Raw genomic sequence first — 144,179 nt, forward strand, 5'->3', positions numbered from 1 at the left:
ACGGACAGATACCCTAGGGGCGAGGAGAGAGTTCAGAGAATCAGTAAAATGATGAAAACAATGCAGAGAAAGGAGGTCGGGATTAGATGAGGAGACAATGGAGGGGACACAGAGGGGTGAGAGTACTGAGAGGGCAAGCTGGACGGAGGTCCCATGTCCTGGGATGTCTGCCTGCCTGCTCCCAGGGAGGAGGGATCTCTATTATTTGTGTTGCAATCTGGATACACAGTAACAGGAGTGGCTGGAGGAGGGAGGACTGTGTGCTGACTGGAGAGGGATACAGAAAACTCATTTATCCCTCTGAGCTCAGATAAACACACAGACTGACTGCAGAGAACCTATCGACACGGGAGCCGGGGCCACACACAGGTGATCATCCACCTATTACACTGCCTCCTTTCTATGCTGTCCCTGTGTCTGTCCATGCTGTCCCTGTGTCTGTCTATGCTGTCCTAATGTCTGTCCAATGCTTTCTCTCCGTCTGTCCAATGCTTTCTCTCCGTCTGTCCAATGCTGTCTCCAATGCTGTCCCTGCGTCTGTCCATGCTGTCCCTGCATATTTCCATGCTGTCTCTGCGTCTGTCCATGCTGTCCCTGCATATTTCCATGCTGTCCCTGCGTCAGTCCATGCTATACCTGCATATTTCCATGCCGTCCCTGCATATTTCCATGCCGTCCCTGCATATTTCCATGCCGTCCCTGCATATTTCCATGCCGTCCCTGCATATTTCCATGCCGTACCTGCATATTTCCATGCCGTCCCTGCATATTTTCATGCCGTCCCTGAATATTTCCATGCCGTCCCTGCATGTTTCAATGCCGTCCCTGCATATTTCCATGCTGTCCCTGCATATTTTCATGCCGTACCTGCATATTTTCATGCCGTCCCTGCATATTTCCATGCCGTCCCTGCATATTTCCATGCCGTCCCTGCATATTTCCATGCCGTACCTGCATGTTTCCATGCTGTCCCTGCATATTTCCATGCTGTCCCTGAATATTTCCATGCCGTCCCTGCATATTTCCATGCTGTCCCTGCATCTGTCCATGCACATTTCCCTTTCTTTCCTGATTAGAGGACCAGTTGCACAATGTGATCCTTCTACTTCTAAGGTCACTTTCTGCATCATATCATACTTCTCCTATCTCTGAGCTGTATGCAATGTACAACAGCAAGGACTCAAATGTACCTAAGCCACTGACAGCATTTTCGGAAGGGAAATGTTTCCTATAATGTGTATGCAGTAAATTCATCACATACCATAAAGCCTGTAGCGAGGAAAAAATGATTGTTAAAAAGAGAAAATAACACATTGATGAAAAGATTGAGTGCATTTTTTTGTGAATTGTCTCAACTTTAAATTGACTTGGACATAGCCAGTCAGCTTTAAAATTTCATTTTCTAAGATTCTAAGTGTGGAAAAATGGAAGATAGAAGCTGAATCTCTTCCATGTCTCCATCATACACCCCCTCTATGTCTCTATAATACACCCCTCTATGTCTCTATAATACACTCCCTCTATGTCTCTATAATACACCCCTCTATGTCTCTATAATACACCCCCTCTATATCTCTATAATACATCCCCTCTATATCTCTATAATACACCCCCTCTATATCTCTATAATACATCCCCTCTATATCTCTATAATACATCCTCTCTATATCTCTATAATACACCCTCTCTATGTCTCTATAATACACCCCCTCTATGTCTCTATATAACAGCCCCTCTATGTCTCTATATAACACCCCCTCTATGTCTCTATATAACACCCCCTCTATGTCTCTATATAACACCCCCTCTATGTCTCTATATAACAACCCCTCTATGTCTCTATATAACAACCCCTCTATATCTCTATATAACAGCCCCTCTATGTCTCTATATAACACCCCCTCTATGTCTATAAAACACCCCCTCAGTGTCTCTATAATACACCCCGTCTATATCTCTATAATAAACCCCCTCCATGTCTCTATAATACACCCCCTCCGTGTCTTTATAATGCACCCCCTCCGTGTCTTTATAATACACCCCCTCCGTGTCTTTATAATACACCCCCTCAATGTCTCTATCATACACCCCCTCCGTGTCTCTATCATAGACCCTCTCTGTGTCCCTATCATAGACCCTCTTCATGTCTCTATCATATACCTCCTCCATGTCTCTATCATACACCCCGTCTATATCTCTATATTACACCCCCTCCATATCTATAATACACCCCCTCCATGTCTCTATAATACACCCCCTCCATGTCTTTATAATACACCCCCTTAATGTCTCTATAATACACACCTCCATGTCTCTATCATAGACCCTCTCTGTGTCTCTATCATAGACCCTCTTCATGTCTCTATCATATACCTCCTCCATGTCTCTATCATATACCCCCTCCATGTCTCTATCACATACCCCCTCCATGTCTCTATCATATACCCCCTCCATGTCTCTGTCATATACCCCCTCCATGTCCCTATCAGACATCCTTCATGTCTCTATCATACATCCCCTCCATATTTCCATCATGCACCCCCTCCAGGTCTCCATCATGCACCCCCTCCACGTCTCTATCATACACCCCTCCATGTCTCTATCAGACATCCATCATGTCTCTATCATACACCCCCTCCATATTTCCATCATACACCCCCTCCATATTTCCATCATACACCCCATCCTTGTCTCTATCATACACCCCCTCCATGCCCCTATTATACACCCTCTTGTGTAAAATACTGTGAGAAGGAAGTAAACAGGCACTTGGATCCACTGGAATGGAATAAAATGTAGGACACCATAACCCACTGCTCTATAAACTTGATGGCTACCGAGGCCAACTATAATATTTTATAATGAGTACACTGGTACATGGTGCCCCAGAGGGTAGCAAATTTGTCCCTGTGGTATTTTAGGGGTTGCGCAGAAACTAGCACACTCATCCATGTCTGATGGGACTATCCAAAAGTCAGACCTTATTGGGTGGTGTTGTGTTTATCAACTGATTTATATAATTCTGGGCAAATGCATCTGGAAGGATCCATTGTAGGTTCTGCTAAACTTAAAGTTACATTTATAACATTACATTCAGCCGAGTTGTCCTAATGACAATCTGCTGTTTTTTTGTTTTGTTTTTCCCGTACATACCGTATTTTCACCGCCGCTTCCCGGTATGTCTTCTGCGGGACTGGGCGTTCCTAATTGATTGACAGGCTTCCGACCGTCGCATACTACGTGTCACGAGTTGCCGAAAGAAGCCGAATGTCGGTGCGCAGGCGCCGTATAGAGCCGCACCGACGTTCGGCTTCTTTTCGGCAACTCGTAACGTGCTGTATGCGACAGTCGGAAGCCTGTCAATCAGATAGGAACGCCCAGTCCCGCAGAAGACATACCCGGAAGCGGCGGTGAAAATACGGTATGTACGGGGGAAAAAAAACCCAGCCGATTGTCATTAGGACAACTTGGCTGAATGTAATGTTAAAAATTTATTTTTGGGTGAACCCCCGCTTTAAGGTCTGGACCTCATGGCCGAAGCATTACAGGTTCTTACATTTTTGACCACATGTTGCTGACTAAGTAATTTGCTTTGGAGCCTGTTATTGGCAAATTTGTGCCATCCTGGGTCTCCCTCCCCATTTATCCTATCCCTCCCTTGCTTTTCTCCCGTTCCCTTCCCCTTCTTCTCAACTCCACTCTTCTGCTTGCTCTTTAAAGGGGTTGTAAAGAAATGTATTTTTTCCCTAAATAGCTTCCTTTACCTTAGTGCAGTCATCCCCCCTTACCTCATCCTTCCATTTTGCTTTTAAATGTCCTTTTTTCTTCTGAGAAATCCTCACTTCCTGTTCTTCTGTCTGTAACTACACACAGTAATGCGAGGCTTTCTCCCTGGTGTGGAGAAAGCCTCTTGAGGGGGCGAGCAGGAGTGTCAGGACGCTCTCTACTTTGCAGATAGAGAAAGGTGCTGTGTGTTAGTGGGCGTCCCGACACTCCTGCTCGCCCCCTCAAGAGGCCAGGGAGAAAGCCTTGCATTACTGTGTGTAGTTACAGACAGAAGAACAGGAAGTGAGGATATCTCAGAAGAAAAAAGGACATTTAAAAGCAAACTGGAAGGATGAGGTAAGGGAAGGAGGACTGCACTAAGGTAAAGGAAGCTATTTAGGGAAAAAACATTTTTTCCTTTACAACCCCTTTAACTTTTTTCACCTCTTCCATCTTCTTCGTTACTCATTGTTCTTTGGTGCTACCTTGGTTCTCGGCACGCAGGTTCATTAGCCCTTGTTCACAGGCCCTTACCAAGTCAATATTTGTAATTTTTCTAGGTTTGCCATTTTATTTCTGCAAACAATACATCTGTACTCTTTACATTCTATTGTTAAAGCCTGTTATGCTCATTTGGGAAGGAAATGTAACTTGTATATTGAAGTGCCTTGCTCAATTTTGTAAAACTCAATAAATACCTATTGTAACAGAAGAACTACCAAACGGGTCCGTCTGTCCGTCCCCCCCCCCAACCACATTATTTCCATTGCAATGTATTTATTATGATCAAAATATACAAAAGTCAAAGAGCACAATACATATATTCTGATCACAGCATGACCCTATGTATCGATGGTGTGTCCAGCACATAACAGTATACAGTATCTCCATGAAACAAGTACAAACATTCTGCACAAAGGGCAAACATATCATAAATACATACACCATATTGTCAAAAGTATTGGGACACCTGTATGTAAAGCGCACATGAGCTTTAATGGCATCCCAGTCTTAGTCTGTAGGGTTCAATATTGAGTTGGCCCACCCTATAACAGCTTCAACTCTTCTAGGAAGGCTGTCCACAAGGTTTAGGAGTGTGTCTATGGGAATGTTTGACCATTCTTCCAGAAGAGCATTTGTGAGGTCAGGTACTGATGTTGGAGAGAAGACACTAATCCATCCCAAATGAAAGGGTGGGCCAACTCAATACTGATTTATTTTTATTTTTTTAATATGCTATGTCTTTTCTCTTTTAGAATATATTTTGTATCAAATTGCTAATAAAATTATTGTTTATTTTCTTATAATTGGTGCCTAAAAAGTAAATTTTTTTCACTCCCAACATTTGACAAATTGACGTTAGGACGTGGCACTGTGCGACCACAAGCTTCCACAGTTTCATCCTGTGCTGATGCTTTGATAACTTTTACATTCAATACTGAACCCTAGGGAATAAAACAGCAATGCCATTAAATTTTGTGGGGCAGATCCTCGTACAATTGCATAGGCATGTGAGATACGCTACGCCGCTGTAACTTACTTTTCAAAGCTTTGAATCCAGAAAGAATTTGCGCCGTAAGTTACGGCGTCGTAGTGTATCTCTCGCGGCGTAACGGTGCGGAATTCAAATGCGGCGAGTAGGGGGCGTGTTTCATTTAAATGAAGCGCGTCCCCGCGCCGAACGAACTGCGCATGCGCCGTCCCTAAATTTTCCGACGTGCATTGCGCTAAATGAAGTCGCAAGGACGTCATTGGTTTTGACGTGAACGTAAATTACGTCCAGCCCCATTCACGGACGACTTACGCAAACAAAAAAAAATTTTTAAAATTTGACGCGGGAACGACGGCCATACTTAACATTGCGTACGCCACCAAATAGCAGCTTTAACTATACGCCGAAAAAAGCTGACTAGAAACGACGTAAAAGAATGCGACGGCCGCTCGTACGTTCGTGGATCGTCGGAAATAGCTAATTTTCATACTCGACGCGGAATATGACGGGAATGCCACCCAGCGGACGCCGAAGAATTGCATCTAAAATCCGAAGGCGTACGAAGACGTACGCCTGTCGGATCTAACCCAGATGCCGTTGTATCTTGTTTTGAGGATTCAAAACAAAGATACGACGCGGGAAATTTGAAAGTACGCCGGCGTATCACTAGATACGCCGGCGTACTTGCTTTGTGGATCTGCCCCTGTGTGTGTAAATGCAGATGTCCCAATACTTTTGACAATATAGAGTATGTACAACTAGAGAATTCCAGATCTAAACTGCAATGGCAGCAAGCCAGGCTCAGAAAAGGTCCTATCCCAACATTGATGGATTCCTTTTGACACCTTTTCCAAGGAGGACCACTTGCAAAGATATAATGCATGGATGATAGAAGCATTGGGAGTCTTTGGACAAGCTACAGTAAAACCTTGGTTTGTGAGCATAATTCGTTCCAGAAACATGCTTGTAATCCAAAGCACTTGTATATCAAAGCAAATTTCCCCATAAGAAATAAAGGAAACTCAAATGATTCGTTCCACAGCCATTTGTTCATAAGTCTTTCAGTTTATAGTCCATATAAAAAGATTATAGCAATGTGATGTGTAACCATAAAATGTCCATCCACAAATGGAAGCCTCCACACAGGGATTAGAAGAAAAATCCAGCAGGAGCTACAGAGTATAAAAGAGAAGAGAGGCGCCTCTAAGTGTAGCAATAAGTTGCTAAATGTTGTACCTTCAATAAATGTAACCATACACTTACAGTAGAGGCGCCTCTCTTCTCTTATACTCAGTTGTGACATGATGCTACTCTTATATCAAGGCAAAATTTATTTAAAAATGTTGCTTGTCTTGCAAAACGTTCTCAAACCAAGTTACTCTCAAACCAAGGTTTTACTGTATTTATAGGAAAAAGCTTATTGATTTCTGGGAGTTTTGTGTTTTTTATGTTGCATTGAACTACGTGAAATACACAGATCCAACTATCTTATTTTCAATTATCATGTTGACAACTTTTGACCAGACTCTATTTCATCTTGCAGTGTCCTCATGGTGACAGAGGAGCCAGCAGTCAGTGCCTCTGCCATGGAGAGGATATTACCACGGCTTCTCTCCCCATCCCCCCAGGAGGTGCAGCAGTGCGTAGAGCAGCTGATGAGCGAGGTGCAGAGCCGCTGTGAGGAACTCCTGGAGGCTTTGGTAAAAGACACACGGTGCAGCCAATATTTAGCTGCTCTATGCAGCCAGTTGGAGACACCCAATGTCAGGTAAGTAAATCCCTACATTTTATTCCTATTTTTAAAGAGGTTGTAAAAGTTTGTTTTTTATTTTCTAAATAGGTTCCTTTAAGCTAGTGCATTGTTGATTTACTTATCTTTCCCTTCTAAATGTTGTTTTTCTTTGTCTGAATTTCTCCCTTCCTGTTTCTCCTCAGTAAGCTTGCCCCCATCATCCGAGCCATTCTGGCTGGGGGTTGGTCCCTTGGGACTACATCCCTGCAGGGAGACACTGTGACACAGCGTCTCCCCGCAGGGATGTAGTCCCAAGAGAGGGGGCGAGCACACTGACTAACCCCCAGCCAGAACGGCTTGCATGATGGGGGCAAGCTTACTGAGGAGAAACAGGAAGTGAGAAATTCAGACAAAGAAAAAAAACATTTAGAAGGGAAACCAAAGGAAAAGGTAAGTGAACCAACAATACACTAGCTTAAAGGAACCTATTTAGAAAATAAAAAACTAACCTTTAAAAACCCCTTCAAGAAATCATTGATAAACCAGGGCTGGACTAACTCCAGGAGCTAAATTAATGATGTAACTACTGTTTTGTTAAAGTAAATCTAAAGTCATTTTTTGTTTTGTTTTGCATAGTGGGAGATGGTTAAAACTCTGTCAAGTTTCTTTTTCTCTTGTCTTTGTAACATTGGGGAGACTTTTCATCACTAAAGTCCTCCTTCACTTACCTCATCCTTCAATTTTTCTTCGCTGGCTCTCCTGTAGTCCAAGGGAGGGGGCGAGCACGACACTCCACACCACGGAGAAAGCCTTGCATTATTGTGTGAAGTTACAGACAGAAGAACAAGAAGTGAGGATTTCTCAGAAGAAATAAGGACATTTAAAAGCAAAATCGAAGGATGAGGTAAAGGAAGCTATTTAGGGAAAAAAAATTGTACCTTTACAACCAGGAATGGACTGGCCATTGGGACTACAGGGAGTTTCCCGGTGGGCCGATGGCTCAGAGGGCCGGCTTCAGTGACAGTGGACCGCCGCCCCCCCCTCCGCTCCTCTGTCTCTCCCTCCCTGCAGCGCTCACCTGGGGGGAGCAGAGAAGCAGGGGGAGGATCAGAAGAGCAGGGGGGACGACAGAGGAGCATGGGGGAGGGGACAGACAGCTGACTCAACAGCATGGCCTGGAAGTTTCTCACTTCTGCCTAATCCTGTCCCATAAGGGGGGCACCGAACTGATTCTTTTCCCCCGTGAAATAATGTCTAGCTTCCCCACTGGTACTGCCTATAAGAGTACCAGTACCAGCCGGTCTACTCTAATAAAGTAGAACGTCTAGTGGCTAGTGAAGGGGGAGAGGGGGCTTGGGTGGCCGGGGGGTGCGGGAGTTGTCCGGCCGCCGTGGGAGAGACCTGTCAAAGTGGGCCAGTCTAGATGAAGTCCAGGGCCAAATTTTTGTCCCAGTCCAGCCCTGTTTACAACCCCTTTAATGTGCCTCATCTGAATGGACCCATACCTAAGATTTTAAAGGGAACCTGTCATGAAAGAATCGTGAAGGCTGCCCTCGCTGTCATCTCCTTCTGAAAATGTTAGTTGCCTGGCTGTCATGTTATTGGTTGAACTGGATGAACTTAGGTCTTTTTTCAACCAGACTAACTATGATGACCCTTGGACTTCAGTATCCACTGATTTGGGACAAGAGTGCAGATAGGACTTCTTATTTTTGTAGCGACATTCTTGAATTTCATACGTGTGTAAGGTCAGTGGCTTAGAACATATTAAAGCTAGACACATACAGGTTTCTAACATTTTCAGAAGGAGGTCAGCAGTGGAAGCCCTTATGTTTCTCTTCTGACAGGTAGAGTTGAGCTCCCCTTTATGTCTTGCATATGTTCCTGAATACATTTGACTCCTGTTCCAAATTCCAGTCAACTTGACATTATATAAAAGGGATTATGGAGAATTATAGCTTAAACCTGTTAGACATGGAAAGTACATTGAGAGTGTTATGAACAGAGGCTATCCTCTAGTTACACACATCGGGGAGACTCCGGGTGGAGTGTACACAAGGTGGAGTCACGTTTGGTTGTGGCAGGAAGGTATCTGTTAGGATCATGGCATAATAGAATGTCTGAACATGATCTATCTGAAGAGCAAACACATACCTTAAGTTGCATGACAGATCCTCGGCAACCAAGCCTAAAATAAATTGTATGGTAAACAGCGGTAGTAGAAGGACAAACACTGTCAGCCAATAAGGAGCAGGCTAGCAAAGCTGTGTTCTCTTACCACTGAATAGTAGGGCGTCATGGTGGCTTAAAAGTTCAACTTGTAAAGAGAAAAGTTTAATATATTAGGATCAGGTACCACCAGCAGACAAACATTGCCAGCAATTGCTGTTTGTGTGACCTTGGCATGGACACTTTGGGTTACCATGATCAGAACCCCAGCTTCTTCCACTTTGCCCATTCCCAACAAGCAGCTAGAGCCATTTTGGGGCAGATGTCGGAAAACTGACCAATTAATGGCTGTGTTTGTTTCCTGATTACCATCTGCATCAACAGAGATGATGTTACCATTAGACCATGTTACCAATGCCTTGACAATGGTCACATGACCCTAGGGAGGGCTAATCCCAGAACCACCTTATTAATTAAAAAGGTAGAAAGCTGTCCCTGATAAAAAAATACATTTAGGGTATATGCTGGTAAGGCCTGCATTAACACAACACGCAAAAACAGTTGGTGTACTTCAGTGCCATTCATTCTTTTTGGCACCCAACACTCCTTGTTAACGCACTTGCCAAAATTCACTTAGTGGGTGACCCTGTTGGCCCCCTCCCACCCGACATATTTTGATTCAAATGAGAGGGACGGAAAATAGATGAACAACAGTTGCATTTAATCAGATGCAGCCACTGCTTGGGTATTCTGGAAGCCACCACTTGCCAGAACACAATAGCCCAGCAGGGGAATTTATCCATTCAAGTGGATGAAAGTGGATGAAAGAACTTAAAAGCGGATGTCCGCTGAAAAAAAAAATATTAAAAGTCATCAGCTACAAATACTGCAGCTGCTGACTTTTAATATCGGCACACTTATCTGTCCTCGAGTCCAGCGCCGTCCGCAGCAGAGGACCAGCGATCGCTCGTCACTCTGCTGCCCCCCCGCCATCCTCGGTGAGGGAAAAAGGAAGTGAAGTGCTCCGGCTTCACTGCCCGGTTCCCTACGGTGCATGCGCAAGTCGCGCTGCGCCTGCTGACTGGCTCCCGCTGTGCTCTGGGAGCCGAGTGTTCCCAGAACACAACGGGGGGGGGGGGGGGCGGGAGGTTACGTCCTGCCCGCAGACTGTGGCCGGAAGTGGGTGCAAATACCTGTCTTTAGACAGGTATCTGCAACCCCCTCCCCCTGAAAGGTGTCAAATGTGACACCGGAGGGGGGGGAGGGTTCCGATCAGTAGGAGTTCCACTTTAGGGTGGAGCTCCGCTTTAATAGTGTATTACCAGTTTTATATCATAAGTTAGGCTGGAAGACATGACTGCTAAGAAGCTTAGGCTTGTCTTAACACCCTTTATTTAAACCACCACAAAACCTTGCCCCCCAAGAAGACACATAGACCACTTTAAGTTGGAAGTAGGGCAAGGCCACAGCTTTATTGAACATAAGTATAATAACCTTCAAAATATCAGTAACCATGCCAGTCACGGTTATACCGTGAGCATATACAACAAACCATAAAGTCTAAGAGGCCTGTCTCCACCATCAGTGCGAGGCAGGCATTAAACTGACCTGTAATTAAACTTGAAGTTATAGCCCATAAAGTAATGCCAACTGCTGGCAAGTTAAAACTGCAAAGAAGCTGTGACACACAACCGGCGGGTGGGTGGTCAACTCACGTGATGTCAAATTCTCCCAAGAGTAGTGGGGAGTGCCTCTGCGTAGCTTTTTGTAGAGTTCCGGCTCCACCCAGTCACCTTGTGCCATTGTAGCCAATCCCAAAGGAGCCACTCCGACTCACTGATTATTTTGACGCCCCGCTTAGTTGCCAAGCATCCAGCAGTCAAGGCTCCCTTTCCTTAGAGCAGGAAAGGGGCCTTCATAACAAGGTGGTGGAATACAACTGTTCTCCAACATCCATGGTTAGCTTATAGAATGTTTTACAAATTTTTACTGTAACCACTTTATCTGATCTTCAAGTGTATGCAAATTTTTTAAGTTGCCACAGGAAAAGGAGGTGAGGGTACATCTTTCAATGCAAAAACCTGTTCTGGTGGTAACTGTCTAAGAGGGGTATCCCCTTGCTTTAAATAATTCTCCTCTTATTTAGTGCTGTGTCTGTGGGGCTAAAATCTTGATGGGACAGAGATAGAAAAACAAAAAAATAAATAAATAAAAAGAAACAAAAAATTTATAAAAACTTTTAAACATACGTACTAAACTAATAAAAATGTTTTGGCTTTACATACACTTGTCTACTCCCCTCACTTATGTTTGCTTTGCAGTGAAAGGGATTATCACGTCTCTCTGTATCCCAATGGTCATTATGAAAACACGGCTGCTTTAAGCTACTTATCGGCTTGTTTACAGTCCCTGCCCCAGGTTGGTTTTACCATCCACGCGTGCTCCTGGCACTATTCCATTGCTGGCTCCACAAGCATCCGTTTAGTGTTGGATGTGTTTCCCCAGCAACTGCTGGGCTGGGGCTGTTTACTGTTTGCCTCTCCTTTCCGTACCAGCACAGGAAGATAAGCAGGGGGTGAAGACAAGGTCTGCCTAACACCTGATCATCCTGGCCATATAGATGGGAAGTTCTACATAAAGGTTAAGTCCATCCAAAACATTAAGTCGATACAGTATAAAGAGCAATTACAGGCACCAAAAGCAATCAGTGAGCTAATGCTATCCAGCAAACACTGCCAGTGTGCTAAAGTCAGATGATACCCTTTAAAGTGGTAAAGTCTGTATTTTCATGTTAACCTACAGGTATGCTCAGTAGTGTATTTAGGTTTTGTGCTGCCTAAGTCCCCTTTCACACTTATACGACTTGTACCATGATTTTGGACGGCAAAATCATATGACAAGTCATTCATCATAATTTTCAATGACTACCATTTATACTGGCACGACTTTAATTCGTGACGACATCAAAGTAGTTCCTGCACTACTTTTTTCCTGAAGCCGGATCAAAGTCGGATTCCGTATTAACAGATCCGACTTTGGCATGCGACTTGTACACGACTTGTCCATAAAGGGGAACTCCATGCCAATTTTTTGGAAAAAAAAACTGGCATGGGTTCCCCCTTCATGAACATACCGGGCCCTTCGGTCTGGTATGGATTTTAAGGCGAACCCCCTACGCCGAAAAAACGGCGTGGGGTCCCCCCAAAATCCATACCAGACCCTTTTTCGACTACCAGCCCGGCCGGTCAGGAAAGGGGGTGGGAACGAGCAAGCGCCCCCCCCCCTCCTGAGCCGTACCAGGCTGCATGCCCTCAACATGGGGGCATGCAGCACCTTCCCCCCATGTTGATGAGTACAAGGGCCCCTTCCCGACAACCCTGGCCATTGGTTGTCGGGGTCTGCGGGTGGGGGGGTTATCGGAATCTGGGAGCCCCCTTTAATAAGCGGGCCCCCAGATCCCGGAACCCACCCTAGGTGAATGAGTATGAGGTACATCGTACCCCTACCCTTTCACCTGGAGGAAAAGTGTAAAAAAAAATAAACACACTACACAGGTTTTTAAAATCATTTATTAGCCAGCCACCCAGCATGCTCCGGGTGGTGACGACATAATTACCCCGCCCCCTTATGTCGTCACCACCCAGAGCATGCTGGGACTGTGACGTTATTAAAGGCCTATATAAATCGTTGCACACCGCACACCTGGCATTACAGCGGGAGGGAGCATCGTGGCATCAGAAGAAAAGAAGAGGGAAGAAGAAGACGGAGGAAGACCAGGCTGGCCGCCGCTAGTAAAAGAGCTGCAAAAAGATAGCGGCGGCCATCCCAGAAGGAGGCACCGGAGAGCGGGAGAAGAACCGGGGAGCGCGGAGAGCAGAAGAAGGGAGCAGAGAAAATGAAAGAAGACCCCCCCCCCGAAGTCAGCAGAAGACCCCCGGAGAGCGGAGAAGTCGGAAGAAGACCCCTGGAGCTGACTAATAAATGATTTTAAAAACCTGTGTAGTGTGTTTTTTTTTTTTTTACACTTTTCCTCCAGGTGAATGGGTAGGGGTACGATGTACCACATACTCATTCACCTAGGGTGGGGGGCCGGGATCTGGGGGCCCCCTTATTAAAGGGGGCTCCGAGATTCCGATAAACCCCCCCGCCTGCAGACCCCGACAAGCAACGGCCAGGGTTGTCGGGGAGGGGCCCTTGTCCTTATCAACATGGGGGCAAGGTGCTTTGGGGTGGGGGCGTGGAATTCCCCCTAATTATTGGGGGAATCAAAGTCGAGTGTGTTGCCTATAGTTCTACTTTAAGCACAAATTTCTGATAATTTTATGGAGAGGACTAAAAAGATATAACCATGCCAATGGCGCAGCAGAAAACATAGTCAGGTCCATAAATATTGGGACATCGACACAATTCTAATCTATTTGGCTCTATACATCATCACAATGGATTTGAATGAAACAAACAAGATGTGCTTTAACTGCAGACTTTCAGCTTTAATTTGAGGGTATTTATATCCAAATCAGGTGAACAGTGTAGGAATTACAACAGTTTGGATATGTGCCTCCCACTTTTTAAGGGACCAAAAGTAATGGGACAGATTAACAATCATAAATCAAACTTTCACTTGTTAATACTTGGTTGCAAATCCTTTGCAGTCAATTACAGCTCACTTGATCACTTGATTCCCCTATCATTCTAAAAAGCATGAATGCAGAAATCTGAGCTGTCTGAATACCCAAATAGCGATTGCATCTGATTGGATGCAGATGCTGTTCTGCCAAAATTTTTCCACCTGGCTCCTGTGATTTTTTTAAATGCTTAAGGACATTATAATGTCATTATGCTGCAGCAGGTTGGCTCTCCTGGGCGAATCAGCATATGTGTACGACGGCCGCTTTAAAAGCCATAGGGGGCGCGCCTGCGGCTCGATGCCAGAGATGATGCGTGGGGGGGCCAGCGGGCCACGATGTCCGACGGCCACCCGCGATCGATCCACAGAGATCTGTCAATGTAAACAGACAGATCCCCATTCTGACAGGGGAGGAGAGACAGACCTGCTGTTCCTAGTGATTGGGAACAGCGATCTCTCTCCTCCTCCAGTCATCCCATCCCCCCACAGTTAGAAACACCTCACAGGGAACTCATTTAACCCCTTGATCGTCCCCCTAGTGTTAACGCCTTCCCTACCAGTGACATTTACACAGTAATCAGTGCATTTTTATAGCCCAAAAAAAATGGTCCCAAAAATGTGTCATAAGTGTCCGATCTGTCTGCCGCTTAGCTATGACTAAGCACTGACATTACAGTGCGAAACGTGTCAGATATATACCCCACTGTCTGCTGTGATTTGTAGTGCTGTCTTCTTTTTTACCAATAAAAGCGACCTTTTTTTTTTTTTTTTTTTTAAGGATTTTTTGGAAGTGCGGCTGTCCAATCTTTTTTCTTCAAGTTCTGTGTGCCGCAATGTCAAAGTCACGCTAAATATTGCAGATCGCTGTCATTATTAGTAAAAAATAAATAAATACAAATTTCATAGATCTATCTCCATATTATATTATAGCAAAAAGTAAAAAATATTTTTTTTCCAAAATTGTTTCTTTTTTTGTTTATAGCGCAAAAATAAAAACCGCAGAGGTGATCAAAAGAAAGCTCTATTTGTGGGGAAAAAAATATATCAGTTTTGTTTGGGTACAGCGCAATTGTTGGTTAAAGTGACGCAGAGCCATATCGCAAAAAATGGCCTGGTCATTAAGGGGGCAAAACCTTCCGGTCCTTAAGTTTTTAATCAAAATTTGACAAGCGAGATGGTTTCAACAGGGACTACCTAGGCCATAATTTTGTCCATTTAAGGAGGAGTTAGTCCAACTTTGAGACATTTAGGGCTAGCCTTCAAGATGTCATCAGGCAGTGTATTTAGTAATAGCTCTCCTGTACTCACACACGCACACATACAATTCAAAAAGTGATTTGAATACTAACAAAATTTAAACAGCTTATACTAATATATTGTACATATCGGAATAATTATTTGGGGACTTATCTGATTGCCAATATGGTTCGGGTAAGATTGTTAGCATAAACTGGACTAAAGTTTTGGTCCGCCATGGCAAGAGGAAGCTGTGTCCTGTACAGCCTGAGAAAATGCATATTTTTTCCCCTCCCCCTGGCAATCTCCCTCTGGTAAACACAGTTCAGAAGCCCTTGATAAAACAGTAGAGCCTCTCTTCTCTGGACTATAGGTCCCACAGTGCAATGTTGCCTCACCTAGTCTATTGAATTCTTTCTGAGTACACCCCTAAGTGAAAATGTCAAAATTGGGCCCAATTAGCCTGTTTCCCTCCCCAGTGTCATGTGACTCATTAGTGTTACAAGGTCTTAGGTGTGAATGCGGAGCAGGTGTGTTAAATTTGGTGTTATCGCTCTCATACTGGTCACTGGAAGTTCAACATGGCACCTCATGGCAAAGAACTCTCTGAGGATCTGATAAAAAGAATTGTTGATCTACATAATGATGGCCTAGGCTAAAAGAAGATTTCCAAGACCTTGAAAGTGAGCTGTGGCACGGTGACCAAGACCATACAGCGGTTTAACAGGACAGGTTCCACTCAGAACAGGCCTCGCCATGGTAAACCAAAGACGTTGAGTGCACGCGTCATATCGGGAGATTTTTTTGGGAAATAGACGTAGGAGTCTACATTGCTGTCGTCCCAGAAGGAAGCCTCTTCTAAAGATGATGCACAAGAAAGCCTGCAAACAGTTTGCTGAAGACAAGCAGACTAAGGGCATGGATTACTGGAACCATGTCCTGTGGTCTGATGAGACCAAGATAAACTTATTTGGTTTAGATGGTGTCAAGAGTGTGTGGTGGCAACTAGGTGAGGAGTACAAAGACAAGTGTGTCTTGCCTACAGTCTAGGATGGCGGTGGGAGTGTCATGGTCTGGGGCTGCATGAGTGCTGCCGGCACTGGGGAGCTACAGTTCATTGAGGGAACCATGAATGCCAACATGTACTGTGACATACTGAAGCAGAGCATGATCTCCTCCCTTCGGAGACTGGGCCGCAGGGCAATATTCCAACGTAACAACCTCAAACACATCTCCAAGACAACCACTGCCTTGCTAAAAAGCTGACGTAAAGGTGATGGACTAGTCAAGCATGTCTCCAGGCCTAAACCCTATTGAGCATCTGTGGGGCATCCTCAAATGGAAGGTGGAGGAGCGCAAGGTCTCTAACATCTACCAACTCTGTGATGTCATCATGGAGGAGCGGAAGAGGACTCCAGTGGCAACCTGTGAAGCTCTGGTGAACTCCATGCAGAAGAGGGTTAAGGCAGTGCTGGAAAATAATGGTGGCAACACAAAATATTGACACTTTGGGCCCAATTTGGACATTTTCACTTAGGGGTGTACTCATTTTTATTGTCAGCGGTTTAGACATTATTGGCTGTGTGTTGAGTTATTTTGAGGGGACAGCAAATTTACACTGTTATACAAGCTGTACACTCGCTGATTTACATTGTAGCAAAGTGTCATGTCTTCAGTGTTGTCACATGAAAAGATATAATAAAATATTTACAAACATGTGAGGGGTGTACTCACTTTTGTGAGATACTGTATGTCTGTGACAGTATGTTAAGTATTGCCATACTTCTTCATTGGTTGCAGACTATGCAGTAACATTGCCTACATTCTGGGAACAGTGGCAGAAGATGCTGCAGTGGCTGAAATGCTGGTGGATCTAGCAGAAGGTGCGTCAGAATGGGATCTGCTGGGGAGACTGGGGGCCATGCTGCAGTGGGAGGATGCAGAAGCTGTTATGAATGCTGCTGGAGCCCTTGGAACACTGGTAAGTGATCATTCTTAACAACTGGTCTCTAGTTATCATTTTTATCAATCAGAACAGAAAGGATGAACTTACTGTGCCTACAGCTGTCTTGTGCAGGTATAAGTTAAATGTTTAGGTTTATTGAGATGTTCTACTATGAAGTCAGTTGAAGTCTATGGGTAGTCTTTTGTGTTAGAATATTGCACTGTTTAGGTGTGTTTGCCCTGCTGAGTTGGTACTCCCTGGGAGGGTTAACTCTGCTGGCCAGGGTTTCCTGTTCTTTTGGGGGGGAAGTACTGCATTTGACCCCCCCCCCTTTTCTCTTTGGGAGCCCAGTCAGGGTTCCAGAAATATGGACTTATGCTTTGGACTTAAGGAAATCGGGGGCACCAGGAGACTGACTAGGGGGCACTTAGAGCACATGTACAGGAATGTGTATTCAAAAAAAACTTGTTGAACTGTTCAGTAGACTCAACAGTAGATCTAAATCTTCCACGATAAGTGCAAAATTAAAAAAACATTCTTGGATGGAATGCCTCTTTAGTTTGAATGCAGACTCCTAAACCTGTACAAGCTTCAAGCTGGCCAAAGATGGATCGGATTTGGCCAGCTCCACAGGGTCCGGACTAATTGTGATCCATCTATGGCCACTCCCATTTGAGAAGTATCGATCTAATGATTGACTCCTCTCAAACAGGTCTGTTGGTGAATTTTTATTCGATCAGTGCCTGCAGCATTTATCGGAGCTTGCACAAGACTTAAAACTCCCCCCCCCCCCCACATGACAATAAAGGCCCATACACACGATGGGACTTTTTGACAACAATTGTCCGACGGACTAGTTTGATTGGACAATTTCGACCATGTGTATGCTCCATCGAACAAATGTTTTAGTTTTTTCAACGGACAAATGTTCGCTGTGAATGCTCTCAAACTTTCCAGCAACAAATGTCCGATGGAGCATAATCCGATCGTGTGTACACAATCCAAAGTACAAACACGCTTGCTCAAAACCAATGCTAAAGATCAGACATCAATGGCAGAAGTTGCCCAAAGAGTGGCAGTAAAGAGTTGAAAAACCACATGATTTGGTGAAAGTTGGCTGAAAAAGTCCTGCCGTGTGTATGCAGAACAAGTTCACGGCCAGCGCCCATTCGGACCAAAATCCACGGAAAAGTCCAATGGAAGTCCGATCGTGTGTATGAGGCTTAAGAAGAATAAGTCACATGCTCATTCATACCTGGAAGTATGCTACCAACACCTGATTGGAGCGGCGTCGGAGGGAAGGAAAGTTGATTATGTGTTGCTAAGGATAGAGTCAATAAAGCCATCCTGCTGCTTTGCCCTCTATGGATAAAGCAAAGGTTTGCTTTAAAGCACATCTGTCAAAAAAAACCTAACCTAACTTTTTTTTTTAACAATGAAAGGAGGCACAGTTTCATTCCTATAATGCAGAGCATGGTGCCTGAGAAACCAATATCCATGTCCCAAGGCTGACTCATGGGGATAGAGGGGTTTGCCATTGAGTGTCCAACTGCGACACAATGGCTTTCAGGAAAGTGGGGGGGAGGGTCAGACAAAAGCTTACTGAATTAATCACAGTAACATCGTTATACATTGTGAGCAATTTTTTGACCTGCAATGTTGCCTATAATGTTCACTCACCGGCCACTTTATTAGGTACACCTGTTCAATTGCTTGGTAACACAAATTGTTAATTAGCCAATCACATGGCAGCAACTCAATGTAAACCGAGTCTGAGCATTTCAAAAACAGTTGATCTACTGGGATTTTCACGCACATCATCATTTCTAGGGTTTACAGAGAATGGTCTGAAAAATAGAAAATATCCAGTGAGCAGCAGTCATGTGGATGAAAATGCCTCGTTTATGTCAGAGGTCAGAGCAGAATGGGCAGACTGGTTCCAGATGATAGAAAGGCAATAATAACTGTAGCACTACCCCCGAAGGAGCTGCTGGTTTGTTTTGGGTCTACGCTCTGGTTGTCAACCCCTGAAGTTGGCTCAAAACCCTCCCTTGGAACAACTGGTATAATGGGAATTGTGGACCCCAGTGAATCGTTGGAGGGCACAATATCCCGTTACACTACAGCAAATTATGTAAATTAATGGTTACCTTGAGTTGAATGGATCCTGCAGTATGACAGATAGACTGTACACAGATTTCAGCTTAACCAAAGTGACACTTTACTTGTTAGAATAAAGCAAAGAAACAAGGGTAAAACAGTGATGAACTGCTCGCAGAGCCCTGCAGAGTCAGAAACAGTAACAACAAATAGGTGTGAGTTAAACAATAATGTCTATGCAGACCTGTGCAAGCACACAGCAAGGGGATTCCCTCAATAAGACATCCACATTGAAGCACCCCCTTTCCAAGCCTCACCCAGCTCTCTCTATCAACAATATAATGCACAGTATAATAAACCCAGTTACTCAATTAGAGAATATGAAATGGATATCCGTAATCTGCAATAACTAAATAGACAGTCTTTAAGTGGTATACCTAACTAACGTGGTTTGGTTGATCAGACCAAACCTCGATTCAAATTATCCCAAGAGTCCGTGCACTGATACGTAGGCATGCGTTGGCGCGCAAGGGGAAATTTGTAATCCAATGTGGTAATAAATAAACTGGCAAAAAAAGAGCCCCAAATAGTGAAATCACGCTGGCCAATGTGGATGATCCACCCTTCAACAACACAGTCAGTAGGTCTTGGGCAGGTGCCCGTCTCACCCAACCAGTTCAGGCCTTGTCCTTCCGTGACACTCCGTCCGCAATTTCCGATCACAGTCTTGCTAGACGGCAGCCTCCGGTTCTCAGACAGGTCGCAGGGATACTGGAAGCCCATCAGATTCTCTGTTAGAGGTTCTGTCTCTCCTCTTCAATGGCACTCTACCCGGGCGTAGGTAGGCCTAAATTCCGGCCTACTTCCGTGGGGACACTTCCACAGGTGTCTTCCTGGGTTGAAGAGGCGGTCCAGAGAGAGAGTGCGCCAAGTACGTCCTCTCCCTTAAATTACCTCCCCCAGCAGGCTGCACGGAAAGCAAAACATTCTTGGATTGTACAGTTGCTCTCCTGGGTAATGTAGTCTATAACAGGCCAGTGCAAATGTAGTCTCTTTTTTGCCTGTACTTAATCTCCCAACACTCTCTGCGGTACCAGGACAAAAAGTAAACAGGTGACATTAACTCATCTCGGCCACAGGAGGGAGCTGAGATCCTTCTCCATCAGCAAATGGTAGTCTTTTATATCACATTAAAAAGGTGATACCCCGCTACATAACAATAACCACTCATTACAACCAAGGTATGCTGAATACCATCTCTGAACGCATAACACATCGAACCTTGAAACAGATGGGCTATAGCAGCAAAAGACCACACCGGTTGCCACTCCTGTCAGCTAAGAAAAGGAAACTGAGGCTACAATTTACAGAGGCTCACCAAAATTGGACAATAGAAGATTGGAAAAACGTTTGATGAGTCTCGATTTTAGCTGCGGCATTCAGATGGTAGGGGTATGGATCCATTCTGCCTTGTATCAGCGTTTCAGGCTGTTGGTGGTGTAATGGTGTGGGGGATATTTTCTTGGCACACTTTGGGCCCCTTAGTACCAATTGAGCATCGTTTAAATGCCACGGCCTACCTGAGTATTGTTGCTGACCATCCCTTTATGACTAGTGTACACATCTTCTGATGGCTCCATCTAGCAGGATAATGCACCATGTCACAAAGCTCAAATCTTAAGTTCTCACCACTGGTTTCTTGAACATGACAATAAGATCACTGAATTCCAATCACGTCATCAGTCACCAGATCTCAATCCAATAGAGCACCTTTGGGATGTGGTGGAAAAGGAGATTTGCATCATGGATGTGCAGCCGACAAATCTGCAGCAACTGCGTCAGTATGGACCAAAATCTCTGAGGAATGTTTCCAACATCTTGTTGAATCGATACCACAAAGAATCAAGGAAGTTCTGAAGGCAAAAGTGGGTCCACCCCGGTACTAGCAAGGAGTACCTAAAAAAATGGCCGGTGGGTGTATGTCCCTGGCAATAAAATATGGTTTACTTGTAATCTGCTAAATACTCTATTGTGTAGGCAACAGGTGCTCTTTTCTGTCAAAGCCTGGCGGTCATTTTGAGAAAGTGCCATTTAATGTTCGCTTTGGCAGGTGGTATAATTACCGGTTAGTGGCTCTGAGAAAAGATCATGTTACCACAGAGCTGGGCCTGCCAAAAAAAACTCAACTGGGCTTTGCAGAGTAAACGAGCAACAACATAAAAACAAAAAACAAAAATATTTTAGTTTTGTTACTTAAATTGGCACAGCATGTTTATAATAGTGCCGTTCAAAGGCGACTGGACTTGTGTTGGTAACCGTGTGGTAACTAGGATGCTGGTTCACATTTCTTTTTACTCCATTATTCTCAATCCTACACTTTTCATGTTGTAGACTTGCAGATCTCTTGCTGTAGACCCACCACTGCAGCTTTGCTCTTGCTAGAGATTAGCAATGGGCTCAGCCGTGTTCTGATCGAGCCCGCCAGGAAGCCAGCACTGCACTCCACCAATTATAGGCAGCGTGTGTATATGCATCATGGAATGCCTCACTGCCTATGATTGGTGGTGTGCAATGCCGGCTTCCTGGTGGGCTCGATCCGAACACGTCTGAGCCCATCACTACTAGAGACTTGCCACACACATTTGCTACAAATTGAAAAAGTTTCTTCAAATGCTCTGCAAGTGTACACACGATCGGATTTTCCATCGGAAAAACCTTGGATGTTTTTTTCGACGGAATTTCGCTCAAGCTTGGCTTGCATACACACAGTTACACAAAAGTTCTCTGAACTTTCGACCGTCAAGAACGCTATGACGTACAACACTACGACGAGCCGAGAAAATTAAGTTCAATGCTTTCGAGGATGCGTCAAATTGTTTCCGAGCATGCATCAGAATTTTGCGCGTCGGAATTGCTACAAACGATCGGATTTTCGAATAGGAATTTTTTCCGTCGGAAAATTTGAGAACCAGCTCTCAATCTTTTGTTAGCGGAAATTCCGACAGCAAAAGTCTGATGGAGCATACACATGGTCGGAATTTCCGTTCAAAATCTCACAACGGACTTCGTGTGTACACATGCATTACAATTCAGCACTACCACAAATTTGTGGCAAGTTATCCTTGCTATCTGGGAGTGGGGCAATTGGGCAAATTTCCCCAACGTATAAAGATATACTTTAGAGAAGAATTTTTCTTTAAGATACCTATTAAGTTGTTGTTTGTTCCCTGTCCTCATAGGCAGAGAATGGTAGCGGGAGGCGATGGCTGCTGTCCTCTCCAGATTCTGACTTCATTATTGAGAACATCATGAACCTCCTAAACTCCCCAAGTGATTGGACAGCCAGTAACTGTGCCTTGGTGCTCGCTCGCATCTCTATGTGCCATGAAGGCTGCTCCCGGCTACTAGATCACCCAAAATCGGACATGATATTGAGGAAAATCATTATGTCACTACATGCAGATGAAGCAGGTGAGCTGGAGAGTCGTCAAAAAATGGATGAACTATATGTCTAAACAAGAGATTTCACTTGGTTCACCCATCTAGGCTAAACCACGTACAGTAAAACCTTGGTTTGAGAGTAACTTGGTTTGAGAGCGTTTTGCAAGATAAGCAACATTTTTTAATACATTTGAGCGGGGTGGAAACATTCTGCACTTGTAGCCTATGTGTTTCTCTAATTAAAGGTAACCTTTCATCTTTTATCTCCAATGTATGTGGTTTCCATTCTTTCACAGGCTGTGGACTGAATGCAGCATTTACTCTTGGACGTCTCTGTGACTCTGACACTGGGAGGAGGCGCGTGCTGAGCCTACCAGAAGCTGACATGGTGGTGAGCAGACTGACTGGAGGAAGGCTTCCTATTTGTCAATTAGAAGGAACTTCAAACTTTGCGGAGAGATCTCCATAGTAAAGTTGTGGAAAGAGACTACATAGACTGTCAATGCTAACCTTCTTCTGAAAATGCTAGTCTAGTTTAGTGGCTGTCATGCTGATCCTCCTTCTTCAGTACTTTCTGAACCAATGACCCAAATAGGGCAGCAGTCAGTAAAGTCTGTTTGAAGGCCCTGAATTGGCATGGCAGCCAGACAGCTAAGCATTAATCGGTGGCTTGCCTTGTGATTGAGTTTTCACAGCTGGTATTCAACTTGGATGCTGATTTCACTGTCAGGTACCCTAGCCACTAGAGGGAGCACCTTTTACTAATGTATCTGTATATTACATATGGTAATAGAAATATGGCACTGCAAGTAATAATGTTTTACTTAAAATACAATCTATTGAGGAACACCTGATGTCTTTAACCTTCAGGTTATACTGCCACCTACAGGAGGATTGGACACTGGCAAAAAAATCTGTGTGCCAGCCCAGGGTAACCCCCTCCTACTACCAGCATGCCTAATATTTTACTAGTATCCTAGGAGGATGGATGTATTTTCTTCAGCTCTGCTGTGTAAAAGGACTAAGCTATTTTTTGCTAGTACCTTTTTATTCTACATTTTTTTTTTTTTTTAATAAAGGTTCTTCTCTGGATCACTGCTAGACACTGTCTCTACATTTGCAGTTATACCGTGCAATCGTCCTCAGCCTGGCTTTTAGAGTACTCCGTCTGGACACCATGAGACCAAAATTTCACAGTTCCGCATGGGATGCTTTACAGAATCAGTTCTGGTAAAGAGTTGGCTGTGGAGCACTTTCCCTTGTCCAAAGCCACTGGCATTGCCTCAGAGCTTGCCCTGTCTTTGAAGATCCCAAGGCCTTGTCTCATACTAGGAGCCTATACACTGCCTTACTGTCATGCAGTTGCAACATGACAACTGACTTGTCATGTTGACTGCAACGGACTTGCCCGTGTCCTTAGCAGCTTTCGAGCCATTGGCTGCAGAGACTTTGACCCTGAGTCACTTCAGTTCTTTACTGATGAGCTTACCTCTGAGGAGTCACTGTCTAATACTCGCAAATCAAACCAGACCTTTTTAGGTCTTATTGATTCAGCGTTCACAACTCTGAAACTAGAGAATCAGCCTGTTGCTTCTACCAATTCTGTTTTCAATTTTGGGTCTTTAAAATTCCTAAGGCTGTAAAGTCACCTTTGTGGAGTGGCAGTTGTACATGGTACTTGTTTCAGTACTGTTATTGAGATTATGTATTGCTCCTTGTTTTTGTACAACTGACAATGTATCCTGTGTGGCCCTTTTTCTTTTGGGTCACTTAATTGCTGTGTACATGTCTTTTCTTTTGAATTTCAGTGATCGATCCTCATTGCTCCAGACTGTCCCTTGTGGATGTGATCCATCAGCCAGGTAGGCTTCAGCAGAGACTATGTGACTCCTTCGTGCCAAGCGCATCATCTTCTCACATTGAAGGTATACTTGGTTTGAGTCTCAAGGCTTCCACTCTAGGAGTTTCTCTGTGGGATGAAACTCCTCCTTCCTGCAGCTGGGTATAGACCAGAATTTGTCTCTCAGAATTACCTAGGGCCAGGTTTCTGCCTTTTCAATCCTGTTACAGAGCCTATTGGCCTCCCACTCCTTGATGAAGACCTTTGTACAGGGGGTTTCTTATGTATAAGAGTAAGGAGCATTCTTCCCACTGACCATTACACTATTGTGTCATGAGTTGTAGATATAGTAATTTTTAGCAGGGGTTCCCTGATACCAGAAAGTTATTTCAAGGGCTCCTCTGTGTTCAAAAGGTTGAGAAAATCTGGGCTAGGAAGAAAATACACTGCTCAAAAAATTAAAGGAACACTTTGAAAACATATCAGATCTCAACGGGCAAACATCTCATGCTGGATATCTATATGGATATGGACTGGGTAATGTGTTAGGAATGAAAGGATGGCACATCATTTGATGGAAATGAAAATTATCCACCTACAGAGGGCTGAATTCAAAGACACCCTGAAAATCAAAGTGAAAAAATTATGCAGCAAGCTAGTCCATTTTGCTGAAATTTCATTGCAACAACTCAAAATGGTCCTCAGTAGTTTGTATGGCCCCCAAGTGCTTGTATGCATGCCTGACAACATCAGGGCGTGCTTCTAATGAGATGACGGATGGTGTCCTGGGGTATTTCCTCCCAGATCTGGACCAGAGCATCACTGAGCTCCTGAACAGACTGAGGTGCAATCTGGCAGCACCGGATGGATCAAAACATAATGTCCCAGAGGTGTTCTTTTGGATTTAGGTCAGGTGAGCGTGGGGGCCATTCAATGGTATACATTTCTTCATCCTCCAGGAACTGGCTGCATGCCCTCGCCACATGAGGCCGGGCATTGTCGTGCACCAGGAGGAACCCAGGACCCACTGCACCAGTGTAGGGTCTGACAATGGGTCCAAGGATTTCATCCCGATACCTAATGGCAGTCAGGGTGCCATTGTGTAGCCTGTAGAGGTCTATGCGTCCCTCCATGGATATGCCTCCCCAGACCATCACTGACCCACCACCAAACCGGTCATGCTGAACGATGTTACAGGCAGCATAAAGTTCTCTGCGGCTTCTCCAGACCCTTTTTTACGTCTGTCAAATATGCTCAGGGTGAACCTGCTCTCATCTGTAAAAAGCATGGGGTACCAGTGGCGGACCTGCCAATTCTGGTGTTCAATGGAAAATGACAATCGTGCTCCACAGTATCCGGCAGTGAGAACAGAGCACACTACAGTACGTCGGGCCCTCAGGCCACCCCCATGAAGTCTGTTTCTGATTGTTTAATCAGAGACATTTACACCAGTGGCCTGCTTGAGGTCATTTTTTAGGGGTCTGGCAGTGCTCATCCTGTTCCTCCTTGCACAAAGGAGCAGATACCGGTCCTGCTGATGGGTTAAGGACCTTCTACGGCTCTGTCCAGCTCTCTTAGAGTAACTGCCTGTCTCCCGTAATCTCCTCCATGCTCTTGAGACTGTGCTGGGAGACACGGCAAACCTTCTGGCAATGACACGTATTGATGTGCCATCCTGGAGGAGTTGGACTGCCTGCGCAACCATTATAGGGTTCAAGTATCGCTTTGTGCTACCAGTAGTGACACTGACCCTAGCCAAATGCAAAAGTAGTGAAAAACAGTCAGAAAATATGAGTAGGCAAAAAAAAATGTCAGACACCTCCACCTGAAAAAACATTCCTGTTTTGAAGGTCGTCTCATTGTTGCCCATCTAGTGCACCTGTTGTTAATTTCAATCAGTTTCAACAGCAAAGCATCTGAAACTGATTAACAACCCCCTCTGTATACACCCCTCCCCCTCTGCTACTTAACTGACCAGATCAATATCCCAGGAGTTCCGATTCAAAAGTGTTCCTTTAGTTTTTATGAGCAGTGTATAATTTCTGTACCCAAAATCCATTGATGGATGCATGTCCCACTCCTCTGGATTTATGACCATGCTCTTAATACTGAAAAACAGGGGCATGCTTGCAGTAGAAGAGATTATCCTCCAGTATTTTTTTTTGTAGGCAGCAGTATAACCCAAAGGTTAAAGGCTTCCTGTGTCCGTACAATAAAATGAGTACAACAAAAGCATCCTTATGCTGGCAGAAGCCTTATGATGATTGATAAGCATGTGTTCATCCCTTGATAAGTCTAGGTCTCTGCACTGGATGCCATGATGTCTGAAGGAGATGCCGGAGGGAGTAGGAATGCCTGTTTTGCTATTACTTGCCTATCTACCAGCCAGGCTGGCCACCAGCACGTCTTGAAGAGCGAAGGCTTCCCCCGCGCTTTGGATACGCTCTGTCACCTCTTGCAGTCTGCAGAACAGGAGTCCTGCTGGTTTGCAGCTATGTAAGTGGTAGAATTCCAGTTTTGGTTCTTCAAATTCTGTGTTTGTGTTTAGTACTTCCAGGAACAGGGTAAAAACACTGCCTACCAGGAGAAGTTCAATGAATATAAATGTCAGCACTGTTTTCAACACTGACCATACCTTAGGCACCTGGCTCTTCGAATAACAGGGTATTTGCATTGGAAATAATTTGTGTGAGGCATCAAAACTGGGTTTGTTAAAGAGTATTGCCTCACTAGGGATACATTTGTATCTACTAGTGAGGACAGATACTGAAGGGGGGTTGATTCTCACTTTAGGCCAAGGAATAAAATCCTGACAGAAGTTCTAACCTTTTACGCTATCCAGTGTTTGGAAAAAAAAAAAAACTTTTTATAGCTGTAATTTGGCTTTAAATAAATATGTGCTTAGGGGGTCACAGAGCAAAGATGTATGTATGGGCCTTAAACCATAATGTGGGTCATTTCTAATCAAACACAGGACAGAAAGTCCACCAATTAAAAGTGTCAGTATGGATGACAATCAGCAATATTCATTTTACTTAACAACTCTTGTCAGATCCCAGAAAACGATCCTTTAACTTTTTTAATTTTTTTGTAGAACCATAAAGATGCTATCCAAGTATCCTCCTGGTGTGGTGCGACTCCGCCAGCATCCGTCTTTGGAGGCTGTTCTTAAGGTAAGATATTGCTACACTTTACAGATACTAAGATATTCTGAACTTTCTCCATCTGCCACAGTTGGATGTGTCCTGTTTCTCCTATGTATAGCCTTGTGAGAAGAGCAGAGTTACAAACTAAAGGAAATCTCATTACCAGGCACATGAGAAGTAATTACTTCTCTGGCCAAACCTGTCATTTTGAAGTACATTTGAAACTTGCAAGGTATTTAAAGTAGAACTAAAGTCCCATTGTAAAAAACTGTGAGCGGGCAGGTTTTTATTGCGGAAGAGACATGCACATAAAATACCCCTATCTGCCTGCCTGCCGTCCTCTCCGACACTGTAAACTGAGCTGCGCATGCAGATTACAGTGTCGGGTCAGTCTCCGAGTGCTGGGATGACTGTGCATGCGCTGGATTGACGTCGACCCCTGTTGGCCAATGAAGAGGCCCAAACACCGGCCCTCAGAAGAAGATGCTGGTGTTGCCGCCGGACTGTTTGACAGGTAAGTATGGAGACTTTTTTTCCGCTTTAAACCTAGGACTTCAGTTCTCCAATGCAAGAGTTTTAACAGAACCCTGTGCTGAGAGTCAGTGATACTTAACTCCACTTTTGTTGATAAAAAAAACAGTCACTGATCTTAACAAAAAGCTGTATGCTCTACTAGGTCCTTGTAAGTCTGGTTCCTGAATGGGAATGTATGCATTAATTCTAATAAGCTGATGCACTTGCAGTCTTCTCTTTAGAATTAATTAACCCTTAAAGAGAAGTAACTAACACTGAGAACCGAGCGATCAAACACCGCCGATCGCTTGGTTCTCAGAGCTCCATAAGCAGAACCGCTCACTGGAGAGCTGTGCTTGGAGGGGGGTGGGAGAGGCCGGCTCAGGCTCTCAGCAGCTCGCTGAGAGCCTGAGCTGGGTGCTAGTGCGAGCTGGGTGCTAGTCCAGACATGTGGGTGGATCCCGACTAAGCAATCTTTCCCGAGCCTGGTCCTGTTCTGTGACATCAGTCGACAGCAGACTTCAGTCCACTGTCTGCTGAAAACGGGTCACAGGAGTGAAGAACAAACTGCACTCCTGTGATCCCCAGGAGAATCACAGCCAAACAAGCTTTGGCTGTACTTCTCCTTTAGGACGTATCTCACAAAAAATATAATTCCTTTTGCAGAGGGTGCCTCACATTTCACTTGTATCTTAGTGTAGAGTTCTGAGAAAATCAGTGAACCAATCGATTACACAAGCATGCAACAACATTTCTGGGGAAGTTATGTATACCAGTACAGAATGCCTCAAGCCATATCGCTTTAAATTTTACATAAAATTACAGCAGCTGCAGATTGAAAAGGAAAGGTAACTTTTAACCCATCAATGCCCCTTTTTCCAAAATTGGAACAGTAGTCATTTGGGAGTTATTTATATTCTATTTCTCTAGGTAACATATGAATTGTATGCACAAATAAAAATTTCAGCTTTAGGCATAAATGGATTAATCACATTAAGTTACAATTTAGCTTGTGTAGCAATTGCATATGCTATATTATTTTTTTGTTTTATTTGCGCTATTTTTTTTCCATGAAAGTGGAGTTACCCTTTAGAGTTGAACTCTAGGCAGATATAAAAGACAAAAATGAATCATTAATACATCAATAAATGTATTTTTTTTTAAATGTAAGCAGTGTGGGTGCCTGAATTTCACCTGGTATCAGATACCTACAGTCCCTGTACAGCAGGGCTAAAGTGATAGAGGAAGAAGCAGTAGAAGGAGATGATGAGAAGCATGCTAATCAAGGGGAAAAGCAGAGTGACAGAGAGATGAGCCAACCTCTGTGGCAGCTGTGCATACTAGCCAATAAGCTTCTATCAGCCTGTTCAATTAAGCTTTGACATAAAAAAGACAAAACAAATGAAAGCTGGTTGGTTTCTATGCAGAGCTGCACCTAATTTTCCACTCTTTAGTTTTAATAAATCAACCCCATTATGTATATATTTCTCTCTGTTTTGCTGCAAGAAATTTTCCCTAAATTCCTGTATAGTGAAAACATTGCACAGTGACAGTGAGGGGAAATCTAGTCAGAACCACAGGAAGACATTAATATTTGACAGGGGTTATTATGCTTCCCTACTCTATCCAAAGCTTAAATAAAACATTTTGGTTGGACATTCCCTTTAAATTTAAATTAACTGGGTGGATACTGTGTCAAAACTGAAAATGTTTGTTTTGTAGAATATACAGCTTTTGGGGGGAAAAACAGTCTATACCCTGCCATCCACACGTCTCATGGAAATATCATTAAATATTTGCTGTTATATAGATGGCAAAACTTTCTTCAAGTAGAAGCAGCTATTACTGCCATTAATCAGAACATGAAGGGTTGCAGTTGGTTGAACTAGAAATATTCTCCATTTATGTCTTGGGTAGTCAACCAATAATTACTGGAAATACATCATCCCAGACCAATACACTTTGTATATTCCTTTGTCTAGTAGAGTCACTATAGTTAAAGAATAGTTAAATGGCCCACTGCCCACCCCTTACCCCCCTAGTGTCTTCGGTCACCATGGAAAGGTGGCCCATAAATATTTTACTGGCAATTCTGCTGTCACAGGGGATTCTGAGTAGGACTACATTGTGAGTAATGGAGAACCTGTCACTATGGAGATGGTCGCTATGGTTGCTTGCTTGAAAAGGCAGCGACTGCGAACTGGACATCGAAGATAAGTTCAAGTAATTGGCTGTCTGACAGATATCAAAAAGTGTTTTATGGAGGAGTAAAGGCGAAACAAAAAAATTGTGCAAAACCCACAAAACTGCTGCCTAGGCTCTGGATCACATGAGCAACAATCAATCAGTCATTTAATTCACGGCAAGTAAAATTTTATTTTTAGTGTTTTTGACAATGTGATTTGTTAATGTTGACATAAACTATGGGCTCACATCAAGTTGCTGAACAAAATTCAAATGAGGAGGCGTTTTGACCAATGGCTGTCATATAAGCCCCTTTCCAGTCAAAAACTTTGATTGGGGGGCTCATAATGAGTTCATATTCAAACACAAGCAAGTCAGCCGAAGAGGACTGAAGACACAGCATAGTTAGCTATTAACAAGCCAGTCAGCAGTCAGGGAGTAGAATACATCATCTAGTGCTGCTTCTGGAGGCTGTTGATGACAGCTGAGTTCTCAATCTATCATACAAGAGAGAGATAACCAATGAAAATGACCTATGCTCAGTAGAAGAAGACTGTCAAAGGCACGGAGTCCCAATATACAGTATAGTAACTGGGTTAGACCTAAATACTTGCTATATGGGTAAATTAGCTGAAAATGGACACCTTTAAATTAAAGTAATTTATGTTTGTAGCAGCAGCTATTTTTTGTCTAGTTGTTTTGTCTTTCCCTATTGTTATATGCATTGTTCAGCATTCATATTTGTGCATCAGAATGTTGCAGCATCACATACAGCTGGAACAGAGTTGTTGGAAGAAGTGGAGATGACATTACAGAACCTCCAGCGCCTCCCCCGGCCTTCCCCGCCTATAGCAAAGATCCTGGAGTCTGGCTCAGTAATGGTGGGTTGGCAGGACTATATTCCCCGCAGTGGCCTCCCCCTCACTTATAGGTGAGTAATTGTTTCCGAATTTGCTTCATCATCGCTGTGATTCCTAGTAAAGCTGTACTATAGATAGACAAGATAGCAGATATTAACTCCAATAAACATCTCAGTGCCCTCATAAAACTGTCAAACTTGCAGGCTTGAGTAATTAGAAATTTTAATAGGTATCCATCCTCATCTTAGACATATCAGTTGTTTAACTGTCATAAATAGCTCAGCTGGTGGAATGGCTAATATGCATTCCTGACTAACTGGGTATTAGCAAAGAATGAAAAACTACAGGGTATTTCATTACTTCTGAAATAATAACAGAATAAGGATATATTATGTTAGCAGCGTTTTAAGCCCAAACACCCCCATATTAAAAAAGTATGGGACATATTACCCCTCCCAGGTAAAGTAGACATCCGGTACCCCTCTGCTATATGACTTCATTAAAATAGTTAAAGTGATTGTAAAGTCTTGTTTTATTTTTTTTTTATAAAAATTACAAACATGTTATATACGTATCTGCTCTGTTTAGTGGTTTTGCACAGAGAAGCCCAGATCATCCTCTTGTTGGGTTCCTTTTTTTGGTGCTCCTGGCCCCTCCCTCCTGTTGAGTTCTCCCACTGCAAGCAGCTTGCTATGGGGGCACCCGAGGCAAGCCACAGCTCCCTGTGTTCATACTCTCCTCATTGGCTGACTGACTTTAATTGACAGCAGCGGGAGCCAATAGCCCTGGGCTGCTGTCTCAGCCAATGAGAAGGGGAGTCCCGGACGGCTGAGACACTCCTGCAACATCACCGGATCTAGAGGGACCTCAGGTATGTACAGCGGCTGAGGGGGGCTGCTGCACACAGACGGTTTTTATCTTAATGCATAGAAACTTCTGCCTTTACAATCACTTTAAGGCAGTATGGACCACTATGAAGCAATGTGCACTTTCCTCACTTTACCTTTTTATTTCCTTCCTGTTCCCTTTCATTCCCTCTTCCTCCTTTTTCTCTCCTGCTCTTTTTCTTTTATCCCCTCTTATTTTCCTTCTTTTTTCCATCTCTTTTTTCCCTTTCCTGTTCATTTCCTCTTATGCCCTGTACACACGATCGGTTCGTCTGATGAAAACGGTCCGATGGATGGTTTTCATTGGAACAAACCGATCGTGTGTGGGCCCCATCGTTTTTTTTTTTTCCCCATCGGTGAAAAAAAATAGAACCTGTTTTAAAAATCTCTGATGGTTAAAAAACCGATAGAAAAAAACGATCGTCTGTGGGGAAATCCATCAGTCAAAAATCCAAGCATGCTCAGAATCAAGTCAACGCATGCTCGGAAGCATTGAATTTCATTTTTCTCTGCACGTCGTTGTGTTTTACGTCACTGCGTTGGACACGATCGGATTTTTAACTGATGGTGTGTAGGCAAGACTGATGAAAGTCAGCTTCATCGGATATCTGATGAAAAAATCCATCAGTCCATTTTCATGGGATGAACCGATCGCGTGTACGTGGCATTACTCTTTTTGTTTTATTTTCTCTTACTTCCCTTTTTTTTCCCTTCTCTTTTTTTTCCTTTCCCTTTCATTCCCTTTTCCTCCCTTTTCTTTCCTACTCTTTTTCTTTTATTCCCTCTTACTTTCCTTCCTTTTTCCTTCTTATATTTACCTTTACCTTTTCGTTCCCTCTTTCTCCTTTTTCGTTCCTACTTTTTTTTTATTCCCTCTTTCTTCCCTTCTTTTTCCTTCTCTTTTTTTCTTTTACATTACTTGTCATCTATCTTTTACATTTCTTTCCTTCCTGTTTCCATTCTCTTTTCCTATCCTTTCTCTTTATTTTCTGTTTCCTTTTTTTACCTTTCCTTCTCATTTAATTTTGTTTTTCCTTTCCTGTTCCTGTTCCTTTCCTTTTTGACCTGTTCTCCTGTTACGTATATTCCTTTGTTTTTTTTTTGTTTTGTTTTTTCCCTTGATTTTAAACAAGTCCCAAGTAATTAAAATGTAGATTTAATTTAATTTTAAATATAGTAATATAGTAATGGCTATTTGCTCTCTCTACAGTCTCTTTGATGGCGATAAACTTCTCTACCGGGGACCTTCCTTCTCCTATGTTATCCCACACTGCAAACCTGGACAGCACCATCTTAAACTAGTCATGGAAACAGAAGGAGATTGTAGCCCAGACAGTCCAATCACCACTGTGACAGTGGTGGAGCCAACACCTGGATGCCCAACAGGATTTCAAGCTGTGGGTCACACAACCACCAAGGTGAAGCTAAGCTGGAACCCACCACTGGACTCCAGCACATACGTTAAATATTATGCAGTATATCGAGACGACATCCTGGTGGAAACCACAACTCACCACACCTGTATTGTGGCAGGTCTGTCGCCTTCCACTAGTTACACATTCAGTGTTTGCTCCTGCAATGCCAGAAACAACAGCCTGAAAGTTTCATTGGTAACAAGGACGTTGGACAGAGGAAATCATGCTCCAGATAGGCTGACAGTCTATGTCATAGGTCGGAGTGAACTTTTTATTACATGGGAGGTCCCCAAAGATCCTATTGGTAGATTTTTCAACTATGAACTCAGCATGAATGGGAAGTCAGTTTACCTTGGTACAGAACGCTCCTATGCAGCACGGCGCCTTACCCCCAACACCGAATACACTTGCATCGTCTGTGCCATCACCAGTGAAGGTCGCTATGACAGTCGCCCTGTCACCAAGCGCACTGCCAAGGATGAGTACAGCAATCTGAACAAGTATGGATCCATTTGTTTGTGCAGTCTCTGTCCATTTGATGGCTATATACCATGACACCTACTGTATGTCTTAGTTGATGTGTGTGCTGAGACCATCACTTTTTCTACAAAACAAAGGGCACAGTCCCTTCACTGTACATGTGCAACATTCATACAACATTCTAGTGCAGTAGAAAAGTCATGGGGGGGTTTCTAATGCCGGGTACACACTGTCGGACTTTTGACCATGCAAAAGTCTGTAGTGAGTCCGACGGAAAGAATGAGAACAGGTTCTCTATCTAAGGTCTGTCGGTCTTACGAAAAAAAAAGTCAGATGGAGGCTACACACGGCCAGACTTTACTAGAAAAAAAGCCTGTCTGACTCTTTTTCTCGGAAAGTCCGGCCGTGTGTATGAGGCATAAGAGTTACCAGGGTGTTTTCCATGCTATTTCAACAGGCATTCCCCACATAGGATCATTGTAAATCTCCCCTGACTAAGCACTTGCAGAAGTATTCATGTTGAAAATATTCTGCGTGTGATGTCAACTACTTCTATGGCCCAGTTACCTCACGCTATATTCAGATTGATCCAATCACTTGCAAATGTCAGAGTGTGTATAAAATGGGTTTGCTCTCTTCTAGACAGACTTTTAATTGTACTGCACTTCAAAAGTCTTGGTGATTTTATTGCCACAAAATTCTAATTTAAAGCTGCCCAATTTTATAGCTATTATAAAGGTGCAAAATGCATTAACCCGCAGCAACCACTCAGGGCTAAGCTTTTAGTGAACTATTTCAGTAAACTCAAATCCAATTGATTGCTCTGGGTTGCTGAAAATCATCACAGCCTCTTCCATTGCTTTATTGTATAAGGCAGGGGTCTCCAAACATTCTAAACAAAGGGCCGGTTTATTGTCCTTTAGACTCTAGAAGGGCCAGACTTTGGCCAGCGAGAATGGAAATTTTCCTGGCATCAGTGGTAGTAAGCATCTGGTATTAGGGGAGGAATAGTGCCCCATCGTTGGTATCATAGGGAGGAATAGTGCCCCATTAGTGGTGTCAGTGGGAGAAATGGTGCTCCATTGTCGGTGTCAGATGGCAGAATAGTGTCTTGTATCAGTGGTAGGGATAGTGCCCCAAGGGCCGGATAAAGGCAAGCAAAGGGCCACATCTGGCCCTCGAGCCACAGTTTGGAGACCACTGGTATAAGGCCTGGTTCACAGTAGTGCGATTTCAGATGCAACTTGAGCTACACAGAATTGCATGACAAGAGAAATCACATTATTTTCAATGGTGCCATTTACCTCCATGTGACTGTGCAGTGTGATATTGAAAAAGGTTCCTGTACTACTTTGGCGTGATTTGAAGTGTGATTAGACTCCATAGAATATGTAAATCACATCCAAAATACATCCAAAGCCGTACTACATAATCACACTGCAAATTGTGTCAAAATTGCCCAATTGTACCTGAGTGTAAATGTGTGTGTTGTTCTTTTGTTAGTGTAGTTTACATCAATGTCTTCCCTTGGTAACCTCCAAGGAGATAATCCCCGGGCATCCAATAAGAGTGTAAATCTCTAGAAAGCATGTGCAGATTAGCTAATATTGATTACAATCGCTGATCTCTGTAGCGAAGCAGAGTCTTTTGAAGATCGATAACAATCTAGAAGAGAGGTTTCTGCAGAGTTTCAGTTTAAACATCAAGGAAAGTTCAGAAGACTTGCATGTACAATATCTTTTGGCTGAGTTTATGCCCTGAACATGACAGGGGGGAGCATAGAGATCAGATACATTTTTAAATCTGATCACTTTGTCTCCTGAGTAGGGATGAGCCGAACATACCCGGGTTCGGTTCGCATCAGAACGTTCGAACAGACCGCGGGTTCGCGCGAACATTTAGAACCCCATTGAAGTCTATGGGACTCGAACGTTCGAATTCAAAAACGATCATTTTAAAGACCAATATTCAATTTAATGTTGGTAAACGTCTTTCAGAACCCGGGTCTTGCCCCAGGGAACATGTATCAATCGAAAAAAATATTTTAAAAACGGACGTTTTTGCGGAGCAGCGATTTTAATGATGTTTAAAGTGAAAAAAAAAAAAATGAAAAATTCCTTCAAATATCACACCTGCTGTGTGTCTCTAGTAGTGGCACATGTTTAGAAATGTCCCTGCACAACATTAAATTATTATAAGAACAAAGTAATTTAATACTGGTTGCGCACGTGCTGTGTGGGAACAATATCTCGATTATTTTAGGGGTGGTGGGGGGGTGGCATTATCTTTTTGGGAAAGCAAAATTGTAGAAAAAAGGGCACCCCTCAAACATACTGTAATTGTAGCGCAACAAAGAGCCACGTGCAAAGTATTGCATCAAAAATTGTTATTAGGCGCCCTTGTTACACAGGGGCATAAAAATGTGTCCGTAGGCGCAACATAACACTGCAACCCCTCCCAATATCTGTAATTGGAGCGCAACAAGGAGCCACGTGCAAAGTATTGCATCAAAAATTGTTATTAGGCGCCCTTGTTACACAGGGGCATAAAAATGTGTCCGTAGGCGCAACATAACACTGCAACCCCTCCCAATATCTGTAATTGGAGCGCAACAAGGAGCCACGTGCAAAGTATTGCATCAAAAATTGTTATTAGGTGCCCCTGTTACACAGGGGCATAAAAATGTGTCCATAGGCGCAACATAACACTGCAACCCCTCCCAATATCTGTAATTGGAGCGCAACAAGGAGCCACGTGCAAAGTATTGCATCAAAAATTGTTATTAGGTGCCCCTGTTACACAGGGGCATAAAAATGTGTCCATAGGCGCAACATAACACTGCAACCCCTCCCAATATCTGTAATTGGAGCGCAACAAGGAGCCACGTGCAAAGTATTGCATCAAAAATTGTTATTAGGTGCCCCTGTTACACAGGGGCATAAAAATGTGTCCGTAGGCGCAACATAACACTGCAACCCCTCCCAATATCTGTAATTGGAGCGCAACAAGGAGCCACGTGCAAAGTATTGCATCAAAAATTGTTATTAGGTGCCCCTGTTACACAGGGGCATAAAAATGTGTCCATAGGCGCAACATAACACTGCAACCCCTCCCAATATCTGTAATTGGAGCGCAACAAGGAGCCACGTGCAAAGTATTGCATCAAAAATTGTTATTAGACACCCCTGTTACACAGGGGCAGAAAAATTAGGCCTTAGGCCACGTGCAAAGTATTGCATCCAAAATTGTTATTAGGCGCAACATAACACTGCAACCCCTCCCAATATCTGTAATTGGAGCGCAACAAGGAGCCACGTGCAAAGTATTGCATCAAAAATTGTTATTAGGCGCCCCTGTTACACAGGGGCACAAAAATTAGGCCTTAGGCCACGTGCAAAGTATTGCATCAAAAATTGTTATTAGACGCCCCTGTTACACAGGGGCACAAAAATTAGGCCTTAGGCCACGTGCAAAGTATTGCATCAAAAATTGTTATTAGGCGCCCCTGTTAAACAGGGGCAGAAAAATTAGGCCTTAGGCACTGGTGGCGGAGCACAGAAAAACAAAATTTCTTACTAGCTAACAGCATGAAAAGTGAGGAGGAGAAGGATATTCCATCAGCAGCACAACAGGACAGTCACTCAGCATCAGCAGTCTCAAAGGGATCTGATATTTCAACACAAAATTCTTATTCAGTAACATCAGCATCAGGTGCTTGGTAGCCGGTGTTGATCCAAGCCTGATTCATTTTGATGAAGGTCAGTCGATCAACAGAGTCGGTGGAGAGGCGTACCCTGTGATCGGTCACAAAGCCTCCAGCAGCACTGAATGTACGTTCTGAAAGAACACTGGATGCAGGGCAAGCCAGTAGCTCAATTGCGTACTGTGCAAGCTCTGGCCAGTGATCCAGCCTCAAGACCCAGTAAGCCAGAGGATTTTCCGTGGGGAAGGTGTCCAAGTCGGATCTTGCCGCTAGGTATTCCCGGACCATGTAAACCAGACGCTGGCGATGGTTGCTGGAACCGGTCAGACCTTGGGGCTGCGGATTAAAAAATTGTCTGAACGCATCGGTCAGACGGCCACCTTCTCCACCGCTCCTTCTCTGACTCACCGAAGCCTCAGCAAGACGTTGTCCAGGGCCAGGTTTTGGTAATCCCCCCGGTTCTGGGAACGCATTGCACAGACCCTTCTGCAAGGCCTCCCGCAGTAGTTTCATCTTCTGCTCCCTCTGCGATGGCAACATAAGATCCGTTACCTTACTCTTGTAACGTGGATCAAGGAGAGTTGCCAGCCAGTAATGATCCCTCTCCTTGATAGCACGTACACGAGGATCCTTACGCAGGCTTTGCAGAATCAGGGAGGCCATGCAGCGTAGGTTTGCAGAGGCATTCGGGGCACAGTCCTCTGGGTCACTGAGGACGACAGGATCCTCAGCCACCTCATCCCAGCCACGTAAAAGTCCACGTGTTCCTTGGGACTGTAAATGATCCCTTGAAGACTGCTGCTGTTGATGCTGAGTGCTAGGCTCCACCTCCATGCTGCTGATACAATCCTCCTCCTCCTCCTCTTCCTCATCCTCCTCCTCCTCTTCCTGTGTTCCAGGTGGGCAAGCAGGAACAGTGTCTGGATAAAGGGGGCCTTGAGAGGTAAGGAAGTCCTCCTCTTCCTCCCTCTGTTCTGCCTCAAGGGCCCTGTCCATTATTCCACGTAGGGTGTGCTCCAACATGTGAATAAGCGGGACAGTCTCACTGATGCATGCACTGTCACTGCTCACCATCCTCGTGGCCTCCTCAAATGGTGACAGGACAGTGCATGCATCCCTGATCAAGGCCCACTGGCGTGGTGAAAAAAACCCAAGCTCCCCTGAGCCAGTTCTGCTGCCATATTGGCACAGGTACTCATTGATGGCCCTCTGCTGCGTGTGCAGCCGCTGCAGCATGGCCAACGTAGAGTTCCATCTGGTGGGCATGTCACAGATTAGGCGGTTCTTGGGCAGGTTGTATTCCCTCTGGAGGTCTGTCAGCCGAGCAGTGGCATTATATGACCTCCGGAAATGCACACAGACTTTCCTGGCCTGCCTCAGGACATCCTGTAAGCCAGGGTACCTGCCCAAGAACCGCTGCACCACCAAATTGAGAACATGCGCAAAACAGGGCACATGGGTGAGTTTTCCACGTCGCAGGGCAGAGAGGAGGTTGGTGCCATTATCGCTGACCACCATTCCAGGCTTCAGCTGGCGTGGCGTCAACCACCTCTGAGCCTGCCCCTGCAGAGCTGAAAGAACCTCTTCCCCAGTGTGGCTCCTGTCTCCCAAGCACACCAGCTCTAGGACCGCATGGCATCTCTTGGCCTGCATTCCTGCGTAGCCCGTCGTACGCCTACGGAGCACGGCTGGTTCTGAGCCAACATCACCACAGGAAGAGGCCACAGAGGAAGAAGAAGAGGAGGGGGTGGAGGAGAGAGGTGTGTCACAAGCAGTTGTAGTGTTTTGGAGGCGTGGTGGTGGAACAACCTCCAAAACTACTGTGCCTTGACCTGCGCCCTTCCCAGCTGCCAGCAGAGTCACCCAATGGGCCGTAAAAGACAGGTAACGTCCCTGTCCATGCCTGCTGGACCATGAGTCAGCGGTAAGATGCACCTTACCACTGACCGCCCTGTCCAGCGAGGTATGGACATTGCCTTCCACATGCCGGTAGAGAGCCGGAATCGCCTTCCGTGAAAAAAAGTGGCGTTTGGGTACTTGCCACTGAGGTACTGCACATTCCACAAACTCACGGAAGGGGGCAGAATCTACCAACTGAAAAGGTAGCAGTTGAAGTGCTAGCAATTTTGCTAAGCTAGCATTCAACCGCTGGGCATGTGGATGGCTGGGAGCGTACTTCTTTCGGCGCTGCAGCAGCTGGGGCAGGGAAATTTGTCTGGTAATATCAGTAGATTGGCCGGATGTACTACCACTACTACGTTGTGACACACCTATTTCTACACCTTCGGTGCAGGCTGCAGAGAGGACTAGGGGTCTAGTGGGGTTTGAGGTCACAGAAGGGCAAGGGGAGGACCGCTTTGGTCTTTGGTGTGGGTCTTTCTGGTATGCCTGCCAACGAGCTGCATGGCAGGTCGACATATGTCTGGACAAGCATGTGGTGCCCAAGCGGGTGATGTTTTGGCCACGCGAGATACGCTTGAGACATATGTTGCAAACAGCAAAGGTAGCATCTGATGGACAGGTTTCAAAAAAGGCCCACACCAAAGAACTTTTGCTGTACCGTTGAGACACAGCAGCGCCACGTAATGCAGTTGGTGTACTGCCCTTAAGCTGACCCCTGGAGGGCTTCCTGCCTCTTTGAAGATGTGCCTGTGCCTCGTCCTCTTCCTCCTCCTCCTCTCTCCTACCAGGCACCCAGGTAGAGTCAATGACCTCATCATCCCCTCCCTCCTCATCATCACTGGCGACAACCTGGCAGTATGCTCCAGCTGGGGGAACATCACTCCCAGATTGTTGTCCCTCTCGGCCACCCCCTCTCCCTGGGCTCACATCAATGCCTTCCTCTATCAGTGTTCCGTCATCGGAGTCTTCAAAACGCTGTGCATCTTCAGCTAGCATGTACCCAACACTGTGTTAAAACAGTTCGGGGGACTCCTCAGGAGGACACGGTGGGACTAGGGAAGGATTGTGTGATCCCATTGTGCAGAGGGTAGAGGACGCCTTGGCAGCTGCTTTGCCAGACAAACTATAATCAGTCTGTGTGAGAGAGGATGAGGAGGATGAGGACGGCTTGGTCATCCACTCAACTAATTTCTCAGCATGTTGAGGCTCAACACGGCCAGCTCCCGAAAAGAAGGACGAGCGGCCACGGCCACGTGCTGAAGAGGATGCACCACATCCATCACCAGCGTTACCTCTAGATGCAGAGCCTGCTTGCCCTCGTGACTCTCTGCCTCTCTTTGTCCTTCCAGCCATAGTTATGCGTTCAGGTGTTATGTAACAAAATAGTCGCTGTCACACCGACTGCGTTCAGATGGTATTAAACAGCAACCACACAGTAAGAGCGACTTGGCTCAAGTGTAAAGTAACAAAGTAGTCGCTGTCACACCGACTGCGTTCAGATGGTATTAAACAGCAATCACACAGTAAGAGCGACTTGGTTCAAGTGTAAAGTAACAAAATAGTCGCTGTCACACCAACTGCGTTCAGATGGTATTAAACAGCAACCACACAGTAAGAGCGACTTGGCTCAAGTGTAAAGTAACAAAATAGTCGCTGTCACACCAACTGCGTTCAGATGGTATTAAACAGCAACCACACAGTAAGAGCGACTTGGCTCAAGTGTAAAGTAACAAAATAGTCGCTGTCACACCGACTGCGTTCAGATGGTATTAAACAGCAATCACACAGTAAGAGCGACTTGGTTCAAGTGTAAAGTAACAAAATAGTCGCTGTCACACCAACTGCTTTCAGATGGTATTAAACAGCAACCACACAGTAAGAGCGACTTGGCTCAAGTGTAAAGTAACAAAATAGCCGCAGTGACACCAACTGCCTTTAGTTGCTATTAAACAGCACGCACGCAGTAATAGCGACTGCGTTCAAATGCGATTTAACAGCACGCACGCAGTGACACCAACTGCCTTTAGTTGCTATTAAACAGCACGCACGCAGTAATAGCGACTGCGGTCAAATGCGATTTAACAGCACGCACGCAGTGACACCAACTGCCTTTAGTTGCTATTAAACAGCACGCACGCAGTAATAGCGACTGCGGTCAAATGCGATTTAACAGCACGCACGCAGTGACACCAACTGCCTTTAGTTGCTATTAAACAGCACGCACGCAGTAATAGCGACTGCGGTCAAATGCGATTTAACAGCACGCACGCAGTGACACCAACTGCCTTTAGTTGCTATTAAACAGCACGCACGCAGTAATAGCGACTGCGGTCAAATGCGATTTAACAGCACGCACGCAGTGACACCAACTGCCTTTAGTTGCTATTAAACAGCACGCACGCAGTAATAGCGACTGCGGTCAAATGCGATTTAACAGCACGCACGCAGTGACACCAACTGCCTTTAGTTGCTATTAAACAGCACGCACGCAGTAATAGCGACTGCGGTCAAATGCGATTTAACAGCACGCACGCAGTGACACCAACTGCCTTTAGTTGCTATTAAACAGCACGCACGCAGTAATAGCGACTGCGGTCAAATGCGATTTAACAGCACGCACGCAGTGACACCAACTGCCTTTAGTTGCTATTAAACAGCACGCACGCAGTAATAGCGACTGCGGTCAAATGCGATTTAACAGCACGCACGCAGTGACACCAACTGCCTTTAGTTGCTATTAAACAGCACGCACGCAGTAATAGCGACTGCGGTCAAATGCGATTTAACAGCACGCACGCAGTGACACCAACTGCCTTTAGTTGCTATTAAACAGCACGCACGCAGTAATAGCGACTGCGGTCAAATGCGATTTAACAGCACGCACGCAGTGACACCAACTGCCTTTAGTTGCTATTAAACAGCACGCACGCAGTAATAGCGACTGCGTTTCTGTGCAATTCAATAGCCCAGTTGCATTAACAGCGACTGCGCTTCTGTGCAAATAAATTGCACACGTGCAGTAACAGGTAATGCGTCTGTGTGTGCAATTAACTAGCACACGTTAAATAACACAGAATAATTATATTTAAAGTAAATCCCTAATGCAGGCAATACAACACGTTAGAGCGCTGCATGTAGAACAATCTCCTGCCTGATAGATAAACTAGCTGAGCTGTACAGTTTATAAATATATTGACAACGCCTAAGGATGTGAATATATTCTCTACAAACTGTACTTTTAACTATACTGACTACACTTCCTACTCTATCTATCTATCTATCTATCTATCTATCTATCTATCTATCTATCTATCTATCTGGTTAAGACACTGTGTCTCTATCTCTCTATCTCTCTCTGTCTGACTGACTGATCTTCTCTAGAACCGCCAACACACTACACTAGGCAGCCGTGCAGGCTGCCTTTTATAGTGGGGGGCGTGTACTAATCCCCCTGAGCCATAATTGGCCAAAGCCACCCTGGCTTTGGCCAATTATGGCTCTTCGTTTTTTGAGCGCTGTGATTGGCCAAGCATGCGGGACATACAGCATGCTTGGCCAATCATCAGCGCTCAACGCCCCAGTGAATTATGGGACGTTTTGCGTCACTCGAATTTGGCGCGAACGACCCGTTTTGTTCGAGTTTCGACGAACGATCGAACGACCGATGTTCGAGTCGAACATACGTTCGAATCGAACGCGGAGCTCATCCCTACTCCTGAGAATATTTGCTTAGGGCTTTTGGAGAATGGATGAGGAAAATGTTCATGGGTACACATAAGGAGACCATTTCTGGCAGATATCTTCCTGAGAATGGCAAATAAGGCCAGTCCTCTAACAGAAACAGCCTAAAAATTGATAGCACGGAATAGACACATGATGAGCATTGCTTGCTAGTTTGTGGGCAACCTAAAAGTTGTATTGTAACATACATCTGTTAATAAGGAAAGGCAGTCAACAAAATCAGCCCCACTTCCCTAGATTAGGTTGGTGGTGTGTAACATTAAATGTGATGTGTTTGTGGCTCCACTGGGAACCTTCTGGCATCAATGCCTGCTCAGAGCACTGAAACCTTCTGCCACCTAATTATATATTGATGGCAAGAGGTGGACCAACCATTAGGAAAGCAGCAAATGGTAGACAGTGAGGGCAGACAGTTACTCTCTACTACTTCCTGAAGTGGTTGCCAACATCTTACAAGTCTTTTCGGACAGCACAGGTTATCAGAACTGAATTTACATTTATACAGGTAACTCTATATGGTGCCATGACCATAATCTTATTATTTACAGAAACCAGACTGGGAGCAACCGACACACTAGCAATTCACCTACCCCAGAGGGAACTGAACGAAGTGAGAGACAGCCCCGCAGTGAGGGTATAAGGAGGAATTCTCTCACTAAGAACCAAAGTGTCCGGCTAGTCATACAGACCAGCAAGTCAAAAGGAGACGGTAAAGTCCCCACGACTAGATCCCGGTATGTAAAGCTACAACGTAGTATTAATATTTACCAAAAGATTTATTTAAAGGGTCAGTAATTTTTTTTTATGTTTTGGGGACTCTCTTGGTGAGGCTCTGGCTCTGCACACTTGCTGTGACCATTATGAGTGTCTCCCACTGTCCCTGTTCTGTTCTATAAAATCTATCCAGTTCCTTCATACACAATATATAGTGCTGATTCTTGAATCTCCTACTGCGACTATTCAAAATACCAGTGCCTGTATCTGATTGGATGCAGCCTTTGTTCAGCCAACGATTTTCTGCCTGGCTCGTTTGATTCATCATTCAAGAGATGTCGGATAGGAGACGGCCAACAAGGCCACCCACTGAGCAGATTTAAATAGTGTATGGCCAGCTTAAGTCTGTATAGCTCTGTCCCTTGGTACTAAAAAAATGAAATCCAGCATTTGAGGTTGGGGAGACAACTGTCAGATCTCTATGCAGTCCTGCTCTTTGTGGAATGTAGAATTTATAAAGAGGGTTGGGGCAAGTGATGTTACCACCAGGGGCGGACTGACAACTCATGGAACCCCTGGGTTATAGGTGATTATGGGGCCCCCAGCAATAGGAGATTATGGGGCCCCCAGGCAATAGATTATGGGGCTACACAGTATACACACACACACACATACAGTATACACACACAGACACACAATATACACACACAGACACACACAGTATACACAGAATACACATGCACACACTGAAAAGGTACTAGAGAGGCGGGGCAGCTATAATCTTGGGATTTTTAAAGAAAAACACATATTTTTACATACTGCCCTGGTTTTACCGAGGCTGGCAACCCTGATGGGGCCCCCAAGTGGCATGGGGCCCTCAGGCAGTGCCCGAATGGTCAGTCCGCCCCTGGTTACCACAACTCAGAAGATTGTTTGTTCCAAAAAAGATAATATTCGGAGAACAAAAGATGCAGAAGCAGCTTTAGCTAATTCTGATGGAGTGGAAAGGCAACACTTGGGTGTTGGGTTAATGCACTACAGTACAAACTGATGGCTTATCTGAGAATGTAACTAATATACTGTAGTTTATTGAACGATAATAGTATAAATAAAGCAACCTTTAATGTTTTTCCCTTCCTGTGTCTAGGAGAGAGTCTGTGATATCCTGTTCTACAGAATCAAGTGAGGATCCTACAGGATCTCCAACTCAGGTGAGAACATAAAAGAGAAGCACCTTCTGGCTAATTATTTAATTTCAATAAATTTTTATTGAGTTTTTAAATAGGATTACAGTCAACACATATGCTTCAAAAATGCAGAAAGCCCCTAGGGGCGGTTATCATCATATTGCGATTAAAGCGAGTAAATACAAAGAAAACAATAAAAATTCAATCCGGGGAGGTAAGTAAGATAATAGTAGGACTGCCCGAAAGTCAGTTTAAGGCGGGTACAAGAAAGATCATCAAGACATGTAGAGATAGTACCTTGTCGGAAAGGGTCCGGGCCCAAGGGTAATCCGAAGCCTATGCCCTCAAGACCCCAAATGGGAACCTGCTGTGCTAAGAGTAAGAATATGAATAAAAATATGGGCTAAAGGGCGGGTAGATGAAGTTAGACAGGTGTTGTGTCTGAGGCGATCCCATAGGGCAAAGGATTGAGAAAGCACTGGGGATAAGATAGATGGACGAGATCTGATAGGGGACCATAGGAGGTAGTCTAGAGGAGTAGTGGGAATAGCTTGCTTCTCTATACTGACCCACTCTGGTATATTGTGTTTGGCATATAAGGAGGAGAATTGTGCTAATCTAGCCGAAAGAAAATATTTGTGAAGGTCAGGGAGTCCAAGTCCTCCCTTGCCTCTATGACGGAAGAGTGTGTCCTGTGGTATACAATATCCCGATGTGCCCCATACATACTTAAGCAATTTACTTTGAAAAGATTTTAGGTGATTCCTCCTTATTGGGATAGGAAGGGAGCGAAAGAAGTATAAAAGTCTAGGGAACAGGGTCATTTTGATTGAGTTGATCCTGCCTATCCAGGAGAGATTTAATTTAGACCGTGTATGAAGATCAGCCTCTAGTTTTTTATAGATGGGGGGGTAATTAAGATTGTAGAGAGCTTCTGTCTTGGTGGCCAGGGCAATGCCCAGATATTGGATAGAGGAGTCACTCCAGCTGAAGTTAAAGGACTGTTTAAGGTCCAAAACCAATTGGGGGGGGGGGTAGGGATATATTAAGTGCTTGAGATTTGGAATAATTGACCGAGAGGCCCGAAATTTAAGGAAAAGTCGTCTAGGGTACGGCATAAGTTGGGGAGGGTGGAGATGGGGGAGGTCAAGAATAATAGGATGTCGTCCGCAAAAAGGGCACATTTGTGGGTTTGTTCCCCACATTGGACTCCTGATATATTGGGGTTCTGTCGTATGGCAATTTCCAGAGTCTCAATTGCTATGGCAAATATTAGAGGAGACAAAGGGCATCCTTGTCGAGTGCCTCTCCTAATTTCTATGGGTTTGGAGTAATGGCCATTGATCCTTATGATTGCCCTGGGGTTCGCATAAAGGGCCCGAACAATACCTAGGAACCTGGTCCCAAAACCCCAAAGCTCAAGAGTATCAAAAATGTAGGCCCAAGACACAGAGTCAAAAGCCTTCTGGAGGTCCAGTGACAGTAAGAATCCTTTCTGTGGGGTCCCTCCCGTCCAATTGGTTTGTAGGATCGACACTAAATCTATTGCTCGTCTAATTTGGTCTGGACCTTGCCTGCCGGGTATAAATCCCACTTGGTTCCCGTGGACATATTGCCCAATAAACCCTGCTAATCTGTTGGCTAGAATTTTAGTGAGGACCTTGAGATCATTGTTAATGAGGGAAATCAGACGATAATTATGAACATCTTCTGGGTTTTTGTCAGGTTTGGGGATTACTGTGATAAATGCCGTGTTAATCAGGGAATCAAAAGGGTTGCCCTCTGTTTTAGAATAAAAAAATCTGGCCATATGAGGTGTTAATATATCCATAAAAGATTTGTAGTAAGGGATGGGAAGGCCATCCGGCCCCGGAGCTGACCCCGTGCGGAGACCTCTGATTACTTCCTTTACCTCCTCTTCTGTGATTGGGGAATCCATTATGTCTTTGTGGGCTGGGGATAGGGAGTGGATAGGGAGTCCCTCCAAAAATTGCGATGTTAGATCAGTAGTAGGCAGGGTGTGGGAGTCGTAAAGGCAGGCATAGAAGCTCTGAAAAGCCTCTAACGTCTTGGAAGGATTGGTCGTGGGAGGATCCCCCCCTATTTTAATTTTAGGCATGGAAAGGAGCTTGGATTTGGGGGTAAGTTTGGACGCAAGAAGAGGGCCAATTCTGTCAGCTTGGGTATAGAATTTGTGTTTACTCCATCTGATTGATTTCTGTGCTCGGGTTGTAAGAACCAGGTTCAGAGCTAACCTGGCATTGTCGAGCAGGGTAGTGGGGACTCCGGACGGGTTTTTTTTATGCATTTCCTTAAGAGAAATGTATTCTTTTTCTAATTTATCTATTTCAGCTGTCCTTTCCCTTTTAACCCGCGAGGAAATCTGAATGAGCTTTCCCCTGATGAAGGCTTTGTGGGCAGCCCAGAGCGTTTCTTTAGAAACTTCCCCAGTGTCATTAAGTTTAAAGTATTCCATCAGGGCCGTACCTATCTCCTTGACTCTGGCTGGTTCAGAGAGTAACGACTCATTCAGTCTCCAGAACGTGCGCGATCCCTCTCGGACACCTAACTTAAGAGAGATGATAACTATGGAGTGGTCAGATATTGCGGAGTCCCTTATAGAAGCAGACAATACTGCCGGGAGAGTAGTAGCAGGAGTGAGTATATGGTCTATGCGAGCATATGTAAGATGTGGATGAGAAAAATGGGTGTAGTCTCTTTTAGAGGGGTTGAGTTCTCTCCACGTGTCAGCAAGGCCAAAGCCGTGTAAGAGCTTGGCAATTTTGAGACTTTCTCTCGTAGGACGAATCAGTCTAGACCCAGGTGGTTTAGTTTTGTCTAGGCCCTGATCCAGGGCCGTATTGGAGTCTCCTCCGAATACTATAGTGCCCTCTAAGTCAGGAGATAGGGTGTCAAGCATTGCTTTGAAGAATTTGGCTTGCCCCCTGTTAGGGGTGTAATAAGATACAAGAGAGAATAATTGCTCCCCTATCTTGCCTTTCACTAATAAAAACCTACCATCTGGGTCAGCGATATCAGATATTTTAACAAATGCACATTTTTTGGAGAACAGAAATGCCACCCCTTTTGTTTTGTTTTCGGCACTGGCTAAATAGAATTGAGGAAAGTACTGGTGGAGAAAAGTAGGGCTGTATCGGATAGGAAAATGAGTCTCCTGTAACATAATGACATCAAGATGGAGAGATTTATAGTGATCCATTACTTTTCTCCGTTTAATCGGAGAGTTTATGCCTTGAACATTATGGGAGGCAATGCAGAGATTAAGGTCTAAGGTGTTAGCCATGGAGCACAGAGTTGGCACCCCAGCACGAGTAACCCCCACTCACCCGTTGTAGTCTCGGGTCCCGGGAGGATCTGGGTCCAAACGCAGATATAGCCATGAGGATTGTACCCCTAAAGGTGAGTCGGTGGAATGAGGAACCTATAAGCATAACAGATGTTAGGCATGCATACCAATACATAGGGATCAAAGGGTGAGGTAAGGGGAGACAGAAAAGGAAAGAGCCAAGCAGATCTCCTAGAATTGGAAAATGGAGTGCCGGGGAGGAGAAGCCCCAGTCACTCACGTAAATGAAACCGTAGTCAGCTTCCCCTAAATGGGGGCAAGCTGTCCATCCCTCGGAGACCATTAGGCGTCCGAAGGCTGGATGGAGGCGCATTAGAACCAGGCCGAGACCGGGCGCCCAAAGACATAAATATTGAACTAAAAAAATAATTTAACGGTACACAGCAGTCAAATAAATTTCTTATAGGTAAATGAATAGCCCCCAATAGCCGACCCGGGCACCCGCCGCCCCCATAAGAGATGCGGGGGGAGCCCGCCTCGACCACCGGAGGGCCTCAGTGACGAAACAGCGTCACTCCTTTAAATAAATACAGTGAATTCATAAATACAGAGGATAAAGAGAAAAGTAACCACCGGTTACCCAAATGAGTAACCAAGGATGTTGCCCCCCCTGAGCCCAGTGTGGTTAGCACTGACACAGGGAAACAACTAGGAACCAGGAGGAATTTGAAACATAAAGATGGCAAATCCTGCAGATCTAAAGACATATGGACTAGCTAAATAATTAGAGGCAACCAGTCCAGATGGTTCCGGAAGAAAAAATTGAAAAATCACCAGTAAGTTGGAGGTAAGTCATTGAAAAAATCAAGTCAGTTTGTTCAGCCCAACCAGGACCAAGCATTAAGGCAAACATGAACCTACTATTGAAGCAGGAGAGTCACTTCTTCAGGTAGCTCCATTGTCTCTAGCCTTCTTGTTCTTATTCTTCAACCATAATGGGGATGGAGGGCTAGTGGGGATAGCACGTTTGTTAGATCCTTGGCCAGTGTTGGAAGTGTCCATGTCTGCTTCCTGCGTAATGATTTTCAGGTGTAGGAGTAAGATTTCCCCTTCTGGCAGGGTGGAGAAAGCATGTGGCTTACCATTGAATGCAAACTTGACTGCAAATGGAAAAGACCATTTATATTTAATCGCTTTCTGGGTTAAAGCCAGAAGCAGAGGCTTTAGGGATCGTCGTCTCTGGATAGTGGAAAGAGACAGGTCTGCAAAGAGTTGTACCTGATGTCCCTGGCACATTATATTCTGAGTAGATCTTGCTTGCCTCATGACCTCCTCCTTTATTGAGTAATGATGGGGTTTGGCGATGATGTCCCTAGGGGAACCATCTTTCCTGGGAGGTCCCAAGGCCCTATGAGCCCTGTCCAGCTCCAAATGCTGAGGGGAAACGGTAGGGAGGAGATTTTTGATTAGATCTTGCACTGCCTCGGGGACATTCAAAATGGTTTCAGGAGGTCCTCGGATTCTAATATTCGACCTCCTTGATCTGTTCTCAAGGTCGTCTATGCGGTACATTGCCACATCCAATTGATCTTGTAGTGTTTGTATTTGGCTGAAGTTCTGTACCGTCTCCTCCATTTTATTTTCAATGGCCTCTATCCTAGAGCCCAGGGATTGAAAGTCTGCCTTTAAGTCACCTGTAATTTTTGCAGCCGTTTGTGACAGTCCTCTCTCCAATAACGTTGAAAATTTGAGGAAGAGATCCTCCATTAGGACAGCAGGGCCCAGTGATTGCGCGTCATGGCTGAGGGGGCTCTGTATCTGCGATGTGATAGATCCCAGAGATGAGGGAGATAAGTCAGTCACCGCAGGCTTATGTAAAAAGCTTTTGACCTCCGGGGGCAGGGAGCATATTTGTGGGGAACTCCCCATTGCTTCTGAGGTGATTTGCAGGGGGGAGAAGGACTGCACTGACCTGTGTGTCCCTTGGTCAATCAGGCTGTGTATCAGGGCCTGAGGCTGCTGCGTGGCGGCCATCTTGGATTCTCCTCACGGCTCTCCTGCTCCCAAAAGCGGCTTTAAAACTCAGTTTTTCTACCCACCGGGGGTTGCCAAAATGTGCCCACCGTTTTGAGGAGTCCACCTGTGGTCTTACTCAGACCTAGGGTAGCCGTGTACCGAGCTAGGGGCGCCGCGGTGTAAGCCTGGAGCGGAGCTCACGGTTCAGGCGTCCATCACCATTGCCCGCGCATGCGCGTCCCCCTGGCTAATTATTTAAAGCAGTGCAAAACCTTGAATGTCATACAAACGTCATACAGTGTTCTATAGTTTACAGCGGTAACCCCATTTCTCTTCCATTGCTCTGAGTTTAGTAAGTTTAGGGCTAAAACCGGGGAAAAGGGATGATAGCAAAAACTAATGGGACTTCAGTTTTATCCCATGTAATAGCTGTGTGATTGGACAATTAAAAAAAAATGTAGTTATGAATACAGGGGGCCAGGGTCTGAAGATCTAAATTACAAATTACATCCTACTGATCTATAAATGAGATCTCTGTGGCGAGTATGAAGAGTGTTGGTTTTATGTGTCTTGGGGTGCATGATGTTGTGGGCTGAGTATATGGGGATGATGGTCCATATCCATAATACTGAGTGTATTAGGCAGCATAATCCAAAATATAGAGTGTATTGGGGTGCATAATGCTGAGTGTATTGGGGTACATGGAGCAAAATGCTAAGTGTATTGGTGTACAGAATGCTGAGTGACTTAAGCTGGATACACACTATACAATTTTCTGGAGATTGTTTTTCTTCAGATTTACCAAAAACATATAATATGAGGTCAAACCTTAAGGCCGCATGCACACGACCGGTCCAAACCGATGAAAACGGACTTAAGTTCAGTTTCATCGGTCCAAACCGACCGTGTGTACGGCCCAGAACTTGCTTTAAAATCGAACCGATGGACAGCTGACCATCGGTCAAAACCGATGGTTAGTACACAAAAGCATCAGTTCAAAACCCGCGCATGCTCAGAATCAAGTCGACGCATGCTTGGAAGCAGTGAACTTAGTTTTTTTCAGTACGTCGTGTGTTTTAAGTCACCGTGTTCTGACCCGTTAGGTTTTTGAACTGATGGTGTGTACGCACATCAGACCATCAGTCTGCTTGATCGGTGAACCGATGAAAACGGTCCGTCGGACCATTCTCATCAGATGGACCGGTCGTGTGTACGCGGCCTAAGAGTTTCAATTTGTATGCAATCAGGCGGGCCCTTGCACTACATGGTTTTGGTAAATCTAAAGGAAATCAGACAACAAAAGTTGTATAATGTTTTTTGGGCCTTAGGGTGGATAGTGCATAATGCTGTGCATTGTGTTGTAAATGGTGCAGAATGCTGAGTGCATTAGGGTGCATGGTTCTGAATGTATTGGGGTGCATAATGTGTGCTGAGTTTATTTGGGTGTATGGTAGGGAGTACTGAGTGTATAGGGTAGAATATAAAGTGTACGGTGTGGTTTCAACCCTGGCTGTCATCATGTCCCCATGATGGGGGCAAGCTTACTGAGGAGGAACAGGAAGTGAGAAATTCAGACAAAGGAAAAAAAACATTTAGAAGGGAAATCAAAGGAAAAGGTAAGTGAACCAACAATGCAATAGCTTAAAGGAACCTATTTAGAAAATAAAAAACAAACCTTTACAACCCCTTTAAGGCGAAAAACCCTATAAAAACATACCCTTGCCTCATTCAACTGACCATGAGGGCTCATTCTCACCAGAACCTGATGCTGGAAACCCAAGTTCCAAGTGCATTCAAAATGCACTGGGTATGCGATCTCCTGTGGGTGTCAATGTATTCCTAACCACACCCCAATTGTAGACCGCAAACAGGATGTTTGCCTGCACCAGATCGCATAGTACCGCAGTACCAGTTGCAGTGAGTTTTTAAAAATATTGCATGCACCACTTTTGTTGTGTTCAAATGAATCGGCTGTAAATCACACCACACTGAATTACACAGGAATCACAAAGGAACATGATTAAATGAAGTACAATTCTCAATTGGATAATATATTTTTCCCATCCAGCCTTCCTCACCTTGTGATATACTATTACCGAGCAGAACAATAGACAAGAATGTCCAAAATAGGAAAATCAGGAATAGCGTGGATCAAGCTGAAAATCATCATGAGAAAAAGACAGCAACACCACTGAGAAGAAATTCTATGGTAACCCCAAAGTTAAACACATTATTTAAAGAGTAACTCCACTTTTGAGGGAAATAATATAGAAAATAAAAAAAATATTTAGCATACATTATACAATTGCTACACAAGCCATATTGTAATTTAATGTAAAAACAGTACACAGGTTTTTAAAAAAAAAAAAAGGAAAATCTCAGCTGTCGTAGTTCAAACAAGTCTTCTCCCTCCAGTTTTCCTCTCTCCGATGAGGTCTTCTCCCTCTGGTTTTTCTCTTTCTGCTCATGTCTTCCTCCTCCCGTTCTTCTCCCTCCAGATGTCTTCTCCTGATGCTAGCTCCCACTTTTGTGTTCGCTCCAGTGTATTTCATCACTTATATAACCATGGGGCGTGGTCGCCTGGTGACATGATTCAGAGACCACACCCCCGTGCAACATCACCACCCAGGGCATTAAGGGGCACGGGTGACATCCCAACCGGGGGGTTTCTCCAGATGACATCACCGGATGTCCACACCCCGTGGCTTTATAAGTAATGTCACATGCCTGAGCTAACACAACAGCTGGTGCTAGCGTCGGAAGAAGACATCAGGAGGGAGAAGAACTGTCAGAAGGACCAGAGGAAAAAGACAGCCTAGGAAGAAGAACTGGAGGAAGAAGACATCACTGGAGAGAGAGAAGAACCGCAGGGAGAAGACAAGTTGGAGCTACTTTCATAAAGGACTTTGTCAAAAACCAGTGTACTGGTTTTATTTATTTTTGACACTTTTTTGGGTGAATGAGTATTGGTGCAATGTACCCCTACTCATTCACATAGGGTGGTGGACTGGGATCTTGGGGTCCCCTTGTTAAAGGGGGCTTCCAGATTCCGATGAGCCCCCTGCCCACAGACCCCCACAACCATGGTTGTTGGGAAGAGGCCCTTGTCCCAATCAACATGCACAAAGCACCCACCCATATTGAGGGCATGTGGCCTGGTATAGTAGGGGGGGCTCTCTCATCCCCCCCTTTCCTGACCTGCGGGCTGCATGCCCGGATAAGGTATGGTATGGATTTGGGGAGGGGCCATGCTGTTTTTTTTTGTGGGGGTTCTCTTTAAAATCCATACCAGACCGAATGGTTTGGTGTGGTCTTGGGAGGGGCCCTACGCCATTTTTTTTTTATTTTGGCCTGGTGTTTCCCCCTCAAGATTCATACCAGACTCAAAGGGCCTGGTATTGTCGGATAAAAGTCGGATACTGTTCATTGAAGTCGCATCGAAGTTGGACATGAATTCGTAGGGCAAAGTCTTATCGGAAGTCGTCCGACTTCCATTTCGGAGTAGTGTGAACCCGGCCCAAACCTAGAAGCTTATTGGCTACTATGTACAGCTGCACCAGTTTTAGTAAGGCCCCTTTCACATGGGTTCCTCCGTTTTGCAGGATCTGCTTTCTCCGTGGGGGATCACTCCACTGATCCCCAGCTGAGCAGGTGGATGACAGATCTGTGACAGGCAGAGCAGAGACAGACACAGTCTCAATCTCCCCTATGGGGAAATCGGGTAAAAACGAACCGCCTGTCCGTTTTCATCTGATCATATCCGCCAGATGGATGGAAAATAGGATCACCATCCATCTGGATTTTAAGGACAGGATGGGATGGGATGGCGGCGGATGTCAGCGGACATGTAACGGCTGACATCCGCCGCTCCATAGGGGACACTGAAAGGGGCAAATCAAGCCCGCCTAAAAAACTGACAGACGGACCTGATTGGACAGCCCGTGTGAAAGGGCCCTAAATCTCTGTCAATGTGTTCATTGTTGACTATGCCTTTCTTTCCTAATAACAACTGTGCTTTATATGGGCTTCACAGAGGCAGAAAATTAAGGGGAAAACCCCTAAAGGGGTCACAAACAGAAAGAAACACCTGATAGAAAATGTAACTCTTTGCTAAACTATACAAAACTAGAAAAAATTATTTGGGCTGGAGTTGGACTTTAAAATGACTTTGTGCTTCTCTGTTCTAACTGTTCTGTACATTCTTTACACAGCCTGCAAAGCAATACCCACTGAAATCCTTAGACGGCATACCTCCCATTCAGCCTTATCTGTCATCTGATGCCAGGAAAGCACAGAGTGCGCTGGGATTCAGACTGACACCCATTGCATCTCTCTGCAACTTGGACCAAGAATTTATTCTACACCAAAGATCTAAGACTGAGAGTGAACTGGTACTGCCTGCACCCAAGGATAAGCAAAATTATCCAGCGTAAGTTTTAACTAATTAATAGAAAGGCCTTATGAACAATGATGAAACTGATATTTGAAGTGGTTGTTTTTTTTGGTTCAATTAAGGCCATGTGATGCTTTAAGCCTAATTAAGGTCGCACACCCTTCTATCTCTTCATAGTCCTGTACTGCTGTATGCCATGTTTTGTGGCTCATCACAAGTGTCCTAACAAGCATAGAAGAGCAAGCAAGTCACCCTGAAGTTGTCCCAAAGTAGTACAGGAACCTTTTTCTAAGTCGGAGCGACTTGAGTCGCTCCTAATAGAACGGTTCCATGGTACAGAACGGAGCACGACTTGTCAAGTCGCTCCTGTGTGAACCGGCTCTTACCTGTATTTTGTGTATCAATAAAGTAGCTTCTGTAATGCTTTATGTTGACCAGAATCACCAGTCCCATGGTGATAAGGGTTATTTAGGTGAAACATTCTTACCCACGGGTTTGGTGTTCTGATTCAGCAAAGGATGTGTAATGGTTAAGGCCCCTTTCACACATGCTGTCTGATCAGGTCCGCCTGTCCATTCTTCAGGCGGACCTGATCGGACGCTCCATGCACCTCTATGGAGCGACGGATGTCAGCTGTGACATGTACACTGAAATCCGGGGCTATCCAAACCGCCAAATCCAGATGGATGGAAACCCTATTTTCCATCCGTCTAGGGGGATCGGATCGTATGAAGACAGATAAGCGGATCCGTTTTCATTCAATCTCCAATAGAGGAGATTGGGGCTCTGACAGGTCCGTCTCAGCACAGTGAGCAGAAATGGACCTGTCATCCGTCTGCTCAGCGGAGATCAACGGATAGATCTCTGCTGAGCAAGTGGAGTCCGTCAAAATGGACAGCCTTGTATGAAAGGGACCTTACAGAGAACTAGTAATGACTGAGCTTGTATTTCTCTAAATATTTAGTCAAATATTAAGCACTGGCTGTGATTGATCAGGTAAGTATAAGGGGACTGGGGTGCTGCACTCAGAAGGTGTTTTTTAAAAAAAATTGTATTGTACGGTTATGTGCTTTAAAACATATACTATGCAACAATAGCAGGATCTACATCAGCTTGTCTCTGATTTAATTACACTTTAACACTTAATGACTTTGCATATCTAACACACAGTCTCAGCCCAGATTCCTCAAGGACCACAGACAGAGAAAGAAGTTCTCAAGGCTCCAAAAATGCATTGCAACCAGTAAGAGGTGAGATGTTTACAGAACCTGGATGTATACTGATCACAGAAATTGGCTTATTTAGTAAGACATCTCCCTTAACCTTGGCAGATCCTATAGTCAGGTACAGACACAGGATCCAGAAGGTCAACTTTTGGGACCTCAGTGGAGAAAGTGGAAAGTTTTGTAGCTTTTCTAGCAAGTGTTCTCTGATCTCTGACGAGGAATCACACTTATCTCCCACTTCCAAGAACATGCAACAAAAAGATAAATTACTGGCACATGCTGAAGGTGAGATAATATACAGCTGCTGAAGGTGAGATAATATACGGCTAATCCATGCTCTGTGGTGGCAGATATTGTACTGGCAATGCTAGATATCATGCCCAGCCAAATGGATGGCAACTATATTGTCATAATCTTGTGATGTCACTAGTCTCTAGCGAAGGAAAAAGATGCATTCTCCAGAATGTCATTGGTCTTTAGTACGTTTATATGCTGCATTCTCTAGAACAGGCTTTCTTAACCAGGGTTCTAGAGCAGTGGTCTCCAAACTGCGGGCGGGGGCCGGGTGTGGGCCTTTGCTCACCTTCCCCCCCCCCCACTGACACTCAAAAATGGGGAATAATTCCTATTATTGACATCAACAATGTGCCACTATTTCTCCCATTAACACCAAGAATGGGACAATATTCCTCCCACTGACTCCAGTGATGGGGGGCTATTCTTCCCACTGACACCAACAATGGTGCACTATTCCTCCCCCTAATGCCAAAGATGTAATGTTTACTCCCACTGATGTCAGGACAATTTCAACTTCCAATGTCCACAGTCTGGCCCCTCTAAAGTCTGTTTGTTTAGAACATTTGGAAACCACTGTTCTAGACTTTGCTAGGAGTTCCTGGAGCAATGAGTAAGTATTGCCTCTCAAATAAGTTCCCGCTGACACTACTGATCAATTTAGCTATCAGTGAGGGGGCAATTTTTTCCAATGACCACAAATGTAATGAGCATTCTTCTCCCAGACCATCACACTAATGTATCATGAGTTGTAGATATAGAAATTTTAGCTGGTAGTTTTCTGGGACCGGAAAGTTATTTCAAGGGTTCCTCTGTGTTGAAAAGGTTGAGAAAGGCTGCTCTAAAAATGGTCAAAATATAGACATAAAGAAAACCTGTAAATACTGGGCTGGATTCAAGAAGCAATTGCGCCTGTGTAACCATAGGTTACACAGCGCAATTGCTTACTTGCCCCGGCGTAACGAATGCTCCTGATTCAGGAACCTTGTTACGCCGACTGCAGCCTAAGATATGCGCAGCATAAGGCTCTTATGCCCGCATAACTTAGGCTGCATTCTTGCAATGGCCGCTAGGTGGCGTTCCCGTTGTGCTCAGCGTATAGTATGCAAATTGCATACTAACGCTGATTCACAACGTTGCGCGAGCCCTGCGTACGCAATTTACGTTGTTTCCGTACGGCGTTTTTTGCGTAAGGCTGCCCCTGCTATTAGCAGGGGCAGCCAATGTTACGTATACCCGTCGTTCCCGCGTCGCGAAATTTGAAATTTACGTAGTTTGCGTAAGTGAATTGTGAATGGCGCTGGACGCCATTTACGTTCACTTTGAAGCAAATGACGTCCTTGCGACGTCATTTTCCGCAATGCACGTCGGGAAAGTTTCCCGACGGAGCATGCGCTCTACGATCGGCGCGGGAACACGCCTAATTTAAATGATTCCCGCCCCCTACGGGATCATTTAAATTGCGCGCGCTTGCGCCGGGCATTTTGCCGGCGCGCCCACGCAATTTACGGAGCTACTGCTCCGTGAATCAAGGGCAGCGCAGCAAATTTGCGGGGGCGCAGGGCAAAAACGTTGCCCTGCGCCTCCGTAAAAAATGCGCAATTCTACCTGAATCCAGCCCACTATTATCTTCTGAAACTGCCACTTGCATTTATTAGCAGGGACCTGCATCAGTTTTCCTTTTTTGTAGTTCACCCCTGGATCTTCAAACATCCGAGTGCACTGATATGTAAAATGCCACCTGTTCCAGTGGTCTTCCACTTCCTGTGCCTCACTGTTGGCCCATCATTGTGATAGGAGGCCATTAGTGAGGCATGAGGGGGTGGGCTGTGACCACAACTAGCTGTTTAGGACTTCCTGGGTACCCAGCATGAAAAAGAAACAGATGTACAGGCACCTGCACTTCAATGCAAATGGCAGTCCCTAGTCTCCTCTACATACCCTCTCTTCACAGAGTAAGAACATTGAGTCAAAAATAAAACAGTCATTTAACTAGAAGTTCTTCTTGTCCACAGGGATTCGGGAGAGCAGACACCACCCAGTGCTGTCACTGCAGTGTTTAAAGAACACGGGAGGGAAATCTGAACAACACAGGTATAAACACATTCAGCCAACAATGTTTTGTTTGTAATAGAATTGCATAATCATTCTGCGATTTGCAATGACTAATAGCAAGCTTATAAATAGAGTTGCAAAAATGTACCGAAACTTCTGGTCTCTTGCCAGCCATGGCAGTAAGTTACATGGGTGCCGTCAAAGGGCGGTGTTCAGTCAGTAGCTCTGCCTGCACATAGATTCAGTACCCCAGCAGTATTCGCATCCCCCACTATCATAGTTTTCCTCCATTGGTGACAGCTAAAGAGGCTGGATCAACAGCAGGAAAGCATCTAGTAGCTTTGCATTGAAGCATAAGACCACCGCACACCATAGCCGATCCTGGTATGGATGTGTACATGTGAAAGCTTCTGTCAAAGCCACCCCTACAGCCATGCCCGCTGACATGTTTCACTCCGCCTACCGGCGGCTTAATCATAGCTACCCCTATGGACTGGCCAGAGAAGTGGCTTTAACTGATGCTTTCACATATACACATCCATACCAGGATTGACTATGGTGAGCGGGGGTCTTATGCTTCAATGTTCATTGTTCACTGGATGAGTTTTTCTTACGATGGCATCCCTACTGTCCTTAGTGTCAACGAGGCCCTAAACCTCAGCCTGGAGCGGCACCATCAAGCACCCATGGCCTTATTGGTTTGCAGGGGGGCAGCTTGGAAAGAGTCCCCGCCGGCTTGCTCTAGTCTTATGAGGTGGACTGGGCTGAGAGGCAAATTAGTCTAGCGGCCCCATGAAGCAGCAGAACTGCTTCCAGTATGTGGGCGGGCGGGCGATCGGCATTCCGCAACTGTGGGGGGGGGGGGGGGGGCGCTTCTTCTAATTTTGACTGTCTTCTCATCCTGGACCACAAACCTTCCTCACTGTGCTTTATGTTTTCTGCTGCACCATTGGCATGGTTATATCTTCTCAGTCCTCTCCATAAAATTATCAGAAATTTGTGCTTAAAGCAGAACTATAGGCAATACTTTTTTTTTTCAATTTGGATAGAGTAAGGTTAAAGCCCCTGTCAGTTTATTTTTTACCATCCCTGTCCCATTGCAGAGATTTCCCTGCCTCATGGCCAAAGAGGAAGTGATAGGAAATCTATGCAAATTAAAGAAAATTCATTGCTCCCCCAGGCCCTCAGAACTAGTGTCCCCACTCGAAAATATCAGGGCGGGTCTTCAAAGGCAAGGGGTGTGGCCTTGACAGGAAGGGGTGGGTCATATTTAAATTAGAGGGTGCGCAAGCTTAGTCAGGCCTAGGGCAGCACAAAACCTAAATACACTACTGGGTAGCTTTGTATAGAGTACATTAGATAAAAAAAAAACAGGCAAAGAGCATTTTCAGAAAGAAACCAGCAATGGCAGCCTATATATTCCTCAGGTAATTTCCTTTTAGTGAATGAGAAATAGAGGGGGCATATCACACATCATTGTTTTTGTTCTGCCTCTTCCAGGAGGAAAGGATCACTATCAGAAAGACTTCACAAGGACATACAAGCAATTATTGGAGAATCTGGGGTGACATTCCGGCTCCCTCCTCCCCCCAGTATTGTTCCGCAGAGAGTACGTCCCCACCACTAATTACAGGGGGACTTTCCTTTCTTTGGATGGATATCAGACTGACTCGTAGCCAAAGCCACAGGACCTCCTCTGAGTTGGGACCTTGCACCTATAATTTTATCATTACTTAAAACCCACACTACCGGGAATGAGCCACCTTCCCGGTCACCAGTGGAAAAAAGATCAATGTGTCATTCTGTACATGCTGAAAGGGAAAAATTGGTGACTGGCGCCACTAACTGTCCCACCCTATCATTACAGAAACAAAGGCCGGGTAGTTTTACAGGAATTAATAACTTTTTATTCATACAATCCTTATAAATTACCAGCAGGCTATAAAATGTAAATCCGTAAGGCATCCCGGATTACAACTTTTTTTTTTCTTTTAAAGGCAAAGAACTGTATTTTCAGTGAGTTTGTATTTTAAGGTTTTTTAATTATTAATCTGAAGGCAACTTTTTAAAAAGAGATTAATTGCATTTTTACTGATTTTCATAAGAGTTTTATTTAAAGTGGTTGTAAACGCTTACATATACCCGATGAAGTGACTGGCCTCAGGTGATACACAGAGATGAAGCACATCTTCCTACATAAGTTGTACCTGTTTATCTGTATTCTCCTCTTCTCAACATCTGTTCAAAGTCCAGAATTTGTAAAACTTGTCTGAGCTGGCGTAGGGGGGGGAAGTTACACTCAGTGAGGAGAGCTCTGTCAGCTTATTGGAGGAAAGAGACACCCCCCTCCACAAAGGAACAGAGCTGAGGCTGTCAATCAGCTGGAGATCACTCCCCTGTCATCTGTTTTTTCTGTTTTTTCTTGCTGTCAGGAAAACTTGTCAGAAGTCATTCATGCCACTGAAAATGAACAGTCGTCCGAAAATCTTATCGTGTGCACAAGGCTTTAGGGGTAGATTTACTAAAACTGGTTCACTCAGAATCTGGTACAGCTTCTAACAGCTTGTTCAATTAAAGGAGTTGTAAAGGCAGAAGGTTTTTTATCTTAAAGGGGTTGTAAAAGTTTGTTTTTTATTTCTAAATAGGTTCCTTTAAGCTAGTGCATTGCTGGTTCACTAACCTATTCTTTCGTTTTCCTTTCTAAATGTTGTTTTCTTTGTTTTCTTTGTCTGATTTTCTCACTTCCTGTTCCTCCTAAGTAAGCTGTTCAGGCTGACTAACCCCCAGCCAGAATGGCTCGGATGATGGGGGCAAGCTTACTGAGGAAAACAGGAATTCAGAAATTCAGACAAAGGAAAAAAAAACACTTAGAAGGGAAATTGAAGGAAAAAGTAAGTGAAACCAACAATGCACTAGCTTAAGACCCGGACCTTTAGGCAGCTAAAGGACCCGGCCAGGTTTTGCGATTCGGCACTGCGTCGCTTTAACAGACAATTGCGCAGTCGTGAGACGTGGCTCCCAAACAAAATTGGCGTCCTTTTTTTTCCCCCACAAATATAGCTTTCTTTTGGTGGTATTTGATCACCTCTGCGGTTTTTATTTTTTGCGCTATAAACAAAAATAGAGCGACAATTTTGAAAAAAAATCAATATTTTTTACTTTTTTCTATAATAAATATCCCCCAAAAATATATAAAAAAAATGTTTTTCCTTAGTTTAGGCCGATACGTATTCTTCTACCTATTTTTGGTAAAAAAAAAAAAATCGCAATAATCGTTTATCGGTTGGTTTGCGCAAAATTTATAGCGTTTACAAAATTGGGGATAGTTTTATTGCATTTTTATAATTTTTTTTTTTTTATTACTAATGGCGGTGATCAGCGATTTTTTTTTTTGTGACTGCGACATTATGGCAGACACTTCGGAAAATGTTGACACATTTTTGGGACCAATGTCATTTTCACAGCAAAAAATGCATTTAAAATGCATTGTTTACTGTGAAAATGACAATTGCAGTTTGGGAGTTAACCACAAGGGGGCGCTGATGGGGTTATGTGTGACCTCATGTGTGTTAACAACTGTGGGGGGGTGTGGCTGTAGGTGTGACGTCATCGATTGTGTATCCCTATAAAAGGGATCACATGATCGATGACGCCGCCACAGTGAAGAACGGGGAAGCTGTGTTTACACACAGCTCTCCCCATTCTTCAGCTCCGGGGACCGATCGTGGGACTCCAACGGCGATCAGGTCCCGCGGTCACGGAGCTTTGGACCGGGTCGCGGGTACTAGCACAGGACATACCTATACGTGCATGTGCCCAGCCGTGCCATTCTGCCGACGTAAATGTGCAGGAGGCGGCCCTTAAGTGGTTAAAGGAACCTATTTAGAAAATAAAAAACAAACCTTTACAACCCCTTTAATGCATTCTATGCAATAAGATAAAAAACCTTCTATGTGTAGCAGCCGCCCCAGCACACCCTAACATTTACCTGAGCCCCCTCTCTGTCCAGCGATCTCCACGAATCCCTCGGCTGCCAGGGACTCTACCTCCTAATTGGCTGAGACACAGCAACGATGCCATTGGCTCCCGCAACTGTCAATCAAAATAATTTAGCCAATCAGAAGGGAGAGAGGCTTAGGCCTAGCCGGGGCTCCGTGTCTGAATGGACACACAAAGCTGCAGCTCAGCTTGGGTGCCTCCATATATGGACATACATATGGATTTAGGGTGTGGAGAAGCTAGGTGCAGAATGCAAGTGCCTGGATGAATCTCTTAATCGATCAGTAGGTGGCTGCATCCACTGATTCTTTTGAAAAGATTTTTGGTTGATTACTGGTCCCAAATGCAAAGAGACATACAGAGGAGAGGTGTAAAAAATACCTGTGAAGATTTGCACAGCCCTGCCAGACAGCAAAGTCAGGTACTTGACCTGGCATTTCTCCGGTGCAGTTATGTAACACAGCCTGGGTGCCTCTCTGCTACTAGCAAATAGACATTAAAAGAGCACCAGAAGACTGATGAACTCATCCCTTCGCTCACTCCTACTATCAGTATGTTACTTAACCGTACATATGCTTGTGACACATCTGATTAACACCTAGTTCTGCCCTTCCCTCTTGTAGTTTGAGTAGTCCTGCACAGGGTATTGCATGAGGCTTATACAAAGTTACATTTAAGTACTTAAACTAGCAGCATTTAAATATAAAATTAAATATGTTTTATTAAATGCATTCATTTTGTTTTTTATATATATTCAGCCTTATGATGCTTAAAACTCATCCAATTTCTTTTTTTTATTTTCCTGATGTAAATATTAGCAGATAACTGTGGAAGTAGAAGTAAAGTGACTTATGAAGCTCACTGCTATGTATAATTTCCCCGTCTCCTTTCATCTTCCCATAATCACACCTAAGCGACAGCCGCGTACGCGTGTAGCGGCAGATTTGCCGCGATTACAAATGTTTCTTTTTTTTTTTTTTCTAAAGTATTCCCATTGCTGTCTATGGGAAAACGCGCCTGTCGCGTGAAAAAAAGGGTCCGGGACTTTTTTTCAGGCGACAGGCGTTGCGCGTCTATGAGATGTGAACCATCTCCATAGACGGCAATGGGAATTCTCCCCTCAAGCGACAGAAGCGTCCCGCGTCGGGCGTTTTGTCGCTTAGGTGTGAATGGGGCCTAAGCTTCCAGCTTTGAGGTGGACGTCCTTTTTCCAGTACTAGCTTTACATACATTGGTTAGGATATAATTTTACTGTGATTATAGCAGATGGTACAGACAGCAATACTGGCTGTATAAAGGATCTGAGCTTCCAAGAGTTAGCAAAGGCTTTTGGAACAGATGACAAAGCATTATATTCCAGCATCTTACACTCAGCTGTGTTCCACCATTACAACCTTTGCACAGTCTGGAGCTTACTACATGCAGCATCCCACAAAAGGGAGTACACCCCTCACATTTTTGTAAATATTTTATTAATTTTTTTCATGTGATATCACTGCTACAATGTAAAGTAGTGAGTGCACAGCTTGTATAACAGTGTCAATGTGCTGTCCCCTCAAAAAAACTCAACACAGCCATTAATGTCTAAATCGCTGGAAACAAAAGTGAGTACACCCCTAGGTGAAAATGTCCAACTTGGGTGGCCACTGCCTTGCTAAAGAAGTTGAGGGTAAAGGTTATGGACTGGCCAAGCATGTCTCCAGACCTAAACCCTATTGAGCATCTGTGGGGCATCCTCAAAGGGAAGGCGGAGGAGCGCAAGGTCTCTAACATCCACCAGCTCTGTGATGTCATCATGGAGGAGCGGAAGAGGACTCCAGTGGCAACCTGTGAAGCTCTGGTGAACTCTATGCAGAAGAGGGTTAAGGCAGTGCTGGAAAATAATGGTGGCAACACAAAATATTGACACTTTGGGCCCAATTTGGACATTTTCACTTAGGGGTGTACTCATTTTTATTGTCAGCGGTTTAGACATTATTGGCTGTGTGTTGAGTTATTTTGAGGGGACAGCAAATTTACACTGTTATACAAGCTGTACACTCACTACTTTTACATTGTAGCAAAGTGTCATTTCTTCAGTGTTGTTCAGTGGCAACCTGTAAAGCTTGTTTAGGGTCGTTATGTTGGAATAATGCCCTGCGGCCCAGTCTCTGAAGGGAGGGGATCATGCTCTGCTTCATTATGTCACAGTACATGTTGGCATTCATAATTCCCTCCATGAACTGTAGCTCCCCAGTGCCGGCAGCACTCATGCAGCACCAGACCATGACACTCCCACCACCATGCTTGACTGTAGGCAAGACACACTTGTCTTTGTACTCCTCACCTGGTTGCCACCTCACACGCTTGACACCATCTGAACCAAATAAGTTTATCTTGGTCTCATCAGACCACAGGACATGGTTCCAGTAATGCATGTTCTTAGTCTGCTTGTCTTCAGCAAACTGTTTGCGGGCTGTGGAGATGCAACCCTGTGTCACAGGTGCATGGGAGCAATGTATACCTGATTTTGGCAGGAATACTGATTGCACACCTGTGGGCTGGGTTTATATTCCCCTCAGGAAGAGAGTTCAAGGCTCACTTTTGGGAACAGCTCCACCCTACAGGCAGGTGGCCTGGTGTAGGAGTCTGGAGGGCTTTCAGGTAGAGACGGCTCCCCAAATGAGAGACAGGCGGTCTCTGGGAGTCTAAGGCTGCAGATGGCAGTCTGAGAGTGTGTGTCTGCAGGAGGCAGATATGACCTACGACCAAGCAGCACGAAGCTGAGCAAGTAAGCCAGTGCCATCTTAAGAGCATTATATGCTGGGGCCCTGTCTACACAATCACGCACAATGGCTTCATTTGAATGGCATAGTGGTTGCATTTGAAGGGCATAGTAGCTGTGTTTAAATGGCATAGTGGCTGTGTTTGAATGACACAGCTGCTGTGTTTTGAATGGCACAGCAGCTGTGTTTGAATGGCACAGTGGCTGTGTTTGAATGGAACAGCAAATTACTTACAGGGTGAGGCCGAGGGTCAGGTGCAGTGCAGTCACTCACACTCACAGCAAGGCAGGCTCAGCTCAGTCAGGCAGCTCTTTTCAGAAGTGCTCCACTGTCCACTCCCTCCCCTCCCTCTGAGCCACGCTGAGTCTGAAGATGGCAGAGGTGGGTGGAGCTAGTTTTCCAGCCGCGGCGCGCTCTGAATCCTGGGGTTGTGCTCTGAATGCTGGGACAGCCGCAGCGCGCTCTGAATGCTGGGGTGGCCGCAGCCTCTGACATCACTGGTTGCTAGGTACCAGGCAGCTGACGATTCTAGTAACCAGTGCAGTTGAGCGTGCGGGGTGCCACAGCTTTGGCGCCCCTTCTCTTAGCCCCCCAGGCAAGTGGGGCCCCTGGGCAAGTGGTAAGAGGTGTACTCAATTTTGTGAGATACTGTACATTGCAGTATGATTGTACAGGCTCCAACCTAAACAATCCTTTCAGTTAATATCAAGCCGGTTCTTGAACCATAAAGCACATGAATCTAGAGGCTGTGGACTGTACAATTAGATTGCAACGTGTGTGTGCACAGCTTGAGGTTCAACCGCAACTGTTAAAAAAAATAAAAAAAAAGACATCTGACTTTCGCTGCCAGGATCCAATTACAATGTTTTCTTATCTAAAAACTCCACAGAAACATATGTACATGTATGTATATAATGTGCTTGTTAGGATATCTGCCATTGGTAGCAGGTGAGGTGACACTAAAGCAAGCACATTCTCCCACAAGGTCGTTCTGCAGAAAATTCCAAGCTTGCTAGTTTTCCACCTGCAGTGAGGACACTGAAAGCTACTACTATAGAGGAAAGGAAAAAGGTGCGATATGTCTAAAGACCACTAGATGGCACTGTTTCCTACCATTACAGTAAACCTCTCATGATATGGGGGCTTCTATTGCTGATCTCATCTTGCTAATTCCCTAGTTGTCACGTTGACTGTCTGGTTTCAAAACTTTCAGGCCGGGTTCACACCTATGCGAATTGGTTGCGGCTTAAACCGCATCCAATTCGCATAACATTATAAAATACATTGATTTCAATGAGGCTGGTTCACATATGTGCGATGCATTCGCACTGCGCATTGCCGAAAAACGCGTGCGTTTTCTAAGCATTGCGGTGCGGCTCAGGTGCGAATTCAGGCCCATTATCTTCTATGGGCATGCATCTGATTCGCACATGTGTTAATTTCTCTTCAGGATTTCTCTCATTCAGTTCAATACACTTCCCCCCTCCCCCTTCCCTCTCCCAGGTCTCCAAATTCGCATCCAAAACGGAGCTGATCTGCTGAACAGTTCTCTTATCTCTCTGCAGAGATAAGAGAGCTGAAATTCGCACCGCACTAGTGTGACTCCAGCCTTAAAGTCTCTGAAGTGAATCAAAAACGCCAATCAGATAAAATGGATGAGTCGGAACTCCCATGGAGCCCTCTTATGTGGCCCGCAGAGCCCTCTTATGTGGCCCACGGAGCCCTCTTATGTGGCCCGCAAACTCCTGCTCTGGGATAGAATAGAATACTTTTATTAAAGGTCAGTTTATTACTAAAATCACATTGTATATATGGGCATATCTTTTCTGAAGTGGTTACTGGGCTGCTTTCATAATGATTCGCAGGTGCAGAGCAGTTTACCTGCACTGAGCCACAGACTTCTGTTATTACCAGCGAGTTTGGTGAGCTTTCTGAAAGTGCACCAAACCTGCAGAATATAATAGAAGTCTATTGCAAAGTGCAGGAAAGCCAAAAGGTACTGTGTTGCACCCGTGGTGTGGGTAAACCACAGCGCATCAGTGTGAAAGCAGTCTTGGGTCACTGTGCCCCATCAATTGCTGCCGCTGTGCCCCATCAATTGCTGCCGCTGTGCCCCATCAATTGCTGCCGCTGTGCCCCATCAATTGCTGCCAGTGTGCCCCATCAATTGCTGCCAGTGTGCCCCATCAATAGCCGCTACTGTGCCCCATCAAATGCTGCCAGTGTGCATCCCCCCCGCCCGGCACTTTACTGTTTCGGGTCATGTCGCTGTCCTCTACGCTCCGAGTCCTCGATGTCTTCTCCCGTCCTCTTCCTGTCCTCTGCTATGATTGGACGCCTAGGCAGCTTTGCGGGCAGTTTTAACCCTTTTTCGGCTGCTAGTGGGGGTTAAAAGCATCCTGCTAGCGTCCGAAAACCTCTGCAAAAACATTGGTAAAGTGCCGCTAAAAATAGCAGCGCTGCCGCCTCCCTCACCCTAGTGTGAAAGGGGCCTTAGAAGGTTGAGACAAACCAATGTATCAATGTAGGAGTTATTTGCTGTCTCTTTCCTCAGTCATAAACATGTACTTTCAAGCGATTTGAGCATGAATGTTTGTGACATTCTGAAAGAGATGAAAAAAGGTCAGATCATGCCTCCCCATCTGACCATCCTTCAGTTGTCTTTGGGCAGCTTTTTTGTAGACCTGCCAGAGGAGAAAAGTTAAATAGAAAATGCTGATTAACCTAGTACAGGGATGGCGAACCTTGGCACCCCAGATGTTTTGGCACTTCATTTCCCATGATGCTCACCTAGACTGCAGAGTGCATGCGCATCATAGGAAATGTAGTTCCAAAACATCTGGGGTGCCAAGGTTTGCCATCACTGCCCTAGTATGTATGAGACTGAGTTAGGGACTTTAGATTCACACCTTATTCATGTCATCGGTTTTCAGCAACACCTACTGTATATTTGTGAGCAACTATTTTCAAGGATGAAGCACATGAAGGGTAAAATTAGAACTAAAAATATCTGATGAGCACCTTGAGAATTGCTACTACATCCATCAAAGGAGATATTGATTTGTTCGTTTATCAAAAACAGTGTCAAATATTGCACTGGTTTTATGTTGCTCTCTTGTACTTTTATAATAAATTTTCTTTAACCACTTAAGGACCCCTTCACGCCGATATACGTCGGCAGAATGGCACGGCTGGGCACATCCAAGTACCTGTATGTGGCCCTTTAAGCCCAGCCGTGGGGTCGCGAACGTGACCCGGTCCGAAGCTCCGTGACCACGCTCACGGGACTTGATCACCGCCGGTGTCCCGCGATCGGTCCCCTGGAGCTGAAGAACGGGGAGAGGTGTGTGTAAAAATACCTTCCCCATTCTTCACTGTGGCACTGTCATTGATCGTATGTTCCCTGATATAGGGAAACACGATCAATGACGTCACAAGTCCAGCCCCCCTACAGTTAGAAACACATATGAGGTCACACTTAACCCCTTCAGCGTCCCCTAGTGGTTAACTCCCAAACTGCAATTGTAATTTTCACAGTAAACAATGCATTTTTATAGCACTTTTTGCTGTGAAAATGACAATGGTCCCAAAAATGTGTCAAAATTGTCCAATGTGTCCGCCATGATGTCGAGGTCACGAAAAAAAAAAAACGCTGATTGCCACCATTAGTAGTAAAAAAAAAAAAAATTAATAAAACTGCAATAAAACTATCCCCTATTTTGTAAATGCTATACATTTTGCACAAACCAATCGATAAACACTTATTGCGATTTTTTTAACAAAAATAGGTAGAAGAATACGTATCAGCCTAAACTGAGAAAAAAAATATGTTTTTTTAGATTTTTTGGGGGGATATTTATTACAGCAAAAAATAAAAAACATAGATTTTTTTTTCAAAATTGTCGCTCTATTTTTGTTTATAGCGCAAAAAATAAAAACCGCAGAGGTGATCAAATACCACCAAAAGAAAGCTCTATTTGTGGGAAAAAAAGGATGCCAATTTTGTTTGGAAGCCACGTCGCACGACCGTGCAATTGTCAGTTAAAGTGACGCAGTGCCGAATCGCAAAAAGGGGCCTGATCCTTTACCTGCATATTGGTCCGGGTCTTAAGTGGTTAAAAAGGCATTTTATTAGATTAGTAGATTAGCTACAGTTGTGTGAAAAAGTATTTGCCCCCTTCCTGATTTCTCACACTTAAATGATTCAGATCATTAAACAATTTTAAATATTACACAAAGATAACCCGAGTAAATCCAAGATGCAGATTTTAAAATTATTTTTTCATTTATTAAGGGAAAAAAGCTGCTTGCAGGAGTTGTTTTAGCCCCTTTCACACTGGAGTGTTTTTCAGGTGCTTAACGCAAAAAAAAAGTGCCTGTAAAGTTCCTGAAAGAAGCCTCATCTGCAATCCCAATGTGAAAGCCCGAGTGCTTTCACACTGAGGCTCTGCGCTGGCAGGGCTTCAAAAAAAGTCCTGCAAGCAGCTTATTTTCAGCGCTTTAGGAGTGGTGAATACACTGCTCCTAAAGTCCCCCTTTTCCCCCATTGAAATCAATGGTTAGCACCTTGGCAGCGGCGCTTTGTGGGCACTTTTAACCCGTTAAAAGCTCCCCCGCTCGTGTTTGAAAAAATGCCAGTAGTTTTACCAGCGTTTTTCGGGTGCTGGCAGTGTGAAAGGGCTCTTAATGTCCTGCCAGCGCATCGCCTCAGTGTGAAAGCCCTCAGGCTTTCACACGGAGACTGCAGGGGAGGCGTTTTTCAGGGGCTTTACAGGTGCTATTTTTAGCCCAAAAGCGCCTGAAAAACGCGAAAGGGGTCTAACTGCTAAATTTTGATTGATAGCTTGGTCTAATAAAATAAGTTGAACGATAACAAAACGTACTGGCCAATTCAACAGGTCAAAAATAAAAGACAGAAAACGAATGCAGCCACCACATCAAAGAATTGGTAAGCTGCAAAATGTTTTTTTTATTTTTGCATTTAACTTTCTTGTGCTTTAACCATTTTTTTTTCTGCCAGTAAATACCTTATACAGCCCATGTCCTGTTTCTTGTCTGCTATAAAGCCTAGACTTATGACATCATGCACAGCTCTCTCTCTCTCTTACTCTTGTGAGAGTTTGCCAGGAAGGGAGGGGGGATGAGTCATAAGAGGGCCAATGAGAGCTGCAGAGTTGGAGGTGTGTCAGGCAGGAAGTTAACAGGCAGAAGCTTCAGCTGCCCACAGTTAAAATGGCTGCAGCCAGACTCAGTGGAGGGAGATTTCTGCAGCTTATTTGCCAAGTACAGAATCACAGTATATATGAAAAGTGGTTGGAAGGAAACTTCAGAATGGCAAAGATGTTTTTATTACAAATTATGTGAGCAGACTGCAGTTCCGTACTAAACCCACAATAGTAAAATCAGTCTATATATGCAGTAAAGCATGCTTGCTATACTCCCTGTGGAACCTAAGGAGCTAATCCTCCACACTGTGTAAAGAGGCTGCTCAATCCTGTCTCCTCTGATCTTCCCCTTCTTCCACAGTAACCAATCCATCTTCTGATAATACAGAGCCTTGGGGGGGCACTCTGCACATGCTCAGTTTGGCGTGTATCGATAGAGAGCTTTTTTTGGGAGGGTGTATGTGATCAGCGCAGGGCCAATCAGCACTGTCCAGACAGAGGGTCAGGGGTCATGCAGCTTCATAGGACAGTCAAAGGAGAATGAAAACTCCTCCTACTAGTTTTTACCAGTGCTTGGCCAGACACTGATAGAAGTCACAAGACTGCTGTATATTGCTGATGAGCAAAGGTATTTAGCAGTTTATATTTACAAAAATAATTGCATTTCCATGTTCTGTGTACTGTGGGAGATCAGAAATATAGAATGCAGGGTCCTGGGTTTAGTAACACTTTAAGGAACGTCATATATCTGCCCTGAACTAGCACTACCTTCAGGGGTCAGATGGTGGCAGCCTTCTATAGGAGCCTCAGCTCTGCCACATATATATGTTTCTGCCAAGTTCTCCTAATAATTTATGAAACTGTGGCCTAAATTAGGGATAAGCAGGAGAGGCTGAATGGTAGAAAAAAAAAAAAAAAAAACAGAGCAGAGCTAAGAAAATACACACGAGTTGATAAAAATGTTTTCATTATTTAATCAAAATATACATTTCAGTAATTACAGTTATTTAAAATGATATGTCCAGACAGTGAAGAAATTATTTTTTTCTACAAACTGAAAACGGACAGCATGACGCTATGTCAATTTCTGTCAATTACTGAAGTTAATCACTTAAGCCCCGAACCATTTGGATGGCCAAAGACCAGAGCACATTTGCGATTCGGCACTGCGTCGCTTTAACTTACAATTGTGCGACGTGGCTCCCAAACAAAATTGACAGCCTTTTTTCCCCACAAATAGAGCTTTCTTTTGGTGGTATTTGATCATCTCTGCGGTTTTTATTTTTATAAAAAAAAAAAAATCCTCCGCTGCTTACCGGAGCTGTCAGCAGAGACGATCAGATCCTTTTCCCTCAGTGGCCTGGAGAGTGAGGGGAAGATGTCCCCCACCCGTCTCCATACTATAGCAGGGCAGAAGCGGCATCAAAATGTCACTTTTTAGCTCTTAAAGGGCCATTTTTTTTATTGCATTTTTGTGTAAATATGAGATCTGAGGTCTTTTTGACCCCAGATCTCATATTTAAGAGGACCTGTCATGCTTTTTTCCTATTATTATAATGTTTACATTCCTTGTAATAGTAATAAAAGTGACCAATTTTTTTTTTTAAAAGAACAGTGTAAAAAAAAAAAAAAGTTAAATAAATAAAATACATTTTTTAAACGAAGCGAACGCATACGTGAGCAGCGCCCACATATGAAAACGGTGTTCAGACCACACATGTGAGGTATCGCCAGGATCGCTAGAGCGAGAGCAATAATTCTAGCTCTGGACCTCCTCTGTAACTCAAAACATGCAACCTGTAGAATTTTTTTAAACATCGCCTATGAAGATTTTTAAGGGTAAAAGTTTGTCTCAATTCCACGAGTGGGCACAATTTTGAAGCGTGACATGTTGGGTATCAATTTACTCAGCGTTACATTATCTTTCACAGTACATAAAAAAATAAAAATGGGCTAACTTTACTGTTGTCTTATTTTCTAATTAAAAAAAGTGTATTTTTTCCCAAAAAAGTGCGTTTGTAAGACCGCTGCGCAAATACGGTGTGACAGAAAGTATTGCAACAACCACCATTTTGTTCTCTAGGGTGTTAGGAATTTTTTTTTTTTAGAATGTTTGGGGGTTTGAAGTAATTTTCTAGCAAAAAAAAATGTTTTTAACTTGTAACCTGTAAAACCCCTTTAAGTGGTTAATACACCACAATGGGCCTACAGTTTATCTCCTGTAGACAGGCAGTCGATCAGTACAGTAGAATGTAATCACATAGCTGAGACATGACAGTAAGTACTACCAGACAGAAAATAAATAATTGTGCGGGGAAAGTCCGATGATGACACAAATGGAGTAACAATCAGTGCAGCATTGAAAGGTTTCAAGCATTATCCAGTTGCATATTCTTCCTGCATTGCTAGATGCCCCTTGGAAACTTCAATGGGTAAACAAGAGGCTTCCACATACAGTGTCCAGGTACCAAAAAAAGCTTTACAAGTTCAGAATTTAATGCTGGGCAGTGGCAGGACCCCAATTTCTTTCCTCAGAGATTCCACACTCTGCTCCCAGCGGTTCTCATAGTAGAAACTAAGGACACATCGAGCGTTACGCCCACTCTGAACTGCCCAAGGAACTAGTTCAATCAGTTTCTTTTTTCTTCTGCAAAAGAGAAGAGTGGTAAAGGTAACCAGTTATTAAATTCTACATAAAAACTACTAATCACTAACGATAACAATAAAAGCGGGGGGGGGGGGGGGGGGGCGAGGGGGCGCTTACTATAAAAATTATTTGAAAGGAGTTTTAAATAAAAATAAAAAATGTTATGCTGAAATTACTGTTTACAGGGTATAGAGACATACTAGTTAACTGATTCATTTTAAAAACGATTAAAAATAGATACAAATGAATCATATAATGTACCTGTAGTTTCTAGTTTCGTTTTTGCATCTTCTCTGCTGTACAGAGCCACAGAGCCAATACAGGGCAGTGATGGTTTGGAAAACGAAACTGATTGGTGCTGAAGGGTTTTAGACACACAGTAATCACACCTCCTTGATTAGTGACCACAGAGAGAAAGCTCCCAGTACTGTGGTTATCAGGAAACAGACAACCAGGAAGTGTGGCGATCAGAGAAGAATTACAGCAACTTGAGAGCAAAAACGAACAATGAGCACATGAAAACAGCACTGCATTAAGGTAAAGGAAGCTATGAAGATAAAAAAAAATTCTTTACAAACCCTTTAAACTATATGAAATAGCGTGCATAAAACACCAGATAATTCAAGAGTGATAATTGCAAAACATATCCATAAATGACTCTTCATAAACGTTTGGCACATAGCACTGGATGAAAGCACCTGCACTTTATTGGATTTATTTGCACATTGCTGTGGAGTGTGGCTTAGAGATTTTCCAGAACAAGGACTTGCATTATTTTGCATGTTTTTTGGAATAGTTCCTTCTGCACTAAAGACGGTTTATTGCACAATTTTATACAGTTTTTTTTCTAGTGTGTGTATTTTGCATACACGGATTTTATATATATATTTTTTACACAGGTACCGTAATTTCTGCACTGGATTGTTGCACTTTTAAGGCCCCGTGCACCTCCGCTTGCTCAGCGGGGATCGCTCCATTGATCCCCGCTGAGCCGGCGGATGACAGGGCGGTCCCCGCACACTGTGCAGGGACCGCCCTGTCTTTTCTCTGCTCTCCCCTATGGGGGGGATCGGGTGAACACGGACTGTCTGTCTGTGTTCACCCGATCCGATAGACGGATGGAAAAAGTATGTTTTTCCTCCGTCACACTTTGGTGGATCGGAGAGGGTCGGATGTCAACAGGCATGTCACCGCTGACATCCGCGGCTCCATAGAGGAGCACGGAGCGCCCGTTCAGGTCCGCCTAAAAAACTGGCAGGCGGACCTGAACGGGCCTCCCGTGTGAAAGAGCCCTAAATAATTTTTTTCACAGTGTTATTCTATCATTTTCACCTTTATGAATTGTCATTTATGGATATGTTTTGCAATTATCACTCTTGAATTATCTGGTGTTTTATGCACGCTATAGTAAGCGCCCCCTCAGCCCCCATTTATTGTTATACCTTTCAGTGTGTGAACACTTTTTAGGTGGCTGCTACTTTTTTAGTATATTTTATCCCTTGTTGGTTTGCGCATTAGTTCCCCCTTTTTTATAATGACTAACAATACCTACATGCCAATCTTACTCAGAATGTGTAAATGTAATGTTGGAACCACAAGCTATGTTTCATTGATTACTATGCATCCTCACGGCTTGTTATTTTAGCGTGTCGTGGTCACAGAGCAAATGTACGCCTAGTGGAGAGAAACCCACTCTGGCAGTATGGGGAACTTGGGTTTCTGGCAGTCATGTGTAGATGGATTCTACTTAAGCAAGAGGTACAAGGAGAAAGTCAATGCAAGGAGATAGTAATGGCTTATATAGTCGCTTCACTTACTTGGCACTGAGTCGTAGAGGCCCAAAAACAGCTCCCAGGAGGCACATGGGCAGTCCAGTCTGCACAGCTTCAAACCATTTCACCACCACTTCCCCTGCCACAGAGATCAACAGGTTAGATTTCTGTAATCAAAGTGAAGCTCTAGCTTCATGGATTTCAGCAGACATCACTACAGGTGCTTACTTGCTTCTATGCTGTTGATATTGATAATCCATGGGAGAAAAACAAGGTGCGCCAAAAAGTAAGTGCAGCCGAAGATGCAACGAATTGTATATTTAATTAAAATCAGCCAAATTGCTAATCACACTAATATAAAGATCAATAGGCATATAACAGTATAACACTGTGGTCACTCAGTGGGTCCCCGGTTGATGGTGGTGTGTAGATGTGTCTAAATGGCTATCGAGGTCAATAGCCATTTAGATCTGATGAAGAAGCGGATGCTTTGAAACGTTATCTCCATGTTCTGACGTCACTTCCGATGCGATGAGTGTGTTCCATGCTGGTTCTGAGACGACAAGACGGTTGTTCCTCCCCTCTCGTGTGAACATCTACACACCACCATCAACCGGGGACCCGCTGAGTGACCACAGTATTATACTGTTATATGCCTATTGATCTTTATATTAGTGTGATTTTAATTAAATATACAATTCGTTGCATCTTCTGCTGCACTTCGTTTTTGGCGCACCTTGTTTCTCTCCCATTGTTCTTCCAGAGACTGCTTCACTCTCAAGGGAGCTGCCACTAATGCTGCATACATATACTTCCTGGACTTTATAGGTTATTAGTGTTATCGGGGTGTTTCGTTACCCTCCCATGTGCCATTCCGTTTTAGTCTTATTGAGATAATCAATGTCAGTGCAAGGGAGTGGGAAGGTCTGCTGTCTATACTTCCATGATCACCCCCAATGTTGGAGCAAAACTAGCCATACACTTTTGATTACGCAATCAAATTTTATCAAAGAAGGGGGGGATGAAAACTGTTTGCACTAGTGGCTATCAGAATCCAATAGCCCAGAGCGGGGAATTGTTTATCCATGCCATTGGTGTGGATGGGGAAATCTATTATTTTATGGCCAGATTTTGAAAAAAACTAAAAACTTCCTGCAAAGTTTGCAATGCTGCTTTAAAGACGACTGATATCAATAGAAGACTTGTATAGATTCAGGTAGTTACACAAGTTCTATGTACAAATCATAAATACATTTTAATGAATCTATAACCGGGTGAATTTTTATGTTATTTTTTTAATGTGTCCAAAGATTTAGCCACATATAGGGGTCTAGTAGTCACATCTTACCCAGCATGTTGGTTGGCATCCCCAGCAGAGTGTGCATGAGATCATGGACTTCTCGATACCGCTGGGCAACATACGCCAATTCCTCGTCATCTACAAACCTCACTGGCATTCGGGTATCTGGAGTAACATTCTGGGGGCAAGAAAACATTTCTGTATTTTTCTATAAAATAGGTAAACAGTCTTGTAGCTAAACATACACTGATAGCAGGGACTAAGCTCAGGCAGGAAACCTGTACAAATAGATACGTGGAGGCTGTCTTCACACCACATACATTCCAGTGTGTTTTTTTTCTGCATCAAACACGCATGGAAAGTAGCAAGTATTCAATGACATAGTTCACACCAGTGCTTGCTGTTCCATAAAAAATAAAAAAAAGTAGAACATGCTGCATTTTTCCTGCACTGAACGCTGTAAAAATGCATAAAAACATGCACTGGAATGCACCTAAACGCTCCAAAAACACACTGGCATTACTGACCTGTAAGATGCAGGTAGAAAAAGTCAGAGGCAGCAAAAGGTAAATGCACATCTTAAAGTATATCTAAAGCCAAAATTCAATTTTTTTTTGACAGGTAGGGGAGGTCTAAAACCTCTATCAGATTTTTTTGTTATCTTTGTCTCATTAGGGAGATTTCCTTTAACTTCCTGACTTATAGACTTATGCATGCAATACACGGGTCGAATTCTGAACGATTTGTCGATTGAAAATGTAAAATAGAAGAAGATTTGTGGCTCAGATTCTGGAGCTCTGTTCCCACTGTGCCCCACCATGGATACATGCAGGGATCAGTTAGATCTTGGAGCCGCTGAGAGCAAAGCTGTCCCTGGTAAACAGAATGATTCTATGTTTACAAGTGGGTGGGAGTGAAGGATAAGATCCGGAGATAGCGGAAAGGAGTTCAGCCATGTTCTACATAACTGGGTGGGAGGGCCACAGGACAAGGCCTGGTTGGCCTTGTGTATGACATACCATGTTTCCCCGAAAATAAGACTGGGTCTTATATTAACTTTGGCTACAAAAAACACACTGGGGCTTAATTTCAGGGGATGTCTTATTTATTGATTTATTGATTTACGGTATGTACAAAAAAGTACCTCCCCTGTCAGCTCAGGAGTCAGCACTGTAAAATTCTGTAATCCCAAAAATAAACCTAAGTTAAAGACCTTGTAAAATCATGTAATCCGTTCTGTAAAAAAAAAACAATGATATAATGTGCAGTGTGTCTCCTTACATGCCTTAAAAGTCCACCCCTAGGGGTTTTTGTTCTTTAGTGTGTCTCCTTGTGTAACTTTATTGTGGAAATAATCTTATTTACAGCACCGCTGGGCGCTAACGTGACCCACCACAGATCTTCTTTCCCACTCCGAGCGCTGCAGAGGGAGGGGCTGCTAATGTCAGCCGGGAGGAGAGGAGATCTCCAGCGGGTCACGTGAGCGCCCAGCGGCGCTGTAAATAAGGTACTTTCCACAATAAAGTTACCCAAGGAGAGACACTGCACAGAACGAATTACATGATGTTACAAGGACTTTAACTAGGGCTTATTTTCAGGATAGGGCTTATATTGCAGCCATCCCAGAAACTCACGCTAGGTCTTATTTTTGGGGAAACCGGTTATGCGAGATAAGAGATCAGCTATAGAAAATGCATTGTTTTCACGAAGTGCAGTAAAACACAACCATTGTGTAGCACTACAAAGCAGTAAGCAAAACTGAGTATGTAATGAGCAAAGATGATTTTCTCTATGTACATATATAATTACAAACTATACAAAGAAATAGGGTATTTAAAACATTAACATCCCCTGATAAGATTTTTTTACATAATGCTGTATATGTAAGATTATACATTCCCTTCAAATAAACATTGCAAAGGAATCAGTTATTAAACAACTTACATTGACATCCAAGAATCGGGCGTACTCTCTGCCAAACGCCCCATCTGGCATCTCCCGGAACCTCTCAATATCCAGATTGGACATTCGAATCCGAGGTCTTTCTCTGCAAGGACAGATCAGATTTATATAGGATGGTCAGTGACCCTACCAATGCTTACATTTGCTTGATTTTATTGAGAAAAAAAAACTAAAAACAAAAAAGCCCCACAAAGGTGGGTTTCAATTAATCTACCAGCATTAAATCCTCCGCCTAAGTTTCTGTCCTAACAACCCCCTAGCTTACAGGGGTCTCAAACTGGTGGCCCTCCAGCTGTTGCGGAACTACAAGTCCCATCATGCCTCTGCCTGAGGGAGTTATGCTTGTAACTGTCAGCCTTGCAATGCCTCATGGGACTTGTAGTTTCGTAACAGCTGCAGTGCAGCCCCACTCACTTGAATGGGTCATGTTCAGCAGGTGATACTGCCCGCCGAACACAACAGGGGATTTCATTCTTACTGTAGCTGTGATAAAAGCATTATCACAGTGACATAAGCATATCCCCGTCCGCTGCCTTTCCAGATTAAGGGGCAGCAAAAAGCAGCTCCACTGCGTGTTTTAACTGCCCCCCCAAACTGCAAGTGTAAATGAGCTCTAAAAGATATTACTATATTAGTGCAAAAAGAGAGTTGTTCCAGTTGGATAAACACCAGTAATGTTTAGTATGGGGAACATCACAGTGTCTCTGATTGGTCCTTTTGCTGGTAAAAATGTTTAGCTATACCTAGTGGTGGAAACTGCAAAAAAAAACTAACTAAATGAAACTTCCTATAGCAATGGTCTATGGAGCAGAAACTCACTGTAGAATCTGGATCCCTTCCGGATCATTGCTCAATTTCTCTCTGAGGCTTCGCAAGGCCTGGACACCAGTGGTTTCCCCGAGAACAGCAATCATATCTGTGGGTTAAAGACATAAATATTGGTCCAAGCCTGGCTGTAAAGTTGTGATTAAATTGTTTATGTGGCTCACTGGGCTACCTTCCACGGCAGGGGTAGGCAACCTGGGGCCCTCCAGCTGTTGCAGAACTCCAAGTCCCATCATGCCTCTGGGAGTAATTGTAACTGCCAGCCTTGCAATGCCTCATGGGAAATGTAGTTAAACAACAGCTGGAGGGCCCCAGGTTGCCTACCCATGTGACCTACGGTTATGGCGTGACTTCTAAAAATAACCAATCTTCTTCTCAGCAGAAAATATTCCTCCTATTACTTTTATTCTGTGTGCCTCTTATAAACCAGCTTCATCTTGTTACTGGAGACTAGAAGGTGGCCATACACACTACGATAAATGATAGATTTCTCTTCCAATCCATCCCTCCCATTAGAAAAATTTGATCTATACTACCCATTAGATCAGTGGTTCTCAACCTTCTAGTGCCGTGACCCCTTGATAAAATTTCCCAAGTTGTGGGGATCCCTAACAGTAAAATTATTTTCATAGCATGGGTTGTCATCACCCAAAGTGCGCCCCTAACCCACGGACATTTAGTGCTCCCTGAGTCTCTTCCACTCATAAAGTATTAAAACCCCTTATAGTACATTTTAGGATGTACCATGCTTTCTCTTTGTTCTCCTTTCTTTCCTTTTTATCTCTCTATCGTAATTTCTTGTTTTTTCCCCCCATTCCTCTCTCTAGCAGTTTTTCTTGTTCTTTCTTTTATTCTTTCTCTCCCTTTTTCTTTGTGCCTCCCCTTCTTTTCCTCTCCCTTCCATGTGTTCTCTATTTTTATTCCTTCTCTTAGGCCCCTTTCACATTGAGGAGTTTTTCAGGCGGTAAAGCGCTAAAAATAGCGCTGCTATCCCGCCTGAAAAACTCCTGCACTGCAGACTCAATGTGAAAGCCCGAGGGTTTTCACACTGAGGCGATGCGCTGGCGGGAGACAAAAAAATCTCCTGTCAGCAGCATCTTTGGAGCGGTGAGAGGAGCGGCATGTATACCGCTCCTTCACCGCTCCTTCCCATTGAAAACAATGGGAACCGCGGCAATACCGCCCGCAATGCGCCTCTATAGAGGCGCATTGCGGGCGGTATTAACTCTTTATCGGCCGCTAGCGGGGGTTAATACCGCACCGCTAGCGGCTGATACCCGCGGCAATTCCGGCGGTATAGCGCCGCTATTTTTAGCGGCGTTATACCGCCACCGCAGCTCCCGCCCCAGTCTGAAAGGGGCCTTACTACTTGGTGGGGGGGATGGGATGAGTGGCAGTGCTGGGGGAGAGTTGGGATGGGTGGCAGTGCTGGCGGAGAGTTGGGATGGGTGGCAGTGCTGGGGGAGAGTTGGGATGAGTGGCAGTGCTGGCGGAGAGTTGGGATGGGTGGCAGTGCTGGCGGAGAGTTGGGATGAGCGGCAGTGCTGGCGGAGAGTTGGGATGAGAGGCAGTGCTGGCGGAGAGTTGGGACGGGTGGCAGTGCTGGCGGAGAGTTGGGACGGGTGGCAGTGCTGGCGGAGAGTTGGGATGGGTGGCAGTGCTGGCGGAGAGTTGGGATGAGCGGCAGTGCTGGCGGAGAGTTGGGATGAGCGGCAGTGCTGGCGGAGAGTTGGGACGGGTGGCAGTGCTGGCGGAGAGTTGGGACGGGTGGCAGTGCTGGCGGAGAGTTGGGATGGGTGGCAGTGTTGGCGGAGAGTTGGGATGGGTGGCAGTGCTGGCGGAGAGTCGGGATGGGTGGCAGTGCTGGCGGAGAGTTGGGATGGGTGGCAGAGTTGGGATGGGTGGCAGTGCTGGGGGAGAGTTGGGATGGGTGGCAGTGCTGGGGGAGAGTTGGGATGAGCGGCAGTGCTGGCGGAGAGTTGGGATGGGTGGCAGTGCTGGCGACGAGTTGGGATGGGTGGCAGAGTTGGGATGGGTGGCAGTGCTGGGGGAGTTCTGATCAGCCAACTTAGGTGCTCTTGATCAAGGTCATCTGCTGATCTGAGAACTGTAATGGGGACTTTTAAAGGCAACTCTTATCACAGGTAGTGTTACTCACTGTGTCTCCGACTTTGTGGAGTCTCATAGCAGTGACACCTATGCTAAAATCAGGAGATAGGGTCTCCTCCAGCCCCTCCCACTTCACATTCCTCACCAGTCAGCTGACCTCTAGTCTCTCCCACCCAGCCATGCCGTGAACTGAATGGCTGGCTGAGAAGAGGCTGAGTGGGCGGCCCCAGGCTCCAGGGACAGCTCTGCTGGGCAGCTGTGAAAAATGGGCTGGGAGAGTGGTGCGGTCTTCAGGAACATCCCAGGATTCGGTGACCCCTGGCAAATCGTCATTCGACCCCTGAGGGGGTCCCGACCCCCAGGTTGAGAACCACTGCATTAGATCAATATGACACGCAGTGGATTTTTTCATCAATATTTGAAGGATGTGATCAGAGGTTATCCATCGTATCTCCGTTTTCACAATGCAATCTCAGAATCGGATTGATTACATTTATGAACAATGCATCTCAGTGTTGCCGATCAATGCTAAATTATTGATCGTTTTCTGCCCTGGCTAATCCACGAATTTCTATTATAAACTGACAGGTTTGCTTTACAAGGTGATCGTTTACAATCACTTTAGGATGCGATGTCTACCAGTTACCCACACACATTACTGGCTGAGGCTCATCACTATTGTATTACCCTTGCTAAAAGGTAAGTGCCCAGCTCCTCCCCTACATTTCTGCATAGGCTGAATATCTCACCCTGGGGCAGGCCACCACAGAATCAGACAGACACACCCATTATGGACATCGTGCCACGAGTGGTGCAGCTGGGGTGGAAGACTTTTCTCACTCTACCACCCAGCCATGTCATGCACTGTATAGATCTGATAGATCAGTCCTGCAGATTACACTGGGAGATGGTGGCACTCCATGTGTAGCCTGGGGCATTTTGCGCTGCTGTCAGCTGCTCACTCTGTACCAGGAGCCCTGTCCCAATGATTACACAGGGAGAGTTGTTTTCTCCCAGTATAATCAGCAGGATTGACCTATCAATTTGACACCTCATGCTCTGCCCTGAGTTTTAGTCCCTTATAAATCCTAATAAACCCCCAATTTGTTTTTTTTTTTTTTTGCTGGTACCTTTTTTATAATTGTTAGTATGTACACTTTTTAAATTTGTGTTTGTTCATGTTTGTAGCGCCACGATAAAAGAAAATTGTTTTAGGCCCCTTTCACACTGACAGAATTCACCAGATCTGCTAATGCAGCGAAGACATTGACACAGCCTCTATGGCACAGGTGTCAAACACAAGGCCCGCGGGCCGAATCCGGCCCTCCAGGCCATTTAATGTGGCCCTCACACCTCTCCTGCAGCTCCAGCCCTCCTCTGGTCCTACTCCAGACCCTTACTTCTTGCTTTTAAGCAATGCATCCGGCTTCTTCCCAGCAGCAGCATAAGGAAAGGGGGTGCACTGTGATGTAAGGGAGAGTGGAGGACTCAACGTCTGATGATGGTGTGGCTCTGGACATCTAATGTAAAGGGAGGTGATGCGCTGGACATCTAATCTAACAGATACAACCGGCCCTTTTGAGGGCAATTAAAATGCTGATGTGGCCCACGATGAAATTGAGTTTGACACCCCTGTTCTATGGGCTGTCCAATAGAAACAAACCACCTGTCCATTTACATTCGATCCAATCCGCCAGATGGATGGGGACCGCCCCATCTGTCTGTTTTTAGTAGACAATATAGGATCGGCTAGCGGCGGGTGTCAACACATGTCTGTTAACATTCACCGCTATATAGAGAAAGCAATGGATGGTCCAATTGGGTCCACCTGAAATGTGGACCCAATCGGTCTGTCCGTGTGAAAGGGACATTATACCAGAAACTGGATTCTGGTGCCTTCATAAAAACACACAAATCCCAGAATAATACTTGTTTTTTTAATCCTAAAAATGTGTAGTTAAAATGTAAGTACTCTTATTATTTGTATTTACTTTTTCATTCCTGTCCCTTAGCATTATTTTTTGCACGTGCATGACCATTTATTTCTAGGTAATGTGTGTTTTCATGCAAAACACACTTAGAACACTGCTAGCAACATTTTAACAAATTGCAAATAAAATGTGACAATGACAACAGTTCATTTCAGAGGAATTGCACCTAATGCAGCATGATAATGTAGAGCTAAAAAGGACCCCTTCCAGGGGGGTCTAAAAAACTATGGCCCTCCAGTTGTTCAGGAACTACAATTCCTGTCATGTCTGTGAATGTCAGAGTTTTACAATTTCTCATGAGACGTGTAGTTCCACAGCAGCTAGAGGGCCGTAGTTTAATGATCCCTACCATGGATGCTCTCTGTGGCCCTCCAGTTGTTGCAGAACTACAAGTCCCATCATGTCTCTGCTTTTAGGAGTCAAGCTTGTAACTGTCAGCCTTGCAATGCCTCATGGGACTTTTAGTTTCACAACAGCTGGAGGCCACAGGTTAAGGGTCCATGCCATAAGGCCCATACACATGATTGGACTTTCCGACAACAACGGTCCGAAAGATGTGTTTTATCGGACAATCTGACCGTCTGTATGCTCCATCGGACAATTGTTGGAATTTCCACGGACTAAAATCCAAAGTACAAACACGCATTCACAGAACCAATGCTAAACATCAGACAATAATGGCAGAAGTTGGCCAAAGGGTGGCAGCAAAGAGCTGAAAAACCATGTGATTTGGTGAATGTTGGCTGAAAATGTTCTGTCGTGTTTATGCATACCAAGTTCACAGCCAACACCCCTTCAGGCTAAAATCCACGGAAAAGTCAGATGGAAGTCCAATCATGTGTATGAGGCTTTAAACTCTCTGCAATGGCTCACTCCTTATCTGCTAAAGCACTTACCATGTCTATATGGATCATACAGCGACATCGCTGCAGAGCCCGCTGACAACAACAGCTTTTGCAGGATGTTGGTGGGAATGTGATTAGGATATAATATACCATGCTCAGGTACATCAGTACTGAATTTATCATCGCCATCCTGCTCCTCTGCGACTATATTAATTGACTGGCTAAAATGCCTCGGGAGTCCTGTAGAGAAAAAAGTTCATATTATACACAAACAAAATGGAATTTCTAAAGCCCAACTTTTTCCACCACTCTCTGTCCTCCTCCCTCTCTACCTGAAGCCCCCCTCCACCACACCCATCCATCACTGCCTAAAAAAATAATACAACTATACATATTTTCTTTCCTAGTCTTCTTGCCAGTCCAATGACACCATGGGCCCTTCCTAGGCAGTGGTGGGGAGTAGGAAGGTGTAGGAGAGATGTACTGTGCCAGTGACAGCAATGTAAGAGTCAGATGCGGCCAATGTAAATGGCAATGTGCTGGACATGACTGTTCCAACACTGAGGACATATCCAGGAGACTCTCATGGGGACACATATATAGTGGGCACATATATGGGGGAGACTCTGATGGGGGCAAAGACGTTATTATTATTATACAGTTCTTAAAGTGATTGTAAAGTCTCCCTTTTAATAAAAATAACAAATGTGTTATACTTACCTCCTCTGTGCAGTTGGTTTTGCACAGAGCAGCCCGGATCCTCCTCTTCTTGGATCCCTTCTCACTGCTCCTGGCCCCTCCCTCCTGACGAGTGCCCCCCATAGACCAGCAGTTTGCTATGGGCACACCCCTGCCGAGCTCTGCATATCTGTGTGTCCATTCAGACATGCGACTGCCATTTGGCCCCGCCTCCTCTCTAACTGACTGACAGTTGCGGGAGCTCAGTAACTCAGTAACATAAAAAGATCCTGGATCAAGCACTCACAACCATAGAGGTTTTCGTAGACCAGATCAGCTCCCATCACCTCTATGGTGTTAGGAACTGGAAGTGACCTGTATTTTGTCACTGCCGCTTCTAGTCTTTTGTTTGCAAGCTATTACTAGCTTGTACAAGCATGGGATCAGACAGATCTCGGCCTGATCTGATGCAGTTAGAAGCAGAGGAGACATCTGGGGTCTGATAGATCCCATATGTCCCCATAAAGAGGACCTGTCACTGCTGATTGTTGTCACAAGAGACCGTGTTTAAAAAAAAAAAAAAAAAAAAAAAAAGCACCCCTATCCTCCCACACAAAGGTAAACAAATGCATCTGCCATACACGGTAGCCCCAGAACTTTAAACTGGTAACCTGTAAAAACATGTAAAGCATCGCCTATAGCGATTTTTATGTACCGCAGTTTCACAGGCTTACGCAATTTTAAAGCATGACATGTTAGGTCAGGGTTTCTCAACTCCAGTCCTCGAGGCGCCCCAACAGGTCATGTTTTCAGGCTTTCCATTATTTTGCACAGGTGATTTGATCAGTTTCACTGCCTTAGTAATTACCACAGCCAATTGATCTGAGGAAAATCCTGAAAACATGACCTGTTGGGGCGCCTTGAGGACTGGAGTTGAGAAACACTTTGTTAGGTATCTATTTACTCTGCATAACATCATCTTTTATATTTTACCAAAAGAGTTGTATTATATTGTGTTTGTGTGCACTTACATTTATTAAAGTGTATTTTTCTATAAAATTTGCATTTAAAAACGGCTGTGAAAATACTGTGTGAAATAAAAAAATTGCAACACTCACTATTTTATTCTCTAGGGTCTCTGCTTAAAAAATATATATTTTTTACATGCAAGAGGGAAGTGTCAAAAGCAGGTGGTTAAAAAAAAAAAAATACTGTCATTTATTTAAAACTTTATTTTTTTGATGAATTATTTTGCTATGTTATGAACAGCATCCCTTGTGATAGCCATAAGCATTACAGGTCCTCCTTGTGGGCAGATCTGCGGGTCTATTAGAAACCAGTTGTCTTCTTTGGCCTTCTAAGCATCTGATCAAACCAAGATCGGTTCGATCAGATGCTTGTACAAGCCAGAAGCGGCTTGCAAACATCAAACCGAATCCAGAAGTGACCAAATCCTTCTGGTTTCTGACCTCACAGAGAGGGAAGAATGTCAGTTCCCCTCTCTCTCTCTATCTCTGTTCACTGCTGCAGATGTCGCTGGTCGGAGCGATCCTGGGCTCCCCGATGGGACAGGAGAGTCCAGGAAATGCGGGGTGACTCCCTTCTGCCACCTGTAGAAGTGATTCAATAGCCACTTGAATCACTTCTACAATAAAGGGAACCGCTGGCTGAAAAATGTAATACTGGGATGATGCCTGCAGGTGTCAGTATAACCACTGAAACCTGAGGAGGTCATATGATGGTCTACGGGTGGCTAGTGGCTAATCACTTACTTAGTATTCAGCTTCTTTTAGCCCTCGCTCACATTGACATTGTGCGACTTCATCTGAAATCGCTCTATTTCAAAGCCACATGTCAGTGCGACATCGGTTTTGAAAAAGTATTTCCTGCACTTATTTTGATTTTGGGTGCGACTTGCATCTGTGCATGAAGCCGCGAGGATGTCTTCCAAGTCGGCACCCAAAATCATCAAAACAAGTGCAGGAACTACTTTTTCAAACCGATGCGGCGCTGCAAAGACGGCATTGCACCGATTTGAATAAGGCGATTGCCGGCAATAGGGTGCGACTTGTCATGCAGGTTGACCTGAAGCTCCAATGTGAACAAGGGCTTAATCCTTGCCTCTGTTCCAGTTTAAGCTGCTGGCAGTCTCCTTTCTCTTGATGCATCCTATGGAGCCACCCTTGTATGCAGACTAGAGTTGTGTCTCCTTACGCTGTGTGCATTAATAGAAACACACAGCCCAGCAGCCTAGGATGACAAGGCACTCCTCTGCTCCTCTTTCCAACTAACAGACTGACTGAAGTCTGCACTGTCCACTGTTAACTCTTTTCTGTGAAATCTAGAAGTTGTTATCCCTTTAGCTACAAAACTTGGAGTCCCTCACTCAGAACAAATCTGCAGGGCTTCTGGCTTTACTACAGAATGGAATCAGAGGCAGCCAGGCAGAATGTATTTAACCACTCCCTGCCCGGCCTATAGCAGAATGACGGCTGGGCGGTGGTTCAGTTATCCTGACTTGGCGTCATATGACGTCCAGCAGGATAATGCCGGCATGTGCCGATCGGTGGTGCAGCGTGTCAGTCTGACACACCGATACACCGATCTCGTTAAAGAGCCTCTGATGTGTCCAATCACAGCTGATCATGATGTAAACAGGAAGAGTCATTAATCGGCTTTTCCTCACTCACGTCTGACAGACGCAAGTAGAGGAGAGGCGATCGGCAGCTCTCCTGACAGGGGGGGTCTGCGCCGATTATTTATCAGCACAGCCCCCCTCCCCCCCATGGATGCCCACCCAGGACCACCAGGGATGGCCACCATACAAGACCACCACGTATGTCACCCTAGACCACCAGGGATATGCCAATCAGCGCCCATTAAAAATGCCTGCCAGTGCCACCAGTGATGCCTATCAGTTTAATCTATCAGTGTCACCCATAAGTACCCATCAGTGCAGCCTTTCAGTGGCCACCAGTGCCACCTATAAGTGAAATCTCATTTGTTCCGCTGCCTTATCAGTGCCCATCATTTAGGGAGAAAACGTACTTATTTACAAAATTTTATAACAGAAACCTTTTTTTTATTTTATTTTTCAATATTTTCTGTCTTTTTTTTATTAGTTTAGCAAAAAAGAAAAACTGCAGAGGTGATCAAATACCACCAAAAGAAAGCTCTATTTCTGTGAACAAAATGATACCATGTAGCATGACCGCCCAATCGTCATTTAAAAAGTGACAGCACTGAAAGCTGGGCTTGGGCGGGAAGGTGCGAAAGTGCCCGGTATTAAAGTGGCACAAACCTGTCCCAGCGACAACAAAGTGGTTTCCCTGAAATGCAGGAGTTTTGTCCGACTTCCTGTTGTGTCTCCATGACAGGAAGTGAAGGAAAATCCCTCTAGTGGGACACAGGCAGAAACAAAAACCTTGCCAGGGGTTCTAGCCATTCCCAACCTGATCCAACACCAGTGGCGGTGCATCCATAGAGGGTGTAGGAGCGCCGCCCCCTCTTTCTCCTGCACCGCCACTGAATACAATACACAGATTCATGCATTGCATGAATCTATGTATTGTTGCTGCCGCCCACTATTCAGATGGCCGGCCCCCTGGTGAGCACCAGCCATCTGAATAACGGTAGCTGGTTGGCTTTGGAAGTGCCAGCGGCTCTGATAGGCTTTCCGATTACAGCCTTCAGGCTGTAATCGGATTCCAAATAGTTAGCCTGGGGAAGCACGGGGGGTGCGTTTCCTAGCTAACACTGACAGTTGTCTCAGTCAATCGGGTTCACCGGTTCTGGTTACCGGTGACCTGATTGGCTGAATCGTTATCGAGGGCGGGAGAAGACATCAAGGGACCGTGGAAGGAGGATGGTTTACCCCAGAAAGGTAAGTGTCGGGCGGGGGCAATCTGACTGGCAGCATTTTACAGGGCACAGTGGCGACAATTGATGTGGGCACAGTGGCGACAATTGATGGCATGGCACAGTGGCGACAATTGATGGCATGGCACAGTGACTGCGTTTGGCATGGCGCAGTGGCTGCATTTGGCATGGCACAGTGGTGACAATTGATGTGGGCACAGTGGCGACAATTGATGTGGGCACAGTGGCAAAAATTGATGGCATGGCACAGTGGCTGTGTTTGGCATGGCACAGTGGCTGCGTTTGGCATGGCACAGTGGTGACAATTGATGGGCACAGTGGCTGCGTTTGATGGCATGGCACAGTGGCTGCGTTTGATGGCATGGCACAGTGGCTGCGTTTGATGGCATGGCACAGTGGCTGCCTTTGATGGGCACAGTGGCTGCCTTTGATGGGCACAGTGAGGCTGTAATTGTCTTCTTTTTTTTTTCGTTTGTTTGCGCCCCCACAAAAATGTTGAGCACCAGCCGCCACTGTCCAACACCAAAAACAAAAAGTGTTGGTTCCAACAAATGAAATGAAGGTGTGTGGTGGTCACTGCTCCTGGGCATGTAATAGAGCTGTGGGGGTGGCACTGACTCTGCCTGCCTTCCACTGGCAGCCAATGATTTTCAAGCAGGGTGGGCTCAGACTACCAATAAGTCATGCATCAGGTTTTAGCCAATTAGCTCGTTTGGGTATTATTAGCCCCTCCCAGTCTATGTCTAGACTAGAGATACAAATGGAAGGCCAATGTGCACAGGCCATGATCTGACTTACCTGTAGCCAGTGGAGCTGTGGCTCTCAGGGCCCTCCAGGCAGGGGCCAGGCCTCTCACCACCATGCCCATGTCCTCCTTCTCCAGCTGGGACTTGTGGTTCACCGTCAGGAACCGCCAGCAACCTCCAGGTTAAGGTCACCGCGCCCCCTCTAGTGGCCGATCTAGAAACTACAGGCGTGTGACGGCAGCGTGTGAGCTCGTGCACGTAGGGGCTTACCTCTTGTTTACATTTTGTTACATCAGCCCAGGAAGTCATGGGAATCCACTCACTCCCCGGCCAATGAACAGCGACCCCCAAATGGGCGGGGCTTTGCGCCGGCGCCAATCAGCAGACAGGAGCGGCTGGCCAATCTTCCATCAGCGTCCTGAAGCGCAGGGACCAATCGTCGTGCTCTGGGGTTGCCGAGCCCCTGCCTTCCAGATCTTTCCTCGGGCCTCTGCCAATGGCGGTGAGGGGGGCCGAGAGCCAATCGATGGCTACGCGGTTGTGACTGACGTGGTTGTGGGCGAATGAAATCGCTCGGCGGGCGGGGAGGAGGAGAATTAGCGTTGGCTAAGCACGTCTGCTTCACAAGCGTCTGGAGAAACAGAGAAGAGTAGTCATGGCTGAGAGCGACTGGGATACCGTCACCATCCTGAGGAAGAAGGGCCCGACTGCTGCGCAGTCCAAGTCCAAGCAGGTAATGGCTACCAGGCGAGGCTCGGGCCTCTCCGAGGCCTCCATTGTTGTCTTTTTCCTCACAGGGGCGCCGTGTTCTCCTTATGAGGGCCTAACAGCTGCGGAGAGGGCGGACTGGAGAGCCTGGCAAGGCGTGCTGGGACCTGGGTCAGCAACATAAAGAGGACCTGTCCTATTATATTACCGATATCACAGGGACCTCCCACACCCAGCGCTTAGCTCAGCTGTGACCATGCTGCCTGTCTGGGAGCTGCCATCTTCCCTGACAATGGCCATAGAGGCTGATCTTCCTTCACCCATGATGAGCCCCACATATTCTCCACCTATCAGTCAGCCAGGGCTCTGCCCGCCATTAGTGGCTGTGTCACCGATTCCCATCATCATCACCAGTGTTGGTGGCGCCTCTTCCCCATCATCATTGTCACCAGACAGTGTTGGTGGCAGTGGTGCCTCTACCCATCAACATCATTAATGTTGGTGGCGCCTCTTCCCCTATCTTTACCAGACAATGTTGGTGGCGGTATCGCCTCTTCCCATCATCATCACCACCAGACAATGTTGGTGGCGGTATCGCCTCTTCCCATCATCATCACCACCAGACAATGTTGGTGGCGGTATCGCCTCTTCCCATCATCATCACCACCAGACAATGTTGGTGGCGGTATCGCCTCTTCCCAATATCATCACCAGACAATGTTGGTGGCGGTATCGCCTCTTCCCATCATCATCATCATCATCACCACCAGACAATGTTGGTGGCGGTATCGCCTCTTCCCAATATCGTCACCGCCAGACAATGTTGGTGGCGGTATCGCCTCTTCCCAATATCGTCACCGCCAGACAATGTTGGTGGCGGTATCGCCTCTTCCCAATATCGTCACCGCCAGACAATGTTGGTGGCGGTATCGCCTCTTCCCAATATCGTCACCAGACAATGTTGGTGGCGGTATCGCCTCTTCCCAATATCGTCACCAGACAATGTTGGTGGCGGTATCGCCTCTTCCCAATATCGTCACCAGACAATGTTGGTGGCGGTGGCGCCTCTTCCCAATATCGTCACCAGACAATGTTGGTGGCGGTATCGCCTCTTCCCAATATCGTCACCAGACAATGTTGGTGGCGGTATCGCCTCTTCCCAATATCGTCACCAGACAATGTTGGTGGCGGTATCGCCTCTTCCCAATATCGTCACCAGACAATGTTGGTGGCGGTATCGCCTCTTCCCAATATCGTCACCAGACAATGTTGGTGGCGGTGGCGCCTCTTCCCAATATCGTCACCAGACAAAGTTAGTGGCACCTCTTCCCATAAAAAAAATGTTCCTCAACTTTAGGGGCATGTTGGAGTACCCCCCCCCCCCCTGTAGTAGACTTCCTAACATACTTTTTGATTTCCACTGTTACTCTGCCACACCTGTTTTGAATGATATCCCATTATAACCTATTCACTTTGGAACTTGACTCTTGGCACTAATTCATAAGCTTGCCACACATGCAGTTCTTTATTGTAAGGCACAGGACAAAATATTGTGAAGTGCTGAGTTTAAACTATCTACCTCCACATTAGAGGTCGACCGATATATTGGCCGGGCGATTTTTGGCACTTTTTAATCAATCGTCATGGGCCGATTGTTTTTAAAAATAAAAAATGTGACTTGCATTGACTTCTATGATACAGAAGTCATTGCAAGTTGTCTCTGGGCAGCCTGCCAAGTGTGAGAAAAGATACAATGTTGCTGCTTATCAATGAACTGAACTCCCACAGTTTAACCATTTAAAGACTAAATCTTTTCTGACACTTGTTGCTTACAATTAAAAATCCTGTATTTTCTGCTAGAATAGACCCCAGGGAATAAAATAGCGGTTGTTGCAATATTTTATGTCGCACGGTATTTTTGGGGGAAAAAATACACTTTAATGAAGAAAAAAACACTAAACAGTAAAGTTAGCTCGTGTGTGTGTGTGGGTTTTTTTTTCTTCATCCAAAAGTTTTGATTTCCTGTTTTTGTGCCCGCTTCCTGATTCCCTTACTGAAGATGGTTAAATGTGCCCGTGTAGCGCTTCGGCAGCAGTGCCCATTCATTTCAATGGGCAGGAGTGGTATAGGAGTGGTATACACCGCTCCAAAGATGCTGCTTGCAAGACTTTTTAATGTCCTGTCAGCGCACCGCCTCAGTGCGAAAGCACTTGGGCGTTCACACTGAGACTGCAGGGGAGCCATTTTGCAGGCACTTTACAGGTGCTATTCTTAGCCCAAAAACGCCTGAAAAACACCCCAGTATGAAAGGGTTCCAACTGTTAGATTTTATGAGATGAAGCCTAGGTTCACACTGCTGCGAATTCAAAATCGCGGTAAAATGCGCGATTTTGCCGCGATTTCGGCCGCAATTTAATGTAAATCGCGGCCCGAAATCGCAAAAAGTAGTACAGGAACTACTTTTTAAAATCGCAGATGCGGTGTCGCACTGATTAGGACAGTGCCATTGCCGCCGATTTGAGATGCGATTTGACATGTCAAATCGCATCTCAAATCGTTCCAAATCGTACCCAGTGTGAACCAGGGCGAAGGGGAATTTTTTTTTTTTTTTTTAATTCGGCCTAACATATCGGCCCAAATAAAAGTCGGCATCATACATCGGCCGCCGCAATTTCTAAGCATCGACCAAAGAAAAACCCATATCTGTCGACCTCTACTCCACATCATTTGGATCTTTGCTTACATTTAGATATATTGTCTTTTTAATTTTGTTCTAAGACCAGCTACTGTATACATATAACCCCTGCGTGGGTGAAATGTTCCTATTTAGCTTGGTTTCTTTAAAGGGGTGGTTCACCCTAAAAACTACTTTTCTTTATTAGACTGGCCCCCCACATTACAATACGATTAGGGCTCTTATTATTTTTTTTGATGCTGTACATACCTTTTGTACAGCATATTCACCCGTTGCTTCGGGGTTGCGAGTCCCGCGGGAGTGGGCGTTCCTCACATGTCTGTGATTGACATTTTGACCAAAAACAAGGTATGTACAGCATCAAAAAATAATAGCCTTAATCGTATTGTAATGTGGGGGGCCAGTCTAATAAAAAAAAGTCGTTTTTAGGGTGAACCACCCCTTTAAGCACTCTGTACCTAATGGGTCTCTGTTTTACTTATGTGACTTACGGTTACAATAAAACTTTTTTAATACCGGGGGGGGGGGGGGGGGGGGGAAAGCCCCAGAATTGGTGAGCAGTAGGATTAAAAGCCTGTAGTCATTGAGAGGAGGAATTGTACTCCATCACTCCTGTCAGAAGAGGGAATAGAGCCCGGTTGGTATTAGTGGGAGTCAATATTTTCCTTGGTGTCAGTGGAGGGATTAATGCCCTGTTGGTAGTGGCCCATCACTGGTGTCAGCAGGAGGAGTGGTGCCCCAAATGAACTTTTAAAAGCAAGCAAAGGGCTGCAGTTTGGAGACCAATAGAAAATAAATTGTTGCTTTCCCCTCCCTTTCTGTTTCTTGGCCACAGTCACCAGGACAAACAGACGGGAAATCTCGGCAATAAAAACCTGACAGTTTAACCTTTCTGCACCATACAAAAGAAGAAACTATAGATGAGTTTGCTTCAAAGTTGGATACTGATTGTTTGCTGGGAATGTTACACATTATGTTCCTTGCACTGTATTTCCAGCCAGAGACTCGGTTATTTTAAGATGCTGTAGCAGGCACGCTCCCACAGCGCATCCCTTGAGCCGATGCCGTGCATGGTGATGACCACCGGGCACCCGCGATCGCTTGTGACAGGGTGAAGAACCAGGATCTGTGTGTGTAAAACACAAATCCTGGTTCTGGTAGGGGAGAGGAGACAGATCGTGTGTTCTTACTAAGTAGGAACATCGATCTCTCTCACCAGATTCTGGGGAAATCTGTGCAGCTAAGCTTCCCACATTGTATAGTAAGACTGTTCAGTTATCACCGGTAACCGGTTCTCTGCAAAAGTGGGTCATTAGTTGCCAGTCTGCTTTTTCGATAATTTTTGTGTAGAATAAAATACAAAACGTGGCTAGTAATTATGGACATGTTTATATTTTCTTTAGGTGTTTTGTGTGGGGGTTTTTTTTTGGTGGGGGTTTTTCCCCATGCTCTTTGTAACTATTTTATTATGGTACTCCATGCAAGTAAAACCCACCCCAAAACCATATGCTTGCTGTGTTTCGTGGTAAAAAATGTTTTAGGTCAATGGCCCTTTTTTTTTTTTTTTTTTTTTTTTTTTTTTTTTTTATTCAAGTCTTTAAAATTATTGTTAAAAAAAATAAAATAAACATGTTATACTTTCCTGCTCTGTGTAATGGTTTTGCACAAAGCAGCCCTGGTTCTCTTCTGGGGTCCCCACCACTTCTGGCTCCTCCTACCTTCAGAATGTCCTACTAGCGATCTGCTATGTATAGATTGGTTATAAAGGCAGAAGTTTGTTACCTTGCTAAAGGGTCACTCAGGCCCCAGGACCACATGTCCCATGAGGCATTGCTCCTCACATTTTACATCCAAAAGTTCTCAGGCACTTACGGACATATATGGCTGGTGTACTGAGCTATATGTGTGATGCACTGTATTTCCTGATATGTAAACAAATTATTAAATTGTCAAACTGATCAGTTGGCCTGCATACATTGATTATGAAAATAGTTGACAACTATTTTCATAATCGACTGGTTTCGGCCCTACACTGAACACACCATTGCCACCATGAAACATGGTGGTGGCAGCATCATGTTGTGGGGATGCTTTTCTTCAGCAGGGACAGGGAAACTGACAGAGCTATTTTGCAAAGAATAGGCAAAAATGTCACTCTAGATATGCAAAGCTGGTGAAGACCTACTTAGACTAAGTTGCCACTGTAATTGCAGCAAAAGGTGGATCTACAAAGTATTGGCACGGGGGGGGCTGAAGTCAAATGCACACCACACTTTTCACGTTTATTTTTTTCACGTTTCATATCGCAACAGACTAGGGCTGCAACTAACGATTATTGTTTCGATTAATCGGATAATAGCCTTTAAAAAAACAATTTGCATTATTTTTTTGGGCCAATTTGTTGTTGGGCAGATTACAAAACACAAATTCCCGCAAAAACGCATTACATGCTTTTCTGCAGCTTCTTAATTAAAGTATATTGAACAAAAAAAAAAAAAAAATAGCACCGTTTTGCGTTAAAGGGGTTTTCCACCTTTTTTTAAAGTTTATTAAAAGTCAGCAGCTACAAAAAGTGTAGCTGCTGGCTTTTAATAAACTGACACTTACCTGCTCCACGGCTCCAGCGACGCGCCGGCCGGGGCTCCGCTCCTCGCCCCCCCCTCGCCGGCCGGCGTCTTCATTCTTAGTGTGGGCACCCGGCAGTGACAGCTTTCGGCTTCACGGCCGGGCACCCACTGCACATGCGCGAGCGGCGCCGTCCGGTTGGACAGGCGCTCGCCTACAGGGAGGGGCTGTGAAAAGGCGATTAAGCTAATCTCCTTTCCAGCCCCAAGGAGGAAGTGGGACAGGAAGTCGTCCCCCCCCCCCCCCCCCCCCCCCTTTCTCCTGAAGCCGTTCGTTGGCAGATTTATTCTTTAGATTAATCAGTTAATAACGCGGAGAAAAAAAAAAAGTAATTTTGCGGTGATTTGCATTTATTAATTTTTGTTGGCCAATTTGTTGTTGGGCAGATTAAAAAACACAAATTGCAGCAAAAACACATTACATGCTTTTCTGCAGCTTCTCCATTAAAGTATATTGAACTGAAAAAATAAAATGGCACCATTTTGCGTTTAAAAGTGCAAGTCTTTGCCCTTTCCAAATAGGCAGCAGCTGAAAAAAATTCATGGATGTGAACATGTCCCATAGGAAAACATGTAAATAAACTGTAGTGTTTTTCTGCAAAAAGCACCAAAAAACAGGTGTGTGAACCCGGCCTGAGATGTTTGGTAACATAATGGGGTTAAAAAAAAAAAAATTGTACAAAAAGAGCAAATTTCTAATGTAAGGGGTTAATTTTTTACTGTTGGAAAGTGAAAGCAATATTTACAGTAGCGTTTTGTACTATAAAGGGCCAATTTTTAAAAACAAATTTTTTTTAACTCCATTATGTTACTGGCCGATCGATTATGAAAATGGTAATTGATTAGTTGTTTAATCGATTAGTTGTTTCGGCCCTAGTTGCATGTAAAATAATTTTGATATTCAATGTTTGTCTCCTGGTGTTTTTCCCAGTGGCTAGATGTGCTAAGCGAAGACCTACTCCAAGAGACTGCCAGCAAAAATTGCAGCAACTGGGGGGGGGGGGGGGGGCTTTACAAAGTATACTTATGCACACTAAATTTGTTTTTCTTTTGTCTTAAAATGTTAGAGGATGTCCCCTGAAAAAAATATTAAAAGCCAGCAGCTACAAATACTGCAGCTCCTGACTTTTTTAATATTAGGACACTTACCTGTCCTGGAGTCCAGCGACGTCCGCAGTAGAGGACGAGCGATCGCTTGTCACTCTGCTGCCCCCACTGCCATCCTCAGTGAGGGAACCAGAAAGTGAAGCGTTCCGGCTTCACTGCCCGGTTCCCTACGGCGCAAATACCTGTCTTTAGACAGGTATCTGCACCCCCTCCCCCCTGAAAGGTGTCACTTGTGACACCGGAGGGGGGGAGGGTTCCGATCAGCAGGAGTTCCACTTTAGTGACCCTTTAAGGCCCGGACCTTTAGGCAGCTAAAAGACCCGGCCAGTTTTTGCGATTCGCCACTACGTCGCTTCAACTGACAATTGTGCGACGTGGCTCCCAAACAAAATTGGTGTCCTTTTTTCCCCACAAATAGAGCTTTCTTTTGGTGGTATTTTATCACCTCTGCGGTTTTTATTTTTTTGCGCTATAAACAAAAATTGAGGGACAATTTTGAAAAAAAGACAGTATTTTTTTTACTTTTTGCTATATCCCTCAACAAAAAAATATATATTATTATGGCGGCGATTTATTATATTTTTTTTTTTTTTTTTTTTTTTTTTTCATGACTGCGACATTATGGCGGACACTTCGGACAATTTTGACACATTTTTGGGACCATTGTAATTTTCACAGCAAAAAATGCATTGTTTACTGTGAAAATGGCAATTGCAGTTTGGGAGTTAACCCCAAGGGGGCGCTGATGGGGTTATGTGTGACCTCATGTCTGTTTCTAACTGTAGGGGGGGTGGCTGTAGGTGTGACTTCATCAATTGTGATTCCCTATATAAGGGAACACACGCTCGATCACGGCGCCACAGTGAAGAACGGGGAAGCTGTGTTTACACACAGCTCTCCCCATTCTTTACCTCCGGGGACCGATTGCCGATTTACAACGGCAGAATGGCACGGCTGGGCACATCAACATATGTACGTTGCCCTTTAAGCCCAGCCGTGCCATTCTGCCGTCGTAAATCGGCGTGAAGTGGGTCTTTAAGTGGTTAATCTGCCCCCCACAAAATTTTAGAGGGGGGGGGGGAATAACCTGGCTGAACCTACCACTTCCTGTATTCCTTCTCTGCGATGACCACAAAAGCTGGTGTACATCCCTCCATCGTCCACAGCCCTGCTTTCACTCCACTCTTCCTCCCTGCCTGTCAGCTCCATTAGCATTGCTGGTTGTCTTGTAAAACCAACAGCCACCACAAGAGGGTGCCAGATTCCAGAAAGAAGCATAGGCCTGCAGAAGGCCGCAAAGTCGTGGCCTCAATTATCAGCCGACGCGATCATGGGGGGGGGGTTGCGCACGGAGACAGGTTAACCCAGCTGTGCTGCGCCCGGTCGCTAATTCTAGTCGCAATTGCGACCTGACGCCCGGGTTTGCGAGCCCTGTGTTATAGCTGGGCATGGCATGCTGTATAAATCTTTTATAAAAACGAGGCTTGTAAATACCGCTTTTTCGTGCGCTCTTCAGGCTGGTCACGTGACTTTTGGCCAGTTTCCAGGGCTACTGTAAGAGGGGCTGAGCGATCATTTGATCTCCCCATCCTGCAGAAGCCATCCATTAGAGCTGTACAGCGTCTGCGAGTCATGGGATTGGCCTGAAGATTTTTTTTAAATTGCCATTTACAACCCTTGTTTTTATAAAAGACATGTACAGTGTGCTATGCCTGCCTATAATAGAAGGGTTGGCACAGCTTTATACTTTTGGGTTAGCAAACGCTTTAAACATGTCCACGGAAGTGACTAGGCTCATGTGATACAAAAATGAAACTAATACTCCTGCATAAGTTGTACCTGTTTTATCTGCAGCCCTCTGTCTTTTACAGACGTTTTAAAGTACACGAATCAAAGGTTATTTTTCAGCTCTAGCAGGCATTGGTAGGAATCTGGTGTCGCAGGGAGCTGAGTGAAATTTGAGACCTGAGCAGAGTTAAAGGACACCCCTCCTACACAGTCTCATAGGGAAACATGCACAGCTGAGGCTATTGATCACCTGTGTGCTGGGCGGAGGGTGCATGCTGTCTCCTGGGATTCTGTCTTAACCTGTCAGAGAGGAGTCGTGCAAATAAACATACTAGGAGCTATAGATGGATATTCTCTGTTCATTTTTCCGTTCAGAGGTTTCAAGCACTTTGTCACAGTAAAAAAAAATGACCACCAAAAAACAGCCCCCAAAAATCAATTTTAATTCCAGGTTGTAATGCAACAAAACAGGAAAAAATGTCAAAGGGGTAAATACTTTTGCAAGGCACTGTGTCTTTACTTATATCATTATATCAGTAGAAGTGTTGTGAAACTTATCTGTCACTCTTGTCTTGCAGGCAATTACTTCAGCTCAAAGAAAAGGGGATGAGGTGGAGACTTCCAAAAAATGTAAGTTCTAAATCCTCATCTGCCAAAACAATGAGTGCAGTGGCCCAGAGCTATGTACTGTCCAATAAAATCTAACACCATACTTCAGAGCGTTCACAAAATGGACTTGTCCTGGGATAACCGGGACTACAATGACTTAATGGATGCATTGGACTTTAACAGTGCATAGACCCTTTTTACATCGGGGTTTAACTTGATAGCTTTAAGCTGTAAAATTACATGATTGGTTAACATGAGATGGATTATTGTACCAAATAATATATTAAAAGAGCGCAGAGTATACGACCGTATAACTAGCCTGTCTGCACAAATAGTGTACACGTTTTCTAAAGTAAATGAAGCGTACAAATTCACTTAATGTACATGTTATTGGTATCTGTCTCCAGGGTCTGCGGGACAGAATAAGCAGCACACAATAACCAAGAACACAGCCAAGCTGGACAGAGAAACAGAGGAACTGCACCACGACAGAGTGCCACTAGAAGTGGGCAAAGTCATTCAGCAAGGCAGACAGACTAAAGGCCTCACACAGAAGGACCTGGCCACTGTAAGCATTCAGACCCTGCTCTTTTCTAGGCAGCTAATTTGACTTCTATGGGGAGGTGTATTTGGAGAGCTAAAAATGGCCTGATATGTCATGAAACAGAGTATACCTTTCCGTATAGGCTCATGCACATAGCTGTAAATATGCTTTGTTCAGATATATAATTTTATATGATTCTCTCTATACAGCAATTTTTGTTTCCTTTGGGCAAATGCACACTGATCGGTTTTGGTGTGCAGTGTTTAGCTGTGTAAACCAAGCCTAGAAAAATATTGGCCATATTTTACACTGTACACATGTAATTTATTAGTGCTAATGTTTACAGATGTGTACATATTAGCAGGTTCTGATTACACGCTGTTTACATGTTGCCCCTGACCTTGGCACAGTGTTGTAAAGTATTTTGAGTATGCATTGGCTGTCTTAAATTAGTCGAGGGAGAAGTGGCTATGCAAGCTATCTGTATGTGTCGCCTCTATACGCACTGCAAGTCCATTTTGATTCAGTTGCAGTACAGACATTTTATGCAGAATCTTGCTGCTAGCAAGATTCTGCATAATTATTTTATGGCCATGTACATAGGTCCTAATGTTGACACTTTTAGGCAGCAAGACTGACATCCTGGCTGACTTCTGTTGAAGCCCTCAGAAATGACCAGTACTTCTGGGTTTGACAAGCATACCACTTTGCATTTAAACCCAGAATACAGTGGTTAAAGCTGAGCCGGTGTTCTCCAGCCAAGGCTCCTACAGCTGAACAGAGTGCTGGGGAAGCTCAACTAAGGTATTGGCGAGGAGGGGGGAGGCAGGGGATTTGAGCCATTCTAAATACTGCACATTTTTAGTGGCTAAAATGCAATGCAGCCATTAATCATGTTTTGAGAGCCAGATACCAATTTAGAGGTTGCTGTAGATTATAGCAAGTGAACTTTGACATTTTTACTTTACCCTGAAATTGAGGTGACTTCATTGCCGTTCTGTCCTGTGTGTTTTTTTTTTTTTTTTTTACCTGGTGTTTATCACAAGCCACAAAATAACATAGGTTAACTTGGCTCTCTTCTAAACAGATCCAATAATGTGTGCATGTTATCTGCTTTGAGAAATGGAAACTTCTGGTTTTCAGAGTTTAAAATGAGTACAAAGTTTCCAGTGCCCTTCTTTTTTTTTTTTTTTTTTTTTTTTTATCCTGTATTTTGTATTTTTATTTTCAGAGAATTAATGAGAAGCCACAAGTAATTGCAGATTATGAGTGTGGAAAAGCTATTCCCAGCAATCAAGTAATGGGAAAGATTGAAAGAGCAATCGGTAAGTATCCTGTGTATGCTTTATGCATACGGACTAGTAAGTTATGTTACACCACCTTTTTAGTAGTGAATTGACTGTCCAATTTTTTTTTTTTTTATAGTTTCCATACAAATGCAAAACAGAAAATATAAATCCATATTTTACACTCAGTACATTTTATGTGCATACAAAGAATTAATTACAAAAGCTAAAAATATCCATCAATCCCAACCCTCCCCTCCCTCCCTCCCATCTATCTTACTTTTAAAGTGCATACACGTTTTTAATCCTGTTCTTACTGTCCAATTTTTAAAATAAGCCTGTGCTGAGGAGTACAAAGGCTTTGCTGACCAACTGCTGAAAATGTATTTGCCTGGCTGTCACGTTGATCCAAAGTGCTTTAAAGTGACACTAAACATCCTTTTTCACCAAAATAATCTATATGTACCGTATTTATCGGGGTATAGCGTGCACCCCTAAAGTTGCCCGAATTCCTGTGGAAAAAAGATGTTTTGTACTTACAGTTTTGGTGTCTTGCGCGGCGGCCTAGTCGGGTCCGGCGTCCGTCTGCGGCTTCGGGTGTCCTCTTCGGCGGGTTCGGCGTCCTCCCCGCTCGTTTCCCGCGCCGAGTTTGAATACTGCGCCGACATATACCGAGCTCAGTACACTTGTGTATCGTCGGGCAGGCTCGGCAACTCTCGCGCTGACGTCCTGTACGCTCAGGACGTCAGTGCGAGAGGCGCCGAGACTGCCCGAAGATACACGAGTGTACTGCGCTCGGTATATGCCGGCGCAGTATTCAAACTTGTGGCGGGTATCGGCGTATACCGCGCACCCATGATTTTGCCCTGACTTTCAGGGCAAAATAGTGCGCGGTATACGCCGATAAATACGGTACTTAATGGAATTGTAAAGTCTCAAGGCTTTTCACTCTAAAGTGATTGTAAACCTACCTCCCTCCTTGGCACATCTCAGGAGGGTTTTTTTCCCACTCCTCTTTGCAGATCCTCTCCAAGTCATTAAGGTTTTGAGGCCGAGGTTTGGTAACTCGAACCTCCAGCTCCCTCCACATATTTTCTATGGGCTTAAGGTCTATTGATTAGCTAGGCCACTCAGGACCTTAACCGCTTCAGCCCCAGAAGATTTTACCCCCTTCCTGACCCGAGCACTTTTCACAGTTTGGCACTGTGTCTTTTTAACTGACAATTGCGCTGTCGTGCAACGCTGTACCCAAACAAAATTTGCATATTGTTATTATTCTATATTCCCTCCCCACGTTTGGTGGTAATTTTTTTGTGATATAAACAAAAGAACAGCGAAAATTTTGGAAAAAACACAATCTTTTTGCTATAATATCCCAATATTTTTTATTTTTAACAATTTTTTTTTTTCCCTCAGTTTAGGCTATGTATTCTACATATTAAAATCGCAATAAGCGTTTTATATTTTTTTTTTTTATCAGGACTGCGACATTATGGCGGACACTTGACAAGTTTTTGGGACCATTGGCATTTTTACAGCGATCGGTGCTATAAAAATGCACCGATTTACTGTAAAAATGTCACTGGCAATGAAGGGGTTAACACTAGGGGGCAATCAAGGAGTTAAATATGTTCCCTAAAGTGTTCTAACTGAAGGGGGGGTGGAACTGACTAAGCGAAATGACAGATCGCTGTTCATACAAAGTATGAACGTACGATCAGTCATTTCTCCCCTCAGAGAACCGGGAGCTGTGTGTTTACTCATACAGCTCCTGATTCTCGCTCTGTCACAAGCGATCACAGGTACTGGGCACTCGCACCGGGGATGAGCAGCAGGCGTGCGTGCCCCTAGTGGCTACAGGGAGAAGCAACGTAACATAGCGTTTCGCCGTGCCATGTTGCTGCAGTAAAACTGCGCCAGCTGGTCAGCAAGTGGTTAATGTGCTTCTTCTTGAGCCTCTTTTGTTGCCTTGTCTGTGTTTCCACCTCCCATGTTTGATGGTGGTGTTGGGTCATAAGCAGCATTCCCCCCCCCCCCCCCCCTCCTCCGAACACGGCGAGTTGTGAGCTCAGGTTTTTTTTTTGTTTTTTTTTTTGGGGGGGGGGTTGGGTCTCATCTGACCACAACAATTTCTCCTCTGAATCATTCGTTCATTAACCACTTGTCCACCGAAGACCTCATATAACGTCCTCGACTTTGTGCGGCAATATCTGAATGATGCCTGCAGCTACAGGCATTCAGATATCGCCATATTCTGCCGGCGATTCTGTGCACGATATGAATGATCATAGCGGCAGTTCCGCTGCTTGATTGTTCTTATAGGCAGTGGGAGGGGACGTCCCTCTGCCGCCATCCGGTGCATCTCCGGGCTCTCCCGTGCCAGAGAACAAATCGGCCGGCTTATGACGATAGAGATTTCCCGTCATCTCTAGGACCGTTGAAAGGGCCTGGGTGCGACGTTGTGATGTCACGCCCGGGTACCCGGAAGTAAACAGCTGTCAGCATGAGATCGGTGATTTTTTTTTTTTTTTTCTTTCTCTACGGTCTCCTGCTTTCAAGTCTGGAGGAGAGATGTGGGGTCCATAAAGAGAACCTGTCGCACACCATTCCTATTACAAGGGATGTTTACATTCCTTTGTAATAGGAATAAAAGTGATAAAAAAAAATGCCCCGGTAGCTTGCGCTCGGAAGCGAACACATATGTAAACGCTGTTCAAACCCCACATGTGAGGTATCGTCACATGCGTTGGAGAGTGTGCAACAATTCTAGCACTAGACTGCCTCTGTAACTCAAATAGTAACCTGTAAAAAAAAATTCAAGTGTCGCCTATGGAGATTTTTAGTACCGAAGTTTGGTGCCATTCCATTAGTGTGCAATTTTAAAGCGTGACATGTTGGGTATCTATTTACTCGGCGTAACATCTTTCACATTATACAAAAAAAAAAATTGGGCTAACTTTATTTTATTTTTTTTTATTTTTTTTAAAGGCGTTTAAAAAATTATTGCACAAGTACCGTGTGAGGGGGGGGAGTTGCAATGACCATTTTATTTCCTAGGGTGTCGGCTAAAAAAAAAAAAAATAATAATATATATATATATATATATATATATATTTTATGTTTGGGGGTTCTGAGTAATTTTTCTAGGAAACACTTTTTTTTTATTTTTATTTTTTTTACATGAAGGAGAGAAGTGCTAGAATAGATCCGGTGGAGAAGTGGTTAATTAGCAAACTTCAGACGTACATGTGCTTTCTTGAGCAGAGGTCCTTGCAGACTTTGTATTTCACAGCATAGTGTGTTACCAATTGTTTTCTTGGTGACTGTGGTCCCAGCTGCCTTGAGATCGTTGACAAGATTCTCCCATGTTCTGGGCTGATTCCTCACTGTTCTGATCATTGAAACTCCATGAGGTTAGATCTTGCATGGAGCCCCACACAGGGTGACAGTTATTTTGTGTTTTTTACATTTGCGAATAATCACACCAACTGTTGTCACCCTCTTTACAGGCTGCTTGGCGATGGTCTTGTAGCCCATTCCAGCTTTTTGTACGTCTACAATATTGTCCCTGACATCCTTGGACAGCTCTTGGTCTTGGTGGAGAGATTGGAATCTGATTTGCTTCGGTGGACAGGTGTCAAGTGCTCCTAATCTGAACTCGTTGCTTTGTATAGACGCCTGGGAGCCATAAATATTGCTGATTTGATAGGGGATCAAATACTTATTTCACTCATTAAATGTAAATCAATTTATAACTTTTGAAATGCGTTTTTCTGCATATTTTTGTTCTGTCTCACTGTTAAATTAAACCTACTATTAAAATTATAGGCTGATCATTTGTCAGTGGGCAAATGTACAAAATCAGCAGGGGATCAAATACGTTTTTAGTTTTTTTTTTCCCCACTGTACTTTCCCTGATAAAATTGGGTTTACATGTTCAAAACAGCAATTTTACAGCTGCAATTCTATTCCAGCTTTGCTAAGACTTTAAAGATTGAGTTTGGGCCTCAAATTGTATTTTATTCATTTGAACAGTGCAGCTTTTTTTTTTTTTTTGCAGGAAATCTTATTAAAATGTTTATAGAAATATTGGGGCAATCCCACTTACAATCCCCTGTTTTTCAGGCCTCAAGCTGCGTGGGAGGGACATTGGAAAGCCTCTGGAAGTTGTCCCACTAAAGAAATGAAAATAAAGCCTCGAAATCGGTGACCCCAGCTGATCTCGACCAGTCCCATGCGGGACTGGGATTTTACATTGCCAATCTGTACACATCGGGGTTTTGGACTTTACTAGACAGACTCAATGCAATCTTGTTACCTGCTGTAAAAACAAAGTATGCATCTCTTCCAAATAACACAAAAAATAGGAAACGCAAGGTTCCTGCCAGGCCCAGCTGATTTAAATGTATAGGCAGATATTGGATGCTTATTATTGGTTCCCATATGTTTTCCACACACGCAGATGGAGCTGCTTTATAAATTTTTATTTAACTTTTTTTTTTTTTTTTTTTCAGCCGATGGGAGGATTGTTCCCTTTTTGTTGTTTATAAGTTCTCACATCCTTGTACGTAATTGTAAAATAAAAATTCTCCTTCTACATCTGAATGAACTGCTGATGCTTTTTCATGACATAAAAGTGGGTGAATTGCAGATTCTCAAAGGCAATGTAACAAGATTTTAGTAATGTACAGAAGATTCAAAAGAATGTCGCATTGCTTTTTGTCACATTGCTGAATAAGCTTTGCAAAAAAGTATTTAGTCAGTCACCAATTGTGCAAGTTCTCCCACTTAAAAAGATGAGGCCTGTAATTGTCATCATAGGTATACCTCAACTATGAGAAACAAAATGTGGAAACAAATCCAGACAATCGCATTGTCTGATTTGGAAAGAATTTATTTGCAAATTATGGTGGAAAATTTAGTATTTTGGTCAGTATCAAAAGTTCATCTCGATACTTTTGTTATATATCCTTTGTTGACAATGACAGCAGTCAAACGTTTTTCTGTAAGTCTTCACAAGCTTGTCACACGCTGTTGCTGGTATGTTGGCCCATTCCTCCAAGCGGATCTCCTCTAGAGCAGTGATGTTTTGGGGCTGTCGCTGTGCAACAGACTTTCAACTCCCTCCAAAGGTTTTCTATGGGGGTTGAGATCTGGAGACTGGCTAGGCCACGCCAGGACCTTTTTATAATGCTTCTTACGAAGCCACTCCTTCGTTGCCCGGGTGGTGTGTTTGGGATAATTGTCATGCTGAAAGACCCAGCCACAATTCATCTTCAATGCTTTTGCTGATGGGAGGAGGTTTGCTCTCAAAATCTCACGATACATGGCCCCATTCATTCTTTCATGTACACGGATCAGTTGTCCGGTTTCCTTTGCAGAGAAATGGCATCCCAAGCATGTTGCTACCACCCACATGCTTCACAGTAGGCATGGTGTTCTTTGGTTGCAACTCTGCATTCTCTCCTCCAAACACGACGAGTTGTTTCTACCAAACTGTTCTACTTTGGTTTTATCTGACCATATGACATTCTCCCAATCTTCTTCTGGATCATCCAAATGCTCTCTAGCAAACCTCAGACGGGCCCAGACATGTACTGGCTTAAGCAGGGAGACACGTCTGGCACTGCAGGATCGGAGTCTGGGAAAACGTATTGACTCGAGTATAAGCTGAGGGTGAGAATGCAGCAGCTACTGTAAGCGGAGAAGAGGGTCAACAATGCCCATTGCGTCCTCGCTGTGCCCAAAATTGAGAGGCTGCGGGCGTCCATTCATTGTTTAAAACTTGCGGTTTCCTCCTGGTCCCTTCCGTGATAGGCGGAACTGTGTAAGCTGAGAAACGCCTATCACGGACGTTCTCTCATCCTCGTACTCTGTTTCGTCCGTGATTGGCGCAACACTGAACACAGTGTCTGCTGGGATGGGTGAGGATGAGAAAAGCTTTGCGATAGGCAGAACTCTGTCTGGTGAAAAACACCTATCACGGAAGGGACGGGAGGAGACCGAGTTTTAAACGATGGACGCCCACAGCCTCTCAATTTTAGGTACACTGACTCGAGTATAAGATAGATTATATATATATATATATATAAATAAAAAAAATTTATTTTTTTTTTTTTTTCTCTTAGCCCTTGTAAAATTTAGATCAGCATGAGGGCAGAGGTTCCAACAATACAAGACGGGGACTCTACTCCATTGTACAATGCTGTTATCTTGCATACCGACGCAAGCTAAAACTTTTTTTTTTTTTCTCTAGTAATCTTCCAGGACGGCACGCCTGCGAGATGAGAGGCTTCTCCCCACAGCAAACGCGATCCTCAGTTTTTGATTTCTGTTTCTCCCTACACAGCAAAACGGTTAGTTTTTTTCCAAATGACCCGAAGCTCTGAGTCCGGTAGGATATTCTTGTCCTGCCTGGGGGGAGGGTTCAGATATCCGCTTTGAGCTTTTTCTTGGAAAAACAGCTAGCAACAGACCCATGGATAACCAGGTTTTTTAAAGCCTTAAAAAGACAGAGGCCAGTCAGTCTCCCCCTTCCCAATATGGGATCTTTCTTTAGTTCTGCAGGCCCTCACAGGTGGGTGATCCATTACAGGTACTCGTTAAAATTGATCACCCTCAAAAACAGTGTTTTTGGTGGCGATCACTACGACAAGGAGAGGGAGCGAACTCAAAGCCCTCTCTATTAGGGCACCCTTTTTTCAGGCGTTTCCAGACTGGGTGATTTTCAAAACCGATCCGGCCTTTTTGCCAAAGGTGGCCTCTAGTTTTCATAGAGGCCAAGAAATTATTTACTTACCTTCTGTTTGAGTCCTGTGAAGGAACAGGAACATATTTTTCATAAATTGGACGTTAGAAGGTGCGTTCTTCAGTACTTGGATAGTACAAAATAGTTTTGGAAGTCTGATTCCTTTTTTTGTGTCCTTTTCAGGGGCTAGAAAAGGATGCAAAGCCTCTAGACTAACAATAGCCAGTAGGTTGAGGTTGGCCATTATTCAGGCTTATGTAGCCGAGGGGCTGGAGCCTCCGGAGGGTATTAAGGCACATTCCACCAGGGCAATGGCGACTTCTCAGGCAAAGTGGGCTGGTGCTTCTCCGGAGCAGATCTGTAGGGCTGCAACGTGGTCCAGCTTTGCCACATTCGTGAAGCACTACAGGTTGGATCTGCTGTGGGCAAAAGATCAGGCTTTTGGGCGTAAAGTACTGCAGGCATTAGTCCCACCCTAAGGTAAGGTCCTCTCTATGGTGTCTGTCCTGAAAGACGAACGGGGGAAAAAATGGGAGTTACTTACCGGTAACATCCTTTTCCAGAGTCTTTCAGGATGGCACTGGTACCCACCCAAATAATCAGATCCTGAAGAGCTCATTGCATTAGACTGTCAGGTAATGTAAAGATTAGTATGATATGTTCTTGTGTCTCCCCAGCTGCCCAGAGGTACTCTTGAAGAACTGAGGGGTTGGCAGGATGGTGAGGCTTAAATCTTGAATTGTAAGGCGTGCTTCCTGAAATGGGAGTTGCCAAGGTCTCTATGGTGGCTGTTCTGAGACTCCTGGAAAAGGATGTTACCGGTAAATAACTTTTTTTTTTTCCTACTTTGATCCTGCAATCTTCTAGCAATTGCCGACTGGGCGACAGGCTGGATGTCCTAGACCTAGAGCCTTGTAGTCCTCCCCCCCCCCCCCCCCAGTTTCGGCCATAGAGCGTGTGCAGACCTTTAGCTATGCGCTGGGTCGGCCACGACATGCCCTGTTTGCTCCAGGGGTGGCCGGTGAGCTTTACGCTCTGGGACACACATATGACCAGGCTATTACTGTCTGTGTCACAGTGTGCAGGGCCGACGGCTACCCCCGTATTACTCGGGTGGTGGTTCTGTCAGGAATGCTTTCCAGCAGGACAGTTGAGTAGCAGTTCCCCCTCAGCAGGTTGGAACGGCTGGACATTCCAGGGAGGTCCCTCCGGACATAACCCTCCTCCCTGCAGCCTCCCCCTTTTTTTTTTTTTTTTTTTTTTTTTTTTTTTTTTGCCTAGCAAAGGAGAAGGTCCTTCCACCCTTCCTTTCTTCTCTTCCCTCCCTTCCCTCCTCCCTATGCTTTGTTAGCTAGGCTTTCTGTGTGTGGCGGGGGGGGGGGGTTCCACCAATGGGGGGGGGGCTGGGCAGACACTCTATTCTCTGGCGGGGGGCTGCGCAGTGGGTCCGCTGTCCTAGGGGTACTATCTGACTGTCTTGTGTGGGGGGCCATGGGGTGTTTGCTGCCTGTGTTTTTGGTGCGTTCTTTGTTTCCATGTGTCCGGCTGCCATTTTGGCGGTGTCTTGTAGCCCGCGCAACCCTATTGTTTCTCACAACGGCGGCCATTTTCTTGTAGCCCACATGCTTTTCTACAGGGTGGGCATTTTCTTGTGGTTTTTTGGCCTTCAGCGGTGGTAAAGATTTCTGGCGCGAACAGCCTAGTCCACACCTCTGGGAGAGAGTGATGCGTGTGGTTGTGCGGGGAGAGCACCTCTGACAGGACAGTGTGGACGGCAGCTGTGCAGCGCCTGCTTGGGTGGTGAGTCCTCTGGTGGGCCTTTGGCATCTGTAGCAGTTAGGAGGGTGGGTTGTGTGCCTTGTGTTGCGTCCCTAAGGGTGTAAGACGCGTGGGCAGTATGGCGTCCTAAGCTGATGCTTCTTCCCCAGACATGCCTGTGTTGGTGACTGGTGCCCCTGCACCTGCTGTTTCTGTGGACGCTATGTCGGCAGTCCTGGAGGCTTTTGTTGCCAGGGTGGTAGCGGTGTGCGGGCGAAAGGGGGTTAAAAAAATGCCCCACCTTCTTACGAGGACTTTGACTTGGATTTTGGTCCAGCTACTGCTCCCGGCCAAGGTTCTGATGTGTCGGAAGACGCGGACCATGACCGTTCAGACAGTGAGGATGACTCCGTGTATTATGGGGCGCTTGTTGGAGCGCTTATCACCATGGTGCGGGATACTGTTAAAATGGAGGATAAGGCGGACGCATCTACAGAGACGTCGGTCCCTTTCGGGTTCCGTAAGCCAACCCGCACTGAAAAGGTGTTTCCTTGTGTACCTTATCTTGATGAACTTCTATACAAGGAATGGGAACGACAGCAAAGGGTCTTTTCGGTCCCCAAATATATGACGGTCAGTTACACTTTTGAGGAGAGTTTCCTGAAGAAATGGACTTTTCAGATAGTGGACCCTCTTGTGTCCAGGTTAAACAAGGTGACCATGCTTCCAGTAGAGGGGGCTCCTGCTTTCAAGGACCCTGTGGACAGGAGAGCTGAGGCAGTGGCCCGCTCCCTATTCACGGTGGTGGGGTCAGCAGTGCGTCCGGCTGTGGACGGAGTTTTGGTGTCTCGGACACTTACTGAATGGGCAAAAATGCTGCACCACAAGTTAAAGGGTCACTAAAGGAATTTTTTTTTTTTTTTTTGCTTCCTTTACCTTACTGCAGTCCTGGTTTCATGTCCTCATTGTTCATTTTTTGCCTTGATGTTGCTGTAATTCCTCTCTGTTCTGGACACTTCCTGGTTGTCTGTTTCCTGATCACCACAGTACTGGGAGATTTCTCACTGTGGTGACTGATCAAGGAGGTGTGATTACTGTGTGTCTAAAACCCCTCAGCACCAATCCAGTTTCGTTTTAAAATCCATCTCTGCCCTCTATTGGCTGTCTGGCTCTGTACATCAGAGAACCAGGAAACAACAGCAAAAACTAAAACTAAACTGCAGGCATTTTATATGATTGGTTTTTATCTATTTTCAATCATTTTTAAAAGGAATCGGTTAACTATTATGTCTCTATACCCTGTAAACAGTCATTTCAGCTAAAAAAAATGTTTCCTTTAGTGACCCTTTAAGAGCAACATGCTCCCCCAGCCTGTGTGGAACTGGCTGACCAGTTGGTGTAGGGCCTTAAGTTTGTTTGCGAGACGGCCTTGGATACGATTCCCTTGCTCTCCAGGGCCTTGGTACTGCGTTGACCTGATCTGGCTGAAATGTTGGTCCGCTTCTGCCGCAGAAAGGCTACATAGGCATTCTCATCAACGTTACGGTGTTTCGCTGCCATTTTTTTTGTAATCTGCCGTTTACCTTGGGAGATCCCATTGACTGACATTTTGTTGTGGTCGTGCTATGGCGCAGCTTGCTATTGCGGTCAGCCATTTTACTGTGGCCGTCCTCTGTTCTTTCTGAGGTGTCTGCCCATTTTGGATGTGGTTTTGGTCTCTAGTGCTGGCTTCTACAGCGCACAGCACAGGTCTCCTCACTGTTTTACATCACAGCTTTTTCCTCGCACACACGCTGTGTACTGAGGGAGGGTTGGTGAGTCCCCTGGGTAATCCCCCCCCCCCCCCCCCCCCCGGTCATCGCAGCAAGGAGGATGGGCAAGGAGGAGGGGCAGCACAGTGGTGCAGTGAGTAGCACTTTCGCCTAGCAGCAAAAGGGTCGCTGGTTCGTATCCCGACCACGACACCATCTGCCTGGAGTTTGCATGTTCTCCCTGTGCATGCGTGGGTTTCCTCCGGGTACTCCGGTTTCCTCCCACACTCCAAAGACATGCTGGTAGGTAAATTGGATCTTGTCCAAATTGGCCCAGTATATAGATGTATATCTGTGTGTATGACTGTGTGTCCCAAGCGTGTCACGATCCTACGGGGTAAAATGACCGCACCAGCCAAGCAGACTCTGGCTGGAAAAAGCGCCCAGAGGTGATTCAGTTCGCATGAGTTGCGCTATACAAGTCATTCATTCATTCAGGTTTTGAATAGGTCCCTGAGAGCTGTCTGGTTATGGAGTCAGTATGGTTCCCATGGACACTTTGACGGTAGTCCTGGAAACATTTGTTGCCAGGGTGGAACTCCACAAAGGCATTTAGGGCCTTGAGGATAAGGCGGTGTTGCGTCTGCAACCTTCCCTTTGAAGGTGGTTTTGGCCTTCCACCTTAACAAGGACATTGTACTTCCATCCTTGTGTCCTCGGCCGGTGCATCCTAAGGAGGTTGTGCGTCATACTTTAGACGTGGTACATGCCTTGCGGGTGTACCTGTCTGCTACGGCTCTGTTTCGGAGGTCTGACTCACTTTTTGTGTCGGTGTCTGGTCCACAAAAGGGCCTGGTGGTCTCGTCGGCCACCATTTCTTGGATTAGGCAGACTGTCTTACAAGGCCTATGCTCTTAAGGGGCAAGCGCCCCCTTTCCGGTTACGGCACATTCGACCAGGGCAATTGGTGCTTCCTGACATTAAATGTCTGTCTCACAGGTATGTAAGGTGGCGACATGGTCATCAGTTCACACGGTTGATGTGAGTGCATCTTCAGATGCAAGTTTTTGCAGGCGGCTGTTTAAAGTTGCACCTCCTCCGTTGAGGTGCTCTGCTTGTTTGGGGTGAAGTTGTTTGTTTTTACTGATGCTGTTCCCACCCCTTGTTTTTTTGACACTGCTTGGGGCCGTCCCACTTCTCAAGACTTGAGAAGGCTGTGTCCGTCCATGGATGATAAGAGAAAATAGGATTTTTTTTTGTACTCGCTGTAAAATCCTTTTCTCGGTCGTTCATGGATGGACATAGCACCCACCCCTCCTTTTTAGGTTTGTACTGCTTGTTATGAACTGAGGCTGCAGGGAAGGAGGGTTTGTCCAGAGAGACAGCCCCCTGGGTGGGGCTGTTTAACTCAGATAATTAAATATGTTACTTTAACAAACATGTTTCTGCCTAGTCCTCTCCTGTAAACAGGAACATAACCCACTTGACTTGAGAAGGCTGTGTCTGTCCATGGATGACGGAGAAAAGGATTTTGCGGTGAGTACAAAAAAAAAATCCTGTTTTTCCCCCCTCAACCTTCAGCTTCCTCCGGCTTGTCGGGATGCCCTGTTCGGGGCAGTGCAGGATCTGCTGGCGTGCAGGGTGATCATACCCGTGCAGGAAAGGTTTCAGGGTTTTTATTTAAACCTGTTTGTAGTCCCAAAGAAGGAGGGGGTATGACCGATCCTGGATCTCAAGGCCCTAAACTGCTTTGTAAAAGTTCAAAGGTTCAGGATGGAATCTGTGCGCTCTGTGGTCGCGGCACTCCATCCGGAGGATTTTCTGGTGTCCTTGGACGTTCCCATATTTGTCGGACATCAGAGGTTTCTGCGTTTTGCGGTCGGGGACCACCACTACCAATTTGTGGCCCTCCCTTTTGCCTGGCATTGGCACCAAGGGTTTTCACCAAGTTGCTTGCCCCGAATCTGGTACTTGTTGAGACAGCGAGGAATCGCTATCGTGGGCTACCTTCTTCTCAGAGCTGCTTCAGAATTAGAGGAGGATGTGGCGATTGCCACTCTGGACTTTTTAAGACTTTGGTTGGGTTTTGAACCTCCAGAAGTCGGTGCCGACTCAGCGCCTGGAATACCTGGGCTTGGTTCTAAACTCCTTGGAGGTGAGTTTTTCTTCCTGTGGAAAAATTGCTAGCTCTTCAGGTGGCTGTGAAGCTGCTGCTATCCCGCAGATGGTTGTCCATGTGTTTTTGCATGCAAGTCCTGGGACTCATGGTAGCCTCCTTCGAGGCAATTCCGTATGCGCAATTCCACACTCGTGTCTTACAGAGGGAGATCCTGTCCAAATGGGAGAAATCTCTGTTGTCCCTGGATTGTCAGATCCGGGTGAGCCACCTCGTCAGGACTTCCCTGGTCTGGCCCTTCAGTCCGGGAAGTTGTTCCTTCCGATTCACTGGATGGTGATCACAACGAATGCCAGCCTGACTGGTTTGGGGGTGTCCAGTCGACGCAGGAAGAGTCCCGTCTACCGATCAATGTGCTGGAGCCTCAGGCGATCAGACTTTGCCTCTCCACATAGTCGCCAGGTCAGGATCCAGTCGGACAACGCTATGGTGGTGGCGGCATATGGCCCCCATCAAAAAAGGGGGACGGACAGGAAGCGTGGCTGCAGCCTTGGAGATTGCGCACATCCTGCTGTGGGCAGAACGGAGTGTGCTGGCGCTATACATTCCGGGCATAGAAAACTGGCAAGCGGACTATCTAATTAGCCAGATGCTGGACCAAGGAGAGTGGTTGCTACACCCAGATGTGTTTCAACTCATTTACCAAAGATGGGGCACTCCAGACGTGGATCTCCTGGCTCCTCTATCGGAAGGTGTTGAGGTTTGTGGTCAGGTCCAAGGTCCCCTGGGCAGACGTGACAGATGCGTTGGTGGCAGTATCGGCTCATTCTCATCATCCCATCAATCTCTGCCTGCCGATGCCCTCACAGGGTCCTTTTATTAGAAAGCCCCCAGGAAGTGATGTCACAGCATGTGACCACCTCCATAGAAAGTGAGTGCCACCCAGCAGATGACCATAATAAGGATATCCCTTCCAACAGAACTGCATCCCGGCAGCTACCGGCGCACGCTTCCTAGGAGTAGGACGTGTGGCCCACGGGATGTAGATAGGTAGGGCCCCACCCCCCCACCCCCCCCTTCATCGCTGCGACCGAGTGGCTCCCCGCTCCTCCCCTCCAGATACCAGCCTGCTACCCCCTTGTAATTGGGTCACCTACCACCATCTCCTGACTCAACAACTACCAGTTGGCAATCCCCCCCTCGAGGTCACCACCTTGGCTCTTTGCAGCCGGAGTGGTGGCCCTCTTGCAACACCCTAGCCCCACTCCCCCTTTCTCAAATACCATTTGTACTTGATCCATGGTTCGCCCGATCGCCTCTGAAGGGGTCAGGAAGGAATTTTTTTCCCTGTCGTAGCATATTGGCGTAGCACAACCAGGGTTTTTTTTTGCCTTCCTCTGGACCAAGTCAGGATCGAGGATTAAGTTAATCCTTGATACCCCCCTCTGGTGTTTGGCGACTATGGTTAATCTTCAATATTCTGCAGAAACCATTGGGGATTTGAGGCAATTTGCCGCAATACTACCAGCCATCACTAAAAATGCCCTAAGAACTGAGTGACTTTGGGCGAATCGATCGACTATCAAAAATCTCAGCCATTTACCCCAGCCTAAGCATATATCATGTGCTTTGATCAACACAAGATCGGCAGTAAAACACAGACTGGAAATCCATGATTTCATTCTACAATCCTCTTTAATACAGAGAGCTGGCTTACAGCCGACTGCAACACCATTCTAGGAGAACTGGTGCCAGAAAACTATCGTATCATAACTGAAAACAGAATAGGGCAAAGAGGAGGAGGACTGGCGGTGATCCATAAGACTCATCTTGCAATCACTAAACATGTCCTTCAAAACCCTCTTCCATTCATGGAAACCCTTACCCTGCAACTACAAACAAACTCCCAGGAGACTTTCCGGATTCTACTCTGCTATAGGCCACCTGGCCCAAAATCGCAGTTTCTCCCATCATTGATGGACTTTATCTCCACCTAATGTATACCCTTAACAGCAAACACCTTTTGCTGCTCGGGGACTTCAATCTCTGGGCCAACTCCCTGCAAGACACCGTTGCCGAAGCCTGCATTGATCACTTCGAAGGATTAGGGCTACAACAACTAGTATGTGGGCCCACACATGCTTCAGGTCACACACTCGATCTTATTTTCAGACAAGATCTGGAAATAAAAATCTTGGAAAATGAACCATTGCCATGGACAGATCACCATGCAATTAAATTCATTATTTCCGATTTCCCACCCTTAACTAAAACATCAAATCCAGTGACAACACACTGGACTAGATGTCAGAAGAAGCTCCACTCGGAACTCTTCAAAGCCACGTTAAGGAAAAAAATAAATACAATTCAGCCGCATCAAACGGCTGGAGAAACACTGGATACCATAAACACAGCCCTATTACAGTCAGCCAGCTTAATAGCGCCGAAACGTAAAACCCGCATCCGGAAAAATAACTCCAGCTGGTTCAACAACCAACTGGCAATACTGAAGCAAGAGCGCAGAAGGGTGGAAGCCGCCTGGAAAAGAAGCTCTTCAGATGAGAACCTCATCGTCTACAAAGCAACAACAAGAAAATACCACAAAGAAATCTTCAAAGCCAAGAAAAACTATTTTTCCGAAGCTATCAACAGCGCCCTTAAAGGATTTTTTTTTTTTTTTATAGCTAAATAGCTTCCTTTACCTTACTGCAGTACTGGTTTCATGTCCTCATTGTTCGTTTTTGCTTTGAAGTAGCTGTAATTCTGCTGTGATCTCCACACTTCCTGGTTGCCGGTTTCCTTATAACCATCATACTGGGAGATTTTCACGGTGGTCTAAGCTGTCATTACTGTGTGTCTAAAACTCCTCAGAACCAATCAGATTAATTTTAAAAACAAAACACTGCCCTGGATTTGTTTGTTTTTGTTCTGTGAGTCACCTGGAACTTCATGTATGTCCTTTAAAACTGAAAGTGAAACTAGAGGCACATTATATGATAGATTAAATTCAATTTTTAATCATTTTTAAAAGCAATCAGTTAACTTGTATGTCTCTATACCCAATAAACAGTAATTTCAGCAAAAAAAAAAAATTCTTTTAGTGACCCTTTAATCGCCCACGCGAACTCTTCAAGTTGGTCACTCAGACCATGAATCCAGGATGTCTTGAAGCCCCCAATTCGAATTTTGCAGTGAATTGTTGGATTACTTCATTAATAAAATTGAGGGGATCTGACAAAGCATTCAGCAAAATAATTCCCCCCTCAACCCTCCCTGTAATGATTTACACAATACCTGCAGTAATTCACCACAACCAGGTAAGTTCATGTTGGAACCTATCTCTATCCATGCCACTAAAAATATCATCGGTACTCTGCGTAACAGCACCGCACCGAATGATATCATCCCCACTAAACTGCTAAAGGAATGCGCCGACATCCTGGCACCTCCTATCACACAGCTTATCAACCAATCCTTTAGGGAAGGCATAGTGCCCTCCCAGTTGAAGGAGGGTATAATTTGACCCATCTTGAAGAAACCCAATCTGGACCCCAAGGACCCACTCCACTGTCGTCCAATAACAGGCCTAAATGTACTCTCAAAGGTAATGGAAAAAGTAGTGGTACAACAGCATCTAGATACCCACAACCTACTTGATCCATTTCAATCGGGATTCCGTTCTGGACACGGGACAGAAACCGCATTGCTCAAAATATGGGATGACGCTCTTCAGGCCGCAGACGAAGGAGAATCTTGTCTTCTGGTTCTGTTGGACCTAAGCGCTGCCTTCGACACAGTAGACCACAAGCTTTTATTGACTCGGCTAGCTGAAGTAGCCAGAGTCGCAGAAGGCGATTTTATCTTGGGTCTCTTCTTTTTTGGAAAACCGATCGCAAATAGTGAAGTTAGGACCTTTCACTTCTGAGAAACGCACATTATCGTGCAGAGTCCCTCAAGGATCCCCCCCTGTCGCCGGTGTTATTCAACATCTATCTTTGCCCTCTTTTTGAGATTATTAGCAGTCAAAAACTGCTCTACCACTCATATGCAGACGACACGCAACTATATTTCCGCATTTGCAATAAAAAGGATCATCACCTCAATCTAGAGACATGCCTCTCTTTGATAGAGGACTGGATGACAAAGAGTTATCTTAAACTCAACGGAGCGAAAACAGAACTTCTCCTGTTTCACGCCAAGCGTATGAATCAATCTGCAACAACTTGGACCCCCTGCCCGTTCTGGGCAAAATCAACACCCCTAGCGCCAAAGTCAAAAGTCTTGGGGTCATCTTCGACTCCTACATGACAATGGATGCACAAATAGGGTCAATAGTCAGCGGATCTCACCATCTGCTGCGCCTACTACGCAGACTTACTCCTTTTATTCCCAAGGAAGACATAGCGGTCGTGGTGGGAGCTATTGTAAACTCAAGATTGGACTATGCAAATGCCCTTTACCTCGGACTCCCCAAGTACCAAATCGCTCGTCTACAAGTCGTTCAAAATACGGCCGCTAGACTTGTGACTGGGAAAAAAACCTTGGGAATCAATCTCACCTTCACTGGTTACCAGTAAAAGACAGAATCACTTTTAAAGCACTCTGTCTAACGCATAGATGTATCTATGGGAATGCTCCCCATTATCAATGCGAAAAAATAAAAGCTCATAATTCCAATCGCGTTCTGCGATCCACCAATCAAAATCTCCTCCAGATACCGAAAGCCAACTACAAGTCCAAAGGAGATTCGCGGTCCAAGGGCCTAGACTATGGAACGCTTTACCAACCAACCAACATTCGGTTGGAGGAGAACCACTTGGCGTTCAGGAGAAAGATCAAGACTCATCTCTTTTGATACCAAAGGAGACAGGAACAACAAGCGCCCAGAGGCGATTAAGTTCGCATGTGCTGCGCTATATACGTTTTCATTCATTCAACAGGGTTATTTGAATATAGTACAATGATGGCTAAAGTCTTATGGGCGTGTCCGGGCAGGGAAAGTGTGTATGCTCTTGGCAAACAAAGCCCTATTGCTTTAAAACATGGACGCTCTCCCTGACTCTGAACACACTCATAAGCGCTCATATTACCGCTGATAGAAATCCTTATTTTGCGCTATTCCGTAGAATAACACATATTCAGATTATACTATTATTGCTTGTAGAGGAAATCTGCATGCGTGCGCTACGAACCCTACCATGCTGATCAGACACAGCAGAGACAAGAGCGCGCATCCTCCTATAACCACTAATGTTTTTGCGGAGCGAGCATATCCCCTCCTCAACGATCATCCGTGCTAATGCACAGAAGGCCCCTTGTTGGCGGACATATCCCCACGCCACAAACATCACACTCCAACCTCAAAACGTTTTCCACTACCAGATGGGATTCAACCAGTCTCAAACTGCCCCAGTCAGCTCTTTAGAGCGGGTTGCGGAAGTACTAACACTGGGTGACACTATATATTAAATACATCTTTATAACATTTCCACAACAGTTCCTCCTCTTGTCATATGCTCCCATGTGTTCCTTGATGCAGCTTGATCTTATAAATCAGTCCATAAGAAGGAAAAAACGGCTTGACATGTAGACTATGTTCTTCAGGAGCATGACTTATAAGGAGGACACATGGTGAGCTGTAGTAATCTCCGATCAGTCTGGGATCATCTGTGTCTTGTACGTGGGTCCGGCTTCAGGGCGTCTCATCAAGGAAGATGTGGTCACCTGCTCGGGCTCTGGTCACGTGTCCAATCGGGCAACAGGAGCACTCATCACGACATATATACATATACACACACACACATACACTTATTCCCACTTCGGCACTTCCTTTAACCATGGTCCGCTGTAAAATAAAAATTTAAATCCCCAAAGATTCTCAGACCCTTAAAAGCACTCCCAACCTTCACTTAGCTATAGCTCTGCCTTGCAGAGATCCAAACCCCATCCTTATGGGCCTGAACTCCGTCACCAGCATCCCCGATCCAGGCATAACAATCTTTACTTATAAATTCCCAGAAACCCCCCTTGGACTGTGGGAACTTCCTTGTAGCTTCAACAGTTACATGAAACATCCCATCCTCAATGGATGAGAATTGTTCAATCGTATCATAAGCTCAAGCGCCCCCACCTTGTACATGCAGGAAACCATGTCCAGACCTGGTGGGGATTGGTGAACAATTCCCTTCTAGCTGTCCCTGCCATTCTTGCCTCCGCTTGCACCATCAGATCCTCACAATCGGCCGCAATATAAGATGCTGGGACAGCTTCACCAGCACGCATGAACCTCTTGCATTGGGGGAATCCCATAAACACCAAACTAAAGTTGAAACACACTTGTGTGCTACCTAGTTGTCCCGATACCCAAATCGACAAGAGGCAGAGCTATAAAAACTATAACTAATTTTACCCTCTAAAAATGTATCATTCAATTCCATTGACAAGTGTCTGTTTGGAGTCTTTACTAGTTTGTCAAAACTCCTCATACCCATTATAACATCATAAATAGCATGTACCACTGTCATCGCTGGGGTACCAAAGCTCGGAGGAGACTCGGAACAGACCCAGCAATTGGTCCTGTTCGCTTTCTTAGTTAGTCAGAGAATACACTTTAAATAATAACTTGGGATGTATTTCATCGTTACCCTTACTAAAATATACTAAACAAACAAAAAAATATAAAAAAACGAAGATACTACTCATTTCTTTGGTGTGGTTGAGCCGCTTCTTGCAGTGGCTGGCGTCGTCTCATCCCTCAAGCTTCTTTACAAAAACCCAGTGATCTGTTTGGAAAGAAGGAAAACTGGTTACCGTGTTAGGGTCCAGGGGGGACTCCTGGACCCTGTGAAGTTCATGTTACAGTGACTGCACCCACCCCATCACCTGAGAATGTAAGTGACAGATAATGAGGAAAGTATAACCCTGGTTTTGGTTGACCTCCAAACAAACCTCATGACAATAACCCAGACATCTGGACTGTGGTCACTGCATAACATGTGTATGGCTTACCATCTGGGGTGTACTACTTGCAACCATTGAAAGGTTCTTAGCATCTGGGATGGGAACCTACTTCACCAGACTGCTGCTTGCCGATTCAAATTCTATTAAAGAAAGACAGACAATCTTAGCACAAACTTGGTTAGAATTAGAAAGGTTAGTGTTATGTTTGAAAAACTGTCATTCTTACATTTATTTATTCCCCCATTTTCTTCCTCATTACAAAAGGGGGGGGGTTTAGAACTGCGCCCTGACACCCAGACTTCGTGTGATATAAAGTCAATATAGTAGATTAGATAGGGGTTATGCAAAACAGTCTATATTAATCCAGCAGGTCATAATCCTGATGCATAAGATGATTAATTCCACCGTTATGGGCAGCACGCTTGTATAAGTAAAGCCCACCACCAGGATCATAGGCAGCTTACCAGATCAATGCATTAAATAGCAGTCGGCTGTGACCCAGCCACGGCCTTTAAGAGGGGGGGGGTGGGGGGGGTTCCCCTTCCTGAAGTTAGCACTCGCTCCCCAGAGCCTGCCACAAAACCGCAGGGTATTCAAAAGATAGTCCACACGTGATTCACGGCACACTTGTGAGAATAAAGGCCCACCACCGGTATTGTAAGCAGCTTACCAGATCAAAGATCTCAAATAGCAGTCGGCTGTGACCCAGCCGCGGCCTTTGGGGAGGTTCCACTCCCTGATAAGAGGTCACCACTTGCACCCTCGATTAATACCAAGAACGCCACCGCACATTCATAGATAGAAAAACGGCAAACATAGTATAATTCCGTAGGGAAAAGGTAATTTATTAAAAACAAAAGAACTTTACTCACATTGTATGAGAATCAAAAAGAGCGTTTAAAATTGCCGGCCGGCATGTACATAGAGCGGAGCCCTTCCTCCAGGCATGTCCTCCCAGACGCGTTTTGTCATTGGACATTGTCATCCCATTGACAACGTCCAATGCCGAAACGCATCTGGGAGGACGTGTGGTGACGTCATCACGACTGGAGGAAGGGCTCCGCTCTATGTACATGCCGGCCGGCAATTTTAAACGCTCTTTTTGATTCTCATACAATGTGAGTAAAGTTCTTTTGTTTTTAATAAATTACCTTTTCCCTACGGAATTATACTATGTTTGCCGTTTTCCTATCTATGAATGTGCGGTGGCGTTCTTGGTATTAATCGAGGGTGCAAGTGGTGACCTCTTATCAGGGAGTGGAACCTCCCCAAAGGCCGTGGCTGGGTCACAGCCGACTGCTGTTTGAGATCTTTGATCTGGTAAGCTGCTTACAATACCGGTGGTGGGCCTTTATTCTCACAAGTGTGCCGTGAATCACGTGTGGACTATCTTTTGAATACCCTGCGGTTTTGTGGCAGGCTCTGGGGAGCGAGTGCTAACTTCAGGAAGGGGAATTCCCCCCCCCCCCCCCCTAAAGGCCGCGGCTGGGTCACAGCCGACTGCTATTTAATGCATTGATCTGGTAAGCTGCCTATGATCCTGGTGGTGGGCTTTACTTATACAAGCGTGCTGCCCATCACTGTCGAATTAATCATCTTATGCATCAGGATTATGACCTTGCTGGATTAATATAGACTGTTTTGCATAACCCCTATGAGGGTTAATCTACTATATTGACTTTATATCACACAAAGTCTGGGTGTCAGGGCGCAGTTCTAAACCCCCCCCCTTTTGTTCTTGTTCTTTATATTTAGTGCTTCTGCACCAGAACTGCTGCCTCCCTATTTTCACTTCTTTGTTAAATGTTAATTCACTTATATTGATTATTTTGTTGATAAGCGCAATTTTTATTATTGTATTCTTCCTCATTACAGACTGAAGGAAGAAATGTGCGGTGCAGGAAAAAAGAAACTATGAAATAGCCTATGATATTTTTACCTCCTTAGACTTGTGTATTTATCCATGTGTACAAACACTTTCAGAAACTCCTTGGACCTGAAAAATACTTATAAGCAAAAATGACTACTCTATCCTTCATATTTAACTATTTCACTACCGCACATAGTCATATGACATCCACACAGGGGATCTCCCATCCCGGGTGGACGTCATATGACGTCCTGGGCTTTGTGCAGTGATATCTGAATAATGCCTGCAGCTGCAGGCATCATTGAGACATTCTTTCGTGCCGCGATTCTGTGCACGATAAGAATGATCATAGCGGCAGTTCCGCCACTTGATCGTTCTTATAGGCGGCGGGAGGGGACATCCCCCTCCCTCCGCCATCCAGTGACAACGGGGGCCCGGAGAAAGGATCGTCAGGCGCAGGTGAGGAAGCATAGAGATGGATGATCACCAGTCATCTCTATAACCGTCGGAGGCCCGGGCGCGATGTGATGACGTCACGCCCGGGTACCCGGAAGTAAACAAAGCCGCGATTGCGGCTAGTAAGCATGAGATCCATGAAATTTGTTTCACGATCTCATGCTTTCCAGCCTGGAGGAGAGATGTGGGGTCTTATTGACCCCGCATCTCTCCATAAAGAGGACCTGTCACACACCTTTCCTATTACAAGGGATGTTTACATTCCTTGTAATAGGAATAAAAGTGATAAAAAAAAAAAAAGTATAAATAAATAAAAAATTAAAAACGCCCCTGTCCTCCGGTAGCTCGCATTCAGAAGCGAACGCACGCGCAAGTCCCGCCCACATATGTAAACGCCGGTCAAACCACATGTGAGGTATCGCCGCGTGCGTTAGAGTGCCAGCAACAATTCTAGCACTATATTTCCTCTGTAAATCTAAACTGGTAACTTGTAAAAAAATTCTAAGCATCGCCTACAGAGATTTTTAAGTACCCAAGTTTGGCGCCATTCCATGAGTGTGCGCAATTTTAAAGCGTGACATGTTGGGTATCTATTTACTCTGCGTAACATATTCTTTCATATTTTCCCAAAAAATTGGGCTAACTTTACTGTTTTGTTATTTCTTAATTCATGAACCAATTTTTTTTCCAAAAAAATTATTGCGCAAATACCCTGCGAGATAAAACGTTGCAATGACCGTCATTTTATTCCCTAGGGTGTCTGCAAAAAAAACATATAATGTTTGGGGGTTCTGAGTGATTTTCTAGCAAAAGAATGATGATTTGTACATGTAGGAGAGAAGTGCCAGAATAGGTCCGGTATTGAGGTGGGTATAAAAGCCTGGTATTGAAGGGGTTAACCTGCAAAAATGGCAAACAAAAATGACATTCCTATACATTGTTTAAATTGTCAATGACATTCTTTCAAAACCGATTCAAAAACAAAACCCTCTGTAACCCTTACTTTTTTCGTTCCTACAAAAATACAACAGCCGCGACGTGTCGGAGGATCGCAGCGGTAAGTTCGAACATATTCACGTTACTACATACAAACATTCAGATACAAATGTGGGGGAGATACTTCATAGTTTCCAAAACCAAAAATGAAAAAACAAAACAGCGAGAATTCTACCTTCACTCTTTCAGCAATAGAAGAAAATACAATCGTAAAAACATGAGAGCAGCTCAAGAACCTTGCATGGACCAGCCATACAAAGTTCAAACAAACAGCATGAGAATTTTAACCATAGTTCCTCCTCTGAGGATCACAAAAACGTGTACTACACCTCCATCAACGCATCATCATTACAGATTTCTGAAGCCGCAGCTGAACTACATCCAAGGAATTTTTATTCTGAGGTCTCGTACCCCCAGAAAAAGTACCTTACTGTACCCTCTGACCATATATGTCAATCTTTAAGGGGTCTCATGTCCGGAGCCCCAAACCCAGACATCATGTGTGGTGCAGCTGTCTGACTGGTGCCCTGCATGGACACCACATTACCCATGATGATTCGAATCGCTTTTTTGGCAAACTCGGATCGGTTATGGTTTGCGCCTTTATTACCATAATCGACCCCTGCATCCCGATTATTTTACACGGCTTGAGCAGGGCTGTTAGCGTACTACTCCTCACGTTACGCCATAACGTGTTTGTCAGACAACCTACAAAGCACCATGAAATCCTCCACTATTAAAAACAATATTATGGCTTCTTTCTACCTGCATCTAGATCAGTGTTTCTCAACTCCAGTCCTCAAGGCGCCCCAACAGGTCATGTTTTCAGGATTTCCTTTAGATGAAATGGCTGTGGTGATTACTAAGGCAGTGAAACTGATCAAATCACCTGTGCAAAATAATGGAAAGCCTGAAAACATGACCTGTTGGTGAGCCTTGAGGACTGGAGTTGAAAAACACTGATCTAGATGTTGCAACAATAATGGTGATGCCCCCCTGTTTGCCCTCACAAAGTAGAGTTTTCACTTAAAAACTAAATTCAATACAAAAATCTCCACTCTTATACTGCAATGTCAGCTAACCCACAATAGCTTATATTCTCATAAATGAAAACGGAGAAAACCCCGACACCAGCTGCCTGGAGTTTGCATGTATGTTCTCTCTGTGCCTGCATCGGTTTCCTCCTTCCTAACATTAATCAAAACAGTTTCTCAGTATGTCATCCTGGTGTCTCACCACTCTGGGACGACCCACAGGCCAAACTAACTGCGCCTCTCAAGATGGCCGACAAGCCAGGCCACAACAAAATGGTGGATGAAATCTGGACCACCACAAGATGGCCGACAAGCCGCATGAACAACAATAAAAGGCAGGCCACAGCAAAATGGCGCCATTTAACGCATGCAATTGTTCCCGCCAAAACCAGCACAAACCTCCCTAGAATCTTTCTCCACAAAGCCACACACCTGAGCACTTATAAACATGGGACATCAAATGAACATTTAAAAACATTCTAAGAACAATCTTCACACACTTTAGGCACTTTCGGACCTTTGGCCAACTAAACAGCACATTCAAAAAATGTTATTTATATGAACCACAACTTAAAACATACACTCCTGTCCCTACCCAAGTTCATATACATACTATGGCATCAGCTTCCATAACAAGCCATTGAGAAAAAAGGATTTTCTGTGCAAACCTATGCAGGAGCTACATGATTGCTTGATTAAGGCCTTCAGGTAGCTAGTTACCTCCAGGCTAAATTGGTGACCTCCTCTTCTAGAGGCTGTCTTAATTGGTCTCTAGGGTTGGGCTCATTAAAACTTTAGTTACTGATTAGCCCCACCTGTGTATGAGTTGGCTAGCGTTTTGCTCAGACTCAGGGAACGGAGGTAAGGTAGGACAACAGCTACTATAGTAAGGTGTCAAACCATTTTAGGATTTGTTCCTTCGCTGGTGGTGAAGGGTTAGTATCTACAGCCCAGGTTATGCCTATGAAATAAATTGCCCCTGTTGGTTGTTTCATAAATGTATATTGTGGCACAGCAAAAATACACATTGAGATTTGTGACATCTCTGCTCATAAGGGGTATATTTTTGTACATCAGAAATGCACTGCACTGAAGTTGTTTGGTGTTCTTTATAGGTACTGCTTTATTTGTCTACAGATCATAAAAATACAACAGTGAAGGTGGTCTGTACTTTCTGGTTTTGTGCCGCATGGCAGAAATGCACATCATTGAGTCTTGTGACATCTCTGCTCATTGTTATATTGCTGCACATCAGACATACACAAGATTGAGGTTTGTCTGGGTTTTTGTGTCCTGTATCACTGCCTTATTGGTTGCTTATCAGAAAGGCAGCAGTGAAGATTGATTGTTGGGCTATATAGCAGAAATACAAATTGAACCTGGGCCAGGGGTAGTACTTATACTGCCTTTGGTAATCGGTGCAGCACCGCAAGGTGGCGTGCCGACAGTGCTATTAACGGCAATGGCATGCGATTTGACATGTTGAGTCGCATGTCAAATCACTTCAATATGGATGTGCTATCTCTATTTAGAATTGTTATATTGTTGCACATCAGACATATACAAAATTGAAGGTTGTCTGCCCTTTGTCTTACATATACTGCCTTATTGGCTACATATCAGAAAGGACACAGCAGTGAAGGTTGCTTGTCCTATATCTGATTTGTTTTTGCTGCTCAGCAGAGAGACACATTGAGGATGGTGGCATCTCTGCTTTTTATTTGTATATTGCTACATATCAGACATACACAAAGATTGAAGATTGTCTGTGTCCTGTATGTCCTCTATTTACTGCCTTATTGGCTGCATATCAGAAAAGCCAGTGGCGTCACTAGGGTTGGTGTCACCCGGTGCGGGAAAACATGGTGTCACCCCCCCTCCACCAAGTATATTCCCCCCTCAGTACAGACCCACCTCCCTCAGTCCAGACCTCCCCTCTACACTAAGTATAGATCCCCTCTCTTAGTACAGACCACCCTCTCCACTAAGTATAGACCCCTGTCCCTGAGTCCAGACCCCTTACCTCCTTACAGACCACCCTCTCTCAGTACAGACCCCCCCTCTCCACTAAGTACAGACCCCCTCTCGCAATACAGACCACCCTTTCCACTAAGTTCAGACCCCCTCTCTCAGTACAGACCACCCTCTCCACTAAGTACAGACCCCCTCTCTCAGTACAGACTTCTCTCTCCACTAAGTACAGACCCCCTCTCTCAGTACAGACCCCCTCTCTCCACTAAGTACAGACCCGAGATTCAGGGATGTATCTTGGCCTAGGCCGACAAGGCCTAGGGCGGCACTTTGCGGGGGGCGGCATGGGCACCAAAGCCGCCCCCCCGCACGAAAAAAAAAGACCCCCGATCCGTCCTTTCATTTAATCGGCTCCCGCGGCCGCCTTCCGGCTCCCTCATAAATTTAGCCCCTTGCGCGGCAGCCTGTAGCATGGCACTTGCGCTAGCAACATACATGGGGCATACTTGGCCAGGGGGAGGGAGCGACTGACGCCCGCATTAAACAGCCGGTGATTGGCCAGACCGGATGCATGTGATACCAGAGGCGGAGGCTCCGCGACCGGAAGTGACGTTAGTCCGTCCATCTGGATCAGGGGTCAAGTCCTGGGGAAAAAAGTGTGGGAACTCCCACCCAAAATCCACTCCCCCACCAAAAAAAAAAAATGATACGCTCAGATGCATAATTACTAAACCGCATGTTTTTTTTCCGATCCACTGCACCTTAGTAATCCTTTGTTACTGGCCGCTTCCTGTATATGGATTCATCAGGTGGTGTGCGGGTATTCTGTCACTTCTTCGATGCCGCAATGTCTCCTGGGAGCTTTTGTCATTGTTCCTGTAAGCAAGTTCTTTCTAAATCCCACGATAACTTGCGGAAAACTTCCGCAATGTCTCCTGGGAACAATGACAAAAGCTCCCAGGAGACATTGCGGCATTGAGGAAGTGACGGAATACCCGCATAATACCCTATGAATCCATATACAGGAAGCTGCCAGTAACATAAAGGATTACTAAGGTTCGCCTGCCCCTGACAGTGACTCGAGCTGGGCATCGCCGCTTAGTGAAGGATTGGCTCGGCTGCTCTAGTCCTGCAAAGGGAACTGCGTTCCTGCTGTGGAAAAAGTGCAGGAACTCCGTTCCCACGTGTTCCCGCAGGACTTGAGCCCTGGTCTGGATGCTTTTTTCACCGCCTGGTTTTTATCTATGCATGTAATCGCATATGTTTTATTAAAATAGTTTTTCACACTGACGTACTTCACTATGGGCTCCTTTTCTGTTCTGGATTGATATACCAAACTGCACTAGATTCGGAGCCTCCATTTTGTTGAAGCCTGGAGATAGAGCCTGGTAATCCCCAAACAGAAGCCACCATTCGCCAGAGAAGCTGCCATTCAGCCATCCCAGCTTGATTTTTTTCATCTTTCAGGTAGGCGCTCTGTGAGCTCGATTGTTGAGAAGATCCACACTTTTATCTTTCACAAATGGACTAAATACCTCCACCATATGGACTTTATCATTGATATACTGCATTGCTTATGATCATATTATATGCATTCAATTTGTTTCAGCAGCTGCCACTTTGTATTTTGATTATATTGACACAGGACACTTAGGGCCAGATTCACAGAAGAAATACACCGGAGTATCTACTGATACTCCGGCATATTTTCAAATTTGCTGCGTCGTATCTTTAGTTTGAATCCTCAAACCAAGATACGACCGCTTTTGGCTTCGATCCGACAGGCGTACGGCTTCGTACGCCTTCGGATCGTAGGTGTAATACTTCGGCGCCCGCTGGGTGGAGTTCGCGTCGTTTTCCGCGTCGGGTATGCTAATTAGCTGTTTACGGCGATTCACGAAGGTACGCGCGCCCGTCGCATTCTCTTACGTCGTCGCTAGTCAGCTTTTCCCGGCGTATAGTTAAAGCTGCTATTTCTTGGCCTATCTTTAGACTTGCCATGTTAAAGTATGGCCGTTGTTCCCGCGTCGAATTAAAGTCGTCCGTGAATAGGAAAGGACGTAACTCACGTCGACGTTCAAAAAATCACGTCGGTGCGACGTCATTTCGCGCAAAGCACGGCGGGAAATTTCAAAACGGAGCATGCGCCGTCGGTTCGGCGCGGGAACACGCCTAATTTAAATGATCCACGCCCCATTTGAATTAGGCAGGCTTGCGCCGGAGGGATTTACGCTACGCCACCGCAACTTTACAGGCAAGTGCTTTGTGAATCAAGCACTTGCCCGTAAAACTTGCGGCGGTGTAACGTAAATGCTATACGTTACGCCGCCACAAATGTACATGAATCTGGCCCTTAGTCAGCAGCTGGGTTTGCTCTTATATTATAAGGCTGTTGATGATATATCACCATTAAACTTATACTCATTCGCTTTGCTTTTCACAGCATATTTAAAGTGACCCGTACATCTATCCATAATAGATGTGCCTGAGATAGCGCTCATTCCTCCTTTACCTTATACCACATCCATAGTGATTTGTACACTTACAGATTTGAGCAGCATTCTCAACACATTTGCACATTATATTTTATTTGTATTTATTTTTTCTTCATTCACTTGGTTAGCGCAGAAGATCCTCCCACTTAAATTTCCCTGCCCTCAAGGAGCTTACAATCTAAAGTCCCTAACTCGCATTCATACACACACATGGTAAGGGCAACAATTTAGACAGGAGCCAACTGGATTGATTGATGTAAGTATGGAGTGAATGGTGCGTGAGTGTGCTAATGTACAGAGAGGAAGAGGCGGAGCTCTAACAGGAAAAGGTGGAGCCTAAAGTGGAAGGGGTGTGGTTTACAGATAGGGCGTGTCTTAATCAGGAAGGGGTAGGTCATATTTAAATTAGGGGCGCATGAGTTTAGTCAGGCCTAGGGCAGCACAAAACCTAAATACACCTCTGCCTCTCTCAGTACAGACTTCTCTCTCCGCTAAGTACAGACCCCCTCTCTCAGTACAGACCACCCTCTCCACTAAGTACAGACCCCCTCTCTTAGTACAGACCCCCCTCTCCACTAAGTACAGACCCCCTCTCTCAGTACAGACCCCCCTCTCCACTAAGTACAGACCCCCTCTCTCAGTACAGACCCCCCTCTCCACTAAGTACAGACCCCTCTCTCCACTAAGTACAGACCCCCTCTCTCAGTACAGACACCCCTCTCCACTAAGTACAAACCCCCCTCTCCACTAAGTACAGACCCCCTCCCTCCGTAAAGATCCCCTCCCTCAGTACACACATCCCTCTCCACTTGTGCTTGTTGGGAGGTGGGGGGGAGGGTCAGATGTGTTGGGGGTGCTTTGGGAGGTGAGAGGGCTTATGTTCTTGTGGGAGGTTGGATTTAAAATCCAACCTCCACTTCTAGCATAGGTCCTTTCTTCTCCCAAAGTGTCCCCCAGCACATATTCTGGGGGGGTCTATATATTTTAACTCCCCCCACCCCCAGTTCAATGCAGGTGTCCCTCTTCCGGTAATAGTTCTGGAGACCCCACCACCTCCACACACGGCCGGGCTCGGCTCCAATATGTCACCACTGGCTCCGATACACTGGTCTGTACATTATATACACACTGGTCTGTATATAATGTACAATATGATTTACAGGGTATATGACTAGTCTGTGCTGTACATTATATACACTGTGCCGTACATTGTATACACTGGTCTGTATATAATGTACAATACAGTGTCAGCAGAGTACAAACTGGTCATATACCCTGTAAATCATATTGTACATTATATACAGACCAGTGTATACAATGTACAGCATGGTATCAGGGTACAGACTAGTCTGTATATAATGTACAATATGGGTTACAGGGTATATGACCAGTCTCCTGTACCCTGCAGACACTGTAGTTTTGCAAATACACTAACTTGTTTCCAGGACTTGCCACAATGAGTTTGCTTCCAGAATCCAGGGACGCAATTTTATCTGCAATCCTCCACCTGTTCATGCTTCAGCGCCCGAGCCCCTTGGAGACCCGCCCGCTCTCAGGCATTGGATGGAAAACATAGGGCTCTCCTATTGGCTCTCATTCCTTGTCCAGGAAAAAAGGAGACACTCTTCCCTTGAATGTTAACAGAGTCAGGCGCCGCGGCGACGGCGCTGCTTACAGTAGCAGACGCCCACTGTTACTCTAGTGAGAAACTGCCTGGCGGGGGGATTTCCACCCCCCCCATCCTGCAAGCGCTGGTGGCAGTGCTCCTGCCTACGGGTGTCACCCCTCTGGCGGGTGTCACACGGTGCGGACCGCACCCCCATAGCAACGCCTCTGAGAAAAGCACAGCAGTGAGCGGTGTCTTTTCTGTTTCTCGTTGTTCTACCTTGCTGCTTCTTAGGGATACACAGCAGGGGGTTGTTGGCTGCACTCCTTGGGGACTCCTCACTTGTTCGACCTGAAAATTGCAAGTTTTCCCTGTGACCTGTGTAATCTTGAGGTCTGTGGATCCAGAAAACAGAGACTGCTTGGAGGCGCTGTGACCTGGAGTCGTGCAGACACAAATGGTACCCATTGGAAGCCATAGTGTTTGACTTTTCTCTTGCGTTTTGCAGTCCCAGGTTGGGTCGCACTGGTGTGGGAGCCCTAAGCTGTCCTTTCTGGGTGAGGTTTTAGTACACAACAGGAATAGACATCATGGAGTTATTTCCTTACTTTGTAGTACACCATGACATGGCAAAATAGGTTGTATGCAGAGCACACAGCCATTTTGCCTTTGCTAATAAGCACAGATTTTGTCTTAATGTAATAATCCATCTTAGACTAAAATTCAATCACCTTTCATTCGATTCCCATTCATTCAAGTCAAGAGACATCGCCAAAACCATCCTACATTCTTAGCACGGCCATCATCACTGACTGCCGAGAGCCTCATGGCTCCTTTTATTATATCAAAAGATCTCACAAACAGGAGGTGATTTACTGCAGCAGATAATGACCTCCCCCACGGGAGTGGTCATCACAGGATGTCCCCTTCACACAGGAAATGTCCATATAAGGGCATCCCTCTAACAGGATATACAATACAATACAATACAGGAATACAACACAATACAATGATGGCTAAAGTCTAGTCTTTACCCTAGCCCTATGTGAGTTTATAGGACTGGGAATTTTTTCTTCCCAAACGGTACCCCCCCGTTGATGCTTCCATCTTTTAATATATATATAAAGTTGTAATTCCATCTAGACTAGATCATCAATTCTTTTATAATTTTTACCAATCATTATATGGAATACTACCATTTTTTCGGCGTATAAGACAACCTTTTGTACTTAAAAATATCTCACAAAAATCGGGGGTCGTCTTATACGCCGGTTATGTAGAGTCAGGTACTGTAATACGCCCCTGTATGCCAAGTCAGACTGCGGGCATCCATTGTTCAAAAGCCGCACCTCCTTCTCGTCCTGTTCCGTGATAGGCGGAACACTCAGTTTCCCAGCAGAGCCTGTGTTCAGTGTTTTGCCTATCACATCCTCTCGGCCTCGGACGTGATAGGCGGAACACTGAACACAGGCTCTGCTGGGAAACTGAGTGTTCCGCCTATCACGGAACAGGAGGAGGTGCGGCTTTTGAACAATGGACGCCCGCAGTCTGACTCGGCATACATGGATAAGGTATGGTGATGGGCACAGTGAGGTGAGGCATGCAATGGGCACAGTGTGGCTACCCCTCAGCTTCTAGACAGTCTAGTTGGAAGGGGGTCATCTTTTATAAGGTGAGTATATCCCAAAACCAACCTTTTAGCTGGAAAATTAAGGGGTCGTCTTATACCCTGGCAAATACGGTATTTCTTTGCCCACTGCAACATGCTGTTGAACGCACACACGCGCGTTGTGCTCATAAGTTTACATACCCTGGCAGAAATTATGATTTCTTAGCCATTTTTCAGAGAATATGAATAACACAAACTTTTCTTTCACTCATGGTTAGTGTTTGTTTGGCTGAAGCCATTTATTATCAATCAACTGTGCTTTTACTCTTTTTAAATCATAATGGCAACAAACTACCCAAATGACCCTGATCAAAAGTTTACATACCCTGGTGATTTTGGCCTGATAACACAAGTTGACACAAAGGGGTTTGAATGGCTATTAACCACTTCAGCCCCGGAGGATTTGGCTGTCCAATGACCGGGCCATTTTTTGTGACTTGGCACTGCGTCGCTTTAACTGACAATTGCGTGGTTGTGCGACGTGGCACCCAAACAAAATTGATGTCCTTTTTTCCCACAAATAGAGCTTTCTTTTGGTGGTATTTGATCACCTCTGCGTTTTTTTTTTTTGCGCTATAAACAAAAAGCGACAATTTGGGGAAAAAAACAATATTTTTTACTTTTTGCTATAATAAATATATATAAAAAAAATAATTTCATCAGTTTAGGCCAATACGTATTCTTCTACATATGTTTGGTAAAAAAATTACAATAAACGTTTATTGATTGGTTTGCGCAAAAGTTATAGCATCTACAAAATAGGGGATAGTTTTATGGCATTTTTATTAATATTTTTTTTACTTGTAATGGCGACGATCTGTGTTTTTTTTTATTTTATTGTGACTGCGACATTATGGCGGACACATCGGACACTTTTAACATATTTTTGGAACCATTGTCATTTTTACAGCGTTCAGAGCTATAAAAATGCACTGATTACTGTAAAAAGGACACTGGCAGTGAAGGGGTTAACCACTAGGTGGCGCTGAAGGGGTTGTCAGTAATAGGGAGTGATTTTTACTGTTAAGGGGCGTGGCTGATTACCGTTCTCAATCACGGGGGGAACAGCCATCAGTAACATATCGCTAGGCAGAATAAGGGAATGCCGTGTTTACAAAGACATCCCCCTGTTCTGCCTTTGCCGACCGCAATTGCGGGCCGCCTGGTAACATCGAGTTCCCGGGACCCACAAGCACACTCACGAGGCACGCGCACGCCGGCTGTGTGGCAAATTTAAAGGGACATACAGGTACGCCCATTTGCCTGCCCGTGCCATTGTGTCGACGTACATCTGCATGCAGCAGTCGGCAAGTGGTTAAAAAGGGGTAAACACGGTTGATTTGATAATAAATGGCTTCAGCCAAACGCTAACCATGAGTGAAAGAAAATTTTTTGTGTTGCAATTCATATTCTCTGAAAAATGGTATGTGTATTCTCTCTCTCTCTCTCTCCCCCCAAATACCATGAAAATATATACCGTATTTATCGGGGTATTGCGCGCTCCGGCGTATAGCGCGCACCCCTAATGTGGACACGCAATTTCTGTAAAAAAACAAAATATTTTAGTACTTACAGTTTTGGTGTCTTGCGCGGCGTCCATGTCGGGTCCGGCGTCTGTCTGTGGCTTCGGTGGTGTCCACCCGGCTTCTCCCACGCTGTCTTCCCGTCGCAACGCCGCTTCCCACGCTCAGTTTGAACGCCTGCGCCGACATATACCGAGTGCAGTACATTCGGCTACATTCGGCCAGGCTCGGCTTTGCTCATGCTCACGCTCTGTGACGTTTATGCACGAGCGAAGCCGAGCCTGGCCGAATGTACTGCACTCGGTATATGTCGGCGCAGGCGTTCAAACTGAGCATGGGAAGCGGGTATCGGCGTATATCGCGCACCCACGATCTTGCCCTGATTTTCAGGGCAAAAAAGTGTGCGGTATACGCCAATAAATACGGTATATTTTTTTTTTTCCACACAAATAGAGCTATTTTATTTGGGTACAACAATGTTGCATGACTGCACAAGTGTCAGGTAGAGTAGCGCAGTGCCTGGTCATAAATAGGGTAAAATCTTCTGGCAGTCAAGTAGTTAAAAGAATATGTAAACCCAACCGTTCATATTCCTGATATGTGACTGCTATACCATGTTCTTGTATGAGAAAGTATCCTGTTCTTTGTTTTGCTTCCTTTGTGTGAAATTCCTGCCAGTCCCTCTGCTCTCCTATAAAAAAAAACTGACCACACTAGGCATGAGAGCAGTGTGGTCAGTTTTATAGCTGCTTGGAACTCTGCCTGCTCTCCTCCAATGATCAGACTTTTGCTGACACACAGTATTCACTGGGATACCAGTTTGCTGTTTTATCCTACTTGGGCTCCTAATGCAGCAGAGATTATTGCAGGGGAAAAATGTATTTTATAATGTGTCATGTATACATTAGAAAAAAAAAATGCCCTTTTCATTTCTATTTTTTTAAACTGAATGGGTTGTTTTACAAGGTGAAGGATTGCATACCGGTATTTTTTTAATGTCTTTTGCAAGTTGGCCACATGTGGGATCCTTCTTTATTTCTGCCCAGGCGCGATTAAAAGCACAATGATCTAGGCTGCAAACACATTACACCAAATGCTTGCTTCTCATAAACACTATGCCATCCCACTGATGCAGAAGCTGGGCTGTGATGCATTTACTTTTTTGAAAGGGTTGCCGAGAGAAGCTACAGTATCTCACAAATGTGAGTACACCCCTAAGTGAAAATGTCCAAATTGGGCCCAAAGTGTCAATATTTTGTGTGGCCACCATTCTTTTCCAGCACTGCCTTAACCCTCTTGAGCATGGAGTTCACCAGAGCTTCACAGGTTGCCACTGGAGTCCTCTTCCACTCCTCAATGATGGCATCACAGAGCTGGTGGATGTTAGAGACTTGGCGCGCCTCCACCTTTTGTTTGAGGATGCCCCACAGATGCTCAATAGGGTTTAGGTCCGGAGACATGCTTGGCAAGTCCATCACCCTTACCCTCAGCTTCTTTAGCAAGGCAGTGGTCGTCTTGGAGGTGTATTTGGGGTCGTTATGTTGGAATACTGCCCTGTGGCCCAGTCTCCGAAGGGAGGGGATCATGCTCTGCTTCAGTATGTCACAGTACATGTTGGCATTCATGGTTCCCTCAATGAACTGTAGCTCCCCAGTCCCGGCAGCACTCATGCAGCCCCAGACCATGACACTCCCACCACCATGCTTGATGGTAGGCAAGACACACTTGTCTTTGTACTCCTTATCTGGTTGCCGCCACACACGCTTGACACCATCTGAGCCAAATAAGTTTATCTTGGTCTCATCAGACCACAGGACATGACTCCAGTAATCCATGTCCTTAGTCTGCTTGTCTTCAGCAACCTGTTTCTGGGCTTTCTGATACATCATCTTTAGAAGAGGCTTCTTTCTGGGACGACAGCCATGCAGACCAATTTGATGCAGTGTGCGAGGTATGGTCTGAGCACTGACAGGCTGACCCCCCCTTTAACCCCTGCAGCAATGCTGGCAGCACTCGTACGTCTATTTCCCAAAGACAACCTCTGTATATGACGCTGAGCATGTGAACTCAACTTCTTTGGTTGACCATGGCGAGGTCTGTTCTGAGTGGAACCTGTCCTGTTAAACCGCTGTATGGTCTTGGCCACTGTGCTGCAGCTCAGTTTCAGGGTCTTGGCAATTTTCTTATAGCCTAGGCCATCTTTATGTTGAGCAACAATTTTTTATTTTTTTCAGATCCTCAGAGTTCTTTGCCATGTTGAACTTCCAGTGACCAGTATGAGAGAGTGAGAGCGATAACACCAAATCTTACACACCTGCTCCCCATTCACACCTGAAACCTTGTAACACTAGTGAGTTACATGACACCTGGGAGGGGAAATGGCTAATTGGGCCCAATTTGGACATTTTCACTTAGGGGTGTACTTACCAGTGGTTTAGACATTTAATGGCTGTGTTATTTTGAGGGGACAGCAAATTTACACTGTTTATACAAGCTGTAGGCCGAGTACTCACGATCAAACATGTCCGATGAAACCGGTCCGCGGACCGTTTTCATTGGACATGTCTGCCCGGGGACTTCTGTTCGATGGCCGTACACACCATCGAACAGAGGTCCGCGCGTAAACAATACGCGGGGCGTGTCGCCGCGGCGACGTGGGCGGCCTGCCTTTAAAAGGCTTCCACGCATGCGTCGAAGTCATTCGACGCATGCGAGGGATGGCGGGCGGCAGGACATGTACATGTCCGGGCGGACACGTTTCCAGCGGACTGTTTTAAAGCAAGTCCAGGAAACAGTTGTCCGCTGGAAACCTGTCCGATCCGCCCGAAAATGGTCCGCTCGGGCCTACACACGGCCAAACATGTCTGCTGAAACTGGTCCGCGGACCAGTTTCAGCAGACATGTTTGGTCGTGAGTACGGGGCCGTACACTCCAAGCCAGAGGGCTTTGTACTTCACTTCCCCATCCCTCAACATAGAGGAGAGACCACACTTCAAGAGGGGTGGGGGGGGGAGGACACTTCAACAACATGGATCTCTGGTGCTCAGGGCTAAAAAACAGAGTTTTGCTCTCTGCCCCTCCTTTCTCACTCCAACCTTCCTGTGTCACCCCACAGATTGGCAGTTTCCACTCTGCCCTTCCAGGTCTTCTGAATCAAGGTGTCATTGTCTCAGTTCCTCTGGCAGATTGATTTTAGGGATTATCCTATAATTTACTTTTCATTGTTTACATACACAAAGTGCACTCGCCCCATCTTGGATCTTATGTCCTTATTGTCTTGGTTTTGAATACAGAATCAACCATAGAAGTTAGTTTTTTTTCTGACTAAGGGATGCATTCTAACTTCTTTGAACAGCAAGGATTTGTACCTGCAAGTCATCCTCATTTCAGCAGAATTGGATTTCCTTAAAATTTTCCCGTAGAGCCCCTATCCTTCCAGTTTGTAGTCCTGACTTTATGTCTTGTCTGTACCACCTGGATTTAGGTGTCAGTCCTGCTGCACTCTTGTGGAACCCAAGAACCCAATCAAGACTCACTGTGGCGAGAGAGGTGTTCAGATCCTAGCCTGGGCAAAATTCCCATTTTTATTTTTCAGCCCAGGCATATATAGTACAATTTGTAGGTGGACTTCTGCAGCTGGCAGTCTGAATCTGGTGTATTGTTCCTGCAAGGAACACCTTCTATTGCATAAGGACAAGATGGAATTGTGGCCCAAAACTATTTTTTTTTTCCATATGTAGTGTGTGTTTTTTTTTGCTTTGCCTTTTATGTCAAGCAGAAGGCAGTTGTCCTGTTCATTTGTCTGCCTCAAGTTTATCCAAAGGAAATTTATGAACCACATGTGCTTTCCAGGTGGGTAAACACCACCCTCTGTATAAGTATACCGATTGGTGCACCCGTGTGAACAAGGCATAAATATAGTGAAGTGAAAATAACTGACTGAACAGCAAAAGATGAATAGAATTTATATCACGATAGCTGATATTGTTAAAGAAAACAACTACAAAAAATGAAAAACTTTTATTTGTGTTCACTATTTAATATAGCCATGACTTTCTTCTCCATTTAACACTGTCCAGTAGTTTAACTGGGACAAACTTGATATCCATGCTGGGCAAGGAGCCTTGTTGGAGTGGTGGCTCTGCAGAGGTCCAGGATTACTCTCCTGTGATTGGATATCCTTGTAACTCATCTGCCTGAGATGGTGGAAGCTGCATCTTCATTCTGAAACTAAATATAGCCAGATATTTATATATGTAAAAGCTGTTAACATACTGTACAAGATTAAAGACCCCATGTCACTTTACCCTTTCAGCATTAAAGGGCATTTAGTTCACTTTTTCAGAAAAAAAAAGAAAAGGTGAACTACTAAACACCCAACAACTTTCTTTCCCACACCTGGAATCCAATTGAATCAGGCTGAGCTATGCTCAGCCATTCTCAGGGAGTTTTGAATTTTCTGAATAAATACAAAGCTCTGGCTGGCTGAGTCGCGCAGATGATGTCACATTCTCTGACTTTGTATTAATTCATAGAATACAAAGCGCCCTCTGAATGGCCTCGCAGAGCCCACCCTGACTGAGTTTTGTTCTGAGTGTGGGAAGGGGGTTTCCCATCCCACTGCCAAACACAGCGCTGTATATAGCTGAGATTACATACAGTTCATACAGCGCTGAGAGTCTTTAGTGAAGTAAATAGCTTGGTTGGGCTAACTTGGTCCAAATAAACAATTTTAAATGTCACTAAAAGCCAGAGATTAACTTTAAGGCCAAGTTCTGGTCAAGACCGTATTGTAGGAGGGTCAGAATGTAAAGTACAGAGTGATCTCTGGGATTGAAGCCAGGCAAAAAAAAAAAAGTTTTTCAGGTGCAAGTCTATCTTCCTGGAAGAGGCCTATCATGCTTAGCAAGGTAATAATTGCAGACTCAGAGACCCTTCCTTACTTAAGTTTAGTACACAGGAACACGAAAGCCGGCCGAGCATGCTGGACAATCAGCAGCTGATTGTCGCTCTGAGCCAATGGTTGAAAGCGCTGACCGGAGTGTTCTGGCAGGGGGATAAATAAATCATGGTTTGTATTGGGCTTTAAACGCCATGCCGTTAAAGCTAGAGCCTGAGCAGCAGGATGAAATAGAGGGCTTTGAGATAGCAGATATCTGTTGAAAAGGTCAGGGGTCATCTGCTAAAAATCTGAGTAATTGCAATTAGGAATCGCCGGTTTCCTCCTGCTTTTTTTTTTTTTTAGGTAGGATGTACACTGGATGAAAGATGCAAATTATCCTGAACTGACCTCACTGCTCTAAGATATTGATGGGAAGTTTGGCTTCCCTCAAAGCCCATGTTCCTTGGACTGTTAGGGATTGGGAAACATGAAGAACTTGCATCTTTTATGATAACTTTCTAGTGATAGGGAAGAAAGGACTTCCCCACTATTAGGCTGGGGTGGTGATCAATCAAGAAAGGAAGTTTCTTGTTTGGCTGGACAGGAGCATTGACAAATTGAGAGAATGTGCTTGTTTGTTCCAGGCCAACAAGAAATTTTGTTGGAGATTTCTTGAATGAAATTGGGCAAATTATACTGTTTCAAAGAAGGCTATTAATAAGCTTCATGATGATCGCCCATTGATTGGCTGAAACGCGTTGAAGCTTGATCGCGTCATTGCGGCACACTTCCGCCCGTGACCACTACTTGCATGAGGCTTATCCACTTCAGGAACGGACAGTTAAGAATATCTCCAGGGGTCTCCCCACACGCTTGTTTGGTCGTGATAGTTGGTCCATATGAAGGGGTGCACCAAGAAGCACAGGTACGTTACCTTTGACCATGAGCACCATTTATCACTCACTGGGACTGTCACCAATGCAATCTAAGCAACATTCATGCAACATACTTAATTTATTTATTATTACTATATACCACTTAGCGCAGTGTATTTTTCATGGTTTTTAGTGTCTCTTTAAGGCCTGAAACCCTTATAAAACACTTGGTGAATAACTGGGAGGAAAAAAACTGAACCAACTTTTATGAAGGCTTACTAAAATTATCTCCCAGATGTTGACAATCTATGCAGTTCTTTCATGCCCTCCAACAAACCCATATCTGATACCAGACCTCACTGCCTGGTACATCCAGTACAAAAGCCTGTATGTGCTTCCAAATTACCTGATCATATGAGACATTATCAAAGCCATCTATTTGGCCCTCTTGTTCTGGCAGTGTCGGGGCATCCTCATGGTTTCTCTTCCATCTCCGGTAAATCAAGAAGACCAGCAGCAAGAACAGGAGGATGATGATCACACTGAGAACTATGGCCAAGATTGATCCTGAATTGTTTTTTCCTGCTAGAACAAAAGTCCACAGTTTCACAATATCAGTTTTTAATCATAACCTGTTTTGTATAAAATCTGTTCTACAAGATAACAATGTGAAAGGTTGTAAAGATAAGGCTGCAAGTCTTTATTAAGGCGTATATGTGGGTTGGGCATTCAAGAGGCAAGTGACTTGTTTATTTTTTAAAGGGAAAACATCCTTTTAAGCCTACTCTGAGATTATTATTAAGGATATCATTGGAGGCCAGTCTGCCCACTTACCTCCGCATAAGAAGTCTAGAGAAAGGTCAGCTAGTTATTTTACTTTTCTTCCCCCTAATCCTGGAATAAGCACGCCTGGGCTTTCCAAGTCTGATTCTCTGGCCACAAGGTCAGTGGTAAGAAGCCTACTAAACCTTCAGGGAAGTCTTCTGTAGCAGTAATCTCTTTTGGGGGGACATTTCTTAATCTCTTTAAGCACATCTAAATCCAATAGTTTTGTATGGAATTCATCGGTTATCATCCTTGTCCCCTCCCAGAGGGACCCTCATGGTTATTTAGGAAGCAAACTTACTGATCACCATCCTCCCAGAGCTCTAACTCTCCAGTCTCTCCTCTACACCTTAAGGTTTTTCCAGGATGCTGGCCTGTGGTCTCCCTATTGCTTTCCTATGAAACCCACAATGTGGGATGTTTTAGACAACCTCCTTTGGAGCAGATAGTCGAAGTAGTGACAGTCTTCCTGATAGTCAAAAAGTCTTCAATATTCACCTGGATCTTGTATCTTCATAATGCAGAGCTGGAAGCTTTTAATCACTCAAAGGGCAGCTTAAACCAGAATATTTCTGCAGTACAGGAATCTACAGCTTACTTGCTCTCATGTCCCCTTCCACTGGTTGGAGAATAACCCATCTTTCAGCTATTGCAGGAGAATTGTTTGTCAAGTGGTCATCCTCTCTGAGGCACCCCCCTTTACTCCGGTAACATTGTAAACTGTCTGCCCCTGAGGAACAGGTAGTTCCTGAGCTGGCAGATCGGTCTTCTAGGGCTGGTGAAGATTTCTCTTTACACTTTCCGAAAGATCCTGTCATTGGACAATATACAATGTGGAATTCAAGAACAGGGTTCAACTCCTAGATCGCAGGATCATTTCCTGTACAGGTCACCTGATACAGAAACTACTGAACAGCAACATGCTGCTGATGTGCCTCTACCACTGAGAAGGAACGGGAGGTCTTTTTGTGGCAAGAAAATACGTTTTGATACCATTTTGGACGTAACCTTGTGTTCTAGTTCTGTCTGCTCTGCTTACTTGAAGTGCGGTCTTTAGGAGGCAATTTTTTTTCCCCAACTAGACATCCAAGTGCATTTTTGGTCCTGTGTAGCAGGTGGAGGATGTCAGAGTTATGCTCCACGATACCCTGGAGCTTTCTGTATGCTGAACAAGCCAACATCCAAATGTAGGTATCCTGACGGTCACTGGGAATGATCCAATGACTCAGTGGTATTTGCACACCTATGTCTAGGTTTTTCCTCCTTGCTTGCTTTGCAGCCTCAAGAGCAGGGTCTTTCTGGTGATACATTTTTCTCTAGTTTAACACATGTTCTTTACCGTTCTGATAATCAGATTTTTACTCCACAGCCTGTGATGTATTCTTGGATCTGGGGAGTCAGGAACATTTCTAGCCCTGTGACTCTTAAGGCTCTAGAAAAGGCAGGATATGTTCCCTTGGGGCTTTGTTTTAAGAGGGACTTCTCCTTGCTGATGGGTGTGTGTTGAACCTGGTCCTAAGTTCTATCAGGTTTTCAGTCCTTCATGCTGTCTTAGGGTGAAGAAATCTATCCTCCATCCCCTGCCTACCCTCGGATTGAAACTTCACCATGTACCTTAAACCTGTGTAGTTATGCTGGCTCTGTGGGATCAAATCTTGGTTCTCCAGGTGGGCAGAAGAACCTTCAAGGAACTCCTTGGAGGTTCTTCTGTCATAAGTAATCCTTATGAATCTTCCCTGATAGTTCTCACCTTGGTGAGCTGAATGTCTGCCTTGAGAGTAATTCTAGGTATGCACTTCCTTGTTCCTTTGATCCTCATGAGATCTGGTGAGAGACACTCTACTCTTTGACCATGGTTCAGTTTCTGACTCTTTTTCCACGCAGGGAAATTGTTCTCGTTCCACCCTTCTGGCTGGATAAGGTTGGCCAGTTTTTCACGCTTCTGGTATGTGGTTTGGTGTTTTCCCTTACATGTTGAAATGTTTCTCTCTTGATTATGTGACACTTTATATTGGTCTTCGAGCATCGGTGTAATTCCATTAGTTTCTTCTCCCATGGTCTGGCGGTTATTTTGTTCCTCTTACTGGGGAATGGGGGGGGGGGTGTTCAAGCTTCATCCAGTGCTAGCTTTGGGCATTGATCCTTTAGGTGGGCCTTGAGCAGTCCCCAGTTATTGTTTGTTAGGCCTACTAGCAGGTGTTTGCTGTTGCCTGCCCCTCAGTTGGACTGCTTTTGGAAGTGTCCCAATGGAGAAGACTTTCTGTGTCCCTTAATGGACAAGATAGGAAATAGTATTTTTGTATAAAGAATAAAATCCTTTTCTTGAAGTTTGAGGAATGCAGGTTCCACACTTCTGTGTTTATCCTATGCTCTTGACACTGCTTGCTAAAAAAATAAGATGTGACAATCTAAGGAGGGGTTATCCTGCAGCTGACCTAATTGTTTTTAATCCCCCTATAAGCAACAGTTTAATGCAATGTTGAACACTTCCTGTGTCCCTCAATGGACTCAAAGAAAATCATTTTAAGATAAGCACAAATAGACATTTTTTTTTCTCTTGCCTGGTTGCTTTAACTGACATTTTATGCAGATTAAAATAATCCTTTTGATCTGTAGATGAATATAAATACAAATGTATCTTGTGTCTGAGCTGTAATTTTAAACACTAGGGACTTGTTTACACCTGCATAGGTGCATCGCTTTTCACAGAGCCGATGCAAGAGCAGCTGACAATTCAGGAACCTTGTCCAGTGGAACCTTTGTCCAGCTGCCTTTGCAGCTTAAGGGGGGCTGTAAAAAATGCAGCTCAGTGACCTATTTCTACCCCCAAACACAAGTGTAAATTAAGCCTGAGTCAGGAGGTCCAATGGGTAAAAAAGCAACTTATTGCCATCAGCGAGACATTAAAACAGGGTATACTACACATGCCCAGTGCACTTCAATAGTGTGTAGCACACCCAATGTTCACAAGTGCAACTGTGGCCAGGCTATGGACAGTCCATGATTTACATCATCTCATCAAGCAGTAAACAATCCCTCACTGACCTCTCTAGTTGCAGGCACTGTGAGGCTATTCATCCTTACTTTTCACAGCACTGATGAAATTCTCCTAGCAATTTAGCCACCCCTGCTTACCCGCAGTAACTCATCAGTTCAGCTCATCCTACTCTCTCTTCAAGCAGTAAATCGGCAGCTCCACTCACCACTTTCAGCAACAAATCCAAAGCCTTCTAATCACTAGTGTAAACGCAAATTGGAAGACCTAGAAGGAGGGAGCACGGTGATCTCAGCTGGATGGAGGACTTGGGTTCAGAGGACTTCAGTGCTTCTGCTGTGATCTATTAGGATGAAGTGTTCCACAGTGTCTGCAGCTACAAAAGGCAGGAAGGGCTTTTTTCCCCCACTTGTTAAGAATATGTAAATATTACTTGTAGTCTTTAAAAGAGAAGTATGGTTTTTTTTTTTTTTTTTTTTTCTTCATATTTGACTAGGTGGATGCAGCAATTGTCCGATGCTGCATCTGTCCCAGACGCTTCTGCACTAAGAACCAAGCGATCAAACAGTCGATCACTCCATTCTCACAGCTCTGTGAGCAGAGAACTGGTGACTGTTAGTCACAGCTCTCTGCTCAAATGAGCAAGGAGGGAGCACTGTGCTGTGGAGGGGGGCGGGAGCACCCGACTGAGCCAGGTGCTGGTCCAGGGATCTAGGCAGATCCTGACTCCATGGTCGTGGTTGACACAGAGCTTGGACCAACTGTGATGTCAGAAGAGAGCAGACTTCAGCCCGCTCTCTGCTGAAAACGGGTTAACAGGAGTGCAAAATGAACTGAACTTTTGTGATCCATAGGAGAAGTACAGCGAAACAAGCTTTGGCTGGAATTCTCCCAAGCATATTTTCTTATTAGAAAGGCCCATCACACTTTGCAAACAAAATTATTATAAATATGTCCTGTTATAAATGTTTATTAAAAATATAAATACCCTGTAAAGAAATAGATTAAAGCATAACTAGACCAAAACTATTTATTTGGCTGAAGCGGGGAATGTTTTTATTGTCCACGTCTCTATTTTATGGTTTCAAAATATACAATAGGCTAATACCTTTCTGCTTTGGCTCTGTATTACAGAGTAGGTCAGGGGTGTACTTCAGATTGTCCAGTGCCATGATGGCAGCTTGAGAACGAGAACCCTTGGACGCCTCAAATACAATCTGTAAGACAACGAGAAT

General features: G+C 44.9%; 4 protein-coding genes across 8 annotated transcripts in view; 2 read left to right on the top strand and 2 right to left on the bottom strand.

The window, feature by feature from the left end:
- Nucleotides 1-226: 226 nt before the first annotated feature.
- On the top strand, nucleotides 227-60,551 carry LOC120914039. Of its 2 annotated transcripts, XM_040324474.1 has the most exons (17): nucleotides 228-369; nucleotides 6,801-7,025; nucleotides 16,822-17,002; nucleotides 22,306-22,537; nucleotides 22,804-22,898; nucleotides 26,647-26,843; nucleotides 27,442-27,520; nucleotides 30,943-31,121; nucleotides 33,148-33,852; nucleotides 43,727-43,912; nucleotides 45,040-45,103; nucleotides 52,471-52,611; nucleotides 54,614-54,831; nucleotides 55,966-56,045; nucleotides 56,127-56,306; nucleotides 58,331-58,409; nucleotides 59,871-60,551. In XM_040324474.1, exons 2-17 carry the CDS (start codon nucleotides 6,808-6,810, stop codon nucleotides 59,995-59,997), a joined length of 2,961 nt encoding a protein of 986 aa, XP_040180408.1. In that variant the 5' UTR covers nucleotides 228-369; nucleotides 6,801-6,807; the 3' UTR covers nucleotides 59,998-60,551. The 2 variants fall into 2 exon arrangements, with proteins under 2 accessions (XP_040180409.1, XP_040180408.1); XM_040324475.1 differs by lacking the exon at nucleotides 56,127-56,306 and having other exon boundaries at nucleotides 227-369.
- An 11,911-nt stretch (nucleotides 60,552-72,462) lies between these two features.
- On the bottom strand, nucleotides 72,463-89,538 carry COQ4 (coenzyme Q4). Its single transcript, XM_040324476.1, has 7 exons — nucleotides 89,106-89,538; nucleotides 83,802-83,990; nucleotides 78,800-78,896; nucleotides 77,963-78,065; nucleotides 76,067-76,196; nucleotides 74,764-74,857; nucleotides 72,463-72,946 (listed from the first exon to the last, which is right to left on the bottom strand). The coding sequence occupies exons 1-7, from the start codon at nucleotides 89,173-89,175 to the stop codon at nucleotides 72,787-72,789; spliced, it is 843 nt and encodes a 280-aa protein (XP_040180410.1). The 5' UTR covers nucleotides 89,176-89,538; the 3' UTR covers nucleotides 72,463-72,786.
- Nucleotides 89,539-89,617: 79 nt separating this feature from the next.
- On the top strand, nucleotides 89,618-105,019 carry EDF1 (endothelial differentiation related factor 1). The gene is made up of 5 exons (XM_040324477.1): nucleotides 89,618-89,786; nucleotides 98,554-98,605; nucleotides 98,992-99,152; nucleotides 100,360-100,453; nucleotides 104,540-105,019. The coding sequence occupies exons 1-5, from the start codon at nucleotides 89,709-89,711 to the stop codon at nucleotides 104,599-104,601; spliced, it is 447 nt and encodes a 148-aa protein (XP_040180411.1). The 5' UTR covers nucleotides 89,618-89,708; the 3' UTR covers nucleotides 104,602-105,019.
- A 32,352-nt stretch (nucleotides 105,020-137,371) lies between these two features.
- The window catches only part of MAMDC4 (MAM domain containing 4), a 117,115-nt gene continuing 110,307 nt past the window's right edge, over nucleotides 137,372-144,179 (bottom strand). For 2 of the 4 annotated variants that reach the window (XM_040324480.1, XM_040324478.1), the window contains exons 27-29: nucleotides 144,053-144,161; nucleotides 139,531-139,709; nucleotides 137,372-137,597 (exon numbers count right to left, since the gene is read on the bottom strand). In XM_040324480.1, the coding sequence (XP_040180414.1) occupies nucleotides 137,556-137,597; nucleotides 139,531-139,709; nucleotides 144,053-144,161 (330 nt within the window). In that variant the 3' untranslated portion in view covers nucleotides 137,372-137,555. The remainder of the gene's footprint in view (nucleotides 137,598-139,530; nucleotides 139,710-144,052; nucleotides 144,162-144,179) is intronic. The other 2 variants (XM_040324481.1, XM_040324482.1) reach the window with 2 other exon arrangements.

The sequence above is a fragment of the Rana temporaria genome, chromosome 9, assembly GCF_905171775.1.
Source record: "Rana temporaria chromosome 9, aRanTem1.1, whole genome shotgun sequence".
NCBI classification, from domain to species: domain Eukaryota; kingdom Metazoa; phylum Chordata; class Amphibia; order Anura; family Ranidae; genus Rana; species Rana temporaria.

Excerpts from the sequence above, each read along its gene's own strand:
- LOC120914039 (XM_040324474.1), top strand. The coding sequence starts at position 6,808 with ATGGTGACAGAGGAGCCAGCAGTCAGTGCCTCTGCCATGGAGAGGATA. Across the intron at positions 31,122-33,147 it reads GGCCTCCCCCTCACTTATAG|TCTCTTTGATGGCGATAAAC; the intron begins GTGAGTAATTGT and ends CTCTCTCTACAG. Across the intron at positions 45,104-52,470 it reads CTACAGGATCTCCAACTCAG|CCTTCCTCACCTTGTGATAT; the intron begins GTGAGAACATAA and ends TTTCCCATCCAG.
- COQ4 (XM_040324476.1), bottom strand. The coding sequence starts at position 89,175 with ATGGGCATGGTGGTGAGAGGCCTGGCCCCTGCCTGGAGGGCCCTGAGA. Across the intron at positions 83,991-89,105 it reads CACAGCTCCACTGGCTACAG|GACTCCCGAGGCATTTTAGC; the intron begins GTAAGTCAGATC and ends TTTTCTCTACAG. Across the intron at positions 76,197-77,962 it reads CCCGATTCTTGGATGTCAAT|AATGTTACTCCAGATACCCG; the intron begins GTAAGTTGTTTA and ends TCTTGCCCCCAG.
- EDF1 (XM_040324477.1), top strand. The coding sequence starts at position 89,709 with ATGGCTGAGAGCGACTGGGATACCGTCACCATCCTGAGGAAGAAGGGC. Across the intron at positions 89,787-98,553 it reads CGCAGTCCAAGTCCAAGCAG|GCAATTACTTCAGCTCAAAG; the intron begins GTAATGGCTACC and ends CTTGTCTTGCAG. Across the intron at positions 100,454-104,539 it reads AAAGATTGAAAGAGCAATCG|GCCTCAAGCTGCGTGGGAGG; the intron begins GTAAGTATCCTG and ends CCTGTTTTTCAG.